Genomic DNA, 124,907 nt, shown 5'->3' with positions numbered 1-124,907 from the left:
CGCGCTCCCGGCCCGGTGCGCGGGGGCGGGGTCCCTGCGCCTCCCCCCAGCCCCGGACCCCCCCGGGGCCGAGGGCCACGGCAAGGGGGGGCGCTGGGCCAAGACGCCCCTTCCCCTGGCCGCCCCCCTCGCCCCCTCTCCCCCGTGGGAGCTCTGATGTCGCCCTGCAGCCCTCACCCTTCCTGTGGCCCTCTGGGGCTCCCCTTGGCTGAGCGGAGTTCCAACTCCGCCTCTTGAGACGGGGCTGTTCAGCTGAGCCCAGAAGCCTGGGCGCGCGGTGTGGACCGAGGTTCCAGTCTCAGATCCCACTGAGCCCAGAAGCTTGGGCACGCGGTGTGGATCGAGGTCCCAGTCTCAGATCCTCCATTAACCAGTGACTGACACCTGCAAGTGGGGGACACTCCAGAGCCTCGATTTCTCCACTGTGAAATGAGAGTGACCTGAAGCTGGCTAAGGCTAGGCCAAAGCATTTACACACCCCTTTCCCCAACCCCCTCCTCTTCTTGACTTTGGACATGTGTCTGCCACTGCGGAGGGAGGCGGTCAGCGGCTCCTCCCCACGCACCAAGCCAGGGCAGCCACCTGAGCCAGACCCAAAAGAGTACTTGGACAGAAACAGCACCTGCTGGACCCGACATTGACCAACACAGACATGGAAGCAGCTTGCTAGGAAGAGGCCCAGGCTTCAGGCCATGTGTATAAGGACAGGGATGACCCCGAGGATCTTTCCACCCCTGGCAGTGATTCTGCAGCCTGGCTTTGAAGAGGAGAAAACCTTTGTCTTCAGCCACTCGGCCCAGGTCCTGTCCCGCCTGGGGCCCTCACCCGCATCCCCTCTGCTACCCCACCTCCCAGCCCCAAGGCTGAGCCATTTCTCACCAGCGGTGACTCATGCTTCTGCTTTTCTTGCTCCTTCTTCATCAAAATTCACCTGTCCTGTGTTCCATTATCTTGCCTTGCTCTCTGCTAATGTGAAAACCGATGATGAATTGGTGTTGGCGGATTAATGCGTTACTCCGGCTAGGTAACAAATTTGCATTGAACAAGGACATGCTGACTGTGCCTCTGTGCAGAGGAGTGACGAATGGTGGTGGGAAAAGGTACCGTGGCAGGCTGGCCCCGGAGCTCTGCGAGGGCAGGGGTCTCGACCAGGCCCACACACCCGGACACTAATATAAGCCCTGATGTGGAGGTGAAAGCCTTATTTATCTACACTTGGGAATGAAGTGGTCCTTCCCATTGTGTGTCCCCCCCATAAGCTCGGGGCATTTGTGCTTTTGGTACTTCAGGCCAAAGGGGAAGAGAGACCCAGCGCTGTCTGGTTTGGCTCAGAAGGTAGGAGTGGGTCTCCTGCATCCCCTCTGGGCCTTGCCCTCTAGCACGTGGGCTTTGAGGTTGGCAGGGGAAAGTGCCCCCTGCCATTTGATGAGCAGGCTGTGGCCAGGCAGGGACGCGTGGCACAGACAGTGGAAGATTCTCTCCGAGCCAGACCACCCAGCCGCCTCCTCTCAGACTGTCGCCCTCTTGGCGACCTCTCGTCTACAGGAGAGATCCGCGTAAGTGGTCCTGTTTGCTGTCTGTTGTAGACATGAGGAGGAAGTTTCTGAATCCATAGTCCTGCAACCTCGGATACGCTCTCTTTGTGCCTCAGTTTCCTTGGCAGTCAATCCGGCCCTTAGAGCCTGTCTCCCAGGAGGACGTGAAGATGAGCCTGTTGATGCACATAAGCAGCCCGCTGCCTGGTGCCTATGAGCCCTCACGGTGCGGCAGTTATAATTTTTCCTGTTACTGTCTACCTGCAGCGGATGCCACCCTTTCTCTGGGCATCCACCTCTGCAGGCCAAAAGGCAGATTAGTGATGATACAGACAACACTGCCTGAGGCTGTTTCTGGCTGTGGGAATACGCTAGGATACGCAAGAGCAAGACAGAAATGCCAGGAAGCGGTGCTCCAGAAGCAGCCCTTGAGGAATGAACAGATACCCATGTCACTCAGGTGGGATGCCAACATAACCGGCTGGGATGGGGAACCACTGTTCTAGAATAATACCCATGGCCTTCTGAGAAGGAACCAGAGTCACCCTAAGCAAGCTAGAAGAGATCAGGGGAGCAGGAATTGGGGGCATGTTGCTGGGGGGCACATCCAAGGAATGATGTGACAGGTCATACCAGATTCCAGAAACATCCCCTCTCCACTCTTTTTCTCTCTCAGAGGCTACAAACAGAACCACGGGCCAGCCCATTTGGGCATCAGGGCACAGACTGCAGCAGCTTGGGCACTCTGAATGTGGCACTTCCTGGCTCTCAGCCCAAGGCCTGCCCGGAGGCTGAGAAGCCCAGAGCAGCAGGAGGCCTTGACCAGGCCGGAGGGCCTCTGTCCAAAAATGGGGAGTAGGACTCAGGAGGAAGGGATTTGGGGGAAATGGGTGATGCACTCCCTGGCAGGGTGTCATACTCAAAATACCCAGGGATAGGCCAGGCACAGAAGGGAAGGGGCTCTAGTAGTCTCCTAGGCCTAGCACAGGCGGGGCACTTAAAACAAGAACAATTAATTCTCTCCCGGTTCTGGTGGCCAGAAGTTCTCAATCAAGGGTTTGGCAGACTCGGTTCCTTGTGCTGGCCCTGGGGGAGAGTCTGGCCCAGGCCTCTCTCCTGGCATCCGGAGGGGGCCATTGATCCTTGGCTGGCAGCTGCATTACCCAGTATCTCCTCCATCATCACGTGGCCTTCTCTGTGTGTGTCTCTCTGTGTCTTCTCCTCTTCTTAGAAGGACACCAGTCACTGGATTAGGGTCCACCCCACTCCAATATGTCCTCATCTGAACAAACTACTGCACAGATCCTATTTCCAAACAAGATTATGTTCTGAGGTTCCAGGTGGTCCTGAATTGGGGGTTGGGGGGGCAGGGGCACCCTGTTCAGCCTATTACAGGGACCTAGTGGGAAGGGGCCACAGTGGCCAGGCAGTGCCAAGAACCAGAGGTCCTCAAAGGGGACATGCACCATTGCTTTGTGTGAATACAGGCCCAGTTATTTCAAGAATCAGGAATCTGGACTTCCCACGTGCAGTCACATAATTGTAAAATGTGGACACAATATTTTTAGAACATTATGCAAGACCAATAAAATCCACCAAAGGGCGGCCATCCGGGTCCCCTGGGGTGTCAGCCCAGGGCAAAGCAGGGAGCCCACCAGCCCTGCCCACCCAGCAAGCCCAGCTTCTCTGGGCCAGCCCCCACTGTGAACAACTCCCCCCCACCGCCACCCCACCTCACCCCCCCCAGGAAGATCAACACTCCAGGGTGCCTTCAAGGGCCCCCCCCACAGGGCCCCCACCCCCTCACCAGCCCCCCTGAAGCCTCTTGGGCATCAGAGCCTTGACTGCCATCCCCACCTCCTCAAGGTTCAAGGTTGCTTCTGAAGCTCACAGACAGGGCCTGGGTGGGAAGAGGAAAGAAGGAAACCGTTTACGGTGTTTGAAATCCTCACTTAATGTGCTCCGATTGCCGCCGCAGACAGCACATTAAGAGGCAATAGGCCATTGTCCTTCGCCGGAGTGCGGAGCATTAATAATGTCATAACAGCATTTACTGACACTGGGCACAAATCATCAACGGCCTCACCGGGTGGGAACAAGCAGCCCCACACAGACGCCAGCCGCCTGGAGCCATGCAAGGAGGCCGAGAAGTGGGGAGAGCTGTTTCTCCAATGCATATTTCATGCTTTCTGTTTCACAACATTTAGGCTAATCCTCTGATTGAAAAGCAGCGTCTGGGGTTTATTTTTATTTATGCCAGAAGGCCACTCTGCCACACAGCTTGTGGGAGCTGGAAGCACAGCTATGGTTCTTTCCCTGTTCTGCAGGGAAGTTAGGGGCTAATGTCTGTGTCTGTGTCTGTGTTTTGCATGCATGTGCGTGTGTGAGTGTGTGCGCACGTGTGCGTGAGGGCTGGGAGGCAGAGAAGCCAGGGACAGATGAGACAGGGGACCCTCCCATGTGGCCCCATCCCAGAACTGGGGGCACAGGCGACGTCTTCATTGAACATAGTCATGAGATCTCATTGACTGAACATCTACTATGTGCCAGGAAATGCCCCAGGGATTTTAGATACGTTACTATGTTAAAGTCGCTATTTTACTTAAATTTGTTTTAATAGGGCAACTTGGAAAAAAAAAAAAAAAGACCCTTTGTCTTTCTAGACAATTTCCCCCTAGACCCCAGATCAGTGCAGGAATATGGGAGCAGCCATGCAGGGTTAGCAGGACCGTGGTCTCCCAAAGATGGTCACGTCCTGATCCCCAGAATCTGTGATTATGTCACATGACAGGGCAGAGGGAGATTTAGATTGCAGATGGAATTAATCAGCTGACCATCCTGGATTATCTGGGTGGACCTAATGTAATCAGGGTCCTTAAATATGCAAGGGGGAGGCAGTGTCAGAGTGCTGAAACATGAGAAAGATCGGACTGGCCATTGCTGGTTTTGCAGATGGAGGATGGGACCACGAGCCAAGGGATGCAGGTGACTTCTAGAAGCTTAAAAAAAGCAAGGAAATGGACTCTCCCCAGAGCCCCCACAAAAAAATGTAGCCCTGTCCCAGGTACTCAAAGTACTTTTGTCCTTGGCCAGAGGAGGAGTCAACAAGACCATGGGGCCCCAGGGCTCTAGGGCCATCTGTCCCCCTGAACATCTAGGACCTAAACCTAGATGGCAGGAGACCTTCTTGCAGCCAACAGGGTCTGTCCACCTGGCGTTGATGGCCCTGTTCCCCTAATTTGATCCATTTATCAACCAGGTTCAATGTAGTCCTCAAGCCTGACCAATGGAGATGAATATACTCTTTCTTCCTGTCTCTTAGAGAAAGCAGGCACTGAGCCGGGGGACCAGAGGTAGGCTCAGACTTGCAGTGGGCTCCTTGAGCCATGCTGGCACCCCCTCATCTGAGAGCCACCCAGCCTGAAGATGCCGCAAGGCTGAGGTTAATGACAGACCTTGCCGTTTCCTCGCGCATTTCGAAAATAGTTATTTGTAGGCATTGTTCAGAGTTTGCCCCTAGGTGCTATTTTCGTTGACTGTGGTGTACCACTAGCCTGCTCGGGGTAGGTGTCCTGTTGACGTTCCCCCCACTTTGCCCCTGCAACCCAGGAAAGCCAGGTCCCCAACGGGCAATGAACAGAGACACGGGACAGCAGCATGCACTTGGCCAGGGCACCCAGGACTCCTGACCTTCCAGAATCCGCAGTATATGGACAGAGCCCTTCCTGCTGAGCTGGATCTTTCTGGCTTATGTTCTTTTCTTTTTGAAATCAAAGTGAAAATTCACATAATATAAAATCAGCCATTTATAATTGTACCAAATACACAATCCGGTGGCACTTAGCACTTGCGCTTTGTTGTGCAAACACCATCTCTGCTTTGTTCCCAAACACTTCATCACCCCAAAACGAGAGGAGAGCCCGTATCCACTAAGCAGTCACTTTCCATCCTGTCCTCCCCCAGCCCTTGGGAGCCACTGATCTGCTTCCTGTCTCCGTTGGATTTGCCTATTCTGGATATTTTATATAAGCAGAATCATACAACACGTGGTCTTTGGTGACTGGCTTCTTTTGCTCACCATTTTTTAAAAAATATTTTTTATTTATTCATTTGTGAGAGATGCAGACACACACAGGCAGAGGGAGAAGCAGGCTCCATGCAGGGAGCCTGATGTGGGACGCGATCCCAGGTCTCCAGGATCATGCCGGGGACCAAAGGTGACGCCAAACCGCTGAGCCACCTGGGCTGCCCCACTCACCATGTTTTCAAGATTCATCCATATGGTAGCATGTATTAAAATGCCATTCCTTTTTACGGCTGAAAAATATGCCATTGTGTGGATGGACCACATTTTGCTGATCCATTCATTCGTTGATGGACACTTGGGCTGCTTCCACCTTTTGGCTACTGGGAATAGTGCTGCTCTGGCTCTCCCTCCTCTTCCTCCTCCTCCTCCCCTTCCCCTACTTATTCTCCTCCTCTTTCCCTCCTCCTCTTCCTCTTATTTATTGTACTTAAGATTTTGTTTGGAAAAGTAATATTTGCATGTGGTAAAAAATTTAAAACTATCTCAAAGGCTATATGGTACATCATCTCCTTTCCTCCCCTGCCCCCTAGCCATCCTCTGCCCTCCATGGAGACAACTATGGTTACCAGTTTCTTGTGCCTCCTTCCATTCTGCACAGTGTTTGTAACCACAGCAATAGAAAACAGGCACCTATAACTCTATTTATCTCTGGAAGGTTTGCAGAAGGTAATATTATGGAAGAAGTATTTAGCCAGAAAGGGGGCATTCTCTCACAGGCTAGAACCTCCCTCAAGAAATACTCCAAACCCTGAAAGCAAAGACCCTGTTATGGAGGATTAGTTAGGAAAATGTATCCAGGGTGGTAGAAATGTTATGAATACAGCTGTAAGTTAACAGCCGGCAGAGAAGAGAGAAGAATAACTAGTGGAGGGGGAGCGTGTCGAGGCAGATTCTGCTATCCCCATTCAACAGCTCTGTCTAAAGTATGATGGAAGTTTCTCTGGCAGAGAGCAGGGCAGCCGGGGTCCTGGCTGGTCGAAGAAGAGAGGGAGCTGAGGTTGGGTCAGTTGTTGTTAGGGAAAGAAGACTAGGGCAGGTGACATTAGCCATCTGAGAGGTCTCACTAGGTCCTGGCTGCTATCTCTAGAAAGTCCTGCTTGCAAAGTTGGTTTGGAGCTGGCATCTGGGCACTGAGCCCTTGAACCATTCCTTCCCTAACTCATAAGGATGCTTTAATGTGCCTACACTTGTTTGTACAAACAATGTGGTTTATTTTTTTTTAAGATTTTATTTATTGATTCATGAGAGACACAGAGAGAGAGAGGCAGAGACACAGGCAGACGGAGAACAGGCTCCCCTTGGGAAGCCTGATGCGGAATTCAATTCCAGGACCCTGGAATCATGCCCTGAGCCGAAGGCAGATGCTCAACCACTGAGCCACCCAGGCGTCCCAGACAAGGTGGTTTATCATGAACACCTGCTTTGCTTAAAGGAGCCTGGAATTTTGGCAGTTGCTCAGCAGAGATGCTGACATGACCAGTCCCTGGAGCTGAGTCTTTAATGGGTATCCCTGGGCAGACACATCGCATACATCACTGCGTCCTTTGTTGCTCTGTGCCCCTCACAGGAGCAGGGGAGCATCAGAAGCCCCCACACACATTTCTTGGGACTCTGCCTGCATCTTTTTCCTCTGCTGATGCTGTGGCGTATCCTTTTGCTATAAAAATTCCTTAGCTACAGGTACAACTACGTGCTAAGTCCTGCGAGTCCTTCCAGTGAATCGCCAAATGTGGGGGCAGTCTCAGGGACCCCAAAACCCCAGGGAACTCATGGAGAAAGAAGGAGACTAAATGGGAACCCAATAAAAACTGTCTGGATCCAAAACAGGAATAGGTTTGTGCTATATTTATGGGTTGCCTTGGCTGCCAGTGGTCTGAAAACTTAGAACTCCTTTAGCAGAACCGTCATGGAAACTGGAAGGGGCTGTCCAGGTGAGGGCTGCAACGGCAGAAGGCACAGTAGCACCTCAGAAGGGCATCAGTGGGGCGCCTGGGGGGCTCAGGCGGTTAAGCATCTGCCTTCGGCTCAGGTCATGATCCTGGGGCCCTGGAATCGAGCCCCGTGTGGGGCTCCCTGCTCAACAGGGAATCTGCTTCTCCTTCTCCTCCCAGCTCACGTGCTCTCTCTCTTTCTCTCAAATAAATAAATAAAATAGGGGATCCCTGGGTGGCGCAGCAGTTTGGCGCCTGCCTTTGGCCCAGGGCGCGATCCTGGAGACCCGGGATCGAATCCCATGTCGGGCTCCCGGTGCATGGAGCCTGCTTCTCCCTCTGCCTGTGTCTCTGCCTCTCTCTCTCTCTGTGTGTGTGACTATCATAAATAAATAAAAATTAAAAAAATAATAAATAATAAAAATAAATAAATAAATAAAATTAAAAAAAAAAAAAAAGGAAGGGCATCATAGGGAATCAAGCCCTCACAGCACTGTTCAGTGCCCCAGTGAGTTGTCAGGCATGAGGGAGACAGCCTATTCTTGGGGGACACCCAGCCATTCTCCACTGTTAGGATAGGAATGCCCTAGGGCAGAAATTGTGTCATCCACCCACCCCCTGCATGGTAACTTTGGGCAGCTCCAGGCCACGGGGCCTGACCACAGCCATTCTCTGTAGGCCTTCCCTGCCACCCTCTTCCAGGGCTGTGGATTCCAACCTGTCCCACGGAAGATCTTTCTGGTAATTTGTCTCTGCGGCTGTACCCCTTCCTGCCTCTGTAATATGTTTGGTCACCTGTGATCCCTCTTGAGGGGGACTCCACTGGGTAGTGCACTGTCCAGGGTGAGACTCACCTCCTCTCCTCTTGACCCACAATGCACATAGGGCATCACAACTTGGCAGCGACCTCCAGAAGGTCTCCAACAATGAGAGTACCCGGCAGGCATGACTGTGACCGTGGGGAATGGTGGCCACAGTGTGACTCAGAGTCCCAGAGAGCACCTGGCCTGCGGGGTGCTGGAGCTCGTCCATCCAATCTCTGCTTCCTCACTCTCTCATCACAGCACAGATTGTTTGGGACAGTCACAGGCAAGGAAATGCAATGAACGCAAGCCAAGCTCGGCCGCTCCGGCCCTGACCAGAGATGGATTGATTTTCTGACATCCCTATAGAATGCCATGCTGTCAGAGCAAAGGCAGCAAAAGCAAAAATAAGCAAGGGCGCCCACAGCAATTCAAACAGCTTCTGCACAGAGAAGGAAACAGTCAACAAAGAGAAAAGACAACCTAGACAATGGGAGAGAATATTTGCAAACCACACATCGGATAAGGAGTTAACATCCAAAATACACAGGGGACTCCGACAACTCAAGAGCAAAAAAGAACATTTTAAAACTCAACTTAAAAATAACACAATTTAAAAATGAGCAAAGGACCCGAACAGACTTTTTTTTTTCTTTCAAAGAAGACACACAGATGGCCAACAGGTACATGAAAAGGTGCTCAGCACCCCTCATCATCAAGGAAATGAAAATCAAAACCTCAATGAGACATCGCCTCAGGCCTGTTAGGATGATCAACATCCACAAGACAAGAGATAACAAATGCTGGGCAGGAGGTGGAGAAAAGGAAGCCCTGTGCGCTGCTGGTGGGAATGCCAATTGTGGAAAACAGGATGGAGCGTCCTTAAGAAGTTAAACATTTCTACCACATGATCCAGCATCCCACTTCTGGGTGTCTATCCAAAGAGAATGAAATCGCTGTCTGGAAGAGATAGCTAACCTCCCATGTTCACCGCAGCGCTAATCACAATAGCCAAGGTATGGAAGCAACCTAAGTGTCAATCAGCGGATGAAGAGAAAGAAAATATATCTACACACACAGACACACACACACAATGGAATATGATTCAGCCTTTAAAACAGAAGGAAATCAGGCCATTTGCAACAATATGGATGCACCTACGGGGCGTTACACTAAATGACATAGCAAACAGAGAAAGACAAATACTGCATGGTATCGCTTATATGTAGCATCTAGAAAAGAACAAGCAAGAAATTGAATTCATAGAAAGGGAGAGGGGACAGGTGGATCCCAGAGCCTAGGGCGTGAGGAACAGGGAGAGGTTGGTACAAGGTACAAAGTTCCAGTGGTAAGATGAGTAAGTCATAAGGCCTGAGAATCTAATGTATAACCTGGTGACTATGGTGGATAATACGGTCTTGTGTAGTTGAAATTGCTATGGGAAGATAAAAAGTTAAGGATTCTTACATAAAAAAAGATAAACAGGGGCACCTGACTGGCTCAGTTGGTTAAGCGTCTGCCTTTGGTTCAGGTCATGATCCCGGAGTCATGGGATTGAGCCCCGCATCAGGCTCCCTGCTCAGCGGGGAATCTGCTTCTCTCCCTCTCTCTCTGCCCATCCCCTGTTTGTGCTCTCACTCTCTCTGTCAAATAATTAGATTTTTTTAAAACTTAAAAAAATAAAAATAAAGAAAGTAAACGTGAGGGGATGAATTTGTTAATTAACTGGATAATGAGAAGTCTTTCACAATGTGCACATACATCAAATCACTACACTACACACTCTAAAAATATCACCATTTTATTTGGCAATTATACCTCAATAAGACTAAAAAAATATATATGTATATCTTGATTATGGTGTCAGTGACAAGGCAAATACATTGGTTGACACACTTATAAGTTGTGCATTTTCATTTTGAAAGCTGTATTTCAATAAAGTTGATTTTTTTTTTTTTAAGAAAGCAAGCAAGAGCATACTGTGTGCTCCATGGGGTGGAGGGGGTGTAATTCAGTCTTAACGCTAAGCCTGATCGATGTTTCCCATTTGTACACATGCCAACATGAGACGCACAAAGGAACACACGCTGTATGAGGATTCCCGCGGGCACACCTCACACCCGCCCGCGTGGACCAGCGGGGCTGCATAACTGAACCTCTCCCCCAGATGCCACTGGATGTTCCAACACTTTAGGCCAGGCCGGAGGAGAAAGCCCAGCTCCATCTGACCACCTGGCCACAGGTGGGTCCTAAAAGCCTGACCCCTCCTGGGCCTGATCCAAGGCTGGATCAGTCTCCTAGGGCCACCCTAACAAAGAATTGCACACAAGGCGGCTTAAATGACAGAAATCTATTTTCTCATACTTCTGGAAGCCAGAGTCTGAAATCAAGGTGTGGTCAGGGTTGGTTTCTTCTGAGGCCTCTGTCCTTGGTTTGTAGGACCTTCCCAGGTTCTGCTCTCTGTGTCTTTGTCCTAATTTCTCTTCTTACAAGGACATGAGTCATATTGGATTAGGGCCCACCCTAATTATCTCATTTTAACTTAATCTCTTCTTTAAAAAAAAAAAAAAAAAAAAAGCCCATCGCCAAATACAGCCACATCCCCAAGTGCTGGGGGTTAGGGCTTCAATAGGTGAATCGGAGGACGGGCACCATTCAGTCCATAACAGGTGCCCACTCGAGGAAACTCTCCCTCCCCCCACTCAGCTGCAGAGGGTTAAAGTGAGAAGCCAAGGATGGGGGCTAGGGAGGGGGGAGTGTATGCCTGCATTAAGCAGATTAAGGGGGAAATACTGCTCAGAGGCTCAGCTATAATTAGAGAAATTAAAGTCAGGGCTGACGAGAGCAGGCGCTCTCTTGCCTTATAATTAGGATGAGGCTGCGCTCACAGAGAAGTCTGGGTTTGCTGCTATGGGGCTCTGTGATAAGGGGAGGGGGCAGCAGAAGTAGGCAGACCCCAGCCAAAGACATTCACATTTGGCTCAGGACAGACCTGGGTCAAGAGGAGACACATCCCGAAGCCCCTGGATGACCCCTGGTCAAAGCATCCTCCTTCCGCCTTCTAACAGAGGAGAGCTGGGCACCAGCTCCAACCTGGTGAGGGTAGGTCAGCCCTGCTCCCCAAGAACAGCTGAATTCACTCCCTGAGCCAGAAGAGGAGGTGTTTGTGTTTTAATTTTTTTAAAATTCAATTAATTAACATATATTATTGGTTTCAGAGGTAGAGTTCAGTGATTCAGCAGATGCATGTAACACCCAGTGCTCATTACATCACGTGGCCTCCTTAACGCCCATCACCCAGTTACCCCGTCCCCCCCCACCCTTCTCCCCTCCAGAGACCCTGTTTGTTTCCTATGGTTAAGAATCCCTTATGGTTTGTTTCCCTGATTTCGTCTTGTTCTATTTTTTCCTCTCTTCCCCTATGATCCTTTAGTTTGAAGAGGAGGCGTTTGAAACCTAAAGATACCAAAGGACGAATCCAGGCACCCTGGACCCCCTGGGTCTAGCAGGAAATACTCCCAAGGATGTGTCTGGTGGGGGGTGGGACCAGGCCAAGTAATCTAGCAGAGTGGGACCCCCTTGCAGGAGCCGGCATGAGCAGCAAGTCCCAACTTCAGCTTGGGACACCCATGATGACGTGGACATCTCTCACTCAGGAATCCCAGCCACTGCGCTTCCTCCTACCCTCTGCCCAAAAGAGGGGGAAAAAGGGGGAGTGTCCAGGGGTGGTGAGAGCAGAGCCAAGCCAGCAGGGGTGAGAGTGTGTGAACTGGACCCAAGGCCACTCAAGTATTTTTACTGGGAGCACAAAGATGAGCCAGAGGAGCTCAGGCTTAGGCAGGCAGTGTCCCATCTCAGAGCCCTGTGTGTTCTCTAAAGGCCATAGGCTGTGTTTGGGGGACAAGACCTCCCTGAGGAGGTGAACTCAGACTCAAGTGAGAGGAGGAGACCATGCAAAGGTGGGAGGAGCGTCCTGAGCAGAAGGGGCCCTGGCCGTGAGGCTGAGGCTGGCCCAGAGAGGCCGCAGCACTAGAGGGGGGCTTAAAAGGAGGTGGGGGTGGGGTGAGAAGCAGGCAAGCAGGATCACAGGTGGGGCTTGGAGGCCATGGCCCAAAGGTAGATTTTCTGGGGCCTTTGGAGTTGCAGGGAGCAAGGTTCTAGGATTCTTGCCCTAAATGGATAACTCAGGCTGTTGGGTGGAGGAGAGTATGCAAGAGAGTCGGGGAGACAGGGAGGCCAGCTGAGGTGTCCGGAGGTGTTGCTTGGGGAAATGTCTGGAGGAAAGAGCCCATCTCAGGGCTGAGATGTTTAGAGCAAGAGAAGGAAGGAAGCGAATATGCCTCCTGAGCGTGGGGGCTGAGCAGTACGGTGCTTGGGGTGGCTTATCTGAGACAGGGGACTGAGATCAAGAGTTTTGGCACAGTAAACGGGGTGTGCCTGCCAGGCACCCTGCTGGGCTGCCAGGAAGGCAGCCCGAGATGCTTCTGGAGCCCAGAGCAGGTGTCAGTGCAGGGAGTCGAGATCTCGAAGACAGCAGCAGATGTTTCAAGAGCCCTACGGTAGCACAGCCCAGAACCAGGGTAGCCACAGCCACGGTGGCTAATTACATTTACATTAATTCAAATGAAATGAGAAGGAAACGTCAGCGGCCGGCCACTCAGCAGGTGCACACGTGGCTCGTGGCTCCCGCACCCCACAGTGTGGACAGAAGACATCTCCTCCCCACCACTGTAGAAAGTTCTATGGGGCAGTGCTGGGAGGCGGAGGGGACAGCCAGGGGCCGAGTCTGGAGCAGCCAGCCCTGGGGACCACGGAAGGAGGGCGTGGCCAGCAAGGGAACCCAGTAAACGTGGTGCCCTGGAGGCAGGAGTCCTTGGGCCAGAGGCCAGCCCCCAAAGCCCAAAGCCGATAGCAGCAGGTTGGGGAGAGAGTGGGAGGTGCAGCAGTGTAGCCAGAAGGGGGAAGAAATGGGCAGAGCACAACGCCAGGAGGCAGGAAGGACGCTCCGGTCAATGTGGTCATTAAGGAGGCAGGACGGGGAGCAGGGACAATGTCCAGCAGCTGACGATGCCTTTTCCCAGGTGTCCTCGAGAGGCTGGGAGTCAGCAAGGGCAGGGGCACCCTGTCCCACTTCCAGGCTGGCTGCCCTGCTCTGCTTTCTGCTGATCCCAGACCCAGGTTTTACTGGCACACTCCCGAGGCCAGGCTGAGCTCTTCAGTGGGGACACAGCTGCTCCCAGGGGTCTAGGCCACCGGAGCCATTTGTGCAAGGTCAGGGCTTGTGGAGGACCCGCTCCCAGCCCCGTGCCTGGCAGGCTCTGAGCTGCTTGAGCTCATGGCAAAGGGGGGTCCCCAGCCCCCAGCAGGCCGAGCGGAGCGCAGGGGCAAGCCCTGGGCAGGGGTTCTAAGGCCGGGCCCCTGCTGCCTCTTGTGGCATCAGAACCATCACCCCACAGATCGCCCCGGGGAAGCAGCCCAGGTCAGCCGAAGGCCCCACCGCACTCGTACCCCTGTTCCCACAGTGGGGATCAGGCCCAGTGTGTGAGCTTGCTGGGGCTGCTGCACAAAGTCCTGTGGCCTGGGGATGCCTAACCAGGCCTTGATTCTGTCGAGCTCCTGGAGGCTGCAAGTTCAAGGTCCAGGCGCGGGCAGGGTGTCACCTTCTCACCCCTTGTCGGGGGCTTCCTTTTTCCATCTGTGAAATCAGGATAATACTGCTTCCCAGATAAGTGGCTGGATAATTATATGATATATTATTTTTAAGATTTTATTTATTTATTCATGAGAGACACACACAGAGAGAGAGAAAGGCAGAGACACAGACAGAGGGAGAAGCAGGCTCCATGCAGGGAGCCCGACGTGGGACTCGATCCCGGGTCTCCAGGATCACACCCTGGGCCCAAGGCAGCACTAAATTGCTGAGCCACCGGGCTGCCCCATAATTATATGATATTATGTCAGCGGTTCTCAACCATTTTGTCCCAGAATCCCTTTTACCTTCTTAAAGATGATTGAAGATCCCAAAGAGCTTTTGTTTATATGCATGATATTGATCAATATTAACTATATAAGAAAATAAAATTGAGAAATTGTGAATTTTTGTCTAACTCAAAAATAGTGAGTGCAATGCAATAAACTAGTGTATGTTACCAAAAGTAACATTTTTTAGTGAAAAAAATTCTAGTTTCCAAAACACAATTTTAGTGAAAAGAAAGGTATTGTTTTACATTTGTGCGATTCCCTTCTATGTCTGGCTTAATGGAAGCCAGGTGGATTCTGGTGTCTCTGCATTTGGCCAGTTTCAAAGGAAGCGTGTAAAGAATGCCTCATGGGTGAGATGCCTGGGTGGCTCAGGGGTTGTGCCTCTGCCTTTGGGCTCAGGGTGTGATCCTGAACCTGGAGTCCCAGGATCAAGTTCCACATCGGGCTCCGTGAGGAGCCTGCTTCTTCCTCTGCCTGTGTCTCTGCCTCTCCCTGTCTCTCATGAATAAATAAATAAAATCTTAAAAAAAAAAAAAAAGAAAGAAAGAAAAGAAAGAAAGGCTCATGGGGACCCCAGGTTAAGAAGGGCTGGTGCATGAAGGCTCTGGCACCCAATGTCCAGCAAAAACAGGAGCCATGAATAGGCGGGTGCCCTGGGGTTTGGGTCCCTCATGGATACTGACCCTGTTGCTAATTCAGCCGCACAGAGGTGGCCTTATACCAGGTCCCAGAGACAAAGGGAAGTGACAAGATTAGAGACAACGGGAGGGTCGGGAGGTTGATGAGAGAGGATAGAATCGACCTAGAAAAGCAAACTTTGATTTGCTAAAAATATCCATCGGTTAGGCAGCTACCCCCCCCCCCCCGCAGCTGCCCCTCCCAATTCAAATCCACAAAAAAAGCCAAATGCAAGGCGCCAAGCCAGGATTGAGATCGTGCAATTAGACCATTTAAGACAAGCTTTCAAAGCTCAGACTCCCAGACATTTCAAACACACAAAGAAAATGTGTGCTCTGCGGACACAATGAGAGCAAATCCTTTTCCCTTTTTTTTTTTTTTTTTTTTTTGTTCTCCTTCCCTATCCCTGCTCAGAGGCAAGCAAAGGAAGAAAATAAGCGCAATTCAGCACAGATGAGACAAAAGTTAAGTTTAACAACAAAGAGACTATCTTTTAGGGAGGTGCAGAGATGATTCGGCCACATTGCGGGGAGGGGATAGTTTCCCCCAGGGAGCAGCACCCTGGGGTGCCCACCCGCCTAACCCCTGGGTCCACAAAGGCCATGGGATGACAGAGGCCAGGTGGGGTAGGGGCGTACCTGAAGGCAATGAGCTGGAATCCAACCATTCTCGGGGCGAGGGGTGGTTCTCGCTGCAGCTGCAGGGATCTGTGGGGGCAGCCTCAGGTTAGAGAAGACCCGTTTTTGGTCAGGGATGGGTGACTATCCTCCCAAACCACCCTCAAGATCTCTGCAGGAACAGAATTTGCAACTGGCTATTGGAAGAGCATAATCCAATCACTGCTCAGAGACACTTAGTCTTGCCCTGGCTCAGAATGGACCTGGTGCCTTGCTCTCCATCTTAAGAGGCCACCAAATGTCAATCAGTTACTGTCCCTGCACCACCTCTAACCCCTGTTCAACGACAAGCAAATTCTTGTTAAGAAGGATGCTTCTCCTCCATCCAAGACTCTGGGCCCCAGCCTCCAGCGGAAAGGGACATTTTGTAACTACACTGGATGGTAGCTCCCGCCATGCAAGGCAGAAGCTTCCAGAGGGACAGTTTGGAAGGCTCTCTGCTCAGCTGTCATAATAAAATACCACACACTGAGTGGCTTAAACAGAAAGATATTTTCTCACAGTTCTGGAGGCTGGAAGTCTGAGATCAGGGTACCAGCATGGTCAGGTTCTGATGAGAGTCCTCGCCCCGGCTTGTAGACGTCCGCCTTCTCGCTGTCCTCACATGACAGGGGGAGAAAGCAAGCTCCCTGGTATCTCCTTTACAAGGACAGTACTCCCATCATGGAGGGCTCCGTCATCATGACCTCATCTAACTAATTACTTCCCAAAACCCCATCTCTCAATACCGTCACACTGGGGGTTAGCACTTCTCCATGAAATTGGGAGGACACAAGCAGTCCATAACACTCTGTAAGGCTCCTTCTCCACTTCCCCCCCACAGAGGGCCAGGCTCTAAAACTCACTGCAGAGGAATGGACCAGGGCTGTCACCGGGGAGGGGGCTCCATCAATGCAGCAGGCCCCCTGCAACAGGAGGTCCTGACCGTCCTAGGTTCCTTCCTTATCGGGAAGCATTGCTTCGGGGGCTGGGGAAAAGAGAGGAGAGACTTGATATTCCATGTGACCCTGGAGTGTCTGTCATTGTGCCAGCCTCTCTGCATAAATCATTTAATCTTCATACAACCTCACTAGTAGGTGGTATGATCCCTGCTTTATAGACGGGAAAACTGAGTTCTCACAGCTGGGATGTGGGATGTCAAGAAGCCAGGACCCTAAAGGGTCTGTCCTACCCCCAAACCACGTCCTTTCCACCACATCACACTCCCAGAAGAACCAGAGACTTCCCCAGGTTGAGGGGGCTCCCCCAAGGGGCAATAGATTATTGAGGTGGGAGGGGAACAGACACAGAGTCTGGCTGATGGTCCTTCTTGTCATTCTTGGGGGCGGGGGGGCTTTAGTTAAATTGAATTTAGCACAGCCTGTGAATCCTTTGGATTCTAAGTTGCTTTAAAGTACACACTTGTTGGGCAGCCCCTGTGGCTCAGCGGTTTGGCGCCGCCTGCAGCCCAGGGTGTGATCCTGAAGACCCGGGATTGAGTCCCGCGTCGGGCTCCCTGTGTGGGGCCTGCTTCTCCCTCTGCCTGTGTCTCTGCCTCCCTCTCTCTCTCTCTGTGTCTCTCATGAATAAATAAGTAAAATCTTTAAAAAAAAAAAATACATACTTCTTTAGGAAAGAGAAGAGGCCTGATTCCTGCTCACCCTCCCTCAGTGGCCAAAGGAACTGATGTGGGCCGCTTGGTGAGGGTGTCCCCTTGGGCCAGAGCTGAGGCTTGCCACATCGTTTTCACCAGCAGTGGAAGTGGAGAGCACGCTATGTCCTAGGACCTTGATGACACTAGGGGAAGTGTGATCACAAGGCGTTAACACAGGTCGGGCCCAGCTGCCTCCGAAGACAGTCGCACTCCTCTTGCCTCTCAGGCACAGCCCCCATCTGCAAAGTACAACCACTGGCAAAACATGTTTTCATGCTGACATGATAGAGCTGGCATTTTCATATCCACTCTGCTACCTGCTGTTACATATAGCTGTAATTTGTGGTTTTTAACTGGATGCTCTATCATCGACAGAAGCAAGTTGTTCACAAAGTGTAAAATTTGATAAAGTCAAATAAATTAATAGACCGCAGAGGAGGCCTATCCCTTCCAGATAGCCAGAAAGAGAATGTTCCCGATCTATTAATGTGTGGGTGTTAATAGCTCCCCCGACACGTGCACGTTCCCATAAATAGTGGAGACTCTAGGAAGCCTCCAAGATGGCCCGAGCGACCCTCACCTCTGCATCCTACTGGGATCTCCTTTGCTTGAGTGTAGGCTGGACCTAATGACCTGCTTCCAACATATGGAATATATGAAAGTGGTGGGATGTCACTCCCAAGACTGGGTTACAAAAAGAATCTGTGGCTTCTGTCTTACCTGATCCTTTCTTGCGCTCTGAGGGAAGCTAGCTGCCGTGTTGGGAGCCGCTCTATGAAAAGGCCCGTGTGTCAGAAAACTGAGGGCAGCTTCTGACCGGTAGCCGGCAAGGAGCTGAATCCTGCAGGCAACCTTGTGAGAGAAGGTTGTGGAAGTGGATCCTCCCCCAGTCTAGCTGTCCGACGAGCAACCAGCCCTAGCCAGCACCCTGCCTGCAGGCTTCATGAGCTAAGCTGTGCCCAGATTTCTGACCTCCAGAAACTGTGAGACAGTGTTTGTTGTTTCAGATCTCTACGTTTTGGGGTAATCTGTTATATAGAGCAGCTATCTAATACACAGATATATGTACATGCACCACATCACGAGCAAGACATACACTCCCTCCCCCCGCAAAAAAACCCACATATGAGTACAGATGTCTACATCAAATCTTCAGGGTTAATTGTTGCATTGTCATTAATATTAAAACCTTCCAGGGGCAACCGGGTGGCTGAGTCTGTTGAGCGGCTGCCTTCAGCTCAGGTCATGATCCAGGGGTCCTGCTCAGCAGAGAGCCTGCTTCTCCCTCTCCCTCTGCTCTCTCTCTAATAAATAAATAAGATCTTTTAAAAAAATATTAAAACTTTCCAAATTCTTCCAAAGTCAGAGGGAATCATTTGGCCTGAGGCAAGAGGAAAGGAGGGGTAAAGGCAGATATCCTTCACTTTCAGATTTCTAAAGCCAGGAAGCTTGGCTTGTCCAACTCACCTCTGATGACTCTCCGTCTCCTCCCTAAAACTTAGCCTGTCTGGGGGAACTTTAAGTAACAGCCAAAGAGGTCTCTACCCTGCCTACTGTGGGACATATCATTTCTATTTCTAATTTAAGCTTTTAAGGATAATTTGAATTTGAATATCTTAAATGCATGAGAAGAATCAGCCTGCAAAACAGACTCCTCAATATTTCATTAACTCAGATCCAAGCCAAATTACCCTGGACAATGCTTGCCTCCCCTTAGCCAGGCAAGTTGCAGGCATCAACGTGGAGAGGGGAGAGATGACCTCATCCGCTCCGCCCAGACCCAAAGCAATTACCCCTGCACCAGGTCCCACTAGCTTTAGGATTAACTCCATACCTCTGGTGATACATTTGAGTGTTCACTATCCTGAAAGCAATTAAGAAAAAAAAAAAAAAAAAAAGGACAAAAGCATTACCATAACTACAGTTTGTCTTTTTTTTTTTTTTTCTTTTTTTTTAGATTTTACTTATAACAGAGAGACAGAGAAAGCACAGCAGGCAAAGGGAGAAGCAGGCTCCAAGCTGAGCAAGGACCTTGATGCGGGGCTTGACCCAAGACCCAAGGATCATGACCCAAGCTGAAGGCAGACACTTAACCCACTGAGCCACCCAGGTGCCCAACTAGAGTTTGTCTTAAAAAGAGCCCCACCATCCAAGGAAAAACCTGTATGGGTGCTGGTTCACCATATGCACCTGGGCTCACCTTGGCTAAGTGTGGATCTCAGACACAGCTTGGAAACTGAGTGTGGGGAAGAGAGCATGAAAACAGTAGACCCTGTTTTTATGAAGGGAGGGCCAGCAGCCTTGAAAGAGAAACTGGCCTCGGCGGAGCCAAGGGTCTGAGAGCCTGGGGAGAAGCTAAAGGGGTGAATGAAGTGGGCACATGAGAGACGGCCGATTGGGAGGACAGCCCAGCTCATCTGGAGCATCAGTTTTGGGACTGAAGGGGCCACCCTAGAGATTCGGAACCGTGTCCCCGGCCCTTCCCAGCACCGACACTGCCTGAAGTGGCCGGCATTGCTGGGGAGGGGGTTGCCCGGCCTGGCCCTGCAGCTCCCACGTACGCAGCAGCACAGAAGCACAATGTGGCTGCTCGTGGACGACAGTCACAAAAACTCACGCTGATCCTCCACAGCCAGACGACGGGGCATTGCACAAATGCCCCTGAGCACCCAGGTGCACACGGCCCAGAAGCCCGTGGGGACCCGCACCCACATCCAGATCTGTGCTGGGTGCCCCAGAACCTGGCTGGGGTGACAGCTGAGCCCCCAGGACCTCCCTGGAAAGGTGGGCCCTCTTGGAATAAGACAGAGAGGAACAGGAGGCTCCGTGGGAGGGACTTTCTAAAGAGCTCCCCTGTTGACCGCCCGGGAAGGGCATTTGCCTTCCAGCTTTAAGGATTAAGCACATCTCTGATGATACAAAGGAGTATCCCTGAGGCTTCCCGAAATGAAGCTGTTCAAAGCCTCTGAAGGGACCAGCTCCCCGCCTCCGCCCCCGCCCGACCCCAAACCCCAGGCTTGGAGCAGCACCCCCAAAAGAAAGGCTCTGGGACATCAAGAATAAGAACGTCGCAATGATTGTTTGCTCCCCTGGAAGCTGGTAAATAATTCAGGAGAAATGCTTTCTCCCGTTTTAATTAATCCACACAGAATTTCATCGGCAGACATGCACATTCACCCCGGCCAGGAAACAGCAGGTGCCGAGCCTCATTACCCAGCGCTTGATGCCGGGCTTGCAAATAGAGACTTCACAGGAAGAAACCCTCCATCGCACTGAAAGGATGAGGCTGCCCTGAGCAGGAGATCTGGGGGCTTCAGAAACACTGGGCCTCACTCCCCACCCCACGGTCTCGCCCTCAGAGCAGAGTGGGGAGAGAAGGAAAGTCTCGCTCCCCTTCACCTGGAGGACCCCCCGCCTGCAGAAGAGGCAAGGCGCACCTGCTGGTTCAATCCTCCCACCGCACCCCAGTCTGCGATCGTGGTGCAGCTGAGCCCAGAGAAGACATGCCTCGCTCAGCGTCGTTAGGCAGCTAGTAGGGGTAGAGCCAAGACCCACCCAGGTCTGTTTGCCACTGCAGATGTGAGAAAGGATGCCAGGCACTTGGTCAGGCCACCTTTTAGGGATTCCTGGTGATGTGGGACACAAAAGCAGAAGAGAAATTATGAAATTTCCTCACTATCTACAGCCCACGGACAAGTCCTTGAAATAGGCAGTGACCTTCCTCTAGGGACTCAGCTGCTTCGATGTTCATACTTTGCTGAGGGCAAACGGCAATCCTAGCCCAACCCCCAGGACCCTGTAAGTCCACTTTAACTTATAAAAATTCCTTTGGAAGCTTCCTTTATCTCTAACCCACCGAGATACACGTTGACAATCATCCCCCAAGCACATGGCCCACCGATGTACATCTGAAGGGTCTCATGACTCTGGTTTTATTAGACGGTAATAAATGACCTTTTCCCCACAGCAGCTTGCCCCCCTCAAGGTCCTGGGAACCTTGCTTCCAAAATTCCTTAAAGGTTTACCCTCTCCCTAACCCCCTCCCAACTTGAAAGGATATAATGTTCCACTCCTCACGACCCCAGGGCAACTCTTTCTGCCCACGGGTCTTGTCCCTGTGCTTTAATAAAACCACCTTTTTGTACTAAAGACGTCTCCAGAATTCCTTCCTGGCCGTCGGCATCGAACCCTAACGTCTTCCCTACATCACTGGGAAGGTGCTGGCAAAGGTCATCCAAAAAAGTGACTGCCGAGTAACCCCTGAACTGAACCCAGGCACTCAGAAGCTCCTCCTGCCCCTCCTGTCCATGGAATGTGGGTTCTGCTTCCCTCTCCTGCTCCCAGAGGCTTCTCCAAGGATAGTCTTGAGATCCAGATGTGGTGTTGAGGACACCTGTACACTATATATGACTGAACCCAGTTTAATATGGCAGGTGGGTACAGGGACCCATTCATCTTGCTGCCACAAAAAACAAACCTCTTATGAAGTTCCCTTTGCTTATTAAAACTGCCCCCTACCAACCTGGAGTGGCCTGCTTCTCTTTGGTTCCTCCCTGCCCTCCACATCCAGGATGGCTTCAGATTACACCCCACAAGCTCCCTAGAGGGTTTCAGATCAACAAAGCGAAGGACAGCTCAGAAACAGCAGTGGCTGCTCACCAAGCACATTCACTCTCTGAATGGTGACCTCCCCCAAATGTATCCACTCCCTGAAACCTGTGCATGGATCCTTATTTGGAAAAAGAGTCTTTGCAGATGTCATTAAGCCAAGGTCTCAAGCTAATCCTAAATGATCCAGTTGGGCTTACATCCAAAAAGTGTCCTTATAAGAGAAAGGCAGAGGGAGATTTGGGAGGGAGAAGGAGCCACGAGAAGACAGAGGCAGAGACTGGAGGGACTCAGCCACATGCCAAGGACCCCTGGAGCCACCAGAGGCTGGAAGAAGCAGGAAAGGACCTCCTGGAGTCTTCAGATGGAGCGTGCCTCTACTGGCATGTTGCTTTGATGCCTGCCTTCCAGAACTGTGAGAGAATAAATTGCTGTTTCTTTAGGCTACGCAGGTTGGGGTACTTCCTTATTGCAGCCCCAGGACACTGATGAGCCTCCCAGGCTCAGCCTCCTGAGAGGCCAGGAACGGCTGGACCCATGGCCATCCAATGGCACGGGCGAAGGGCCCGCCTCGGCTGGCCAGCACGGAGAGAGAGGAGCCCACCAAGGGAAGGCAGGTTGGTGCTGAGCTCAGGGAAACAAGAGGAAAGGGGGACCCCTTCGAGGGGGTACCAGGAGGCTGGAGGCAATGCTGCAGGGAACCGACAGGAACTCAGAAGGGCAGTGAGGCTGGATAAAATTTAGATGGGGTGGGAGCAAATCAGCCCAATTTCAGGACAGGCTGCTGTTATGCTCCACCATCTGGGAGCCACAGAGAGGGAACAGGAGGGACAGGCAGGTGTGCTCATGCATGCACGCACCTGTGTGACCACCTGCATGTGGGTGCGCACACACATGCAAGGAGGGCAGGGTACAGAATATCAGGGTATTAGGGGAAAGTCACCAAAAGAGTAATTTGACCTTCTTCTGGCACTTGCCAAATGTACTTTATTTTTCTCACATTTTTTTTTAAAGATTTATGTATTTGAGAGAGAGAGATCATGAGCAGGAAAGGGCAGAGGGAGAAGCAGACTCCCCACTGAGCAGGGAGCCAGATGGGGGACTCGATCTCAGGACCCCGGGATCATGACCTGAGCCGAAGGCAGCCGCTTAACTGACCGAGCCCCGCGGGCACCCCTTTGTCATATATTTTTGACAAAATATACAATTTTTGAATACTTTCAAAATTTTCTGAATAGAAATATGCAATTTCAGTCTATGGGAAACATTATGACAGTTCACCCCCAAATATATCAGTGTACAAAATATAAGGACACCTTCATATACGTAATCAATTATAAAGATAGTTTTGTACATAATCAAAACGCTGTAATCATGCATTAGAGGGTTAACAATAATTTCATAATGTCGTCCAACGATCTACCGAATCATCTAATACCTCGTCCATAGCCAAACGTTTAAAATTTCCCAAGAATATCTGTTACAACTACCTATTTTCAAACTGCTGTCTATTCCGGGTTTATGAATTTCATTTGATTACTCTTTAATCTCCTTTAGTCTGTAATAACATCCTCCCGTGTTTAAAAAAAAAATGTTTTTGTTGAGATGCGATTCACACAGCATTAACAATTTTAAAGTGTTCCATCCAGTGACATTTAGTACATTCGCAATACTGTGCAATCATTTGACTTTTAAAATAAAATTTTTTTAATTGAGGGATTTTTTTTCATCTTAAAAGTACTACGTGCTCAATTAAAAATGCAATATATGCAAGCAGTATCAAGGGCAGAGTGTTTGACCCTGAAATCATTGAGACTGGACGCCCCTGGAGCCCCCCCCCCAGAAGCCCAGCCCCCCAGAATGTAGACAGCACCGTGCCCTAGATCCTTTCGCCTTCCTCTCTGGAAAACCCACTAGCCTTTGTCCCAAGCCATGAATGCCACTGGGTAAAGATAGGGTGAAAGAGCTCCTCAAACAACTCACTTAAAATATAAACGTCCTCGGGGCACTTGGGTGGCTCAGTGGTTGAGCATCTGTCTTCTGCTCAGGTCGTGATCCCAGGGTCCTGGGATCGAGTCCCACATCCCCGCGGGGAGCCTGCTTCTCCCTCTGCCTGTGTCTCTGCCTCTCTCTGTGTGTCTCTCCTGAATAAATAAATAAATTTTAAAAAGAAAAAAAAAATATATATATATATATAAACGTCCTCAAAAGCCCTTAAGGCATGGAGGTGGGAATTCCAGTTTACCGAAAGCTTTCCAGTCACGTGTCGACACCCACATCCTCTGATGTTCCCTTGTCCTAATATCCAGGCTCATACCCCAGGGCCGGATGCCCCCAGCTCTCCTCCATGCTTGCATCCCTAGGACTCAGGACCCAGCTGGTCCTTACCCCAAGCACCAGGTCTGCAGAAGCAAGAAATAGGAGGCTGAAATGGATGGCTTCAAAGGTCCTGTGCAGCTGTGACATAATGTCATCTGGTCTTAGTGAAGTGCCCTGAACACCACGGGGTTTGAACATCGCTGGAAAGGATGCCCTGTGAGGTTTGAACATCCGCTGGGAGGTCTGCTGTTCCCAGCACCAGAAAATGAGGCAGGATAGGGACAGACCTTTTGGCAGCTCACCTGCTGGATCCGGAGCTTGGGGGCCACAGGCCGGGGTGACCCCACCACCTTTCCGATCCTGACCCAGCCCTTCCAGACCCATCATCTCGGGATCCAGTGGCAAAATCCACTGTCAGGAAAGATCAGCAGCGGGTCAGCCTTGGTGTGCATTTACCCACGTGCTCCCTCTCCTGGGAGGGGAAGGCGATTTCGTGCAAAGTGGCCTCACCCCCCACCCATTTCAGTCTCACTAAACAATGGGCATAATGACCCCGTGTAGGGGCCACTCTCTAGCGCTACAGAGAAAACTGAGGCTCCCCTCCCCAAAAGTTAAGCTGCTTGCCCAGGATGTCATCTAGGAAGTGGCGGAGTATAATGTGAAGCCAGGTCTGCCTGTGTCTGAGTCCCCACAACCAAGTGGTGGTGAAGGAGGGCATCAGCCACCTCCATTCTGACTTTAGTCTGTATTTTCTGATCAAGTTCTCCTCTCCAGCTGATCTCCTAACTCAGGCAAAAGGCCCTGTGGGCAAAGTATCCAGTGGTGGGAACAGAAACTCAAGCCACAAGGATGGCCCAAGCAAGCAAGACCCCCGTGACTGTCCCCAAGACAACGATCAACCTTTCACCGCCCGCCTGCATGTCCCCACTCACCTTGGTCCCACACTGTCCTTATATAAACCTAGAAGTGTTTTCAGCACTTTGGGCACCGTCTTTGAGATGCTGTGCTCATGTGGGGGAGGCCTCACTGGAATAAATTCCTTTCTTGTTTCCCCACGACTCGACTCGTCTCTCTGCCTGTGGATTTTGTCAGCGGCAAGAGGTGGAGCCCAGTCTGCCTGGGACCCCCCAGGGCCAGGTGCTCATGCTACAGTGGCACAGGGTGAGGATCATCACCTCAGCAGCCCTGAATGGCCACACCCCTTCCTGCCCTGCTCCTGGACAAGGGACCCTCCCCACATCTGCTCCAGCAGCAGGTGTCCCAGGAAACCTGGCACCCCAGGGACTACGGGCCAAATGGTTTGTGCTGGAGAAGCAGCTCTGGAGCAAGTGTAGGCTGGATGTGAGCAAGCTGATTTTCTCAGCTTATTGCTGATTCCATTCTGTCCTTATATCCTTCTGGATGCCCCACTGCCGCCTGCATGTCAGGAACCTGCCCTCCACCTCAATAAAATCAACCCCCATCCTACCAAGTGAGAGAAGTCAGAGAGAGACCATATCCAACAGGACAGTTAATCTTAGAATCTTAAAAAAAAAAAAAAAAAAACTTAGAATCTTGGGTAAAAAGAGTCCGCTGCAAGGTCAGTGCTCCTTACGCCCTCACCCACCCACCTGAGTGCAGACACTGGAGTGTGTTCAGGGAGGAACTGGTCTCCTCTCACTGCAGCGAAGAGAAAGAGACTTCCGGGCGCCGTTGTCTTTCGCATGTGGAGCTCCCAGGGGAAGCTTGGGAGACCGAGGTAGGATGGTAAGCCTCCCAAGACCCTCACCTGGGGCTTTTCAGTCCCCTCTGTCTGGGCCTATCATTCTCCACCCAGAGGAGGCATCTCAGAGCAGAAGGGATCTCTGTTGGCTCAGAACTCGGCCCCAGGTTAGAGCAGAAGAACTGAAGTCTCTCCTTCGGAGCAGGGCTCACCTGTGCCAGCGGACCCCCTGCCAAAGCCAGCCAGCGGCCTGTGGGATGAAGCTGCAGCGGTCACGGTCTCCCACAGGAGGAAGTAGGAGCCCCCAGCCTCTCTCCGTAACAGTCTGGGACCAAGCAGTTCTGCAATTATGGCAAGATGAGAAGTTATCAAAAGATAAAATCTATTCCCAGGAAATCAACAGAGGACTGAGCACCAAGTAGGACCAACGGCACAGAGCCTCGGGGACTCTCCAGCTAATGACATTATGTCATCAGCCCTCGGGGCGTAAGCAGCCCAGTCCAGAGAAGGCAGGAGGAAAGGCCCACACGGGGCCGGGGGTGGTCACCAGAGTGGAGCCGATGCGCAGGCCCACTGCAAGGGCTCGGGGAGAGGTGTATGAATTTTTCCAGGTCAACCATAACAAACTGGAGGGCTTCAAACAACAGAAATGTGTCCTAACAGGGTTCTGGGGGCCGGAAGTCTGAGATCAATGTGTCCACCAGGACCGGTTCCTTTGGAAGCGCCAAGGGAGCATCTCTTCCCGGCCTCTCTCCTGGCTCCTAGACGTCATTGGCAATCCTGGGCGTTTCCGTGGCTTGTGGCTCCATCACTCCCACTCCCACTCCCGTCTCTGTCTTCGCACACCTTTCCCCTCTGTGTCTCCGTCTCAGATTCTCCTCCTTTCCCTTAGAAGAAACAGCCATCGGATTGGTGACCTCATCCTGAGATCCTCAAGTTCATCTGCCAAGACCCTGTTTCCAAGCGAGGTCACATTCACAGCTTCCAGGGGCTAGGATATGGAATATCTGAGGGGGAGGGAGGGACACCATTCAACCCACTACAGAAAGGTAATAGGCTCATCCTAAAAAAGAGAACAGGGAAATTCACCTAAGTCGCAGTGAGGACGGCCCAAGCTGGTTGGCAGCCGAGTCTTTCTGCGGCCAGGTGTTGAGGGAAGCCGTCACGCAGGTGCGGGGAGGGTCAAAGGACCTGGGTTCCCATGCTGTGTTCACGTAAGAAAACCCAGGGGACCTCGGAGAGCACGCAGGGCCAGGAAAAGCCCCTGAATTCCTCCTCGGGCTAAGTGCTCTGCCATATGGGGGGTGGCAGTGGATCAGGGCCCCTCCTTTGAGCCTATGTTTGGCCCTGTCGCCTCCTCGAGGCAACGTGCAGCCATGCTAAACATGCCCAGGCAAAAGTACACACATTCTTGTTCTCCCGTACTTTCTAGGAATAATAGAGTTCGGGGGAAAACACAGACCCTTGGTTTCAAATGAGTTCGTGTATTGGTTTCAACTGTTACTTTCCAGCCTTCCTGTTTGTGTTTTCTTCTTAGGTCAAGGGCAACAAGAGCTAAATGAATCACCCCTCCTGGAGCTTGTACGTTATTATGTTCTTAGGCAAAACCACTTTCAAAAGAGTAATATCTGGAAAGGTTTTCAATTTTCCACAAATTGAGTTATCAGTGCCTTCCAAGGAGGGAATGAAAGACAATCTGTGAACTCGGGGATTTAAATAGGAACATCTGAAAACGGCCACAAGCCACAGGCCCATGACAGATGCCTCGCACCAGCCCAGAGGAGATCGTGCAGAGGGAGCCAGGAGAGCCCAGCAGAAGCTTCGCGGGAAGGCAGAGGGGAAGTTCATGGTGCATTTGCATCTCCTCCCCCAGCTCAATTCCTCTTCCATCCAGGCCCTCAGCACCCGCCACACCAAAGGAGGTACCCACCTCCGGAGCGGACCATCCAGAGCAGGGTGCCAAAGGACAGGAGCCCCATTTCCACACCTGCGCATTTCTTTTCCTGCACGATTGCCAACAGCACAGTAATCCCTACGCACCCCCAAGCTGGAAAGAGACTGGGTCTGCCCGGTGCTTGTTAATTTTGCAAGTAGTGCAGGATTGGAAGGTTGGAGGCCTTGGCTGAAACTTTTGCTCAAGCCTTGGAACTTAATTTGAAGCTACTGGCTAAGGGCTTCTGGTGTTTGGTGACCAGGGACATGGAAACAAACAGAGGTGGGCCTGGTCCAGCGGGGCCTCCACCTGCAGAGGAATCAGTCTGTCCTGGCTCACAGAAACCCTCCCCACCATCCTGTGCAATCGCACCCTATTTTCAGATGAGGAAATTCGGTCTCAAGAGAGTCCATGTGCTGCTTCCAGGCCCCCAGCAGGGACCAGAGCCCCGGTTCCTCATCTGCCTGTAAGACTAAGCAAAAATCCCAGGAGGAAAGAAAGGAATTAATGAAGAGAGCGCCTGGCTCATGCTCCAGCACCCAGAGCTTTGCCTGGCCTTGGGCGATGTAGGACCTGCTAGATAGGACCTGCACCCCAGCTCTAGCCTCTCCTAAATCCTGTTGGGTTATTAGGCAGATGCCACCTTATTCCACCTCAGCAGACCACATTCATATCCAACATTTGCCAAGCTCCCTGAGGTTCTGAGAGGGCAGGGCTCAACCACCTTTGCTCCCTAATGTATCACAGCTGCTTGGTATTTGCTGAATTTATCCCAGTGAGCGTGACTTAAACCTATATTCATAGAGTTGAGAGGATTTTCCAATGACCTGGTTGCACTCCTTCACCTGTTCCTCCTTCTAACAAACAATATACATTTAACAGGTAACTGTCCAAAGTTACAGGTGCCAGGTGAGGCTTCATGGGAATGACACCTGATATCTACCAAGCCACATGTCCGGTCTGCGGTCTGCGTTAGAAAGGAACTGTACGATGCCGTGGTGACGGACACGTGCCATTGTGTGTTTGTCCAGACCCACAGATTCTTCAGCACCCAGTGAGCCCTGATGTTAACTGTGGGCTTCAGGCAGTGATGACGAGTCACGGCAGGTTCATCGATTGTAACAGATGTACCCCCAGGTGGGGAGGTTGATGGTGGGGAAGGTTGTGTATGGGAGGGGGGCAGGGCAAGGAATATATAAGAACTCTCCACTCAGGACGCCTGGGTGGCTCAGCAGTTGAGCACCTGTCCCTGGCTCAGGGCATGATCCTCCGTCTCAGGATTGAGTCCCACATCGGGCTCCCTGCCTAGAGCCTGCTTCTCCCTCTGCCTACGTCTCTGCCTTTCTCTGTGTCTTTCATGAATAAATAAATACAATCTTTAAAAAAAAAAACACTCAATTTTGCTATCAACCTAAACTGCTCCAAAAAATTAACTTTTTTTTTAAAGATTGTATTTATTTATTCTTTTTTTTTTTAATAGAGAGGATTTTTACCACTTTTTTTTTTTATGATAGTCACACAGAGAGAGAGAGAGAGAGGCAGAGACATAGGCAGAGGGAGAAGCAGGCTCCATGCACTGGGAGCCCGACATGGGATTCGATCCCGGGTCTCCAGGATCACACCCTGGGCCAAAGGCAGGGGCCAAACCGCTGCGCCACCCAGGGATCCCTGTATTTATTTATTCATGAGAGACAGAGAAAGGCAGAGACATAGGCGGATGGAGGAGAAGCAGGGGCCATGCAAGGAGCCTGTTGAGGGACTCGATCCCAGAACCTCGGGATCATGCCCTGAGCCAAAGGCCGATGCTCAACCACTGAGCCACTCAGGCGTCCCATAAAAAATTAACTTGATTAAAATATTTTTTAAATTTTAAAGTAGGGCAGCCCGGGTGGCTCAGCAGTTTAGTGCTGCCTTCAGCCCAGGGTGGGATCCTGGAGACCCGGGATCGAGTCCCATGTCAGGCTCCCTGCATGGAGCCTGCTTCTCCCTCTGCCTCTCTCTCTGTGTCTCTCATGAATAAATAAATGAAATCTTTAAAAAAAATTTTAAGTAAAACTTAATGAATTTATGAAATCAGTGAGTTTTTGCACAACCCGATTCTCGTGGTAGATGGGAGGACTCCCACATTTATGCCGTCCAACCTGCATTTGACAGACCCCCGTAGCACAAATCCTCAGGAAGAAAAGTCCAAGGGGCTCCAGGAGAGATGCACCGGGAGCTGGCTGATGGGTGCTCGTGGTCAGGGTGCCAGGAAGGGGGTGCAGGTACAAGGCGGGCTCCCAGGCCCTTGCATTACTTTGCAGCCTGACTTCCAGTACCACAATCGTATGAGCCAATGGATTGGAGGTTACATCAAAATCCAGGCCATCAGCTTCACATGGGCCCCTCCGGGAAGGAATTTAGTAGAAAGCCCTGGCTCTGTCAGGACATAACCTCCTCCGCCAACAAACAACTGGGAGGGATGCCGACAACCAGGGCGTGCTCCCACCCTCAGAAGCCATAGTCCAGGGGCGCCTGGGGGGCTCAGTCAGTGAAGCATCTGCCTTCGGCTCCAGTCATGATCCCAGGGTCCTGGGATCGAGTCCCACGTTGGGGGTGGGGGGAGTCCCTGCTCAGCGGGGAGTCTGCTTCTCCCTCTCCCTCTGCCCCCCACTCATGCTCACTCTGTGTCTCTAGTCCTCTCTCCCTCTCTCTCAAATAAATAAGTAAAATATTTTAAAAAGAAGAAGAAGAAGCCACAGTCCAGCTGAGGAAGAACAAGGAATTCCCACTGGATTCACGTCTAGGGCTGCTGTGACAAACTGCCGCAAACCCACTGGCTTCCAACAACACAGATTTATTCTCCCAGAGCTCCGGCGGTCAGAAGTCTGAAATGGGTTTCACAGGGCTGACTCCAAGGTGTTGGCCGGGCTGTGTTCCTTCTAGAGGCTCTGAGGAGACGGTCTGTTCCTTGCCTTTTCCAGCTTCTAGAAGCCGTTTCTGGGCTCAGGGCCCCTTCTTGCATCTTCAGCATCAGCAGTGTGAACTCCTACCCCTCTCCCCGCCCCCTTCCTTGCCTGGCTCTGAGCCTCCTGCCTCCCTCTGACAAGGACCCTGTGATTACGCGGGCCCCACCCAGATCCCCCAGGACGATCTTCAATCTTCGCATCTCAAGATCCTTAACCTCATCACAGCTACGGAATCCCTTTCACAGGTCCTGGGATTTAAGACCACGGACGTTTTGGGGGGCCGTTATTCTGTGTACCACCTCCACCAACCTGACAGATTATATGGAGATGATTAATCTGACCCATTCTCAGCAAGGCCAAAAGGCCTTCAGCCTCAGCTGATTTTTGGCAACTCCTAGAACAGAGGCTCTTAGTGGGAGGGGGTAGGGACCATTTTGCCCCACAGGGGACATGTGACAATGTCTGGAGATACTTTTGGTTGTCACAACTTGGGTTGGGGGCAGTGGGGGTGCTTCTGACACCCAGCAGGGAGAGGCCAGGTATGCTCCAGAACACAGAATGATCTAGCCCAGATGGATCAAAGGGGCCAGGGCTGAGAAAACCTGCTCTAGAATCAAGAAAAGGACACATTTGAGGGCAAGGCTCCAGGCCACGGGAGGGCAAGAGGCATCCCACGGCTCTGGGCCGGCCCCCAGAGCTCCCCTCCCGGGAAGGCACAGTGCTTGCACACTGCAGACACTCAAAGGCACGAAGGTACAAAGGTGCATTGTTGCTTTGAAAGATTTGTAATCTCGTTTTTTCTTTGCATGAAATGAAATCTACTCTGGAGCACCCTGCCCCTCCTGCCCCTACCCCGGAGTCATTTGTCATCCTCACCCCCTGGGACACTGGCAGGGAGCGCAGTCAGATTTTCCATCAGCAGCCTCTATCATTTTTTCCCCCTGTTTCCAAGTCCAAGTGTTAATACTCGCAGGCTTGACTGGTTTTAAATTGGCTTTACTGTGGATAGCTTGCCGTTTCCAATAACACAGAGAGACAAGTGGTAAAAAAAAAAAATCTGCACAGAAGACCATAATTTGGGAGATGAAGCTGGACAAGACTTGAGTCAGCACATGTTGGACCTGCAGGCCCTCTGCACCTGCTCAGTGCCCCGGCCCTACGCTTAATTTCAGAGGCACCTGGGAAGTTTAAATAATTTACTCCTTCCTCGATGCTTCTGAAAGCTTCCTAGCCCACTCATTTGGTGATTAATATGAATCCCAAATTCTACTGGACCGTCAATAAAACCGGGCTTCACGTGGGGCTATACTCCCCATATCCCAATAAGGCAATGTTTCCACAGGCTTCTCTGAGATGCTAAGTAATTAAATTCTGTTGGACTGGATCAAAGAAAAGAGATGCCATATGCTCTCAATTCAGCTTCTAGAATCCTGGTTAACCCAACAATGGAGTGGGCACCCAGACAAAGGCTATGATGAGAGGTACCCAGGCCAAGCCTACCAGAGAGAAGCCTGTCCTGAACTTGCTGTACCCCTACCTGCCCTCCTAGATGCGAGCCCCCACCTCTCTGTGCTTAGTTCTGATCCATAATATGGGGATACCTATCCCTCTCTCCAAACTCCTGTGCTGAGCTCTTGGGAGGCACATGTCAGAATGCACTGGAAAGGGTCCTACAAATTGAGGTTATATAAATGTGAAGTCTTATTCCATAGATAAGGCAGGGCCTGGGGGCCTGACCCACACAGAATTTTAAGGAGAAAATGCAGCTCAAACCTGAACTTTTTTTTTTTAAGATTTTATTTTTTTATTTACTCATGAGAGACCCACAGAAAGAAGCAGAGACATAGGCAGAGGGAGAAGAAGGCTCCCCACAAGGAGCCCGACGTGGGACTCGATCCCAGGGTCTTGGGATCACAACCTGAGCCAAAGGCAGAGGCTCAATCACTGAGCCATCCAGGTGCCCCTCCTCATTGCAATTTTGTGACTTGCTCTTGACCTGGTATAAAACTTAACCTTGCCATTTTGCATCTTTGCATGATAGCGGGAATAAGCTTTGCTCCTTGGGGTGTGGGAAACAAAGGCAGAAGAGAAATTATGAAATTTCCTTACTACCTACAGCCCATGGACAAGTCCTTGAAAGAGACAGAGTGACTTTCCTCTAGGGACTCAGCTGCCTCGATGTTCATACTTTGCTGAGGGCAAAAGGCAATCCTAGCCCAACCCTCAGGACCCTGTAACCTATAACTTTAACTTTAACCTATAAAAATTCCTTTGGAAACTTCCTTTATCTCTAACCCAAGATACATGTTGACAATCATCCCCCAAGCATTTGACCCCGCATCTGAAGGGTCTCATGACTCCAGTTTTATTAGACGGTAATAAATGACCTTTCCCCAACAGCTCGCCCCCTCAAGGTCCTGGAACCTTGCTTCCAAAATTCCTTAGAGACTTACCCTCTCCCTAACCCCCTCCCAACTTGAAAGGATATTATGGACCACGCCTCACGACCCCAGGGTAACTCTTTCTGCCCATGTTCCTGTCCCTGTGCTTTAATAAAACCACCTTTTTGTACCAAAGAGGTCTCAAGAATTCTTTCTTGGCCATCGACATCGAACCCTAACGTCTTTCCTACGTCACTTGCACTTGGGGTAAGGCACGTGTGTCTTAGCAAAGATAAAGCACAATGCCAATATAAGCAGGAATGTCCCCCATATCTAACCAGTCAAAACCTAAGTCCTGCCACCTTCCCATGTGGCTGTGTGGTGCTCACACTGTAAGGGAGCAACGCCTTACCATCCCTTCATTACCAGTATCTGCATGAGTCAGAGCTGATGTCCAAATTTTCCCCAGGTTACCCTTGGTTAGGATTGGGAAGTGATGCATGTTTACAGGCGTGAGTTTAAACGGGCCAATGAAAAGAAAACAAACCTGAAGATAGGAACAGAGGCTGGACAGGCCCACTATCTTGAAAACAAGTCACATCTGTATTCATAGATCAATACTTAATAGCCCAGCATGAATTCCATCAATAAATGCTGTATTCATTCGCTCCCCGCTGTGCTCCAGGGAATAGATCTTCTCGTGGTGTCCGGAATTTCGTTTCCTGTAAACATTCTAAGACGTAAGACAGGAGTGGCTGTGTAAAACAATCTATCAGTGGCAGTCATGAAAGTATCTCAAATTTCAAAGTTCATCTCTTTTGCATGTGGCTATCCGACTGTCCCAGAGCCACTTGTGGGAAAGACTATCCTTTCCCCGCTTGAATTGTCTTGGTACCTTTGTCAATTGACCATAAATATAAGGATTTTTGGACTCCCTATTTACCATAAAGATAAGGATTTTTGGACTCTCAATTATTTTACATGGATCCACCCTTCTGTCAACGCTGTACTGTCTTGATAACAGTTTCTTCAGTGCTAAGTCTCAAATAAAAAGGCAAAGTACCTCCAACTTTGTTTTCAAAACTGTTTTGCTGATTCCAGGTTCTTTGTATTTCCCTACAAATCTTAAAGTCAACTTGTTGATTTCCACAAAAAATGTCCTGCTGAGATTTTGAGAGTGATTGCACTGAATTTTTAGACCGATGTGGTGAGAGTTGCCTTCTTGATGAGCCCAAATCTTCCAACCCATGAACGTGGAGATTTTTTCCATTTATTTAAACCTTTAATTTCTCTCAAAAACACCTGATAGTTTTCAGCAAATAAGAATTGCATTTTTTGTTAAATATATTACTGTTTTATTTCTTTTGATGGTATTGTGAATGAAATTGTATTACTTTCCTCTGCAGATTGTCCAATATTAGTATACAAAATACATTTAGTTCCTACATAGTGATCTTGTATCCCAACCTTGCTGAATCCATTCATTCTAGTAGGTTTATGTGTCTGTGTGTGTTCTTGGTATTATTTATATATAAGATTATGTTAACTGTGGTAGTTTTGACAATCTGGATGTCCTTTTGGGGGAGAGGTCTTATTGCAGAAATGGCAAAAGTGTACATTTTGCCTTGATCCTAATCTTAGAAAAAGAGCTTTCAATCTTTCGAATTAAGCATGATGTCAGTTGTGGGTTTTTCCATTGATGCCTCTATTAAGTTGAAGACGCTCTCTATTCCTACTTCAATGAAAGTAGTTTAGTTTTTGTCTCTTTGTTTTTAATCATGGTGTTGGATTTTGTCAAGTGCTTTTTATGTAATGTGAATGATCATGCAGTTTCTGTCCTTTATTTCTACGGTGTATTACTGTGGTATAATGAAAAATACATATAGGGGAGGGGGCTCCTGGCTGGCTCAGTTGGTGGAGCATGAAACTCTTGATCTTGGAGTTGTAAATTCAAGCCCCACATTGGGTGCAGAGATTGGTTTAAAATCTTTTTTTAAAAAAGATTTTATTTATTTATGAGAGAGAGAGAGAGAGAGGCAGAGACACAGGCAGAGGGAGAAGCAGGCTCCATGCAGGGAACCCAACATGGGACTCGATCACAGGTCTCCAGGATCAGGCCCTGGGTTGAAGGCAGTGCTAAACCACTGAGCCATCCGGGCTGCCCCTAGTTTAAAAATCTTTTAAAAAATACCTATATAGGTATATACATATACATACATATATATACATATACATATACATATACATATACATATACATATACATATACACACACACACAGCCTTTGTTCCTTGTTCCCAGCACAGAACTCCTAAAACCCTTGGAATTTCCTGAGTGCTAAGAATGTCTATCATTACCGTAATGAGCCTCTTCAGATCATACCTGACATTATGCTAATGAGGTGACTCTGGGTGGGCCCCTTGCATAGCTTTAAGATGGAGGCTGGTTGCCAGAAGAACCAGCCACTTGATTAGATGATTGGAACTTCAGCCCTACCTCTTGCACCTCCAACAGGGGTAGAGGAGCTGGAGGTTGATTAATCACCAATGCCAGTGACTTAGTCATGTCTACATAATAAAATCTTGATTAAAAACTCTTGTACAAAGTTCAGGGGGCTTCCAGGCTGGTGAACACATTGATGTCTAAGAGGATAGCATGCCCAGGTAGGACATGGAAACTCCAAGCTTCTGTCCCATCTCACTCTTGTACATCGCTCCTATACAGCTATTCCTGAGTTGGGTCCTTTATAATAAAACTGCAATATTAAGTATAGCGTTGTACTGATTTTATGAGTGATTTCTAGTGAATTATCAAATCTGAGGGATGGGTTGTGGGAACCTCTGAATTTGTGCTCAGCGAGGCAGAAGTGTGGGAGCCTTGGGGACAGCCAAGACTTATGGCTGGGATCTGAAGTGGGGGACTGAGCCTTCAACTTACGGGGTCTGTGCTAACTCTGGGTACTTAGAGTCAGAATTGATTTGACTGTATGACATCCAGTTGATGTTGGAAAATTATTAGTGTTGGAAAATGACACACATTGATTTTTGGATGTTAAACTAATCTCCCATTCCTAGGATAAATCCCACTGGCCTATGGTGTGTAATCTTTCTTATATGTTTGTTTTACCTGGAGTCAGTCTGTTAGTATGTTGGCCTTTATGTTCATGAGGAATACTTGACTATAGTTTTCTTGTGATGTCTTTGGGTTTGGTATCAGGGACATTGCGGCCTCATGGAATGAGTTGGATTCCAAATTATATTCTATTTATATTCTATATTATATTCCAATTTATATTCTATGTTCTAAAATAATTTGATAATTTAAAGAGTTGATAAAATTCACAGATGAAATCGTCTGGGCCTAGAGATTTCTTTGTGGGAAGAGTTTTAATTAATTAAATTTCTTTATTTGCTATTGGTCCTTTCACATTTCCTAATTCTTCTTGAGTCAGTTACAGTGTCTTTCTAGGAGTTTGTTCTTTTTACCTGAGTGGTCAAATTCTCCTTCTCCTTCTAGGGTTAACTTTCATTCATATGCCATATATTTCAGGGGTGCCTGGGTGGCTCAGTGGTTTAGGTGGGTTAAGTGGGACTCTTCCTGAACCTGATGGGTTTTGATTGCTTTCAACTCAAAATAATCTTCATACCAAAGTGGCTCATCTTGGGGAGACCTGCCCTTGGCCCCTACATCTATCACCCTATCATACATTTGAGATGGGTTTGGTATTTATAGAGATACAAATATAGGAAACTCTACGTATGCATACCTTCTGCCCTGGAACATACAACACACTTCAGGTTACCTCACTGCAGTGGATTGGCTCTGTAGCAATAAGAAAAGTTTATAGACAGCTATACATTGCATTCACTGTTCTACAGCCAGAAAACAAATAATGATGTACCACTAATGCACTTTTTTTTTAGATTTATTTATTTATTTATTTATTTATTTATTTATTTATTTATTATAAACGTAGAGAGAGAGAGAGAGAGGCAGAGACACAGGAGGAGGAAGAAGCAGGCTCCACACCGGGAGCCCGACACGGGACTTGATCCTGGGACCCCAGGATCGTGCCCTGGGCCAAGGCAGGCACCAAACCGCTGAGCCACCCAGGGATCCCCCACTAACGTGCTTTTTAAAACAGGTTATTATGTGTGTAATTTTCTTTCTTACAAAAAGAAAAGAAAGAAAGAAAGAAAGAAAGAAAGAAAGAAAGAAAGAAAGAAAGAAAGAAAGAAAGAAAGAAAGAAGGAAGGAAGGAAGGAAGGAAGGAAGGAAGAAAGAAAGAAAGAGAAAGAAAGAAAGAAAAAGAAAGAAAGATCTTTCTTTCTTTCTTTCTTTCTTTCTTTCTTTCTTTCTTTTTTTTTTTTTAAAGATAAATCTTTCTTTCTTTCTTTCTTTCTTTCTTTCTTTCTTTCTTTTTTTTTTTTTTAAAGATAAAACGTTCAGAGCCACAAAAAAAAAAAAAAAAAAAAAAAAAAAAAAAAAAAAGAAAAAGAAAGAAAGAAAGAAAGAAAGAAAGAAAGAAAGAAAGAAAGAAAGAAAGAAAGAAAGAAAAGAAAGAAAGAAAGATGGGCAGCCCCGGTGGCGCAGCGGTTTAGCGCTGCCTGCAGCCCGGGGTGTGATCCTGGAGATCCGGGATCGAGTCCCACATCAGGCTTGTTGCGTGGAGCCTGCTTCTCCTTCTGCCTGTGTCTCTGCCCCTCTCTCTCTCTCTATGAATAAATAAATAAAAATTCTTAAAAAAATAAAAATAAATAAAAAAGAAAGAAAGAAAGAAAGAAAGAAAGAAAGAAAGAAAGAAAGAAAGAAAGAAAGAAAGAAAGAAAGAAAGAAAGAAAGAAAGAAAGAAAGAAAGAAAGAAAAAGACTGGGGCACCTGGCTGGTTCAGTCAGTAGAGCACATGACTCTTGCTCTCAGGGCCATGAGTTCAAGCCCCACACTGGTGATAGAGCTTACTTAAAAAAAATTAATAGTGTGAAATTTCATAAAGGGAAACCTCACTAAAATGGAGTCAGGTTGTCCATTGTAGACCCAATAGGAAAGGATGAACAGGAGTGCCAGGGTGGCTCAGTCAGCGAAGCATCTGCCTTCAGCTCAGGTCATGATCTCAGGGTCCTGGGATGGAGCCCTGAATTGGACTCCCTTGCTTGGTGGGGAATTCCACTTCTCCCTCTGACCCTGGCTCCCCCTTATGCCCTCAATCGCTCTTTCTCAATTACTAAGTAAAATTTAAAAAGAAAAAGGAAAGAAAAAGAAAGAAAGAAGAAAGAAAAGAAGAAAGAAAGAAAGAAAGAAAGAAAGAAAGAAAGAAAGAAAGAAAGAAAAGAAAGAAAGAAAGAAAGAAAGAAAGAAAGAAAGAAAGAAAGAAAGAAAGAAAGAAAGGAAAAAAGGAAAGGAAGAGTAGCGCAGGTCCTCAGAAAAGTTAGCTACTACTTTATCAGGACCAGCAGGAGGAAGGTTTCCTCCTCACCGAGCAACAACTCAGCCAATGAGAGACAGTCACAGCCCAGCCAATGAGAGATCGTCACAGCTCAGCCAATGAGAAGCCCTCATACATGTAATTCCCAGTTTACGCCAATGGACTTTTTGTTTACAACAGCCCCCCCAACGACCCCCTCTCCTCTATAAAAGAGCCTCCTCTTCTTCGTTCTGTGGACCTGCCTGGGGCTTGTGTGTCCTGTGAAGCAATTCATTGCTCTTCCCAAATAAACCTATCTTTTGCTGGTTAAAATGACTGGTTTTATTTATTTTTAAAATTAACAAGAGCAGCAACAATCCATTGTGAGCTGGCTACTACTTATACATGAATGGCCCAGCCGTCCAGAGACCACAGTACAAAGGCTGCTTAATTAGAAAGGATTTCATAGGTGACCATTATCAAGGCAATTCTTCCCTCTCTGTGCCAGAAAGAGTGGTTTCTTACACTTTTAAGTTTTTAAGTGTAAAGCATGCTTTTGGACCTTTTTACCTCCTTTAAGGACATGGCTTCCATCCTTTGATTCCAAGGAAATCCTTTTAGCAAGAAACTTGGCAAGAAGAGAAAACAAAACTTAAGGCTGCAGGAGTGGCTGGAATAGAAAGAAGGCAGGCGAGAGAAATTATGGGATATGGGGTGTGAAATGATGCATCTGATCAGATAATAAAATGGACTGGGGTCCTGTACCCCCAACAGATTTAGGTGAGTTAGCTTTGGGCAGAGTTGGGGTGGGGATCAGTTTGCACCAAGATTTAGGACACAGAGGTGTGTTTCTGTGCTATAATTGGGAATTATGAAGATTTTCCCATCTGTGTCCTGCCTTTTAAATATTCTCTGAGGTTCCCGGCAGCCCAGGTGGTGCAGCAATTTAGCGCCGCCTGCAGCCAAGGGCGTGATCCTGGAGACCCTGGGTCGAGTCCCACATCGGGCTCTCTGCATGGAGCCTGCTTCCTCCTCTGCCTGTGTCTCTGCCTCTCTCTCTCTCTGCATCTCTATGAATAAATAAATAAATCTTTAAAAAAAATAAATAAATATTCTCTGAGGTTCCTTCCATGTCTGCATCTTAGGATTCCAGGGCTGCCCTCTGAATCTGCTGTTTCCATATTTTCAAAAGCATAATAGGACAAGAACTATTCAGTTGCTAACTACTTACCCAGAGTCACCTCATAGCTCAGATCTATACTAGTTGTAATATAATAAGAAATATATTTGGCCTTTGTTCCCAGTTGTAACACAGAGCTCGGAGATCCCCTAGGATATCCTGGGTGATAGAAGTGTCTTTTGTTATTCATATGAGCCCCTTTGAGCACTTCTGAGTTTATGGTAATGAGGATAATTAGAATGGGGTCCCTAGGTAGCCTTAGGATAGGCTGCTATCTGAAAGACCAAGTACTTACAACATGTGCCTGGTATGGTTAAGCACTTGGTATATAGTAGCGAAGTCTGTAAACAAAATTAGTCTTGGAAAGTCCAGTCTTGGAGGGCATGATGGCACTGTGTGAACATGCTGGAGCCCATCGAGGATATCAGTATTTAACATGAATAGATGCGAATAATCATGCCCTGTTTTTGCTATTTACCTTTCACTATTTACACTTTCTCTTTCAATGATTACCCTGATGTAAAAAGGAATTAAATGACAAAGCAGATCTCTCAGGAAAGGAAACAGACTGTATACCAAACACAGCAAAACTTATTTATTCTGCAAAGTAACGAGACAGGCCAAAATGGTGCCTAAGTCAGAGAGAGGGTTTGCTGGTGCCAAGGTGATGGCTGTAGAAGCTGCTTTCAGGCAACAGACTTGAGCGTTGTAAAGTTGAACAAGGCAAAAAGACCCATGGCGACCACCGTGCTGACTACAAACAGGCTCATTATGCCATAGGCCCTAACTGACCAATGGGCTACTTACAACCAGGCACAGTTCCTGAGATTACCAAAAAAGGGAAAATCCCATTCATCCCCATACTCCCTCACTCCGCCCTATAACTATAGCCCCTCACCACCTCCTCCTGGCAGTCTCTCCTCTGCTGTCCTGCTTGCTGCTCCCTTGCTGTGTATTCAATACATTTCTATCTCTTTTGTTCTGCTTGGGGGAATTCTTTAGCTGGCACCACGGGTCCCCATCCAATCAGGATGCCCCATGATGACCTCCAGTCTAAAGCAAGTTCTGGATGCAGAATAAATCATTTCTCACAGAATAGAGCACACACAGTGTGGCTTTGGGACCAGCTACCTTCAGGAGGAAAGAGGGTCCAGAAGCCCCTGCCTGGCTCCCTCTGACAGCCATATCAATTCGACAGGCTACTTACCAAACATGCCAGCTGACAGCATTTGCTGTACTCCTCTTTTATTTGAATGGTTGTAACAACATAAAAGAAGTAGAGAAAAAAACATCTGCTTTTTTCTCAATATGCTCTCACAGTGTCTACAAGATGAGTCATCAAAAGATTTTGCTTTCAGTTCATGTGACAATTATCCCAAAAGATCCCTTTTAAAATGTAAAATAGAAGGGGGAAAAAAGTCAAACAAGCTTAGAATATAAACAAAGAAGATTGAAGAATTGGGAATATCTGACAACATTTTAAAGAAGAAAAGAAAATAAGAGGACCTATGAATTGAAACGCAGTCAAAAAGAAATGCCCAAATGAGTCTCTTTTGGATTTGATGTCTCTAAAACGGCAATCAGTTTTTTCTTTAAATTATCTGTCTCTCTTCTCACAGAATTAGGGCAGAACTACTCCTGATAAAAACATCAAACCTTCCAGATTGAACAGCAGCTCAGAAAACCAGCAGTCACAACCAATGACACCAGTGGTCGCAGACTGTCCAGACTATTTGTATACAAAGTTGAAAATCATGTCGTTTGAAAGCCACTGTAAAACATTATAGTTTCTTGGCCTACCAAATTAACAAAAACATACTTCCTAGTATTGAAATTTAATATATTATGGATCAACAGGAAGAAATCACACTCAAGAGAAGAATAAGCAATAGGTAATTGGGAGAAAATATTTGCAAAAGAAACATCTGGTAAAGGACTGTATTCAAAATATATATATATATGAAAAAAAAACCAAAGACCCTACCCGACACTTCATCAAAGAAGACAACAGATGGCAAATACAAAGATGAAAAGGTGCTCCTCGGGATCCCTGGGTGGCGCAGCGGTTTAGCGCCTGCCTTTGGACCAGGGCGCGATCCTGGAGACCCAGGATCGAATCCCACGTCAGGCTCCCGGCATGGAGCCTGCTTCTCCCTCTGCCTATGTCTCTGCCTCTCTCTCTCTCTCTCTCTCTGTGTGACTATCATAAATTAAAAAAAAAAAAAAAAATTAAAAAAAAAAAAAAAGAAAAGGTGCTCCTCATACTGTGTCCTCAAGGAAATGCAGTTTAATCTGCATTTAATCAACAATGAGATGCTGGTACACACCTACCAGAATAGCCAAAACCCACAACACTGACACCACCAAATGCAGCTTAGGATGGGGAGCAGCAGGAACTTTGGTGCTGGTAGAGATTGCAAAATGGCGCAGCCACTTTGGAAGACAGTTCGTCAGTTTCTTACAAAACTAACATACTCTTACCATACGATCCGGCAACTGTGCTTGTTGGGATTGCAAAGGAGTTGAAAATTTATGTGTACATGAAAACCTTCATAGGGATGTTTACAGAAGCTTTATTCATAATTTCAAAACCTAAGGTGCATACACCATGCTGACAGGTAAACTGAGGCATAATAAACATGTTAAGAGTTTAACAAAAATCTGCTTGAACCCAGCAGCATCCGATCTAGCAGATAGAAAGGTGCTCTGAGGAGCTGTACAAAATGAAAGACTTTTATAGGCAGCAGGAAGCAGGAACAAGGGAGTTATAGCAGACCAAAAAAAAAAAAAAAAAAAAAGCAGGTTGGTTATTGCAAGGTTATTTTCCTTTAGGGGATGGTACGGGTCCATCAGGCGATTCCTGATCGACTAGTTTAAGATTCCATTTCTGGGAGAGCTGAAACAGTAATGGTGAAGGTGACTTGGGACTTAGCATAAAGGAGTTCATTTGGGGCCTGGTCTGGTCTTGTTTTTAACAAACCAGACAAGGGAATATTATTCAGCGCTAAGAAGAAATGAGCTATCAAGCCATGAAAAGACATGGAGAAATCTTAAATGCATATGACTAGTTGAAGAAGCCAATAATGGAAAGGCTACAGACTGTGTGTTCCCAACTAACTACATGACATTCTGGAAAAGGCAGAAGTCTAAAGACAGTGAAAAGATCGGAGATTGCCAGCAGGGAGGATAAATAGGTTAGGGAAGGATAAAGAGGAGGAGCACAGGGGGTCTTTAGGGCAGTGAAACTACTCCATGAAACTACTCCATATGACACTATGATGGCAGACACATGGTACATTTGCCCAAACCCACAGAATGTACAGGAAGGTGAACCCTCATGTGAACAATGGACTCTGGATGATGATGATGTATCAGTGGAGGTTCATTGATGGTAGCCAATGTGCCACTCCGGTGGCAATGTTGCTAGTGGGGACACGACGCATGAGTGGGGTGGTGGTATGGGAAATCTTTGTACCTTCCTCTCAATTTTTTTCTGAACCCAAATTATGCTAGAAATTAAAGTATATTTTTATATCCAAAAATTAATACTAACCATCTATTTCTTAATTCAATAAAGTAAAACACTGTTAAAGAAACAAGCAAAAAGGAAATCACATAAAATTTTAAGAGTCGGAGTATTTCCATGGAACACGTTTCCATATTTCTTAAGAAAATATAGACAGTTCTCTTCTTCAGAAATTGGAGTTGTAGAGAAGAGTTGTCTGTATATTACTTGCTGGGAACCTACCCAAAAGAACCCAACCAAACAAGCCAAAGTAGTTATAGTTAATGAGACATTAACTTTTCAAACCTAATTATCTCTTCAGTGTTACATCTGTCCCACTCTATGGCTGGAATTTGATCCACTTTCCCCAAGACTCCCTTTTCTTGGAGGACCGGAAGTAACAGAAGTGGACACTTAGGTCATATTGATGAGGGAGCAGAAGGCAAGCTGAGGACAAAGCACAAGGTGACAGACACCCCACAACCTCTCTCCCCCTCCCCACCCTGGGTGGGATAGGTGTGAAGTTCCTCCAGCGGGAAGCCCGGGTGGCTCAGTGGTTTAGCGCCACCTTCAGCCCAGGGTGTGATCCTGGAGACCCGGGATTGAGTCCCACGTCAGGCTCCCTGCATGGAGCCTGCTTCTCCCTCTGCCTGTGTCTCTGCCTCTTCTCTCTGTGTCTCTCATGAATAAATAAATAAAATCTTTAAAAAATAAAAAAAAAAAAATGAAGTTCCTCCAGGAAAATCCCAACTGTCTTAATGCTTTGCTAGAGGGAAAAACAACCTTAGCTTGATAATAGTATCCTGAGGATCATCCTTAGCATATCAAAGTCCTTTTGGACACCTTTTTCTCATCTCCTCCAACTCCCAGGTATATAATCAGCCATATCTCACAAACTTAGGGCAGCACCTCTTTCTGCCCATGGGTCCTGTCCCATGTTTTAATAAAATCACCTTTCTGCACCAAAGATGTCTAAAGAATTTTCTTGGCCATTGGCTCCAGACCTCACTGATATTCCAAAGCTGCATCAATATTACATAGAATATTTTTTTCAATTACAAAATGAGTGTCCCAAAGGGCACCTGGCTGGCTCAGTTGGTAGAGCATGTAACTCTTGATCTCGGGGTCATGAGTTTGAGCCTCACATTGGGTGCAGACTTGACTTAAAAAAAAAAGGTGGGGCGCCTGGGTGGCTCAGTAGTTGAGCATCTGCCTTTGGCTCAGGTCGTGATCGAGTCCCACATCAGGCTCCCTATAGGGAGCCTGCTTCTCCCTCTGCCTATGTCTCTGCCTCTCTCTCTGTGTCTTTCATGAATAAATTTTTAAAATCTTAAAAAAAAAAAAAAAAAAAGAAAAAGAAAAGGTGTTGGGGCACCTGGCTGGCTCAGTTGGTTAAGCGTCGGACTCCTGATTTTTGGCTCAGGTCGTGATCTCAGGGTTCTGGGATCAAGCCTTGCATTGGGCTCTGCACTTAGTGCAGTCTGCTTGGGCTTCTCTCTCTTCCTCTGCTCTGACCCTCTCCTTGATCATACTCTATCTAAAATTAAAAAATTAAATTTTAAAAAGGCGTTAAAAATGTGTTAAAAACAAAATAAAAAACCAAAAACCAGGGTCTCAATTCGAGGAAATAAGACACACATAGTCTATTTAAATGCTTTGATTTGTAATTAAACATGATTCAAGAACAGCAGTGAGGTTTCTAGAATCATTCAAATCCTTGCTATCCTGTTTTTTGACATTTGTTCAAATGAGGCAGGCCTAGAAACGTTCAGGACAGATCATCGTTCTTGAGGGCAATTCTAAAGTCCCCTGATACGAAGCCTTTCTGGGAAGTGTCAGGATGGGGGAAATTGGAGAGTCCCACCTATTAAAGTCAGGCTTATAGTTACTTCTCAAGTACAAGCAAGGCAGAGCGATTCTAAGGATTGTGACCCTAAAAGAAACATCTGACATTAAACCGGGGGGCCAGTTCATTTCAAGACCTTTCCCACTGTAGGCTTTCCTCTATCATTAGTGAGGAAGAAAAACTATCTCAACCCTGTGTATAAGACCCTTCTGAACACTGCTTTGGGCTTACACGTGACAGGATTAGCACAGCAGGCCTGAGACCACTGTCCCTGGAAGGCCGCCTGCAGACTTGCACGCAGGCTCTCGGAGCATTTCTAGCCACCGGTTAACTGGTAAGGGCGGCTCCCTGTGCCCCGTTGGGGCAAACCATGTGGTCTCTCTGAGGGTCTGGCATCTCCAGATGTGCCAGGCGGAGAGAGCCCGTGTGACCTGCACCCAGTGGAAACCTGGGGGGCTGTGTCCCTGGTGGGCTCCGGGCAGGAACACTGCACATGTTCTTGCTGCTGGAAGAGGGAGCTCTTTGCGTTCCCTCAGGGGTAAAGAGGGCATCAGCCACCTCCATTCTGACTTTATTCTGTACTAATTAAGTTCTCCTCTCCAGCTGATCTAACTCAGGCTAAAGGCCCTGTGGGCAAAGCATCCCACAGAGGAACTGGAACTACCTGCCCTGAGCCAGCAAGACCTCCCTTGACTGACCCCAAGACAAGGATCAACCTGACCTTCACCGCCCACCTGCACATCCCCACCCACCTTTGTCCCACACCATCCTTATATAAACCTAGAAGTGTTTTCAGCACTTTGGGCAGTCTTTGAGACGTTGTCTTCATGTGGGGGAGGCCTCATTGGAATAAATTCCTTTCTTGTTTCCCACCACTCATCTCTCTGGCTTTGGGTTTTGTCAGTGGCAAGAGGCTGAGCCTGGTCTGCTTGGGACCCCCCAGGGCCAGGTGCTCGTGCACCCCTGCACCCTGCTACAAGGGGAAGGAGTGTAAGGAAGCCTGTGCCTGGATTCCTCCAGAGTCTGCCTGGCTCTTTGTCCCGTGATCCATCCTTACCATGTCACCATAATTAACCCGAGCCATGGGTACACTGATAAGCTAAATCCCGTAATTCCTTCCAATAAATCTTCCAATTTAGGGGTGGCCCTGGGGTCCTCCAAAACACAAGCACTCATGCAGTTCCCCTCAGTTGTAAAACACACATAAGGGGATCCCTGGGTGGCTCAGCAGTTTGGCGCCTGCCTTTGGCCCAGGGCGCGATCCTGGAGTCCCGGGATCGAGTCCCATGTCGGGCTCCCGGCATAGAGCCTGCTTCTCCCTCCTCCTATGTCTGCCTCTCTCTCTCTATGTCTATCATAAATAAATAAATAAATCTTTAAACCCCCCCCCCCACACACACACATAAAATGTACATTAACCATTTTGACGTGCATAGTTCGGCAGCATTAAGTACATTCACATGGTGCAACCATCACCACTGTCCAAACACAGAACTCTTACCTTCCCCAGAGGACACGCTATACACAGTCAAAAAAAAAAAAAAAAATTCAACTGGAGTAAATTTGAAGATCCACTTGGCTTTATTAAGAGATGCACGAATCAAGCAGCATCTTGTCGCCATACCAAGTAGAGAGTTGCACAAAGGAAGATTTGTATAGGAAGGAGGGTAGGAAAAGAAAGTTGTTAGAGAATAAAAAAAAAGGAAAGGACTGTTTGAGGCAAGATCACCTTCCCTTAACGGAGGGGCAGGGGGTCTTACCACGCAGATTCCCTATCTTCCTCTGTGGTTTGGAGAAGGCCCACGTAATGGATCACCTCACTGATGCTGATCAGAAAATTCCTGACCATTCAGATGACACTGCAAGGAACTTAGGTACTAAGTCCAGATTTGGTGACTTGGCTTAAGTGACACCATTTTGGGCCTATGGTTTTCTAACACCGTTAAACACATTTCCTCGTTCCTCCACCCACCCAGGCCCTGCCTGGCAACTACTATTCTTTGTGTCTTTATGAATTTGACTGTTTTAGGTATTTGACGCACATGGAATTATACAGTATTTATCTTTTGTGACAGGCATGTCTCACTTAGCCTGGGGTTCTCAAGGTGCATCCATGCTGTAGGTGTCAGCGCTTCACACCTTTGCATGACTGGATAATACTCCACTGCGTGAACAGACCAATTTTGTTTATTCACTCATCTGCCGATGGGCACCTGGGATGTTGCCACCTTTCGGCAACTGTAAATAATACTGCTATTAACGTGATAGTACAAGTATCCCTTTAAGTTCCTGCTTCCAATAGTTTTGGGTACATACCCCAAAATGGAACTGCTGGATCATACAGTAAATTCCAGTTTTAGTTTTTTCTGTAACCACCCTGCTTTCCATAGAGGCTGAGCTATTTATTGTTGGGAAGACTCTGGGGTGTGGAGAATTCTTCATGCTAGTGGAGAAGACATTTGTGATTCAGTCAAGGTCGTTCAAGGTCCCACCAAATTTCAATATATACCTTATTAAATTTTCTTTTTTTTTAAGTTTTTTAAAGATTTATTTATTTATGATAAACAGAAAGAGAGAGAGAGAGAGAGGCAGAGACACAGGAGGAGTGAGAAGCAGGCTCCATGTCCATGCCGGGAGCCCGACGTGGAACTCGATCCTGGGACCCCAGGATAGCGCCCTGGGCCAAAGGCAGGCGCCAAACCACTGAGCCACCCAGGGATCCCCTTATTAAATTTTCGATTAAAGAGCAGTGCACCCATATTTATGCACACACACCCCATGTGAAAGCAAGCTAATACTTTTACTTTGCACAGATATGAAGATAAAATTATTTGACAGAGTGCACAAGTATAAAAATTAAACTCTTTATTTCATTGTCACATTTTAACTCAAATATGAAAAAAACTTAAAAGATGAGCTTATTGTTACCCATCATCTAAAGATCCCACCAAGATCGACACTATTTATAGACGTTAAAAATAAAAAAAAAAAAAACTGAGTAAAACCAAAATTCCAGGAAACACAATGTGAGTACAGAACTTTGAGTATGATTGTACGTATCTGTGGGATGCAGTCATGTTTTTGACTATGAATCTCATCCTATTTCATTTCCTTCTTGACAGAGTTACCAGGAATCCTCCTAGTGGAGACAATATGCTACAGCTTTCTTGGAGGAAAGTATGCTGTGTCATTAACAGAAGCTACTTAACCTCTTGCCAGCCTCGTTTTGCAGATCCATTATGAGCAAATGGAGCAAGAGCCCAGGAGGAGGAGTGATGTGGGAATGCGGGGCCCACTGTGAGCTTAAATATAAGAGAGTTTAAGCCTGGTATGATAAGCAGCCTCGTAAGATGGTCCAGAGAGAATCCTTGACTCCTGGTGCTAACCCCTTGTGTAATCCCATCCAGAACTAGTGACTTGCATCTAACAAAGAGAATATAGCAAAAGTGATGGGATGTCACTTTTGAGATTAAGTTACAAAAGACTGTGACTTCTGTCTTGCTAGCATTCTCTGGCTTTTCTTGCTTGCTTTCTTTGATGAAGACAGCTTCTATGTTGTAAGCTGCCCTGTAACAAGGAACAGAGGGTGGCCTTTGGCCAACAGCCACGAGAAACGGAGATCCTTAACCAGCAGCCTGCAAGGAGCTGACTCCTGCCAACAACTGCAAGAGTGAGCTGAGAAGTGGGTCCTTTCCCAGTTGAGCCCAGCCCAGCTTTGGGAGAGATCCTGACCCGAGGATCTAGCCTAGTGACACTGATTCCTGACTCATGGAACTGTGAGTGTTTGTCATTTTAAGTAGCTAAGTTTTGGGGTTATCTGTTATACCATGATAGAAAATACACCTGGGTAAGCAGTCACGTGCTTACAGAGACAATAAAACCATTTGTATTAATTCTGCAATAGCATTTACAAATTATTTATACAGGATCAACAAACAACTGAGTTTATCTATCTCAACTTTGAAAAAGAAAACCAAAACTTTATACAACCTGGAACAAGAGTTTGGTGCTCCACACAAACTAAATTTCTCTAAGGAGTCTAGGTAACTACAGTTTCCTGACTCCCTGCAGTATACATGCCATCAAGTCTGAAAATCACATGCTACTGAATTTCTTCAGATTTGTAGGCCAACTATAAAAATCTCCAAATTTCTATTAGGTTTAAAAAAAAAAATAGAAAACAAGGTATTAGCTGTCCTCCTGGCTGAATTTACCTTGCTCTAAAACTCATCATTTGTACAGGTAAATATCTTAGGTAAAAGTGAGCTCTCCCATTCATAAGAAATGTCCAAATAGGCAAATCCAGAGACAGCAGGGTAGTGTTTGCTAGTGCCAGGCCAGACAATGGGGGATGACTGCTAAAAGGCAGGGGTTTCTTTCTGGGGTGATGAAAATGTTCTAGAATTAGATCATGGTGATGGCAGTACAACCCTGTGAATATACTTAAGAAGAAACATTAAATTGTACACTTCAAAATGGTGAATTTCATGGTTTTTGAATTATATGTCGATTAGAAAGAATTTGTAAAGCAAGCTCCTACAGAGGAAAGTGAACATGTCCATTTAAACATCCCTCCAGACAGTTATGCTGCATCCCCAGACACACATGAGGAATGGTGTCTGCTCTGTGACAGAGAGCAACCTGCAACCATGCAACAGCTTACATGTACCTCCTTTCCCCTTTTTTTGCATTGCATCTTCTAGGAAAATTCTAGCAAAAATCCTCTCTGGTAAATATGTGTTGTTGTTGTTTTAAAAGAGTTTTTGTTCGTTTACATGTTAGATTCATTTTTAAAACTTTAGACAATTTTTACCTCATTTTATAATTAGCTACTCCTTGCTACAAATGACAAGGTAGGAAAACTCATCAAACCAAAATGTTAAAGAAGGAAGAAAGTGCAAACCTTTTCAAATATTCCACTAAGGCATCTCACAATTTATTGAAATGTCGTTCACAGACACATACGTGGGGTGGGCATATGCTCCCTATTACTACATGGTAGCACACACCCATGCCCAGCAAGAATCTTCATCTGCCATACGGCCTAGTGTTCTGAATCAGGGCAGGATCTTTCAATGAGAACAGGAGGGCGAAGAAAACATTTACACTCTAGAACATGATTATAAGGAACTCGACACATAGGAATTGAAAAACATTATCTCTGAACGATTATAACTGACAGAACAAGTTTCCCTTATTCTGCTTGTTTTAAATAGATAATATCTGTAAACTTGAACACCAACCCTGGCAGATTGAGCAGTCTTAATTCTCTGATCTTCCTTCCTGAACAACATCCAACACTCCGCGGAAAGGAAAGGTGGCTTCTTCAGCCGAGTTTTCGCTCCGCCACGCCACCAGAAGCTGCGCCCCACCTCTTGGGCGCCCCAGGGTCAAATGCTTCGGTAGTCAGAGCCCCGGGCCACGATGGCAGCGGCGGCCCACTCCACGGAGAAAAACGAAATGGTCCCAAAGAACCCAAATATCACCATGACCAGGAGTTGCCAGTGAAGGAGAAGGTAGTTACTGTAGAAGAATGCCACGGCCGCACAGATGGACTGAGAAGAAACAAAACAGGTCAGAAGATGTGCACAGAGGACCCCACCGTGCCCCAGCGAGCCCTGCCACCCTCGGCACCGCCCAGAGGGAACTCTGTCAGTCACCAGCTCACAAATGTGCAAAGGCCAGCAACAATCAAGTAAGCGGCAATCTGGTATTGAAAACAGTATTTTGTGGGGCGCCTGGGGGGCTCAGTCAGTTAAGCATCTGACTTTGGCTCAGGTGCTGATCTCAGGGTCTTGGGATCGAGCCCCACATCAGGCTCCCTGCTCAGCAGGGGGAGTCTGCTTCTCCCTCTGCCCCTCCCCCAGGTCATGCATGCCCACTTGCTCTCTGTCTCAAATAAATAAAATCTTTAAAAATAAATAGATCAAATAGGATTTTGTGAGAAACTCGGTAATGAAATAACATCACCCGGCCAGAAACCTGTTTATCTACAGGACAAAGGGACTCTGGTACTTAGACAGAAAGGCTCTAATCTGAGCACTGAGACCAGAATGAAAAATATCTTACACAGCAGGGGAAAGAAAATCACACCCCTCGCTGCTTCTGAAGTCCAATCAGAAACGCTTTAAAGGATGCCCCGACTCTCATTTGGGAACGATCAAGAACACAGTGTTGGCGTACCTGCACAAATTTGAAGACTGCAAAGGCTGGCGCACTGTCTTCAGAGTAGAGAAACCCTAAGATACTAAGCAGCTGGGTATTGAAGCAGCTGTCCCCAAGGCCCAACAAGAAGCTGCAGAAGATGGCAACTTCTTTGCTGCAGAAGAGGAAAATGAACTTAGGAGGAGCACTCTTAACAATATTTGTTAGAGCCGTCTCAAATGTAAAAGCAACTCCCCCATTAGAGCATTTCACTCACACGTTATAAACACTAAGAAACAAGAAGAAATACCAGACTCCATGGAGTAACAATTTATGCTCAAATGCACTCACCGTGACAGTCTGAGCAAACTCTGGTCTATGAACTATCTGGGAGCAGACAATGGGTTCGGGCAGGGACGCCCTTGCATGGTGGATCTGGACATAAATTCTACATCTATAATGAACTGGAGTGGAGTGGAAGAAAGTAAGATCCTCAAAACGGACATAACCAACTGTGAATGGACGGGACGGCCTACCCTCTCCTCACTGTTCTTCACTGCTCAGAATGCAGACCTATAAAATCACATCAGATACTTATATGCTCTGTCATAGATCAAGAAAAAACACTGAGTGGGCTGAAAGGTTAAAATCGACAATTACAAAAATAACTTGGGATTCTCTATGAGCTCCTGCTTAAACTAATTCTGGCTTATTCATTTAACATTTGACAGATGACCTTATAGAGAGAACAGACTTTCAGAAAATGATTAACTGCTCCATTCTGAATATCTAGCCACCCATTACCTCCCACCCTTCTTTAAATTACTAGAAAAATGACAGTCACTATACCTGGATTTGATGTAAGCACTGCTATCGGTTCCTTCAACAGGAGCAATAGGGGCATCCCCAGGCATATTGAGAAATATCAAATAAAAAGCTACAAAATGCACCAGGATGCCCAACAACACAACTGGATTTCTACCAAAACGATTATTCTTGCTCAGCAGGCCAAAGAGGCTTCCACCTACAGAACCAACGAAGTAGAGAAGAGAAAAACCCAAGGCCAGATTAATAAATCAAAATTTTGGTTCTCTGAAAAAAAAAAAAAATTAAAACAGATAAGCCAACAATTAATTTAATCAAGGGGAAAAGCACAAATATTAAAAATAAAAAATAACCATTGAAGCAGAAGAAATTTAAAAAATCAGAACAGACTTCTGGTCAGAGGGGTAACGAGGAATGGATTTACCACCTGCCAAAAAAAGTAGTACCAAAAATCTGAAGCAATAATTTTGAAGATACGAGATACCAGACGACAAAGGGCAATAATCTCTCAAAGAGGAAGTGAAGGAGGTGAGCCCAGCTGCAGGTCTAGAGAGAAGCTTAGCTGGGCTGCAGGGAGGGAGAGTGTGGGCAGGGGGACCCATAGCCCCTGAGTGGAGGACATGGGGCTGAGAGTCCAAGGATACCTAGGTGGCTACAGAGTTCCAGAATGGGCTATCAGAAAGGAAAGCTGCACAGAGACAATTCTAGAAATCTACAGCTCTGAGGCTTCCCTAAGTGCTGACTGGCACATACTGTGAGTAAATTAACAGAGGCCCGAGAAAGAACAGTCCAGCAGGATTAGATGTATTAGTGCCACGCTCTGGGCTGGGAAAAGTGCCTCATCCCCCTGGCCAGACAGGATATCTTATGACTCACAGGCACTGTGCACAGAACGGTCTTCCCTCAACAGCGAGGAAGATTTAGCCCTCGTCTGAGCACTTCTCTGGTCCTGTCCAACAAACCTTAAAAGCAAGCCCTGAAAGAGTCATACTGTTTCCAAGTAAATGAACTGTAGCCAAGAATAAAGCTCACGAATATTTATAAGAATATAAAAATGTCCAGCACCCCACAAGGTGAAGTTCACAAAGTCTGGTATCTCAAAGTACCTTCTTTGCCTAGTACCTCAGGCAAAGAAGCAGGAAAGCAGGCCCCATTGAGGAGAAAAAGCAGGCAAACGTGGAGTTATCATATGACCCAGCAATTCCAGTGCTAGTTATATATCCAAAGGAAGTGAACACGTACCTTCACATAAAAAATATATATACATATGTGTCCACAGCAGCATTATTTATAATGGCCAAAAAGTGGAAACAACCCAAATGTTCATCAAATGATGGACGGATAAATAAAATGTGATATATCTGTACAATTAAATATTGTCTACTGATAAAAAATGTATTTTTTAAAGTATGTTTTAAAGAAATGAACATTTCTTTTTTTAAAGAAAGCACATTAGCAGTTGCCTGCAGAAGGGCAAGAAAAATGTACTAAAATTAGATTGTAGGGATGACTCACAACCTGTGACTATACTAAAAAACACTGACCCACACATACACTTTAAGGGGGTGATGTATATGGCATGTGAGATACATTTCAATAAAGTTGTAAAAAATTTTAAAAACAACCCAGAACGATTACAGATACTAGAATGGGCAAAAACATCACAATAATTACTATAACCATATTCTACATAAACACCTGGTACGGCTCCAGGTGTGGGCAATAAAGCAGGGAAAGAAAAGGCTGTCTGCTCTTGTCAACATGCTGATCACCGCGGGCCACTCCAAGGGTCCTAGGAGGGTTTATTGTCTATGTTCTCCCCTAAGGCCAGAAGCTCCATGTGGGCAGGGAGTCTCAGTCATACAATGGAGGCATAAGTATGTGATGAATTGGTAAGTTCCTCCTACAGGATGGTATCCAACACACTGTTCCAGGGATCGAGCCAGTGTGGCTGACGGACGAATACCTGCACGCATGGTGCTGAGCACCATGAGTGGGACGAAATGTTCAATCACTACATTGTATACCCGAAACTAATATCATGCTGCATGTTAACTAACTGGAATTTGAATAAAAAAACATTAAAAAAAAAAAAAAGGAATACCTAATGTGGTACAGTAAAAATCCATGTTGGTCTTTGCCTTGTCCCTCCTCCTCCCTGGCACAGAGCTCCTAGGACCCTGGGAATGTCCTCAGTGACAGGCGTGTCTTCTGTTTGTTCTCTATTACTCTTTCCCGACCATACCAGAGCTTATGCAAATGAGATGATTGCTGAGGGGGGTTTAGGGGTGGACTTGCTAGCTTCAGGATGGCTGCTGGTTGCCAGAAGGACCAAGATTTACTTAGAGGGTTGGAACCCTCAGTCCCAGCCCCTAAGCTCAGGGCAGGGGAGAGCGTTGGAGATTGAGTTCAATTGCCATTGGCCAATGATCTCATCACCTTTGCCTCTGTAATGAAATGTCCATAACCACCCCTAAATGATGGGTTTGGAAGAGCTACCCTGATTGGTTGGTTGAACATATCCACATACTGGGAGGGTAATATATCCTGACTCCACGGGGACACAGGTTCCTGTACTCGGGACCCTTCTGGACTCTGCCGTATGTGCCTCCATCCGGCTATTCACTTGTATTCTTTATAATAAGCTTTAACAGTAAATATAGCATTTTCCTAGAGGTTTATGGGAACCTCCAAATTCGTAGCCAAGTCAGACAGAAATGTAGGTAGCCTGGGAACCTGGGATTCTTGGCAAGTGGCATCTGAAGTGAGGGCATCTTTATGGGACTGAGACCTTGGGCCTATGAAGTCTGACAGAAACTCAATACTTAGAAGTTCGAAGTGACTTGTCTCACTGGATCTCCAGTTTGTGTCAGAGATTCAGAAGATACTTTCCCTAAGTATTTTAAGAAAAAAAGCTGGAAGAGACTGTATGTTTTCCTATGTATGGTTTTGTCTGTGAATTATATGGCAAACATAGTTTTCTTAGAACGGTGATCATAAAAAAAGACATACCTGTCTGGGTGAAAATAAGCAAGGTAATTAAAATTCAAGGGTAAAGAGGTGAAGTACACTTACAATATCTATAACTACAACAAAGTGATTTCATGCAAAAACGCTTTTTTAACAAACCTAAGATTTCTCCAATGCCAATGAAAATGCCAGAAAGTCCAATGAGGCTCTTCTCTTCTGTTCCAAATTTATTTACAGCACCAATACACGTTCCGTAGACACCAGAAAAGAAAGTCAATTCCAGACCTAAGGAAAAAAATCAGATTTAATTATATATTCACAATCTCCATTCCTGGTTTTTCCTCATGGCTGGCAGAATTATATACGTACACAATAAAATTCATTCAGCCTGACATGTTACTCCCCCCAAGCAAATCAGTTTTATGCTATCTAGCTGATGAAATGGAATTAACCTCAAAATGGCAGTTGCCATGTATTTCAGATAAAAATACACAACTCAAATAAGCAAAGACAGAAGAGTGTCTTTGCTCTCTGTCTTAACTCTTCTGTTAAGTCCTTTGGGCACCTGGGTGTCTTCAGTAGGTTAAGCACCCAACTCTTGATTTCAGCTCAGGTCATGATCTCAGGGTCCTGGGATCCAGCCCCACATGGAGCTCCAAGCTTACTGTGGAGTCTGCTTGAGATATTCTCTCTCCCTGCCCCGCCCCCGTCCCTCCCCCAGAGACACACACACATGCTGTCTCTCTCAAATACATAAATTAATCTTAAAAAACAAAAACGATTCTCTGTGTGGAGATGGATGGACAGAGGGCGGCACATATGTAAAGTCTGTACTAGTGATTTCTAAAGTGTTTGTTACCCTTATTAACAGCTCTCCAAGGTTAATAGGAATGTAGGTTTGGCAAACCAATGCATACCATCCACCTTGCTTAAAGGCACAATGTTTTCATTAAACTCTTTTTCCCAGAAAAATAAGTTTTAATAATTAGGGTTAAAAAATTAAGACTAATCAGTAGAAGGTCTTCTACATTCCTCAATGCTACAAAAACTTTCTGAATTTTAAAGATGTTTACCATTTTTTCTATTTCTCAAAAAAAGATGCTCATACCTATAAGGCAAATAAAGGCAAAAGTAATCGCTGGCACATTATAGCACTTTTTTCCCTTAACACTTATTTTTTAATTTACTTTTTTTTCTTAACTTTTTAAAAAGAAACCAATCTCATCATTCTGAAGATCTGAGAGTGCTCCAACGACCCAGGGTAAACCACAGAGCTCATTCCACTTCATTAGGAAGTATATGAATCTATAAAAACTCACAAGGTTACTCAGGATTATTTTTTGTAGTGTTCCATTTTGCCCTAATATCATCAGTTGTGCCTCCCAGGGTTCAACCCTTGTGCAGAATCCTCCTACACTGAACTTGGGCTGGCCCTGTGATGTGTTTTAACCAATGAAATGCAGAGGAATAAGGCTCATGCCAGGGCTAAGCCTGAAGAAAATCTGGTAGCTTCTCCTTTTGCCCTTTTTGGTGCACTTGGCCTCTAAGCCATCTGGCCTTCCTGCCAGGTTGGAAGGAAGGGATCATGTGGGAGGGGGTCATGCAGCCACGGAGACAACGTAGACACAGAGACGGAGAGACCCCCAGCCTTGCACTTGACCCCTTCAGACATGCAAAGGGAACTATTGGGACATTGTGGCCCCAGCTGCCTCTAATAGGACCCATAAGAAACCTCGATTAAGACCATCAGAACCACTCAGCTGAGCCCTGTCAGTACACAGAACTATGGGAAAGAATCACGCAGTGGTTGTTTTCCACCCTTTGTCATAAAGTAGCCACAGAAAACCCCATCATTAATCCCATTACCTGTATAAGCAGTTGTAATGCTAAGGAGGAGCATCTCCTTGGTGACACACAGCTTAAGAGATTTTCCTGTAATAAAGAAAACAATTCAGGAGTGCTTAATTAGATCGTACTTACTCAAACAAAAATCCTAAAACATTTACTTAACCCGGACACCCCTTGTCAGTAACGCCAGTAGACAAATACAGTGGCACTGAGGTTAAGGATTCAGATGCTGAAGAGATGAACAAAATCTGCCCTGTAAATAATGTGTTTATTTCAACGGCTTCAATACATTCTAGAGTGGCCTTTCCCCCACCATATTCTCCAGCTTGAATTAAAAGAAAAACAAAAACTAAAAACCATGGAATAGAGAAAAGAAATAGAATCAAATAAAACATGACTCTTTCAACAGACTTGACCAAGGGTTAGCCTAAGGGAGTCCATGGCTGGCAAAGCAATAACATCTCAGAGGAACGAGAGGGCACAGAGCGACTTGAAGACTGGACTCCAGATCGTCACCGAGGGAGCTTGCTGACCGCACAGAGGCTGCCACACCATTTCCTGTGATTCTCAGTTCTCTGGATCTGAGGACCGAAACTTCAGTTCTGCATATTTGCTTATGACTACTTTAACATCTATTTTTATGCTGTTTGATATGGTGGAAATCAGCAAAGGAAAATGCATGTCTAAAAACTGCACATTTTAACTATCTCTTTGAACCTGCTTACATTTCATAATTTAAGGCCACAGATTTAAACTACTCCTAAGTGAATAGCGGATCCAGGTTTTTTAGTTCTTGCTCAATTGCTGACTACAGAAGTTACACAAGACACAAATGCTCTGTCCTGAATTTCGCCACATGCAGAAGAGGGTATTTTTTTTATCTAACCTCACTGAAATGTAGTAAGACTAAATGCAGTATGACATTTTCACCATTTTCACGAAAAAATATATGACCAATATGAAGTTTATTTTTATTTTTTTAAAGATTCTATTTATTTATTTGAGAGAAAGAGAGTAAGAGAGAGCACAAGCAGGGGAGGGAGAAGCAGGCTCCCCACTGAGCAGGGACCCTGATGTGGGGCTCAATCCCAGGACCCTGGGATCATGATCTGAGCCAAAGGCACCTGACTGAGCCACCCAGGCACCCCTGGTCAATACAAAGTTTAAAACAATATTTTTAATTTTAAAAAATGACATTAGCAAACCATGTTTGTTTTTGGATAATCAGAAGATTTTGTTTTATAGATTTTATTTATTTATTCATGAGAGACACAGAGAGAGAGAGAGAGAGGCAGAGACACAGGCAGAGGGAGAAGCAGGCTCCATGTCGGGAGTCTGACGTGGTACTTGATCCCAGGTCTCCAGGATCAGGCCCTGGGCTGAAGGCGGTGCTAAACCACTGAGACACCTGGGCTGCCTAATAATCAGAAGATTTACAAAAAGGAATTTTAAAACAACCTAGAATAATACTATTATGGTGACTACCTATTGTCATACATTCGTCCAAACCCATAAAATGTACACCAAGAGTGAACCCTCATGTTAAACTGTGGACTCTGGGTGGTGATGCGATGTGTGAATGTAGCAGGGGCATCAACGGTGACAAATGCGCCACTCTGGTGGAGGAGGCTGTGCATGTGTGAGGGGCAAGGGAGCATCGGAGAACTCTCTTCCTCAATTTTGTTGTGAATCTACAACAGCTCTAAAAAGATGATAGAAATAACAACACAACATCATCTAGGTACAGAAATAGACAAAATGATCCTAAAATTCATACAGAAATTCAAGGGGCCCATCATAGCCAAAACGATCTTGAAAAAGAACAAAGTTGGAAGGTCACACTTTCCAACTCCAAAGTTTGATAGCCATCAGCGGAGCATGGTACCAGCATAAGGACAGACACATGCATCTAGAAATAAACTCTTACATTTACAGTCAATTGATTTTAGACAAGAGAATCAGCACAATTCAATGGGGAAGATCAGTCTTTTCAGCAGGACAACAGGTGGCACGGGCAGAGGAATGCAGTTGGACTCCTACCTCACAACATACACAACAATGAACTCAGAATAGATCCCAGACCTAAATGTCAGAGTGGAAACTAAAACTCTTAGAAGAAAACAGGAGCAAATCTTTGTGACCTGGGGCCAAGCAGGACCTCAGGACAACAAAAACACATGCACAAGGTAAAAATCAAAAGGTAAATCAGTCTTCTTCAAAAATTTAGAACTTTTGTGCTTTAGGAGATACTATCCAGAAAATGAAAAGCCAACCTAAGGAATGAGAGAAAATATTTGCAAATCCTATATGAGACTTTTATCTAGAATATATAAAGAATGTTTACAACTCCATAATAAAATGACAACCCATAAAAAATGGGCAAAGGACTCGAGTAGATAGTTCTCTAGAGACATGATGCAGATGACCACAAGCACGTGAAAATCTCCACACCCTTAGCCATCAGGAAAATGCCAATCAACACCATGAGACACCACTTTACACCCACTGGGACAGCCAGAATCAGAAAGACAGATAAGGACTCAAGGAGGTGGAGAAACCGGAACCTTCAGACACTGCTGCTGGGAGCGTAAAATGGTGCAGCCGCTCGGGAAAACATTTGCTGGTTCCTTAGAAGCTTAAACAGCGACCACAGACAGAGCAATCCCATGACTCCTAGATACACACACAGAGATGTGCAGATGTACATCCACACAAAAACCTGTACATGGATGTTCACAGCAGCATTATTCATGATGCCTACAAACACTCCATTCTTTGTAACATGCCATAACATGGATGAGCCTCAAAACCACGACCATAAAACCAAAACCATAAGTAAGAGGAACATGTCACAAAAAAGCACGTATAGCACAATTCCATGTATATAAAATAATATCCAGGTCAGGAGAGGCAAGTCTAAAGACAGAAAGAGGGTTAATGGATGCCTAGGGTGGTTAATGGATGCCTAGGGTGAGGGATTGGGGTAGTGGAGAAAATGGGAAGTGAATGTTAATGGGTATAGTAATCTCTTCTGGGGTGAAGAACAAGTCCTATAATTGACTGTAGTGATGAATGCCCAACCCTGTGAATATACTAAATGCCAACGAGTTGTACACTTAGATCGTACAGTCTGTGAATTACATTCAATAAACCTATTCTATTAAGAGAAAAAGTATAATCTAACAGTTTAATGGATTTCCTTCCAGATTTAAAAAAAAAACTTAATAGAAACAAAATTCATTATATATACTATTTTAAAATTTGTTTCCACATAATAAATATTTTCTAACATTCATCAAGATCATTTTAATGGCTAGAATAATCTCTTGTATAGACGCACTGATGCCTTGTTATGAAATATTTCAATTACTTTCAGTTTCTCACTAATACAGACATCTTAGCCATTAAATCTTGACAAAAATTCTTAATTATTTCCTGAGGATAATCCTATTAGTGGAATTGTCAGGATAAAGGCACAAACATTTCTAAGGCTTCTGATATTTGCTGACAGATTGTTCTTCAGAAAATAATATATCTTCCTATCAGCAATGTGGTCTTATGCCTGTAAGTACATACTCCCGATAACATGGACAAATATTTTTATCTTTTAAAATTTGATGGAAAACTTTCAAATTTCCATTTCTCATTCTTAAGCAAATGTCTTCCCTATCATTTTAAGTCTATTAGGTTGTTGTTTTTTAAGATTTTATTTATTTATTCATGAGAGACAGAGGCAGAGACACAGGCAGAGGGAGAAGCAGGCTCCCCACAGGGGGTCTTATGTGGGACTCGATCCCAGAAGCCTGGGATCACATTCTGAGCTGAAGATGCTCAACCGCTGAGCCATCCAGCTGTCCCCCATAGGTTGTTGACAGTTAGACGTTTTATATTTTAAGCAACCAAAGGGCACCTTTTCTCTTAATGTTTGCATAAGTTGCTTTTACAAGGCTTTTCTCTAACCGGTTTCTTGGATTACTTTTCTAGTTTCATTTTTACATTGAATCCAATTGCATTGGAATGCAAGAAGATATAACATTCGAGTCTATTTTCCTATACACTCCACTCTCTAACTTTATTTAAGAATCTCTTTTATTGTATTTGTAGTGTTATGGACATGGGACTGATTCTAGAAACCCCACTGCTCTTTGTATTCCAAAGTGTTCAAATGAATTCATGATAAATGTTAATATTTATTAAAGGAAAGTTCTCCTTTTCAAAAACTCTCTTGGCTGTTCTCAGTTATTTTTTTTTTAAATATATATATATATTTTTTTATGATAGTCACACACAGAGAGAGAGAGAGGCAGAGACACAGGCAGAGGGAGAAGCAGGCTCCATGCACCGGGAGCCTGACGTGGGATTCAATCCCAGGTCTCCAGGATCGTGCCCTGGGCCAAAGGCAGGCGCTAAACCGCTGCACCACCCAGGGATCCCTAAAAATATTTTTCTATTTATTTATTCATGAAAGACACAGAGAGAGAGAGAGAGGCAGAGACACAGGCAGAGGGAGAAGCAGGCTCCATGCAGGGGGCCCGACGTGGGACTTGACCCCGGGACTCCAGGATCACACCCTGGGCTGAAGGCGGTGCTAAACCGCTGAGCCACGTGGGCTGCCCCTATTCTCAGTTATTCTTCCGGATGAACTTCAGAATTGTTTCCTCAAGACCAAAAAATAAATTTTTAAAAATTTTCTAGAATTGGAGCACCTGGGTGGCTCAGTGGGTAAAGCATCTGCCTTTGGCTCAGGTCATGATCTTGGGGTCTTGGGATCAAGCCCCAAGGAGGGCTCCCTTCTCAGCAGGAGTCTGCTTGTCCTTCTCCCTCTGGACTTCCCTCTGCTTCCACGTGCACCCATTCTCTCTCTCCCTCTCCCAAACAATAAAATCTTAATTTTTTTTTCTAGAATCCCATCAAACATATGCATTTGGTTAAAAAATGAAGTGCTCTTGGGACGCCTGGGTAGCTCAGTGGTTGAGCATCTGCCTTTGGCTCAGGGCATGATTCTGGAGTCCTGGGATGGAGCTCCACATCGGGCTCCCTGCGTGGAGCCTGCTTCTCCCTCTGCCTGCATCTCTGCCTCTCTTTCTGTCTCTCTCATGAATACAATCTTAAAAAAAAAAAGAAAAAGAAAAAGAAATGACGTGCTTTTCAGATAATCAGAAGCCTTTTCTGTACAACATGCACCACAGCATCAACAGAGGGAATGTGATGATTAATAAAAAAATGAAACACAGCTCCCCACCCCACAGACAGATTATTTAAAGCTTGGACAGTCTGCTTCCTGTCTTCTCTTTGGCTTGTTACCTCATTACCTCACACTCCTCCCAAGGGCCCAGGAACCAGCTCCTAAATTTTCCTGCCCTGTAGCACCTTACGCAACTTGCCTCTTTGGCTGTTCCTTCTTTCTCCCCATTCAAACTAGATGGTTCAACATCCTATCACTCCAGCACCCAGTGGAGCAACCAACTAGTTCTATGGTGAAACCATGTGGCCTCTGCTGTGTTAGTGCCTCATTTTACAGAAAGAGAAGTTGAGACGAAGTTCATACATCCAGGAAAGACACCCTGAATCTGGTTAGTATGAACAGGCAGCCAGGGAGATCGGGGGTTTGGTAGTGGTGTGGCGGAGGCTGCATCAAGCCTTACCAAGGCTGGACGGATCATTTCATAAAACTGGAGGTCATCAATCTCCCTTTCCTTGACTCCGTGGCTCACCAAGTAAGCCAACGTGGCTTTCTAGGCCAAGAAGGGAACACCAAGGGAAAATCTATGAAAGGGCTCACTAAAAAATATTAAACAGCATCATAAATAGCTAAATTGAGATTTCTGTGGTTTGTTTTGCTTGAGCCCTTTCCCCTTTGGTCCCTCTGATCAATAACGGGACTTGTGACAAATGCGTTTCTAGGCCTGCAAAGCTCAAAGCTGGACCTTTGACTGTGGTGACCTCCCATCTTGTTGGGAGACAGTCTGGCTACATCCTTTTAATTATACTGTATCATTGCAAATGTGTTCTGGAAACATAAGAAATACATATAATAAAAGCCTGATTATGGGACAGCTAAGTGGCTCAGTGGTTGAACATCTACCTTTGGCTCGGGGCATGATCCCGAGGTCCTGGGATCGAGTTCCACATCAGGCTCCCTGCAGGGAGCCTGCTTCTCCTTTTGCTTATGTCTCTGCCTCTCTCTGTGTGTCTCTCATGAATAAATAAAATCTTAAAAAAAAAAAAAAAGTCTGATTAAACAGCCCAAACAATAATATACTATACATTGGGAACTCAAGACTACCACACCCATAAGCCTTTTCTAGAAAATGAGGAATTCTTGACTATAAGTTGGGTGCTTTTTGTCATCTGACTTAGGCCATGGCTGCTTAGAACAAGAATTGGCACTCTAGCCCAAGGCAACCTATAGTCTAGCCACAAGCACAGAAGTGTATAAGGCCCAGGAGCCTAACTGAAACAACATGACCCCAAAAAACTGCATCCCACTAGATAGTCATCAGATTCTCTCTCTTTGGGAGACAAAGAGACTAAGAGAAGCAAAGAACTGGCCCATATCAGGCCTTATGAGAACTGGAAGCCATGCTTGCCGGTTTCAGAAGGAACAAGATGGCCATAATGGGAATCGCTGGCCTGGCCTGTCACAGTTTGGGCTCAAGTCCCACCTTAGCCATGTACTAGCTATTTGACCCTGGGTAGATAATTTCTCTAAGCCTCAAACTTCTCTTCTATAAAATGGAGAGAATGGTAGGCCTGTGTTCTAGGACACTTACAGAGTGGTTTTGAGAATAATACAAAAGAAACGTAGAGGGAGGTTTAGCGAGGAAGAACCCTCCACAGACAAGCCTAGCTGTTCTTCCCAGTGACTTCTAAGGAGATGGTTTGTGTGTCCTCACTGGCTGGTGTAAATTAGCTCCAGCCCCCAAGCTCTCCGCACCTCCCTGTACCTCCCTCACAGGGCCCTAGGCCAGGCAGTCAGGGTACCATCCGTCCTGTGCGGCCCCCAGTTACAGAGACACTGACTGAGAAAACTACCGCCCTGCAGTGGGGCATACCTGAAAACACGAAAACCCTGGGGGATCGTCAATCCAGAGTTACCAGGGAAGGGGGTAAAGGCAAACGCTGCAGGTGTTCCTGAACAGGTCTCGCATTTCAGACACAGAAAATACTTACTAAAGGCATCTACTGCTTTTCCCATAGTGCTCTGGGCAGACCTGAAAAAGTAAAACAAAAAGTGTTTTCTTCTGAAAACTGAAAAGAGAACAAAAATGCGATATTTTCATTGACATTCATCAAAGTTCTGTTCCCTGCATAGTCTGGCAAATATTTCCACTGCCTGCAATGCTCCTCGCTCCAGGGTGTCCCGATGGGACCCTGTCCTGGCTTCAGAGAATGAGGTGAAAGTGCCACCTGTGTGGCTCTTTATTAACAAACACCATTCTCTCATACTAAGTTGACAGCACAGATGCCTGTCCTTTGCAGAAAGGATACTTCTGGCGGAACAGAAATCTCCTCCACCCTGCTATTCTCATACTGTAAAAACAGTTTATAAGAACTCCATTTCCCTCTATTCTGACTCCTTCAAAACTCAGTTGTGCAGTGTGAAAACTCTTCAAAAGCAATACCAGCACCTGTGCTCCACAGCTGGGTGCCAGAGAAGCTACAGGTCAACAACATGGGCTTCAGGGTCTGCGCTGTGCTTTGCCACTTACCAATCATACGGTTTTAGACAAGTTACTTCATGCCTCTAAGTTTCACTTCCCCGTTTATAAAATAGGGGCACTACCATGTAACTGGAGGAATTTAAGGCGGCCATGTAGTTTAAGTATAGTTGTTAACTACGATTACGGTAAAGATATTTTTTTTAAAGATTTTATTTATTGATAGAACGAGAGAGAGCATGAGCACTAGGAGAAGCAGATGGAGAGGGAGAGGCAGACTCTCTGCTGAGCAGGGAGTCTAATGCGGGACTCGATCCAGGACCCTGGGGTCATGACCTGAGCCGAAGGCAGACACCCAACCCACTGAGCCATCCAGGTGCCCCAGTAAAGACATTTTTTAAAAGATTACAGCCAATAGGGTAATACTCATTCCTCTGCCATCTTTACATACTATTATTCACAAAAAAGAAAAAAAAAAGAAACCTCATGGAGATATAGGTGACTTATATATATGAATTAGCGACACAAAAAGGTAGTCTGTTTTAACCAATAGGAAAACCCTTTCTTCCTCACCATAAAAACTCACGTTTTCCCTGGAAGCAAAAACTCTGGACTCCCAAGTAACCGACAGTTCTCTTGTAGTTGGGGTAGGATCAGGTATAGGATTGTCGTATTTTACGTTTCGGACCCCAGATAAATAAGTAGGAACTGTTTTATATACTCTATAGACTATGAAAATACAATCAAGCCAGCCAGAACTCAGGTGCAAATCACTCCCAATTCAATTCAGTGAGATATTAAAGGGAACCATTTCTAGAATCCTACTAGATGGTCCCTGAGGCCTGCAAGGATGGAGGGGGCAGAGTGAGATCACTGTCAAGCCCTCTTAACACCCTCCCATCTCACTCCTAGCTTACCTCTTTAAGGTCTCAACTTTGAAGGGTAGCAGAAGGTGCCACCACAAACACGCCACTTTGGTATATGGATTATGTGAAGCTGCAGGCACTCGAAAAACAGCAAATGTGGGGACAGGCTTTCTCTAAATCCCCTCATCTGCCTCAAGACAGATCCTCCAAAAGCAACTCAACTGTTATACATCACCTCTGGGAGTTTCATCAAACAGGAAAGATTGACTCTTGTCACAAGAGAGGAGACCAGATATCAACAGTGTGTCACAAACTATCACGTTTCCCATCTAGTCTCCTAAGGGTCTATTCATCTTTCCAACAAATCATCTACTCTCCCTTAAGAGGCCTGCATCCCTCCTCCCCTTTCCCTATTTAGATGGCATATAAAATCTAAATTCTAAGCCATCCTGGAGAATTACTCATTTTCCCCTGGGTTTCCTTCATGTATACACGAGGCATATGTGCTAATAAACCTCTGGGTACTTTTTCCCTCCTTAATCTTTATTACAGGGGTCTCGATTAAGAACATAGGAGAGTGAAGGGAAAAAAAGTGTTTTTTAAAAGATTTTATTTATTTATTCATGAGAGACACACAGAGAGAAAGAAGCAGAGACACAGGCAGGGGGAGAAGCAGGCTCCATGCAGGGAACCCAACATGGGACTCGATCCCGGGTCTCCAGGATCACACCCCAGGCCAAAGGCTGTGCTAAACCGCTGAGCCATCCGGGCTGCCCAAGAGAGTGAAGGGAAAATTATCTTTCATCCCCTACAACCTAAATATTACCTCCTCTCTTTCTCTCCCTCTGCCTCCATCTCAAGACCCTGAGATCGTAACCCGAGCCAGAAATCAAGAGTCAAATGCTCAACTAAGCCACCCAGATGCCTCCCTTAGATGGCTTCTAATCACACTAAGAATAGAAGCTGCAGGGACACATAGGTGGCTCAGTGGTTGAGCGGCTGCCTTCAGCTCAGGGCGTGATCCCGGGGTCCTGGAATTGAGTCCCACGTCAGGGCCCCCGCAGGGAGCCTGCTTCTTCCTTTGCCTGTGTTTCTGCCTCTCTCTGTGTCTCTCATGAATAAATGAATAAAACCTTTAAAAAAGAAAAGAAGCTGCTGTCCTGCCATAGTCCTGCTCCCAGAACTAACTCTCTGTCTACTGCAGATGATCCTACTTCCACTCCCTCCCTGTGCTGAGTCCCACGGCCTCCCTGCAGCCCTGGCACTCACCACACTCCTTCCCACCACCTGGCCTTGGCAATGGCTTCAGTGAGCCACCTAGCCCTCCATCACCACTCCTCCTTAACACTTACTTTGCAGTTGTACATGTGTATTGTCTATACCCCCTCTAAAATTAAGTGGCACAAGAACGGGGACTTATCTGTCTTGTTCACTGCTGTACCCTCAGGTTTAGAAGGGGGCTGGCACAGAGTCTGCACTATTTATAGAATAAAAACAAGGAAGCTTCAAGTCTGGGAAATAATTCAGGAAGAGAATATGCTAAAATGACTGAGCAATACTCCTCAGCACTGTACCTTACAGTTATATGATCCACTGTCTATCCACAAAGTTCCTTGAAAACAAGGATGGGCTGTTTTTGCACAGTACCAACATCTGACATTTACTAAACCAACAGGTGTTTTAATTTTTGCTGAATCTGTGATATTCCTCTTCAAAGATTCCTTTCCCAATATTTGTTAGTTTATGATAAAAACCATATACACATGGTTTACATTATATATACGTATCATCTTAATACATATACATAAATACAAACACATTTAACCAAAGATTAACACCTCTCTTTTGCTTTAAACAAACTTAGTGAAATTTTGAATGCTTAATGATCCCATAGCTGGACAATTTTAGGCCTTTTTGAGAATGACAAGGTGACACAGAATGCTCAATGCTGTTTTAACAATAAATGAAAAGCTATAATGGGTGCCTGGATGGCTCAGTGGTTGAGCATCTGCCTTCAAGCTCAGGTTGTGATCCCAGGGTCCTGGGAATGAGTCCCACGTCAGGCTCCTTGCGGGGAGCCTGCTTCTCCCTCTGCCTGTGTCTGTCTCTCTCTCTGTGTCTCTCATGAATAAATAAAATCTTAAAAAAAAAAAAAAAGCTATAACGTCATCTTCACAATTTACTGATTCACAAAGCAAAAACAAAACTGGCAAAGATTTCTCATTCCCCGTTCCTCAGACCTCGATACTACCCGCAGAGATATCATCTGTGATGTTTTAGTTTTACTTATAATTAAAACAGGCTCAAGGTAATGCACAGTGTTTTTGAAGAATAGAGCACTGTATACCTGTTTCCCCATTTGGACTACTCTGGAAGAGCATCCATGTAGGTTAGTGAAAAAACCCATCGCAGTACAGAAGGGCACGGGTGTGACTGAGGATCTTCTGTGACAGCTGTGGATAGCCCCGTCACTCACCTATACCACATGCATGGGGACATCTTAGGGCTGGACCAGAGAAACCATAACTAAGGGCAAAGACTGTCTTCTATTTAACTCTATAAGCCCTTATCTTTGTATATTAAAGCACACAGGAGGCCAGCTGAATTGAAAGAAGAAACTGAGGCCCAGAGAAATAAGGGGATTATGGCTAATGTCCAGGGTCTGACAACGTGTTAGCCACAACCTGGGGTTCTGGCTCAGATCTCCTGTAAGCTTTCCCCTGCCTCTCCCTTCTTTTCCCTTCTTCCGCCCCACAGCTCCCCATCTTCTTTCTCATATGACTGGCTTTATTTTTTTTTTTTTTTTAATTTTTATTTATTTATGATAGTCACAGAGAGAGAGAGAGAGAGAGAGAGAGAGAGAGACAGAGACATAGGCAGAGGGAGAAGCAGGCTCCATGCACCGGGAGCCCGACGTGGGATTCGATCCCGGGTCTCCAGGATCGCGCCCTGGGCCAAAGGCAGGCGCCAAACCGCTGCGCCACCCAGGGATCCCATATGACTGGCTTTAAAACCTCTCCCTCAGGGCGCCTGCCTGGCTCAGTCAGTAGAGGCTGCAACTTTTTTTTTTTTTTTTAAGATTTTATTTATTGAGAGATAGAAAGAGAGAGCACCCATGCACGTGTGTGTGCATGAAGGGGGCAGGTAGAGAGAAAATCTTCAGCAGATCCCCCCTCCCCGCTGAGCAAGGAGCCCAAGGAGGGGCTCAATCCCATGACCCTGAGATCATGACCTGAGCTGAAATCAAGAGTCAGATGTTGAACCCCTTAACTGGCTGAGCCACCCAGTGGCCCTGAGCCTGCGACTCTTGATCTCAGGGTTGTCAGTTCGAGCCCCACGATGGGTGTGGAACCTACTTAAAATAAATAAATATAAACAAAGCTTTTATCTAATGTCTGCCCAATCCTGGATGAGTTAGGGCCACAAATGGTTAGTAATCTCTACACCACATCCACTCAGAATATATTTTCAAATAAAAAGGAATGTTGCCAACTTCTTACTCATTGACTTCCAGGTCCTGGTCATCAGAAGACTCATCTTCTCCCAAGACATTTTCAGAATCTGGCTGTCGAATGAGAAAGAAAAGAACTGTCCCCACAAGGCTAATCACTGTCAGGGCAATAAACACTGTTCTTCGATCACTCTCTGGAGGAAGAAGAAAAAAAAAACGCAGATAGCACTGGACACGCAAACAATTCCAGACTTAGCATATGTTCAGAGGTGGTTTAACACCATCCTAGAATTTCCTTGTTAAATGTTTACTTTATTGCATTAGTGAAAATCTCAAACAAGAAACACCACCACCCAGAATACCTCCACCTTTGTCTTACAGTTAAAGAAATACTAATAAGCCAAAAGAAAAACAGCACAATAAAGTAATCATTCTTTTAACCAAAGAAGCATACAGACAAAACAAGGGTTCAAAAGTCTAACAGGTGGGCAGCCCGAGTGGCTCAGCAGTTTAGTGCCGCCTTCAGCCCAGGGCCTGATCCTGGAGACCCGGGATCAAGTCCCATGTCGGGCTCCCTGCATGGAGCCTGCTTCTCCCTCCACCTGGGTCTCTGTCTGCCTCTCTCTGTGTCTCTCATGAAAAAATAAATAAAATCTTAAAAAAAAAAAAAAGTCTAACAGGTGACTGCTCATACATAGCATAACCTTCTCTTCTACCTTGAGATGCCGCCTGAAGTGTAGTCGTAAACTAAAACCCTAGCTTAATAACATAAGAGAAAAAGTTACTAAACACTGAAATCTGAGAGGACTTAAGGCAGCAAGGTTCATTAGGACCATCTGAACAGAGCAATAATGGATATTTTTGGAGAAACTATTATTATCCTTTGACATGTGTGAATAAAGCGAAGCGAGTAACACAAACCTGATATTTGAGTTTTTCCTTGCCAAGCAAAATATATGTAGAGATTTCCAAAGAATAAGCTGGAGAAAGAAAAGGAAGAATAGAACGCTGAGGGTTTATTTCCATATTTATAGTCTTTACAGCAGTTTTTCCATCATTTGTTAAAGAAATTTTTAAAGCATATGTGACTTTAAAAGTATCTACCTGTCTTAGATCATTTAAAAGTATCGACTCCACCCTCTTTCTGAAAAAATGACCCAGATGGAATTGTTTCCTTCCACGTGATGGTGACCTGATTCAGAACCACCCTTCAAAGACTTGACTCGCTTTGAAACATGTGATTTATTGGGACCTGGAAATGACTACTTGGAAACAAGGTTATGCTACTTCTCAAAGGCTATATTTTAAAGAATCTATGGGGAGAGGGAATCCATGATTCAGTTACCTGCATCTAATTAGATACTTTAGCATACTTTCCCAGAGAAGGAATCATTCACTTACACTCTGGTTTCTTAATATACACCCCCTTACAAATGAAACACCCGCGTTTATAAAGACATATTGATACCACAATTTTAGGCAATATCCACAAGGATAAATCCTCAGGACAGATACAATGACAGAATGACAGTTTTTGTTTTTTACTGAGGATATATATATAATATGCTGTATCATTCAGCATTGATAGAATTAATCTCACTTTTTTTTTAAGTTCATTTATTTTTAAGTAGTCTCTACACCCAATGTGGGGCTCGAACTCATGACCCTGAGATCAAGAGTCATATGCCGCCCTGACTGAGTCAGCCAGGCACCCCTCACTTTTAAATTTTAATATATTCGTTAGTAGCTACCAGATGCAGCTCAGTGGGAAGGATGTGGTCTTTGGAATCCAGATAAGGATGGTTTAAATCAGATCAGTTACTTCACTTTTAAGCCTCTGTTTTCTCATCTGCAGAACACAGATAATACTACTACTGGTCTCATGAGGCAGTGAGGATTACTGAGATTTAGTAATGAAGCCAAAAGTCCCTGCCTGAAACATAGCAGATGCTAAGTACGTTATGGTTAACATTTTTTTCTCCGTACTAATCATGAATCCCAGTGAGGCAGATCCATGCATTTCATGCAATTCTGTAAAACGTTAAATCTGCATCATATGCAGCTAGGAACTCAAGTTACCAAACACGGAAGACAGGAATTTTCAACACAACAAAGATCTAAAAAAAATGCTGGGACAAAAGAATTAAAGAAAAGACTGAGCTGCAGAAGGATTATTACCTAGATTGTAAGAGTGCCCAGAAAATTCCACTGTTTCTCCCAATTGTGTGCTCATCTGAATTTATTGTCAGGCAATTTCCTTGTGCTGTCCAAAGCACTGAAATTCAAACCAAAAGTTTGTCAAGGGAATGAAATCACTTAGCTTCACACACTAAACACACGATATTCTTAAATAAATTCCAGAACACAAAGAAAATAAACATCGAGATGCTTACCGGCAGCTGCAATTCCAATGAAAACAGAAGCTGTGTAGAAGGACCATGGGAGAGGCTGGATAAAAACGGCAATGTACATGCTAAAATGTAACAGGTCAACGCATTACGGTCAAACAATACCTCATACAGAATGCCAATTATGCCTTCTAGGAATCGATTCTGAGGATTCTCTTTTTTTTAAAAGTCAACCTGTAAATGACTTCTCCAGTGTTGCGGGGACGGGGGGACAAATTTCACCTACTCATTTCTTAATTCACTATTCTGAATTTGTGAGATTGGACATGGAACAAGGGTTTGCCACGGGCCTTTGCCAATAGTTCAGCACGTGCTGGGACTGTAGTTCTATGACCCAGAAAAAAAGCTTAAATTATCTCGGTTGAGGGCGGCCCGGGTGGCTCAGCGGTTTAGCGCCACCTTCAGCCCAGGGCGTGATCCTGGAGACCAGGGATCGAGTCCCATGTCAGGCTCCCTATATGGAGCCTGCTTCTCCCTCTGCTTGTGTCTCTGCCCCCCTCTCTCTCTCTCTCTCTCTCTCTCTCTCTCGTGAATAAATAAAATTTTTAAAAAGTTTATCTCTGTTGAATTCCTGTTAATCAATTTGATATAAAATAAGATTATTCCATGGGAAATCCAAATTTTTTCAACTCTCATAGAAAGAGATTTTGAGATGCTATTCCTATTAATAGTAAAATCACAGCAAGTATGCACACACGCCATCACATTAAAACAATATGGTAATCCCTGGGCATCAAGGAGAGAACCAAATCCCTAAAATACTGCCTGCATTCGGGACACCTCGGTGGCTCAGCAGTTGAGCATCTGCCTTCGGCTCAGGGCATAATCCTGGAGTCCCACATCAGGCTCCCTGCATGGAGCCTGCTTCTCCCTCTGCCTCTGCCTCTGCCTCTCTCTCTCTCTGTGTATCTCTCATGAAAAAATAAATAAAATCTTAAAAAAAAAATACTGCCTGTATTCTATTCAATCCAAATCAGCAAATATATATATATATATATATTTTAAGATTTATTTATTTATTTATGATAGACACAGAGAGAAAGAGGCAGAGACACAGGAGGAGGGAGAAGCAGGCTCCATGCTGGGAGCCCAACGTGGAACTCGATCCCGGGACTCCAGGATCACGCCCTGGGCTGAAGGCAGGCGCTAAACTGCTGAGCCACCCAGGGATCCCCTATTTTTTTTTTCTTTTAAGTGACCTCTGCACCCAATGTGGGGTTCGAAACTACAACCTGGAGATTGAAAGTTATGTGCCTTTTTGACTGAGCCAGCCACACACCCCCAAGTCAGCAATTTCTTATGAAAAGTTTACTATATGCTTGAAAGGCGCTGAGGGTGTTTGAATTAAATGAAAGAAAATCACACTACTCACCTGTAAAATAAACCACTTGCAAACATAGAGAGCTGAGGTCCTACAATGGCCACCACTGATGGTGTAATCAAATTGGAAGCGGAGAACACTCCATAAATAATTGCCATGCTGTACACATAAAACATTAAAAGGAAAAAACAAAACTCTTGAATCACGGTCTCAAAAGTGCATTTTTTTCAAATATACTTAGCATCTATAGATTTTTCTTTACCATAAGCATTGACTTCTTTAGCCAGAATTAACAATAATGCTATCAGTAAGCTGAACCCTACACTGAAGTTTTCACTTACACAAAATCCTTACGTCTCATCAAATTTCCCTTTGAATCAGCTTGCCTTGGACAATACGCTTTTAGTGAACAAGTAAATTATGACAGCTAACATAGAACATATAACAAACACAGAGCCAACTGTTTTATGTATGTTTGGAATTGGAAGACAAAGCTCTACAAAAAAAAAAAAAAAACTGTGGTATTATTATCAATCATCTAAAAAAAAAAAAAAAAAAAACCCAGAGGTTAGCATCCCTCTATTCTCAAATGTCATATACAAGATTAGGTTTAGGATACGTAACAAAGAACCAAATAAGAGCTGTGGGGAAAGGGGGAATGGTCAGCATCTTATAGTTAATGACAGAGAAATTAAGAAACCCGTGTTTATAGCCATGTGTGCATTACATTCCCAGCTTCAATCATATGTACTGACTCATGAAGGCCTTTTAACTTTTCATTTTCTCTATGTCTAAAACTGGGACAAAACATCTCAACAAAAATCTAAAAGCTCCTGGTGACAGTATGTTAATCGTTACGAAATTACAAAGACGGGAGGACTAATGTTTCAAGAACCCTATAAAACATGCTCTGTTTAGGATTGAGAAGATGTAATTATGACAATACTTGGGTGTTTGTTAAATGCCAGGCACTGTGCCAAGAGCTTTATATGAATTACCTGAGCAAGGAAACGGGGCTCAGAGAAGCCACTGGCCTAATGCAACACGGTCTTATGTCCCGAAACCAGGATTCCAAACCCGGTGTTTAATTCCTCATGAAATCTAAACTCATCACCGTTATTGCGTTCTCCCAAGCAGCCCAGATGTGGAGACAAGACAACTCCTAATTCAACCACAGTATTAAGGCCGGAGATTCTGAAGATTTGGGGGGACTACTGTCATACATGAAGTAAAACCAACCATAGAGTACAATACCTGGTATATCCACTGCCGTGAAAATCTGTGCTATTTAAGCTCCTGATGACGGTTTGCTGCGTGGAAGACAGAGCTCATCAGTGAAAACATTCTGCAGTCTCCCTCCCCACCAAAGTTTGTCTCCGAGGATGGAGAAGGAAGCACCTGGCAAAGTGAAAATCAAGATACTCCGTGCTTCCCTGGGAAGTCGGCTAGGAGACAAGCGGAAAGAACAGGAAAGGGGCAAACCGAGGCCCGGGGAGCGCGGAAAGCTGGGCCGTAGCTACGCCTTGAGGCTTCCTTCTCCTCAATTGTCCCAGCACTAACGTGGACCTTAATGCAGGCACGAAATGACAGGTCAACCTGCAGACCCCAAGTCAGGTCAGAGGAATAAGCGGTAACTGCTCGACACCCCGACCCGATGCAATATTTACTACAAACCATCTGACACGTGAAACCAAACTGAAGCACAGAAAGCCAGGTGGGAAGATAGGAGGTGCAATTTCAGCGCGCTGCTAGGTACGATGACTGTTTATTATTGGGTTTTTTTTTGGGGGGGGGGCGTTAGGAGAGGCACTTCGGAAGACGGAGAACAAATCCCAACTCACCGCCACATTCCCACAAGTTTGAAAGGCGGTGAACATAAACATAAAGGCAACTCCTAAAATAATAATGTTGAAAAGCTTTTTGGATTCCGGGGACATTGTGGCTCGGCTGGGCCGGAGGTCAGCAGCTCCTCGGGGCGAAGCCGCTGACGATCCTGGGGAAGGAGACGAGGCGGTGACAAGAGGCGGCAGATGCACGAGCCAGGCTGCCAGCGGTGCGCGTCCAGCTCCCGGATCAGAATCGCGGCCCGAGAGTGGACTCCTCGGCACGGGCGGCTAGGACATTCCCAGGACCCGATCCGAGCAGGGGCAGGCCCGCCGCCCCGAGAGGCGCCAACCACTTCGCGGCTCCAGGTGGAAGGGCCTGCCCGACGGAGGAGGGGGCCAAAGACGAGGTGCAGCGGCCGGCGCGGCCCCGCCCGCCCGGCCGGCCCTGACTCACCACGGGTCAGGCGACCCGGTCACCTGACCGCAGCCTCCGCGCCCGCCGCTCGGCCCGCTGGGAAATGTAGTCCCGCCCGCCCGAGGCACGCAGGCGCGCCGTGAGGAGGGGAGCGGGGCCGAGCCCGCGCGCCCCAGCGAGGGAGGGGCTGTTAAGCGGAACCCGGCGGAGGAGTGGGGAAGCGCGGGGAGGGAGCCCGGCGATGTCGTAGCGGGGTCCGAGAACGCTGGAGACCGCGGGACAAACGGGGGGGCGGGGAGGGAGGAGAAGTAGCCCCTTTGGCAGGGGCGGGAACCTTCTGCGGAGGCCCGAGCAGAAAAGCTGCGTGGAGCTCGCATACTGCCCTGAAAAGAAGGCGGGGCCTGGAAGGGGAGCGCTTCCTGTCCCTCCTGCGGGAGCAGCGCCCGTGCGGCCTCGCAGCCGGAAAGAGCGTTTCGCGGGCTTTCCAACTGCCCGCAAATTCCGCTCCCCCCTCCCAGCCACAGTGACTCCGCGCTTTTCGGCCCGCCCGCCGGGCTCTGCGCAGGCGCGTCGGGCAGGGGCGGGGCGCGTGGCCGCGGAGTTGCGGGGCGGGGAGGGGCGAGCCAATCAGGGGATTCATTTCCGGGTGGCGCGGGCGCCATTTTGTGAGGAGGGATATAAACGGGCGCCAGGGCCGGCCGCCCGCCCAGTTGTTTCTGTGGTGGAGGCGGCGGCTGCGGTGGTTCGCTCGCCTTTCCCGTCCACCGCGTCCGGTCCGGCCTCTCCCAGCGTCTCAACCGCGCGGAAGCCAACTGCCAGAGGCGCGGCGTCGAGCCGGGCTAGTGTGGGGAAACCGCCGCCTCAGCCGAGCGCGCGGGCCCGCCCAGGGCGTTACTAGGTCGGCGCGCAGTCGCGGCCCCCGGCCGGCGCTCCAGAGCCATGAGTTACGGTCGCCCGCCTCCCGATGTGGAGGGCATGACCTCCCTCAAGGTGGACAACCTGACCTACCGCACCTCGCCCGACACCCTGAGGCGCGTGTTCGAGAAGTACGGGCGCGTCGGCGACGTGTACATCCCGCGGGACCGCTACACCAAGGAGTCCCGCGGCTTCGCCTTCGTCCGCTTCCACGACAAGCGCGACGCCGAGGACGCCATGGACGCCATGGACGGGGCGGTGCTGGACGGCCGCGAGCTGCGGGTGCAGATGGCGCGCTACGGCCGCCCGCCGGACTCGCACCACAGCCGCCGGGGCCCGCCGCCCCGCCGCTACGGGGGCGGGGGCTACGGGCGCCGGAGCCGCAGGTAAGCGAGCCGGGGGCACAAAGGTCCGCGCGGACACGTGGCGGTGGCGGCGGTGGCGGCGGCGGCGGCGGCGGCGGGCGGGCGGCGGGCGCGGGGCCGTGGCGGGCGGCCGGGAAATGGCGCCCGGGCGGCGCGGTAATGGCGGCGGGGCGGGCGCAGCACGCGGGCGGGGCGCGGCCCTGGCCCCGATGGCCGCCCTGACTGACGCCCGCCCGCCCGGCCGCCCGCAGCCCTCGGCGACGCCGCCGCAGCCGCTCCCGGAGTCGGAGCCGCTCCCGGTCCCGCAGCCGCTCCCGCTACAGCCGCTCCAAGTCTCGCTCCCGCACTCGCTCGAGGTCGCGGTCCACGTCCAAGTCCAGGTCGGCGCGAAGGTCCAAGTCCAAGTCGTCGTCGGTGTCCAGGTCTCGCTCGCGCTCCCGGTCCCGGTCCCGGTCCAGGAGTCCTCCGCCCGTGTCCAAGAGGGAGTCCAAGTCCAGGTCGCGCTCCAAGAGCCCCCCGAAGTCTCCCGAGGAGGAAGGAGCGGTGTCCTCTTAAGCGAATGGTAATGTCAATGGGGATCCGAGACGCACGGACTCGAACTCAGATGGGGTGTGCAGGAGCTTGTTATGATCCGTGTTAATATAAAGTGGCTCCTGGTGTCGGGAGTGCGGCTGTGAGCTAACTCAGCTTTGGGAGTAATACTGAAGAGAGGGGTCTGCAGAGAGGATGTGCATAAAGCTTAGATATTAATGGCTGTTTCGTAAACTGTTTGAGACCTATTAATGAAAATGACTATTTCTTGCTGTTTTTATCCAACGTCTGCATTTTCCCCTTTAAAGCTGCGGTCTCCTGTTTGATAAAAGAATATTGGCCAGTATTGCAGATTTTAACTGATTTGGCTGATCCTCCAGGGACCAGTTTCTGTGGGCGTGTATTGGAGCAGGTTTGTCTTTAAATGTTAAAGATGCACTATCCTCTTAGCGAAAACGATCAGTTCAACTATTGTTGTACTGACTGGGACTTCATATTCTAACGGATGTGGCAAACGAATTGCAAAAAAGAAGCAATGAACTTTCGGAACCCCAAAAAAGTTTACAGGTATTGCACTGGGTGGGGAAAGGATAGTGTGTCTTTAACTCTCAAATTGTTTGGTCCTATTTTTTAAAAGGAAAGGGCCCTAAGTAGCTCAGATATTCTCAATTGCCAAATGTTTCATTTGAAAACTAAAGATTTATCTTAAAATAGACTGATTTTCTGATTTCAAGTTGTTTTTGTTTGGATACCGTCCTTTTTCTTTTTTTTTTTTTCTTTCTTTTTTTTCCCCCCTTTTCCTTTTTCCCTCCCTTATCATTTTTCACCTTGGTTATTTGGCCAAGATTGCATAAACACAAATTTGTAAAAGCGGATGGTAGCCTTTGTGAAAATTTCCTAATTGGGCCTTTAAAAAACTGATAATGGCTGGGTGGAACCTTTCCGTAACCTACTTGTTTCACCAGAGCCTTAGTAAGTACATGCCTGAAACTGAAACCATGTGCACTTTCAGTCACTTCACAGTAATGGAGGGTAAACTGAACTTTTCTCTTTTCAAACCTAGATGGGTCAACAAGCAACATAACAGAAGACTTGGGGGAGAAGGACCGCACACTCAGTCCATCGAAGAGTCCTTGGAACAAGCAACTGGCTATTGAAAAGGTTATTTTGTAACATTTTGTCTAACTTTTTACTTGTTTTAAGCTTTGCCTCAGGTGGCAAACTTCATTTTATGTGCCATTTTGTTGCTGTTATTCAAATTTCTTGTAATTTAGTGAGGTGAACGACTTCAGATTTCATTATTGGCTTGGATATTTGAGGTAAATTTTCCTTTTTGTTTATATAGTGCTGACTTTTTTTGTTTGAAATTAAACAGATTGGTAACCTAATTTGTGGCCTCCTGACTTTTAAGGAAACGTGTGCAGCCATTACACACAGCCTAAAGCTGTCAAGAGATTGACTCAACATTGCCTTCATTCCTTAAAATTAAAAACCTACAAAAGTCGGTGTAAATTTGTTTGTATATGTTATTTACCTTCAGATCTAAATGGTAATCTGAACCCAAATTTGTATAAAGACTTTTCAGGTGAAAAGACTTGATTTTTTGAAAGGATTGTTTACCAAACACAATTCTAATCTCTTCTCTTGTGTATTTTTGTGCACTAGGCGCAGTTGTGTAGCAGTTGAGTAATGCTGGTTAGCTGTTAAGGTGGCGTGTTGCAGTGCAGAGTGCTTGGCTGTTTCCTGTTTTCTCCTGATTGCTCCTGTGTAAAGATGCCTTGTCGTGCAGAAACAAATGGCTGTCCAGTTTATTAAAATGCCTGACAACTGCACTTCCAGTCACCCGGGCCTTGCATATAAATAACGGAGCATACAGTGAGCACATCTAGCTGATGATAAATACACCTTTTTTTCCCCCCTACCCCCAAAATGGTAAATCTGATCATCTTCATGTATGAACTTAAAATACGGAAAATGTTAAGGAAGCAAAATGGTTTGTAACTTTGTAAGTACTTATAACATGGTGTATCTTTTTGCTCATGAAAATTCTGTACTATAACCATTGTTTCTGTAGTTTAATTAAAACGTTTTCTTGGTGTTAGCTTTTCTCAGAATATGTCTTGGTCTTTTTTCCCCCTCCCTTTATTTGAAAGACCTGTGACCTGTGCAATTTACCTTGTGAATTGTTACTGACTGTACAGTATGAAGGTGAAATGTTTAGTAGTTGACTTTTTTCCCCCTTAAGTTAAAGTGGAAATGCCATTTCAGCACCCATAACCCCTAAAATCAATGCTCTAGGGTAGCACTTCTCTTGAGGTTGTGGATACTCCCTTCTTAGCTTAATTTATGGCCTGTTTTTATTTTTTATTTTTTTAAAGAACAGCCCAAGTCGTTTCTTGTTTGTTTTCTTACAGGCGTGTTAATTTTTGTTTTCATGGCTTTGTAACCCACAAGTGTTGTCTAGGTGACCCATCACAATCTTTAAGGCTGACAGATTTGGACCATCTTCAAATCCAATGTTTTTTTTGTACACCCAAGAAGTTAAAGTGGTCTGAGTCTAGTTGGCATGCCAGGTTGCTAATTAGTATTGACGTCGTCCCAGAACAACCTGTATGTAGGTGGTAATTCAGAGACTGTCCTTTGCAAAGGAGATGACCAGCATTTCAACCGTATGTCTTCCTGGAAGGGCAGATTCTGCTATATCTTCCTTGTCTGCATCAAAAGACTCCAGAGGAATGTGGACACATTTCATATCCCACTTGTAGAGCAAAGCTTCAAGTGACCAGTCAGCACTGAGAAAAAAAAATAAATTGTTTTTTTAAAATCATGCTTTTCCTGTTTTGCTTCAGATATGTTTTCATTTTGTCCTTAAAGTAGGTTATTGCATGAGGAGTAAAGTTTTAATAAAATTGAGAGAGTAAACCAAGATGATGCAGGCTTACCTTCTCACCTGGTAAGTAGACCACAGTTGGACTTTGGGGTTCTTCTGCATCAGAAAGTAGACTGTAGTTAAGATGTCTTCAAAATCTGGGAAGAGAGGACTCTTTAAATGGACTTGTACACATCACCTCTTTAGCCAAATGTACTATTAAAAACCAAAAAAGATTTATTACCTTCTGGTTCAAAGAACACATCAGATGCAAGAATAATATCTTGTGGTGGTAGAGCCAGAAGATCCTGAGACACATGGCCCCATGTCAGTCCAATGACACGCACCTGTGGCAGGTTATTCATTTCACAGCTTTGCCGGCAGATCTCTAGACAGTAAGGCAGCTCTGAACTGTCTGACAGGATTACTTCAGCACCACATTTTGCAGCCATAATTCCTGGAAGGCTCACTCCAGCTCCAATCTAATAAATTTATTAAAGGCTAGCATTTCAAAGTCCTGCTTAGCATTTCAGGGAATTTAGGATCTTAGTTTGCTAAGAACAGCGTCCATGAGGAGCTTGTCATAATCTATAAAATGTGCCACAATGAAGTATTGCTTTACTAGATGAAGCTTAAGCTTTTCAATTGTAGAACTTCTTGGGGGATTCCTCTTAATTGGCTGGGAAGGTTAATTCCCATACAGGGCCCTGTATTCTGCAACTGACAGTATCGCTTTCAAAGTCTGTATCTGGCAGCTTAATTGCTTAATAAGCCCTAGGTAGTTTGGGACACATGTTCTGTCATTTTCAGTTCTCTTAGCTGTCTATAAAGGAGCTCCTAATTATAGGACATGGGGTCTCAAGGTTTGATGAGTGACTTGCATGCACACCTGGCCATTACGGTTGTTACTACTCATTTTAACTGCTTTTATATGGCTATAACTTGACAGGTCTGCAACATGGCTTCCTACAAGGGATTTTCTAGTTGGGCCTTCAAAGTGACTAAGGAATAACCAAAGAATGCCTTTATTAAGTATTGTCTCTTTGGTTAAAACATAAGCTTCCCATTTTCCAGTTCTGAGGATAAGCATAGAGATTCTCAATCTCCCCAAATTGCCACTGATGGGAGGGTCCCTGGGTGGCTCAGTGGTTGAGTGCCTGCCTTCCACCCAGGGCGTGATCCTGGAGACCAGAGATCAAGTCCCACATCAGGCTCCCTGCGTGGAGCCTGCTTCTCCCTCTGCCTGTGTCTCTGCCCCTCTCAATGTCTCTCATGAATGAATAAGTAAATCTTGTAAAAAAATAAATTGCCACTGATATTCAGGCCAGAAGTGCACCAAGTGCCTTCCCACTGTTCATTTATTTACATGGTTTTGCAAAAGTTAAGAGGTGTTACTAAGTTTTGGATTTATCCTCAGCCTTCAGATTTAAGTCTTGTACCATTTCTGCAAACTTGACAATTTCTCCAACCCTTTAGCAGGTTCCTGTCAGGTGGAGTGAGAGAAAGCTTGGGATACTCAAGATTTCCAAAAAATGGAAAAGGCTACTTTATAAGAAACTGCATGTGTCACAGACCCCCGATTACCCTACTGGGTCACCCTGGAAAGATTGCTTTAATGACTGCTTCCATGCCAAGATTCTAGAACTAAGATTAGTCAATGGGCTTCACTTAGAATAATGGTCAGCATAATGTAAAGGGCCAGATATTTTAGTCTCGATGGGACTCCTGTGGTCTCTGGTACATGTTCTTTTTTTAAACAACCTAAAATGTAAAAAGCATTCTTCACTCAAGACTTACAAGTTGGTCAAATCACCCAATTTAAAAATATTTAAACAAAAGTAACAAGCACATAGACTTAAATCTGAACAGGATTTCAGGAAACCTCAAGAGCACTTGTACCTCTAAGACAGCCTTGCCCGGCAGAGATCTTCTGTGAAACCACAGGTACTGAGCCAGGACCACCGCACAGGGCCAAACATACATCCCATATTGGAGATGGAGGACCTGAAAAGAATTTTTTGTATGCCAAAAATAACTCCTCTGCTGGCAGCTGGAATATTTTACAGTCAGAATGCCCAACACTGGCATCTATCACAAAAATGACAGTTCCCTGCTCTCTAGTTCACATCCCAGGAGGTATATGAAACTGCAATACCCTGTGATAAGCACTCTTCATACCCTCATTCGTTCAACATTCATCCAGGCACTTGAGTGGTTTAGTGGGCTAAGGATGTAACTTAGGTTAAGGGTGTAAGGCTCGTAGAATACAGACATCCTACTGGGAAAAGACAAGCCATAAGTAAGCAAATACATTCTTCATTGGTGATAATGCTAACAAACACGAAAACGTGATGTGAGATAGTGGGGGCAGGGAGCAGGAGATAGGGGTGGGGAGACAGTGACCACAAGCTGGCTGTCCTAGATAGGGAGAATGATACAGGCAAAGGCCCTGAAGCAGGAACTAAAAAGCCTCTGGCTGGACCACAGAGGGCGCCGACTGCTGGAGGCAGGGAGGCAGGGTTGTGGTAGGTCAGAGGGAAGGCAGAGACCAGACCAGTGGGGTCTTGCAGGCCATGGGAAGTTCAGCTTTTATTGTAAGGCAGTTAAGAATGTATAGGGACACGTGGGTGGCTCTGGTAGAGCGTCTGCTTCGGCTGGGGGCATGATCCCAGAGTCCCGGGGTTGAGTCCCACATCGGCTCCCTGCGGGGAGCCTGGCTCTCCCTCTGTGTCTCATGGAAAAACAAATATTTTTTTTAAAAATGTATCTGGGGCTTATAATCACGCATTGATTTGGTATGCTAATGAGAGACAATGAGGCTGGGAAGACTTTCAACAAGTTTGAGTGCAGCTCAGTCCTGGAGTCAGGAAGGCAGGCAGCTTACACAGCCTTTGGAGAGAATCGTGAGAGCACAGTATTTAGGGAGGCAAAAAAACGGCTCACACCTTGGCAATGAGCCTGCCTGAGTTCAAGCGCTGGATGTGTAACTTACTAGCTGTGTGACTGCACCCTGTCCATGCTTGTTTCCTCACCTGCAAAACACTATCTCCTCGGGTGACTTGGAAGACTCAGTGCTAACCTAGTATAGCACCCAGCACAAAACAGTCAAGGTGAGCGGTTCTTAAACTGCAAAACTGCAAGTCTTTCCGTTTTCTAGAGCAGAGGGTGCTGCTAGTGGATTGGTTGGAAAGGCCGCTGAAGTGGTAAAAGCATCAAAGGCGAAGGAACTGAAGGTCCAAATTCAAGCAGTCAATTCACTCAACAAAAATATTAGTGCCCTGGAACACATGGGTGGCTCAGTGGTTGAGCATCTGCCTTCAGCTTAGGTCACGATCCCTGGGTTCTGGGATCCAGCCCGGCCTTAGGGGAGCCTGCTTCTCCTCTGCCTGTGTCTCTGCCTCTCTCTCTCCATTTCTCATGGATAAATACATAAAATCTTAAAAAAAAAAAAAAAAAAAGGTTAGTGCATGGGCACTGGTACTAAGCGTAGCAAGTGCAGCCTGAATAAAACGCCTGCCCTGGTAGATTTTACCCGATACAATTAAAGGATTTCTAACCAAAGCAGTGAGTTTGCAAGATTTGGGTGTAAAAGGGTCTTTATTCTCACAGGGAATATTTCCACCTCCTAAACTTGGAAAGAGATCCCAGTGGGGTATTCAACACGACGGCATTTAAAAAACACCAGAAATGGTTTTCGCTTGAGACTTCACCTCCTCTTAGGCGGTTTTTTTTTTTTTTTTTTTTTGGTCTTTAAATGGTTTCTGCTCATGCCTCCCTCATTAGACTGCTGTTAAAGTCGAAACATTGCTACCTCCAAATACTTTAAAAATCCGGATGCATAAGGTATTACTTCTATTATTACAGATTATAGAGTTTGGGGACAGCTGTGAGCTGACAGGAGCAAGTGACGGTCGGCCCAAGAAACTTTATTTGGACAGTGAGGGTGGACTCTCCGATCCTTGGTAAAGCTGAACTAAGAAGCCCTTTAACAAGACCAAAGGAAGCATTTGGTGTCCAAATGCCCCTTTTCTGGCAAGGCCCCCCAAGTGTCTTACTTAGGAGACTGCCAAGGGCTTCACACCGCAGACCTCCCCGCCCTGAGGAGCATCGCCCCAACCCTCCCGACGCCGCCAGGTCGGCTGGACCCGCTCCCGCCCCGGGCGCCCCCGCAGAGGACCCGAGGCGCCCCCCGGCGGCACCCGCCGCACGCACCTGCGGGACGCGGACCTCCAGCACGGCCCCCTCTGCCCCCAGGCCCGGCTCCTCCGAGAACCGAAAGCGCTGGGCCCGGGCCGCATGCCCTCGGAGGTCACGCTCGCCCAGCGGGGAGTCGGGGGCCCCCGGGCCGGCCGGGAGCAGCGACGAGCGCCGGGCTGCCAGGCTGCGCGCGCGGGAAACCCCGAGGCCGGCTGGGGCCGTCTCACTGGCGCCACGTGGCCCTTCGCGGCCCCCGTCGGGTCGGGGCAACTCGACAGGAAGGGCGGGGAAAGCAGCCCTCGGGCGGGGATGCGGCCACGCGGTGAGGAGACACGGGGACGCCAGGCAAAAACGGACACGGAAGACAGGCGGCCTCCGCCGCTCGCCCGCCGGAAACGGGCCGCCGGCGAAGCGCCTCGCCTCCGGAAGTGACGCGAAGACCGGAAGCGGGCGCGGGAGAGGCGGGGCCGCAGTGAGGCGGCTCCTCGTTCGGCGCGACCTTCCCAACATGGCGGAGAGCCGGCGAGTGTGAGGGCGGACCCCGGAGGCGCCCGGACCAATGGCTCACCGCGAGAGGCCGGGGGGCGGGGAAGACGGCAGCCGCGTGCCCAACCCGAGGCCCGGGAGGTGGTTGGGGAGTGAATTTTCTGGAAGGCGACTTTAAAGGCGCCAGGCCGGAGCGAAGGGCGTTTGGGTGCCGCCGCCGCCGCTGCCGCCGCTGCCGCCGCTGCCGCCGCTGCCGCCGCCCGGGTCGGGGAGGGGGCGCGTTGCAAGTAGGAAGCGAGGCGCTCCGAGGCCGTCGCGGGAGCAGCTGGGGACCCCCCCGCAGGATGAACCACAAGAGCAAGAAGCGCATCCGCGAGGCCAAGCGGAGTGCGCGGCCGGAGCTCAAGGACTCGCTGGACTGGACCCGTCACAACTACTACGAGAGCTTCTCGCTGAACCCGGCGGCCGTGGCGGTGAGTGGGCCGGGGTCGCGGGCACCTCCGCACGGCTGCGCCCCGCCCCCCGCCGGTGCCCAGCGCGGCAGCCCCGGGTCCCCAGGGGCTCGCCCGCGCCCCGCGGAGGTCGGGGTCCTCGGGCCCGGGTTCCAGGGCGGCCCCCTTCCTCCCGCGCCGCCGCCCGGAGGCTGACCCCGTTGGCCGTGGAGGCCCACGAGTGGGAGATAAGCCGTTTCCCCTGGTGGGGCGGCGCTGGGTGCGACGTGTCAGTCCACTCGCGGGTCCTTGTGCCTCCCCGCCCCCCTCCACGTCCCCAAGGTAAGCCAGAACGAGAATCTGGCTCCTTAGGTATGTCACTGCTAATTAATCCTGGGGGACGCCTTTTGCTGCCGCCGGACCTTTTTTTTTTTAACTGGGTAGGTCTTTTCTGGTTCAGGATAACGTGGAAAGGGCAGACGCCTTACAGCTGTCGGTGGAAGAATTTGTGGAGCGCTATGAACGACCCTACAAGCCCGTGGTTCTGCTGAACGCCCAAGAGGGCTGGTCTGCGCAGGAGAAGTGGACCCTGGAGCGCCTGAAAAGGAAGTACCGGAACCAGAAGTTCAAGTGTGGCGAGGATAATGACGGCTACTCCGTGAAGATGAAGATGAAATACTACATCGAGTACATGGAGAGCACTCGGGATGACAGCCCCCTCTACATCTTTGACAGCAGCTACGGTGAACACCCTAAAAGAAGGAAACTTCTGGAGGACTACAAAGTGCCCAAGTTTTTCACCGATGACCTCTTCCAGTATGCTGGGGAGAAACGCAGGCCGCCTTACAGGTGAAGTTACCTGGCAGTGAGGCCGTTACAGTCTAACGTACAAGTCTAACTTAGTGTGTGTCACCTGAGCTCAGTCAGCTGATCTTTCTCCATAGCAGTGAGTGGTTCTCCTGGGCTGCACATGAAGCTTATTTAGGGGGGGGTGACTGCTGCCTGCGCAGGTCCTACAGCCACAGACTGGTTTCACTGGTCTGGGTTGCCACTTGGGCATTAGGATTTCTGAAGGCTCCCCAGGTGACTCAAACGTGCAACCAAAGTTAAACTAACACTCATCTTTGAGGGAAGTTTTAATAGTTAAAGCCCAGTGGTAATAAGCCACATCAGTGATTTTTTTTTTCTTCTGTTATGGAGCATTTCAGACATTCAGCGTTTCTGCGTAGCAGGATTTTTGTAGTACCTGAAATAAAGAGCACATTGGGGGCACTTGGGTGGCTCAGTTGGTTAAGCGCTTGTCTTCAGCTCAGGTCATGATCTCAGGGTCCTGGGATCCAGCCCCACATTGGGCTCTGCACTCAGTGGGAAATCTTCTCTCTTCCCCTGCTTGTTCTGTCTCTCTAATAAATAAAATCTTAAAAAAAAAAAAAAGCACAACATATAAAACTAAGAACTTGTGATTTTGTAGTATGTGAACAGTTAAGTTACTCTTTGTATCTTGGTTGTTTTCACTCCTTAGGTGGTTTGTGATGGGGCCACCACGCTCTGGAACCGGAATTCACATCGACCCTCTGGGAACCAGTGCCTGGAATGCCTTAGTTCAGGGCCACAAGCGCTGGTGCCTGTTTCCTACCAGCACGCCTAGGGAGCTCATCAAGGTGACCCGTGAAGAAGGAGGGAACCAGCAAGATGAAGCCATTACCTGGTTTAGTATCATTCATCCCCGGACACAGCTTCCTACTTGGCCACCTGAATTCAAACCCCTGGAAATCTTACAAAAACCAGGAGAGACTGTCTTTGTACCAGGTATAGATGAAATGAGAGGAATTACATTCTTTGATTTCATTTTTTTGGTCATTTGGGGGCACAAGGGTATATATAGAGAAGGAGTCAAACAAGTCCATCTGCATGCTGATTCTTTTTTTTTTTTTTTTTTTTTTTTTTTAAAATTTTATTTATTTATGATAGTCACATAGAGAGAGAGAGAGAGAGGCAGAGACACAGGCAGAGGGAGAAGCAGGCTCCATGCACCTGGAGCCTGACGTGGGATTCGATCCCGGGTCTCCAGGATCACGCCCTGGGCCAAAGGCAGGCGCCAAACCGCTGCGCCACCCAGGGATCCCTGCATGCTGATTCTTAATGAACTCCCTGATGCCCAGCTTGGACAGTGATGTGCTGCTGTGTTGTCAAGTGGTTAGGGGGCTACTGTCCCATTTTTCTTGTAACCTGCAGATACGGTGCCTATTGATAAACTTTATGTGAGGATTATATTCATTTTTATGCCTAGCAGTTTTCTGGTGTCCCTGTGGATGTGCAGTGACTTGTGCATATTTCTGTAAATTGAGTTTTCAATACAGTGTGGCACTGGCCAGTTGAGCCAGGAAATAACTTGGGGCCAATGCAGCAAGTCCCACACTTGAAAACTGTTAGTTTTGGTAGATTAAGTGTTAAGAGCAAGGGTATTTAATTTTTCTTTTAAGATTTTATTTATTTATTTATGAGAGACAGAGAGAGGCAGAGACACAGGCAAAGGGAGAAGCAGGGGAGAGGAGGGTGGGGGGGAATGGGTGACGGGCACTGAGGGGGGCACTTGATGGGATGAGCACTGGGTGTTATTCTGTACGTTGGTAAATTGAACACCAATAAAAAATAAATTTATTATTAAAAAAAAAAAGAGGGAGAAGCAGGCTCCCTGCAGGGAGCCCAGTGTGGGACTCGATCTCACGACCCTGGGATCACGACCTGAGCTAATGGCAGACTCTCAACCACTGAGCCACCCAGTGCCCCACAAGGCTATTTGGTATTATAGGAGGTAGGTGTTCTCCTCTTAGAAGCCAAAGAACTTGCTGCCTTTACAGTTTTAATCACCGTTTTGATCACCGTTTTGAATTAAAAGGGGTCAACACACTTTTTCTGTGAAGGGCAGAGAGTAAATATTTTAAGCACCGTGGACCAGACAGCATCTGTTCCAACTGCTCAGCTCTGCCTGTGGAGCAGAAAAGCAGCCGTAGACAGTCCAGAAATGAACAGGCATGGCTGTGCTCCAGTAGAACTTTATATAAATTGCTTGTGATTCCTGGATCAGGAGAACCATTGACCACTCTGGGTCTGATGTTTCTGAGTGTCTACTCATCTCACCTATAGATAGGAATCCTCTATTCATGAAGCTTATGTTATTTGTGGTTGTGTATAGACCCAAACCCTGCTTAACTGTTTCCTCGTTGGATTTCAGGAGGCTGGTGGCACGTCGTCCTTAATCTCGACACCACCATTGCCATCACCCAGAATTTTGCCAGCAGCACCAATTTCCCTGTTGTATGGCACAAGACGGTAAGAGGGAGACCAAAGTTATCGAGGAAATGGTATAGGTGAGAGACATTTTTTTCTCATTTCTGCTTTGTTCCGATTCCTACCCCAGAGGTGAAGTGGAAGGAGTCCACTGCTGCAGTAACGTGTGCTGATCTTAGGCCTGGGAGAGCTGGGGTACAAAAGCTCACGGGCAGAGGAGAGTGGGTCCAAGGTCAGGACTAGTTCTCAGGATGCTTGCCAGCCTCGAGGTGTGACAGGCTAAGACTCTGCATGTTTGATCAGTCAGTCAAAACGTGGTCATAATTGGGATTGGTCCTCATTTTCTGTTTCTTTTTTGTTTTCTGCTTTGGTTTTGTTTTGTTTTCCCCAAAGCTAGCGCTAGCAAAGGAAGCCTTTTTGTTTGGGTTTTATTTTGGTTCATTCTTTTTCTTACTCAGAAGCATTATTCCCCTTTGAACTTATTACCTTCAGTTCTTGTGAGTGAGGTGACTGCCCTGGAGACTTAGCTCCTCTGTTTATCCACAGAACAGATACAGCACGGGCAGCGGCAGTGCAAGCCACCCCCAGCCACCCCGTGCCACTGTGTCCCAACCCTGACCTGGAGGGACCAGCTCTCGGGGTAAGAGAGGGATCCTGGCTTGGTCAGTGCTCAGCCTCCCTGCTGAGAGGGCCAGCAAGGGTGGTGGCTTTGTTCTCCCCGGACTCTCGGGCACCTGAGGCCCACTTACTCCATCCCATAGGCCGCTGTGTGCTGTGATAGGGTCATTTTAAAGGCCTTAACCATACAGCTGGTCTTTTGTCCCTGGTTAGAGTGGATGCCAAATCAGGTCCCTAAGGGGAGGGCTGCTGCCTCTGAAAGTCCAGTTCAGTTTTATCTTCAAGTGAGGGGGACCCTCTCTGTTGCTTGGCACTTCTTGTTTCTCACAAACCTAATTGTTGCTACTCTTACGAATAGAATTTAACCAAGCCCAACTGCAGTCACTCAGTGCTGTGTCGTGGAAAGGAAGGGTTTTAAAAATCAGCTAGGAAAGGTTCAGGAAAACAAGGAAGAGAGACTCTTTCTCCCAGGTGGGGGAAAAATAAAATAAGACTAACTCAGGGCAACTTTGCCTCACACGTTGGCAGCACGGCTGGCTCCTATGCGAAGGTCGTAGTAACTTGTGTGCAGCTAGTTCGCCTTTTCAGAAAAGCCTGAGCAGCATGTTTAGGGCTTTTGTTCCCAGCCTGTGGATTCGTGTGTCCTCACCACTGTCCAGCACCCATTCTGAGCCAGGGCACCTGACATTCCCAGGTGCTTCTGAGAGAGACAGGCCTCAGCGTTGAGTCCGGGTTGTTGTGCGCGGGCTTCATTGCCGGTCCCAGCACTGGGAACAATGTTTCTTGTCTCTCAGGATCTTGAAGCAAGAGCACCCCGAGTTGGCGGTCCTGGCCGACTCTGTTGACCTTCAGGAGTCCACAGGTATTGCCTCGGACAGCTCCAGTGACTCCTCCAGCTCCTCCAGCTCCAGCTCGTCGGACTCGGACTCCGAGGTGAGGCCTTGCTTCCTTCCCAGGCCTTCAGGGCAAGGCGCCCCGGCAAAACCAGTGGTGGCTCTCCCTCCTCCTGTCTGGGAAGGAGAAAAGCGTGAACATTTTCCGCTTTCTTCCAAGAACTTCGACCGCCACCATCTCTGCCACGTGGTGAATTTTAGCCGTATTATAGCCTTGTGTGTGTGCACACATGCGCATATCCTTGCAGTAGCCTCAAGAGATAAAAGGAGTACTTGGGGATTTCGTTAAGTGAACCACCCAGGATCACATAGCTTGTGAACGGCAGTATGGGGATTCGAACTTGGAGCATTGTCACCTCAAAGCTCATGTTGAGAATTGTCCCTGTGGGTGTCAGTTGTAAGCCTGGCAGCTCAGCAAATTCAGTGGCTTGTTAGAAGCTAACGTCACATTGGGGAAGAGGAACCTGTGCCCTTAGCAGATGAAATAAATTCCTGTCATAGCACTTTGCATAATCGGTTGATTTGGGGTTTTGCCAGGGGGCAAGTGGGGGGTGAATGTTACATGCTGTTACTTCTTGCTTCCCCCCCTCGGGGTCTGTGCAAGTGCAGTCAGAGTGCACAATGCAATCTCCAAATGCTGTCTGTAAAATGTTCTTAGAGCCTTGATTTCAAACAATCCCTCTGTTGGAGACTGCTGGAAAGACACCTGGTACCTGAGGGAAGTTGCAGTGTTTGGGGAGGAACACCAGAGGGAGATGGATATTTGGACTGTGTTGCAGAGCTGTCATAAACGGCCGCTTCACTCTGGGAGGGCACGGACAGCATTTGTGCTATCTCTCGAGGTTGGATGTTTACAGACAAAATGGGTTGCATCTAATTGAGTTCCTGTTTTTTTCCCCTGTGTCCAGTGTGAGTCTGGGTCTGAAGGTGATGGCACAATGCACCGCAGGAAGAAGCGGAGGACGTGCAGCATGATGGGAAATGGGGACACCACCTCCCAGGATGACTGTGTGAGCAAAGAACGCAGCTCCTCCAGGTGACCACGCACGGCTGTTGTCTGTGTAGAAGGACATGCCCCCAGCGAGGGGCAGGGCCCTGGGGAGGGCAGCCTTCTGAAGCTGCAGACAAGGGGAGGGCCGGAGAAAGCCAGAGAACAAGGATGCCCTCGGAATAGGAGTCCGTTCACTTAGCATTTGCTGCAGTAGCTTCTTTCTCTGCTACCAATGCAAAGTAATGTGGCTTATTTTATGCATAAAGGCAAGAATCTATGTGGATGGTGCCAAGGAAACCCTTAACATTATTTAATAAAAATTCAATCCATTTTACATCCTTGAAACTTTTGTCCTTGGAGAATCCCAGAACCTCCCCTGTGGTGTTGTGGGAAAGCAGTGACTCCACTGGTGTGTACCCTTGATGGGGAAGTGGTGGTTACGGCCTAAGTGAAGGTACCCGGTGTCTCCTGAGAGCCTGAGGTGTGGCCTCCTGCTTTTCCCCCCACTTGCCATTGTCGCTTTGAGCACTCACATCAAGTGAGGCAGCCGTGAAGAGCTCAGTTATAGGAGGTTTTTGTCACATCTCCCGTGTCTCTTGATTTGCACCAGATTGGGTCTAAATAAGTTAAAACTCACAAAGTTAGTGAAGCAGTCCCTCTGCCAGCATGTGCCCTTGCAGGGGTACGTGATGGGCTTACAGTGAGGTCTGGAGCCAGAGCCCCTTCTCATTTGCGAGCCGCAGTGTGCCAGGCAGTGGTGGTCAGCAGGAGGGTCCCGGGAGGAGTTCAGTACTGAAGCTTGTGCGGCTCCCAGTGTCTGAAGGCCTGGCCTGCCTGCCGCGGGTGGCGTTCCTGCTGTGTTCTTTGTGTGTCTGAGCAGCTGGCTGTTTTCTCACCTGTCTGAGGAAAGCTGGGGACCTGCATGCCTTGCTGTTCGTTGTCCTCTTTCTCCACAGTCAGGCTAGAATTCTGCAGGAAGTTCAGGTGTCCTAGTCACAGGAATTGATGGGACTAGACTATGCATTTCTGAACCCGGTTCTCTTCACAGCCGTTGTTAGATTTCTCTTCTTGCTTTTTAGAGATGTTTCTGTTATAAATTCCCCCCACCGGCGAAATGTGCCTTTGTAACGTGTAAGAAAAGGGTTTAGGGACAGCCCTGCCCTGAGTTGCACACAGGGTCCTGGGGTTCTGCTTTAACATTGCCTTCCAGCTTCGCACCGGCTGTGCTGTCTACATGCTGATTACAGGCAGTTGTACTTTCCTTGGCAGGATTAGGGACACTTGTGGAGGCCGGGCTCACCCCTGAGCAAATAAAGAGACTCTCCCTGAGGTGGCTCCTGTGTACGCTGTTGGCGGCCACCTGACTCAGTTTTCACGTCTTCTGCTCCCACCTTCTCCTTTGTCTTCTTTGAATTTGGATAATCCTTCTCTGGTCCAAGCTTCTGTCTTCGGTCAAATGCTGTTTTTACTGCTTACTAAGAATAGATGGTCAAGAAGTGTCAAAACTCAGCAAGCTCAGTGAAACACGAAACACTGAAGGCTGCCGTGCTGTTGGGTGAGGAGGCCTATGCTGTCTCACTTACACCATGACCTCGAGGCTGCAGGGCTGAGATCCCTTGAGTATCTCACTGCGTGTGATAACCTCCCGACGTGGGTAAGGAACCTCTGCTCTCCGAGAGCCGGCTGTGCACAAGCAGGCCCCGAAGGGTGAGTGGACTTGGATTCGTGTGTGAGCCAATTACACATAAAAAGTGCCGCGCATGTGCCACTTCCCTGTCACTGTCCCAAAGCCGCACTCCCTGGCAGTGACCCAGCCAGCAAGTGCAGTGCCGCTCACTGCTGCGAGCGCTGTCTTTGGACACATTTCCTTCTCACCACCATCAGAGAGGCTCTTAAATTTAAGCAGTGTGTTCGTATAGTGTATTTTGGGGGAGGGATGACATATCAGGGTTTTTGTTTAGGAACAGTATGGGAATGGTGTTTGGTGTGTTTTATCACAGAATTTAAATTATGAATAGGGCCAACTTCTAACAGATGTGTCCTGTTCTTTCCTACCATGTGATCCATAAGGCAGGAGCTCTCTGTAAGAGACTTCACGATTAGTGCCCTTATTTGTTTGACCAGCAGACGAGAGGTGGGTGGCTTGTGCTACATGTCTGGAAATAAATCCATATATGGTGCTTCCAGTCTTTGGGATCTGTTTAGGATTCTAATTACTCTGGTATGAATACTTGGGATTGACCAGCAGTTTCCATTACTTGCTCTCTCAACTCACCTGCTTGCCTTAATTGGTCCCTAAATTCATCTAAATTTAAATAAAAGTAAGGGGGGGCTTGTCAAGGATATTTCCAGTGGAGAGGACTGAGCAGCATGTCCTGTTCTGGATGGGAGTGTAGGTAAAGGCATTAGCAGCCAGAGGGCAGCAAGAGCTCTCACTGGGGAGTGTTTGGGAGGAGCAGAGGAGTGTGTGCAGACATCCTGGAGTTGTATGGTTCCTCCCTCAACATGGGTATAATCTGGGGAATTCAGATCTCTTCTGTGCAAAAGTCCTATTTTTAACAGACTGATTATCATTTCATGACACTACCTCAGTCACGTGGCTTTCCTCTAGGAGGCTGATCCCTTATTTTGCCATAGTCAGTTCTCATTTGCGTTCTCAAATGCCAATCCAGATGTGTGGCCAGATTGGATGGAAAACATCTACTGCCTTCATCGGTGCCTGTCACCTGCCCCAACGTGCTGCTCTCCTCTTCCCCACCAGGCTACAGGGGCTTAGGCTCTTGCTTCCAGGGTCTGTTTGGGTGTGCATAAAGTCAAACCCCAAATTTATCATTTCTTTGTGTTAACAAGGTGTTCCTCCGTCTCCTTTTTCAAATTTTCTTGCCATCTTCCAAAATGGTTTTTTCTTTTCCCTATATTGCTAAGGGGCTGTCACACCTTCTCAAATCCATACCAACTTCTCTCTGAACTTCAGTTTAAAGAAAAAAAAAAAAATCTAAAGGCCATTCGCCGCCAGGGGGCGTGGTAGGACACTTTTGCAGTGGCTGGGATGCCGAGGTTAGAAGTTTGAATTGGAGAGATGAGCCTTCCCCAGAGGCCAACGGTGTTCCTGTTTGACAAACCATATCCAGAAATGAGGGCTCCAGCCCATCTGACAGGCCCGCAGTCACCTCACCGGAAAGCATCTGGATCACACGGGTTACATGCTGCCGTTCGGCTCTTACCACCCCGTGAGTGACCATGGGGCAGGGCAGTCTTTGTTTAGCTATGCCAGAGATTCAATACCTTCCCCCTGCCCACCTCCCAGCCCCGGCCCCTTTTATCGTCCCTGTGGCCCAGCCAAGCACACCATTATGGAAATAAAGCAGGGATGAGTTGGGGAAACCGTGAGAGAGGAGTGCCGTGATGACTGGATGCTGGGGATGAAGTAGGAAATGGGAACCAGGGGCCCATCTGTTCTGGAGTTAACCTTTTAACCCACCTGGCCTGAGCTCCCCCTTTGAGTGGTGTCAACAGCTTAGTAAGGGCAAGAACACAACATGAAACTTCTTAGGGATTCTTCTGCCAACTGAAAACCAACAAGCTGGCTCCTGGAAGAAGGGCTCTTGGACCAGTAGCTACTGATAGGGAGCAGGGTTCATGAAGACAGTGAGGGGCAGGGGAGGCTCTGGGCTTTGGGAACAAGCACCAAAGACTTATCATCATCCTGAAGTATCCAGCCTGCACACAGGCCTCCCTGGGGTCAGTAGTAGTGCTGGGATATTCAGGGTGACACCTTTGAGGGGAGAGCCACCGAACAGGGACGTTGTTCCTGTTTGGCTCAGGCTTACAGATGCCCACTTACCAATCATCCAAGCATTCAGCCTGTGTTTGAGTGCCAGGCACTGTTCTAGGTGCTGGAGATGCAGCAGTGACAAGCTCAGGTCCCCCTCCTTATGGAGCTGAAAGACTGAGTGCGCCATGCATGGTTCCCAACGGTCGCTGGTCAGAGTAGGTGGAGTCAGGCACATCCATTTCCACGACCAGAAAAGTAAGTTCAGACCTTACTAAATTCAGGTTTATGAGACCTTCATAAAAGAACATAATTAACATCATAGCTATGTTCTCAGCTTAGTGTTTGGTTTCTCTCTAAATTAGCTGAAGATATTTAAGGATTGGCAAGAAAGTTGCTGGTATAAGTGCTTTATGAAGTTACTAGAGGTTCAGCCTGGATATGATTTAGGACTTTAGACAAGAGTGTGAGATGGAATAGGAGTTTTCCAGTAAATGTTGTAAAAAGTGCTTTCTAGGACGTAGGCGTGTACGTGCGCAGCTATAGGTTCCTTGAATTGTGTGTAGCGTTTCCACAAATAAGTTGTCATGTGCGTGCTGGGTACTGCTGATGGTTTCCTGTGGAGTCTGGTGTCTCCTCACACTCCCCCCTCCCTGCCTTCTGTCAAGATGTTCCACTGATGTTACATTATATACAGCAAAACGAGATGAACCTCGCACCCCAGCCCCCTTGGGTGGTGGCTCTTGACTTTTGTCTCATCATCCTTAATTCAAAAACTTGAGACATCTAGCCCCCACTGAATGTCCCATGAGAACTGGCCCGGCCTGCTGTCTCCAAGGGGACTGGACAGTGCAGAAGAATTGGGACTGTGCCGAGTCCTTGTGCCTCTTGCAGCTGTCACCTAGACACCCAGCAGCCTGCTGCGCCTGCTTTCATCTCGCCGGGGGCTTCGCCACCGGATGCCTGTGGCTCTGCCATTTGATTGGTATTTTTAACTTTCACTTGGATGAAACTTGTTCATCATTTTAAATAAAGCAACTTGATTTGGAGTTGGGGTTTTTTTTTTTCCTTGTTCTTGTTTCTTTTCATTATTCATCTGATAGTGAATACAGAATGTAACTAAGTTAGTACAATGGGCCCTCTTAAAAGTATACTTTCAAACAGTGAAGGCAGGGGACAGAAAAGAAGGCCCTCTTTGGCTGAAAGTCATCCCCATCCCGGGGGTGGGGGTGGGGGTGGGGGGCAAAGGCCATAGCCAAGACAGGAGCCCATTCCACATTTTATAGCTACAGGGCATTTTTCATGAACCACCACTGAAATTCCTTGTGCTGGCACCCCTGACTATGATGTGGAGCAGCAGGACCAAACTCCCCCTCTTCCTGGAAGCCTGCAGTCATAACTGGAGCTCAAGAGGAAGCCTGAGCACTTACCGGTGTCTTCCACTTCAACAGCTGTCCATCTAGCTTCCTGGCTTACACCAGCTATCAGCTCAGGCACTGTAATTTTTCCAAAAGCAATAAATGTATCCTAAGCAGAAACTGGCACCCTGTTTTTTCAACTGGTACCTGACAAACTGCCCTGTGTTTACTGGAAATGGGAAAGACAATTTTTTGGTTACAGCATATTTATCTCAAACACAGTGTTCAGCCACAGAGCCCTGGAAGGATCTGGAGAAACAAAACCAGTAAACTTCCCTTCATTCCACCCTCCCAAACACGGAGGATTACTCCCAGAGAAGTCAGTAGGGGCCCTTGAAGCTGAATTCCAGAAAGCAGCCTTTGCGGGGCTGCCACGTTCCGGGGAGGCTTGTGTTGGAGGCTGCTGGTCTCAGGCCGGAAGGGGCATTCGCCGGCCAGGAACTGGAAGTGCCCCCCCGCCCCCCCCCAAAAAAAATGCTGTGGCCGAGAGTAAGCGGGGTTCACGTTCGCTGTTCACCGTCTTACAGGCCAGTCGGGTGCCAGGGTTTGGGTGAGCCTTCCCGGCCTGTCGGGGCCTCCGCGTTCCCCAACCTGCGCCCCCAGAGGGCTGGAGGCGCGGAAATGATGCTGAAAGTGACCAGAAGCGAAGGGCGCCTGAGAAAAGAGCGTTTCGAGCTGGTTTCCAAAACCAATCTGAGCGCAAAGCGCCAAGCCCGCCCGGTGCGGGCGGCGCGGGCCTCCTCCGGCCTCGGGAGCGCCGCCCCGGGGTCGGGGGCGCGGGGGGCGCGGGGGGCGGGGCGCGGCGGGGGCTCCGCCCCGGGGCGGGGCGCGGGCGGGGCGCGGCGGGCTCCCTCGGGGTCCCCGCGGGCGGGCACTCGGGCGGCCGCGGCGCGATGGAGGCGCCGGCCGAGCTGCTGGCCGCGCTGCCCGCGCTGGCCACGGCGCTGGCGCTGCTGCTCGCCTGGCTGCTGGTGCGGCGCGGGGGGGCCGCCAGCCCGGAGCCCGCGCCCCCGGCCGAGGCCCGCGGGACCCCCGCACCGCCCGGCCCCTGCGCCCCGGAGCCCGCGGCCGCGCCGGAGGGCCCGGGGGAGCCCGAGGGCCCGGGGGAGCTCGCGGCGGCGGCGGCGGCGGCGGCGCCGGTGGAGGCGGAGGAGCAGGCCGCTGAGGCCAGGCAGGTACGACCCGGCCCTCCCGGGCGCCCCTCCCCACCCCGGGGCCCGCGCCCCCTCCCCCCGGCTCGGGCGGGGCCGGGGACCGGGCCCCACTGCCCCCGCCCCCGCCCCCGCCCCCGGGAGCGCCGAGCCCGCGAGCAAACTCGCGAGCATCCTCCCCCCAGAAGTGCCGGCAGCGCCGAGCCCGCTTGAGTTGTGTGCTGCGTCCTGCTGGGGTTCCGCTGCCCGCTCCCCGCTCCCCGCTCCAGGCTCCCCGGCTCGGGGCACACCCACCCCTCGCCCTGCACCCCTCCGGCCCACGGCGGCCCGCATCCACGTGCATGCGGCTTGTTTCAAGGTCTGCAGTAATGAGAGTTGTCTCGATAACGAAAAAACAGTCATACTTTGAAAGAAAAGAAAAAAAGCTGCCTTTTCTTGGGAAGCCAGTGTGAAATCCAGACTCCAGAGCCAGTCTCGGGTGGGAAGCGCATAGGGCGGGGCGGCCGGAAGAGGCCTGGCACAAATGCAGTCATTTTTATTGTCACACGTGCTTTGGCACTTTTCCCCTGGGGTTGCAGATAAGCCTGGCCTGGATGGAGCAGAGGAGCAAGATACAGCCCTCCTACAGCCGGGCTGAGCACCCCCAAACCGCCCCTCCTGCTTCTGCCCCACACTCACTCCCTATGGTCCATCATCAGCTCCGTTCTGACCACTTGCCTGGCTTCAGGACATCCAGAGAGATGTGCACTCATCCCCCCTGGCCCCATACACTTTTTCCAGGGCTTCTCTTCACATTCGAAACCTACTTGCGGGCATGAGACCCACATTTCCAGGATTTGAGCACCCTTGACCCCTACAGGCTACCACCCAGGGCCCTGAGTCCGTGGGATCAGAATGCCTTGTTCTTATTCCCAATCCCCTCTTCTTGCACTGGAGGAGGCCTGGAGCAGTTGAAGCCGTGAGCAAGCTGCTCTGGTGCCTTGTCCGTGTGTCCACAGCACCCTACTGAATTTTGCTGGACACTGCAGAGAACCCTTGAGGGGAGAAGGCAGTGAGGCTGGGCCAAGGCTTTTCTCTTTGCTGAGTAAGTGTGTGGGACCCCTCTGAGCAGGCGCTTTGTTTGACAACTGGGTGACTAATTGTGTCATTAGAGCGGATTCTAACCAGCCAGAGGAGGGCTGTTGTATTCCTCCCAGGGAGGACAGACTGCTCTAGTGGAGGCCCAGTTGCTCCTGCTCACCTGGGCCATGGTGACCGCAGGTAGGGTTAGGGCCTGTGCTGATATATTAGGTTCGCTCCCAGGTTTGGGATCCCGCCTGCACTCACAGCCTCCTGGGAGAGCAGAGAGGAATGGGCCTTTCTCAGGAGCCATTTGCTCTCAACCAGCCCTGCCCTACCGTTTACACAGTGCCCTTTCCCACCCAGCAGCAAGTTCTAGATTGAAGTCTTAGATGCCTGTTAGTGGCGCTCAGTAGGGTCTTGATCCTCTGGGTTACAGCACTCCTGAGAGGGCTTTCTACGAGGCCTGTGGGCCCTCAGCAGTTCGAGATCTGGTGGGATGGGGTCAGTGTTGTTGGTCCCGAGCAGCCCCAGCACAATCTGCCTCTGTCAGGAAGACGCTCTTCCTGTGGGGGTGCGTGGGTGCTTGGAAGGACAAAGCACGTCAGAGGGGTTCACGTGCAGAGCAGCTGCCAGATGACTCTGAGAGTCTTGTGTCCCTACTCCCCATGCGACATCCTGTCCCAAGACCATCCCAATGTAAGGGTTATTTTTAAGTCCATATCCTCACTCAGGACTCTGGCCCTTCCCTTGTGGGTTCGGATCCCCAGTCCTTGCTGAGTTGCTGAGCTCCCCCCTCAACTCCAGCTGACAAACGCTAAATCATGGCTGGGCCTCAGGCCCTAGGGTCACGTGCGGGGGGTGGGGGACACATACCCCTGTCCCCTACTACTCTGCCTTCCCAGTGGAGAGATTATCCCTGAAAGAAGCTGCTAAGAAATTATCTGAAAATGCACAGGGGCATTTTCTAGAGCAGGTCTCACTGCTTTTTTCTGATTATCATATTGGGTAGAAGGACCCTGGGGAAATGAGGCTGAGGGGTGGGGGCGGGGGGGTGGGCAGCCACCTTGCCTGACTAGTGGTGCTTCTTCTGATCCAATCATCTTTCTGCCCTGCCAGGCCTGGGAGGCCCAGGGCAGCTGCTGCCTCTGATTCACAAAGCTGATTATTGAGAAGGATCCCAGCCCAGGGAAGCAGCCTTCCACTGCGGCTGCGGGTCACTGGGAAGGGTCCCCATGGTGCTGCGGGACAAAGTAGCATAGTGAGCTGAGACACTGGGCAGCCACTGAAGAAACGGGGAAATGGGGGGTGATCAGCCGGCCAGGTCGGGGAGGCTAAGCAGAGGGCAGAGCTCTATTAGTAGAACCTCTTTCTTGTCATATCTCCTAGGGGTGCGTGTGGGGGTGGGCAGTCTGAGGAAGCATGACAGGCATGCCCCCCCCCAACAAAGATTCATGGCCAATAATGTCACAAAAATAAGAGCTGGTCCCTTTTAAGGCCAGGAAACAGTGCTTTTTGGTGATGTGTAGGTTGTGATTTTCGGATCACCACGCTTCTTATCTAATGCAGGTGTGGATTCCAGCCAGGCTATGTCATAGGATTCCCAAACCGTGGTCAAGGTGAAGGTCAAGGGTCCCCCGAATAGTACTAGAGTTAAGTCGGTGCCATAACCCAGACTTCTTGGCATTTGGGTCCTCCCTCTCTGGTCAGCAACCGACTAGACACGGTATCACCAAACACAGAAGAGGCAGGGAGACCTGTCTCAGCTGAAAACTAAAGAGACAAGACGGACAAACATGATGCATGATCCTTGAATGGGTTCTGGATTGGGGCGGGGGTGCGGAGCATCCTGCAGGTAACTTGCAGATCTGTACAGAACATCTTGCAGATAACTGGGATATGTTTCAAATGAACCGGTTATCAGATCATTTTGTTGTCTCGATGCTCAATTTCTTGCATGTGATGCTGGCGTTGTGCTTCTGTAGACCCGTGGCCTTGTCCTTGGGGAGATTGCTGTGTGCCCAAACGTTCAGGGAGGACCCGTCATGATTCTAATAGTTACACGTACACGCCCACACAAGAGAATGGAAAAATGGCAAAATGTTAACAACTGGTGAATCTAGGTGAAGGACGTACAAGTGTTCATTGTTTTATTCTTCCGATTTTCCTGTAGGTTTGGAATTTCCCAAAGTACAGGGCTGGAGAGTACACTTACGGTGATGAGCGCCGAGAAATGTATAAAATTGTTGAAACATTATATTGTTTGCCTGAAGCTTTTATACCACTATATATTCATTATACATGGAAAAAAAAATACAGTGTTGGGAAAAAGAAACCCAGTGGGGAATTTCTCAGGAAAGGGCTTGGTTTCTCAGACACTCTGGCTGTGTCAGTCTGATTGGGCTGCGCAGCCTCACCCGGGTGTCCTCACTGTGCAGCTGGGCCCTGGTTCACCTTCTGGAGTTATCCTGCTGTTAGGTCTACAGCGTGTCTCCTACCCTCACCATCCCTGTCGCCACAGGTCTCCCCACCCCGACCCCTACAGAGGCCACAGAGTGATTTAGGAGCAGGTGACTCCCCTCCCCCGCCGTCCATCCTGACCTTCGTGATGCCAACGTGTCCCCACTTTCTGTTCTCTTAACAAAAAGCACAGAAGCCAGTGAGTGAAGGGCCAAATAGAGAGTTGGCAGTTGTTCATATCAGTTTGGAATCCTGTCTCCGTCAGCTCGGGCTGCTATAACAAAATACCAGAGACTCGGAGACCTAAACGGTAGACATGTCCTTCTCCCAGCTCCGGAGGTTGGCAAGTCTAACATCAAGGTGCCAGCTAACTCGGTTCCCAGGAAGAGTCCGCTTCCTGGTTTTCTGTGTCCTCACGTGGTGGACAGAGAGCTCCCTGGTGTCTTCCTCTTCTTATAAGGACAATAATCCCATCCTGGGGGCCCCTACTCTCAGGACCTCATGTAACCCTAGTTTACCTCCAAAGGCCCCACCTCCAAAAACCATCACACTGGGGCTTCTCGGGCTTCGACATACAAATTTGGGGAGGATACAAACATTCAGTCTGTAATAGGTCTAGTGATTTACTGCAAAGGACACTGGAAATAGCCCACACATCCATTAATTAGGACATTGGATTAATTAGCAAGTTGGTAGAAATATGTAAGGAAAAGCTCAGAACACAAAACAGTGTGTTCACGGTAATTACAGTGATGAACATCACCAAAGAGGGGACGATGCACAGAGCTGCAAACAAGAGTTCAGTGTTCAGCAGTGCAAGAGAGTATTTTATGCGAAGTCGTTTCAGCTCATAATTTTTTTTTTCCCACGTGAGAAAGAAGTCCAGGGACTTTCCTCATGGCTAAACTTTGTTCTTTCTTCCCGAAGTAGTCTTGTTGGCACCCAGAAAATTTAGCTGTCGGTTAGAATTTTCTACTCTGTGGGAAGTAATAAATTTTTAAAGAACATACCTTAAGGAAAAAGCTGCCTAGCTTTGCAGGGTTAGAAAGAAGACGCGGAGCATGCGCCCTTTTACACAGACCCTGTTTGTTGCTCTGTTCTTTCCCGGACCGTCGGCCTAAGCCAGAGTGTGGGAGGGCTGAGTCGGCCCTAGACCGTGGGTGGATGTGCCTCCTGAGAAAAGCCCAGTTCCCGGTGGCTGAGGCATTTTGGGAGCAGCTTGAGTCCAGCCACGCTTGGTTTGCCACCGTTAGGGAAAGATGAATGAACCAGGACTTTGTTTTGGGGTATTTTTTTTTTAAGATTTTATTTATTTATTCATGAGAGACACAGAGAGAAGCAGAGACATAGGCAGAGGGAGAAGCAGGCTCCCTGCAAGGACCCTGATGTGGGGCTCAATCCCAGGACCCCGGGATCATGACCTGAGCCAAAAGCAGATGCTCAACCACGGAGCCACTCAGGTGCCCCTGAACCAGGACTTTGATGGGGTTCAGAAATCTCCTAAAAGGGGTGCTCTGTATGGACTGAGCAGCTTGCTGGGATTGCTAGTCTTGGCTGCTTGGTCAGAGCTGAGAAAGAGGTCTGGGATGCTGCACCAGGGTGCTCCTGCCCTCCTACCTGGCAGGGAAGAAGGATCGGTCAGGTTCTCCTGGCCATAGTGGGTGAAAGAGCAAATGAGATTAACTGGTCCAAAGGAAACCCAGTATGAGAATTCATGGTACCTATTTACCTAATATTTTTCCTCCAGGGGCACCTGGGTGGCTTAGTCAGTTAAGTGCCCATCTTTGGCTCAGGTCTGATCCCAGGGTTCTGGGATTGAGCCCCACATCCAGTTCCCTGCTCAGCGGGGAGCCCACTTCACCTTCTCTTTTTTGCCATTCCCCCTGCTTGTGCTCTCTCTCTTTCTCTGTCAAATAAATAAATAAAATCTTTAAAAAAAAATTGTGACTATTCTGAATAGTCATAGGACTTGGGGGAAGCCATATAACCTCAGTTTCCCCAAACTGAAAGGATTGAACTAAAACGAGCTCTGACCTCTCCTAGAGCTCTCTGCAATCCATGCTTATCTGCTTTCCAGTTACCAACTTCTGTTTCAAGGCCTGTGCGTCCAGGGGTGGGTGTGTGCATGTGTGTGCCCGCATCTAGTATTTGCAAGTAAGAACTCCTTGCATCATTATTAACGCTTCGGCCAACCTGACCTCTGGTTGAGACAACCCTGGGCACGTTCTCAGCCAGAACCTCATTCTGGGACCTTGGTATTAAGAGTGTTTCTCCCGGCCAGATGCTTCTGTGCCGAGGACTCAGTATCTGAGATCAATCCCAAGACAAGCAAATACCTCCAGCGCAGTGGTGTCCTGTGAAGATCAGTAAACCCTACTCTGGGGGTCAAGCCATTCTTATCTTTATTCTTCCTAAAGTCTTGCCAGTTTCTGTGGCCATGGTTGAGGGCTCCTTAGAGACTTTTTTTTTTTTTTTAAGATTTTATTTATTTATTTGTGAGATACAGAGAGAGAGAGAGAGAGAGAGAGAGAGGCAGAGACACAGGCAGAGGGAGAAGGAGAAGCAGGCTCCATGCAGGGAGCCCGACGTGGGACTCCAGGATCACACCCAGGGCCGAAGGCGGTGCTAAACCGCTGAGCCACCAGGGATCTCCTCCTTAGAGACTTTCAACACTAGTCACCTGTCTTCTGTTGTTGTCCTTAAAGTTGGTCATGGTCAGAGTTCTTCTTCAGCCTGGTTGGCCCCGAACACGGTGGTCTCATGTCCCCCGCCCCCATCGTTCTGGTCACAGCAGTCCGCAAGCTCTCCGCCCTATGCTCAAGCGTCTCCATTTATCACCACCTCCCGCCCCAAAATGTAGACACTAAAATTCCACCTAATCCTTGCTGATAAGGGGAGAATGCACATCGCTGCCCCGGGGTGGTTTTTTACGAAGCATTTGATGCCCTCCAAATCCTCTTTGTAGGAACAATGCCAAAAACCATTAATCTGATAGGATTGGATCTGGCATGCTTGGCCATAGGAGCAAGAGAGTGTGCCTAGGGCTTATGAATGTGCCCTCAACTGGGATATGAGGTTGGAGTCCAGGATGGCCCTTTTCGTCTGGACGGCTGAACTTGGCCCCCAGCCTGGCTCCTCCTTGCCCTGGGGCGCTGTGTGCTGGCACAGGGAACACCAGGTCTCAATCTCTCCGCCCCTCTCCCCCAACCCCAACTCAGGAGTCCGCGTCTTACCCAGGACTCTTGCTTTGTTCTTTGTCCGTGCTGGAAACACTCATGCTCCTATCAAGTGGAGGACTCACTTCTAGACCTGTCTTCCAGAACACGCTGGCCTCTGCCCTTCCCCTGATCCATAGCTGATGGTGCCCAGCCGCTCCCTGAGCCCCACCTCATGTGGCCGGCTGCCTCCTCGACACCTGCCCGGGGTGGTCCAGTGAGCCCCTGAGACCACCGTGAGGCCACCCTGTCTGTTAAGACTGTTCTGGACAGGTTCCCCCCAGAGACCAGCCCCATGTTTATAACATGGAAGCCACAGCCACATTCTCCTGCTCCAAGCCGTGTGGTGGCCTCCGTCACATACTGAATAAATTCCGAACTCTTACCACGGCCCCAGTGGCCGGCTCTGCCTCCTGTCCCAGCTGTCCCCTCGCCCCCTCCAGCACAGCCACAGTGGCCTTCCCAGTGCTCAGACGCACCGGGCCTGTGCCTCCTCTGGAGCCTTGGGACAGGCTCTGGGCCCTGCCGAGCAGACCCTTCCTGGCCTAGACTCTCACACAATGGCTCCTCTTCACCTTTCAAGTGTCTGTGTCCCCGAGCACCTTTGAGGATACAAACTGGCAATTCATCAAAGGTTTTATCAGCTAGAATTATGTCTTGGGGCAAAGGACATCAGATCAGTGGTTTTCTTACATTTTTTTAAAAGTGCTAGATCTGTTTTGTTCTTCTTTAAGCCTAGATGGAAGTCCAGTGCATAAAGCAAAAGCAGAACTTCCTTGGGGTGGGGTGGGGTGGGGAGTGGATCTTGGGCCCTATATTCCCACTCCCCCCTTCTTACAGCAATCCGTTCGGTCGCCCCCACAGAGCTCCAGGATAAAAACGAAGCTCAAAACCATCCTTGCCGGGTCCTGTGAACCTCAGAGGACCCCACCCAGACAGAGGAGGGAGGGGGACCCAGAGGTGAACAGGGAAGGGCAGACCATGTGCCCAAGGCCTTGTTCCCAAGGGTGACCCCAAGTTCCAGCCCGCCTGCCCATGGCACCCGCCCCCCCATGGGCTGGAGAGGAAAGCACCTCTCCATTAGAGACCCTGACCTCACGGACTGGAGGCATTAGAGACCCTGACCTCACGGACTCCAGAAGCCCAAGAACCTCAAAGGCCAGGGATTATTTGAATTCAACACGGCAGCTGTCATTTTAGAGTTTTCGTGGGAAAAAGCCATCGTAAGGCTAGCATTTTAAGATGTTCTCAGAGCAAATGAGTTGCAGGAGATTAAGTAAGGTCAAGGACATGGTGCCGTATTGGGCACCGAGTGATTGGCAGGAGCATGGAGAATGAGGGTGAGTCCAGACTTTTCCAGGCGGGTGGTGGCGGTAGAGAAGTCAAAGCGGAGAGGAAGCAGCAGGCGTGGATCCCCATTCCCAGGCCGTGACGAAGTGTCCAGGATGCTGTGACCGCAGAGAAAAACTGGCGAGTTGAGAGGGGCCAGTTTAGGATAAGAAGACGTCAGTCCGTTGTCTCGGGGGATGCGCCTTATCCCGCTGCAAATATGGATTTAGAGGGTTGGCCGGAGCGTCCTCTGCCTGGAGCTGTCACTTAGGCGTGCGGTGGCTGAGCTGTTAGACACGCGGGTGGAGGGAGCCGCCGTGACCTCTGCCAGCCTGCCCTCCCCCCCACCAGCCTGCACAGGCGCCCCGGGAGCTGGCGCCAGCTCTGCGCCCTCTGCTCGCCCGCAGCTGCTCCCCTCCGAATGCAAAAGATGAACAGCCTGATTGCCTAATGGAATCTTTCTGGAATGGGGGTTGGGGGGGAAGAGCCCTGTCAGAGCCTCTCTGCCTGCGGTGGGAGCCGGGCAGCAGCCCCTGCACCCTGCCCGTTCTGGGTGCCCACCCCAGAAACCTGCTGCAGACGTGGTGTGCAGGTGGATGGGGCCTGGCCCAGGCCGCGGAGAAGCCGTGGGGGATCGTGCAGGCCCCTTGAGAGCTCCCTGCTCTCCCTGTTGGCTGCTGCAGGGGAGGGAGGGACAGACGTCCCCGTGGAGGTGGACCCGCGGGCCTCTAAAATCACCCTGGGTTATCCAGGGGGCCTGTTGTGGCACAGCCGGGCTCAGCCATGGTGCTGCTCACAGGGGCCAAGCAGGTCCTGTGTGCAGGACCCGGGGCCGAGCCATCTCCTCAGAGAGAGGGAAAGATATCTGCTTCTCTGTCTGTGTCTGCCCCCCTCACCCTCTCCCTCCCTCCCTCCCTCCCTCCTCTGCTTCGGCGCCTGCATCAGGCCTGGATGGGCCAGGGCGGCCATAAATGGCAATGTGCTGCCCGCAGGCTCGCACTGGCTCCGAGAAGCCTCCCTCCTTGGCCTCTGGGAGCCCCTGGCCCCTGTGCTCTGCCTCCCCCGAGCCGTCCCTCCACTGGAGGAAAAGGCGGATTTGGAGAAGTGTGTCGGGACCCGGGAAGTGAGAACTTGGGCCCTGTCCAGTAGTGGAATGCCGGGACTCTGGTCAGTGAGGTGATGGGCTCGGGTCCCGGCCCGAGACCGCTCTGGGGACCAGCCAGGATGACGGTAGCTGTCTCAGAAGGCGTCACCCATTCACAGCTTCACGAACCTGATTTCCTTTCCTTAGAGCACGGTGTGTTGGTTTGCTAGGGCTGCCATAACAACGTTCTGCAGACGGGGCGGCTTAGAACACCAACGTTCATTTTTTCCAGAACTGTGAGGTCCAGGCGCGGGCGGGGCCGGTCTCTCCTGGGACCTCTCTGACCCTGGCCTGCCGGTGCCGCCTTCTCGCCGCGTCCTCATGACACCCCTGGTGTCTCTTGCATGTGTCCCCTTCTTACACATCTCCTCTTTGAAGGACACCGCTCAGATTGGGTTGGGACAAGGCCTCACTGGCCTCACTTTAACTTAATTCCTTCTTCAAAGGCCTTCTCTCCAAATGTAGTCACAATCTGAAGTACCAGCAGTTTGGACCTCAGCTTGTGATTTTGGGAAAGACACAGTCCAGCCCACAACACACAAGGACCGTGCAGCTCTCTCAGGACCAAGGGGACCAGTGGTGACATCTGGCTGGCTTGCGATCAGCGCTCTGAGCAGCTGTGTGGTTGTGCTGCAGCCCAGCTCCGTGGGAAAGCAAGCCCAAGGGTGGAACTCCAGACCTCAAGACCCCCAGGGGATTGCCTGTGGCCAGGGGCAGCCAGCCCTTCGCAGATTCATTCAACAAACACAGAGCCGATGGCCAGAGTTCCTTAACCTCCCAAGTCAGGCCTGACATCTCTCACCTGCACTTTTTTTTTTTAATTTTATTTATTTATTCATGAGAGATACAGAGAGAGAGGCAGAGGGAGAAGCAGGCTCCACGCAGGGAGCCCGACGTGGGACTCGATTCCAGGACTCCAGGATCACGCCCCGGGCCGAAGGCAGGTGCTAAACTGCTGAGCCACCCGGGAATCCCCTCTCCCCTGCACTTTGAAAACGCTTCTTGGAGTTTCTCCTGCCTCTGATCTTGCCCTCGTTACCCCATTCCACTTCCTGCTCCAAAAATGCCAGCCTCTTCCTCTTTCTCCCCATTTAAAAGATGCTGGGAGCCCATTGTCACCTTGTCCTCTCAGAGATGGGGAGGCCGGGGTGGAGTGGCCTTGGAACAACCACAGCCAGGGTCTTCTCCAAACCCTGGGACCAGAGCTCCCTTCTCCCCAAACAGAGTCGGGCCATGGGTCACATCTGCATGCTGGTCCGTTGCAGGAGGGGGTCTGTCCTGAGGCAGTGCCCCATCCCCCACCCCCCACTTCCACCTCACACCCCACACCCCACCCCTGGGCCCACAGGCTTCCAGGGGTATCCTCCAAAGGAAGGGGGTTTCTGTACAGACAGAAAAAAATGAGTGGCCAATTCAGCACTGTTTTCCAAACTTCACAAAATCTAAAACAAAACAAAACAAAAACAAAAACAAAAACTCTTTTAAATTGCATCCCCGTATATAAAGTCACAGAAGCACACCAGAAATTTTATAAATCGGTATCTCTCTCTACCAGACATGTAACACTATTTATCTTCCATTTAATTCTGGGATGCAGGGGTATCCCCGAAGTCTTGGTGTAGTTTTAGGTTTTAATAACTTGAGAAGTGTAAATGCTACAAAGCTACAGCACACGTCCGTTGAATATTTACTTATTTAAATTCTTCTTATGCTTAGCTACCTGACATTTGAATGCCAAGTTTTCCATTTTAATTCCTTGTGTGTGCCAGAGTCTGGATGGGTGGGCAGGGGGACGAGTCCTCTCCCCCGGGCACCTTGGTGAGCTGGCCAACCTCCGTTAACGTGATGTCCAAGCTGTCAGGTGTGCATCAAATCCTCGCAAGATCGAAAGGCTGGAATCACAAATGCGATCCCTCAGTTACTGAAGCTCAGGCCATGAGTATTGTTTTCAAAGTCCAAAAATCAACGACAGCCATATCTAGCACCAGACTGTGGTAATTACATGAATTTGAATGAGAAACGTCAATTTATTTAACATGTAAATAGCCTCTCCAGGGTCGTTTTCTTGCTATGTTTGTAGCATTCATGCTTCTGAAATTATTAAAGCTGAAAATGACACTAAGACCTGGGTCGCACATTTTTTTAAAATACCGGTAGCAACCTCTCAATTGCTTTCATAACCCGCCAACGGGGTCACAGCTACAGCTTAAGAAGCAAAAAATAAAAAAATAAAATAAGAAGCAGCACACTAAAAATAAATAAATAAATAAATAAATAAATAAATAAATAAATAAATAAGCAGCACACTTCAAAAGTCAAGTGCAAGATTCAAAGTTAGAGCAGCCTCTCCCCGGGAGGGTGTTGGCAGGTCAGCCTTTGCTGGGTGTCCCTTGGGGACAGTGGGGTGTGCCTCAGCTCTTGATTTTCTCACCGTGCACGGCCATTATTTGTGCAGATGTCTTTCCAACTGGATCATGAGCTCCTTGAGGAAAAGATTGTGCTCGTATCTCTTTTATCTTTGTGTCCGTCACACGTAATGGGAGAATCGGCCACCTCTCTAGTCTCAATATTGGGCTTATTTCTGGGGTCCAGCCCTGAACAGGTTAAGGGCAGTTGTCTCTCTGTTTTCTCCTCTTCCTTAAAACACACACACACACACACACACACACACGCACACAAAACCTCACTGACTTCACAGTTCAGATACCCCTGTGTAGCATTTTTAAAATATGTCGAGTAATTCATGCATATTATTAGAAAATCCAAATATACTGAAATGAATCAAATGAACAGAGAAGTGCTGCCCTTCCCCCCGAGGTAGCCCTTCCCCCCAAAGGTAGCCACTGCTAACAGTGCCTTGCGTGTCCTTCCAGAAAACATTTCCTCAGCGTTTGGAGCGTTTATGTGCATCTCCATTCTTATATTTATACCAAGAAGGTTGCCCCTCTCACACTGTGCTGCTTCTTGCTGCTTCCTCTTGGTAACTTATCCTGATGCATTTCTCACATCAGTCTGTACAGTTGCCTGCTTTTTAAAGCACTGTGTTGGGGACGCCAGCTGGCTCAGCGGTTGAGTGTCTGCCTTGGGCTCAGGTCGTGATCCCGGGGTCCTGGGATGGAGTCCTGCATCGAGGTCCCCTCAGGGAGCCTGCTTCTCCCTCTGCCTGTGTCTGCCTCTATCTGTGTCTCTCATGAAAAAAATAAATAAAATCTTTAAAATAAATAAAAGCACTTTGTTGCATGGCGTATCCACATTGTGATATATTTAACCTGTTAACATTGTGCTGCACACATTAGCCAAATATATTTAACTCTAATATATTTAACTCAAAGTCACGAACATGTCATCGTTTCCAGTTTGGCTTCTTTTCTGCTGCACATAATCAGAGTCCTTGTATAAAAACCTGAACAGATGGTTTTCTAGTCCAGAGCAGATCCCTAGAAGTGGGTTTGCTGGGTCAAAGGGGTGTCTCCTTTTCCTGCCTCCCCTGAAGAGGCCTGCCCCCCTCCCCACAGACGCTTTGCTGTGCAAAATCCAGGGGGCATCTGGACAAGCCCCACGTACTGACCGGCGGCGCTCAGGGCAGCGTGGCTCACATCTCGATGGTGCAGAGCTTGATGGACGCTGCTAAGAGGAGAAGTCCTGCTCCTGCCTCCCACCCAGCTCCTCCTGGCTGCACTTTGTGTGATCCAGAGAGCAAGAAAATGACAGGCAACTCAAGGCCTCTCAGGGTTTGCCACTCATGACCTGCTGTTGGGCTTGTGCAAACTTGCAGGCCAGCTTCGCTCGCTCTGTTCTATGAGGGAGCCTGCTGCCAGCCCCTCCGAGCTCCTGCGGAGGCTGCACCTCTGGGAACTGAGTCCCAAAGGCCTGAGCGTGCCACCCTCTCAACGCAGGCGGCTCACTCCTGTGTGTGCTTCCCTCTCATCAACCTGCGGGTTTGTGCATATTGGCTTCCCGTCACAGTTCCCCGGGTCCCTTGTCCCCACCACGCCCTCAGTCCCTGTGGCTGGAGGATCCGCACATCCCGGTACCCCCCGGGATTCCTGCAGGTTGAAGTCACTCCTTCCTCCCAAGAAGGCCATCTTGGGACACTCCTTCCAGCCATCCGTTTATTGAGTCCATTTGAGGGAGAGCACTGGGCCTGAAGGAGGTGGAGCTCCAGTTTGGGGAAGATAGATGCTGAAACTGTTAGGGGTAGAAACGCAGTGCCAGGGGCATCAGGGTGGCTTAGTTGGTTAAGCTTCTGTCTTCGGCTCAGTTCATGATCTCAGGATCCTGGGATCGAGCCCTACGTTGGGCTCCCAGCTCAGTGAGGAGTCTGCTTCTCCCTCTGCCTCTGCCCCCTGCTCATGCTCTCTCTCAAATAAATAAAAATCTTAAAAAATATACTTTTCTCAAAAAAAAAAAAAAGAAAAAAAGAAATGAGGTACCAGGAGGCAGAGGTGGAGTCTGCACTCACCAGCACAGCTTCTCTGTGACGGCCCCGCCAAGGTGGGCCCCAGGTGCTAGCCTTCCCCGGGTGCCCCTCCCTGGTCCTATCAGCTAGAGTGGCGGGTGGGGGTCCCCAGTCCCCTTACCAAAATGGCATCCAAAGGCTTTGACAAGGGCAGCCCGGGTGGCTCAGCGGTTTAGCACCACCTTCAGCCCAGGGCGTGATCCTGGAGTCCTGGGATCGAGTCCCACGTCGGGCTCCCTGCATAGAGCCTGCTTCTCCCTCTGCCTGTGTCTCTGCCTCTCTCTCTCTCTCTGTGTCTCTCATGAATAAATACATAAAATCTTTAAAAAAAAAAACAAACAAAGGCTTTGACAAACACCCACCTGGAAGGGGTGAAAGGACTGAGGTTTAAGGTCAAAGACACAGCTCCCCAGCGGACAGACTCCCCCTTGTCGTCTTGGCCACACAGCGTTTTCATGGAGATTATGTGGATTCCACCGCTGGTTGATGGTGGCCCCCACGGGGGTCCTCCTGGCCTCATCCAAAGAACAGGCACCTGTGCTGTATGGTCATGCTGGCCCTCAGCGGCTCCTTCCTCTCCTGACGTTCCGCCCACCGCTGCCCCATCTCCCGGAGGCGGGCCCTGGTTTCTGGTCCACCACTGCTGCGGCACATCCCTCCTGCCAGTGGGCCAGGGTCAGGTCGCTTTCACCGAGGGGTCAGGCACCTGGATGACCCTATCAGAGTGAACCACCCCGAGCTCTGGGCCCCAGGTGCTGAGTCTCTCCTTGTCTTGCAGGAAGAGGAGCCAGAGCTGGAGCCGGAGCCAAAGCCGGAGCCGCAGCCGGAGCCGCAGCCAGAGCCGGAGCAGGATGGCCCGGAGGGACCAGCCCAAGCAGGGCCTGAGGAAGAGGACGGTGAGTGGGACCCGGCCTCCAGGTGCAACCCCCCGCCCTGTCACCTTGGCTCTTTCTGTCCCCTCTTTCCTGTCTCTAAACTGTGAGTTGTCTTCCAATACGGAGGACCCATCATGCCAGAAAACCAAGCACCCTGACCTTCCACTTCCTGCCGCACCTCCTAGCTCTGCTCCCAACACTGTGCATTTCAGTTTCTCACTGAACCTCTCCCTTATGGAGACAAAAGCCACTCACAGGCCGTTACCCAGGTGTTCTGCACGGCGAAGGCCCCACGGGAGGAGACGCCTGATTTCCAAGCAGCTCAAGTACCTGGCCAGCCCTCCCTGCCCTCAGAACCTGGCTGGCCAGGGGTAGGGGGCAGGAGTGACCCTGAGCATGAAGGAAACTGGCCAGTTAGAACCTGAGCAGGTGGAAGGCAGTGGGGTTGCCCTGGGCACCCACGGGGGCCAGTGCCCTGAACAGACAGAGAGCCAAACGCGGTGTGGGTTTCTGCTGGGTCCTGTCGTGTTTTATTGCTTTAAAACAAGCAACAAGAAAGCAGCATGTCAACATTTGTTAAATCTATATGCAAAGTACGTGGAGGACTTAATACTTGTACTCTTGTGTGTGTTTGAAATACTTCATAATTTTTAAAAAAGCGAGACTGTTGCCGTGACTTTCAGCCGACTGCTGGCAGGGGCAGTGGAAAGAGTGGGTTGCAGGAATGCAATAACCTCCGCTGGTGTGGGTGTGTGGGCGGGTGGCCGGCTGCACTGGGGGGCCCACAGCTCCCCATGAGGTCCCGCAGGTCCAGGCTCCTGTCAGTGCTGCCTCAAAAGAACAGGGAAGGGCAGGCAGCTGCAGAGGCTCGGGGGCTGGTTCTCCCCAATCATCTGCAGGTTTAGAGATGCATGGCACCTGTGCCTGGGGTCTGTCCCTGCCTCGTGGCCCCCCTTCCCCCCCCCAGGCAGCTGCAGGGATGCCAGAAGTCAGGATCCTGTTAGTGACTCGGGGACCCAGGAGCTGTGGCTGCTAGAGGCCCTGCCGTGGCAGCTAGAGGCCCTGGCCAGGACAAGAGGAGGATCACCAGCCTCCCACCCAGCCATGGGCCTTGTCATGGGCCCTCTGTCCTTATCTGACTGCTGACCCCGGACACCCCCCATCCCCCAGCCGCTTCCTGTGAGCTCTGACAAGGCGAGGGAAGGGAGGTTTAGGGCCCCAGCTGTCAGAGGAAAAGAGGCGTGGGCCCCCAGCCCCTCTGCAGTGAGCAGCTCAGCTCTCGGGCTAATTGATTAGTGTCGCCAAGATGCCCTCGCTAAGCGACTTGGCAATTCACAGAAGGCTACAAGAGGAAGTCCTGCTCCCGGGAGGCTCTCACATTGAAACCTCCTGGTCTAGCAAAATTGGATGCGACTGTGGATCACTTGGTACACCACATGTGATGTGATTAAGTGAAAGGCTTTTCTGCCTGGCCCGGAAAACATAAAACTAATCAGGCCTGCCCCCTAAATTGAAACCTTGAGTAGTGCCCAGCTGGCAGAATTTTTTGTTTTATTTTTCTAAAACATAGCAACACAGTGACCTTGATGTTGAGGTTAATTGGTTTTCTTTGTCCGTTGCCTCTTCTCGAGGTCCAGAATCGAGTGTTGGTGTGTTGGCTGTGAGCTCATTCTGAGACCGCAGCTCTGTGTCAGGCTTTTTTTTTCCCGCCCCTCTGGCAGGCTTTTCAGAGCTTTCCGGATAACCAGGGACCCAAGCCCCTCCGACAGCAGCTCTGAATTACTCAGCAAAGTGCCCAGATCCCCAGATGCAGGCAGTCCATACCTGGTGCTGTTGGAAGCTCCTGGTTCTGCGGGCCTGCAGGAAATGGTACTTTCCAGCCCTTTGCTGGTCAACCTGAGCAGAGCTCAGCCTGGAGGAAGAGCTGGCCCGTGGGGGCCGCGGTCTCTGGTGAGAGGGGGTGGGAATGGATTCCCGGGTCTCTGCACCAAGCCTCATCTCACCCGGAAGAAGAATGAAGGCCCCTCAGGATGATCCGGCCCCTTTCTCCACCACCCAGTGCCACTGGCCTCCTTGCTTTGCTGGGTCGGTCTCCCCAGACACCACAGGGCTTGCTCCCTCTCAACTACCACCTGTAAATCCCCTCCTGATGCCACTCCCAGCCTACCCCCAGGGAAACTTCCAAGCAGCCCCCTCGCTGCCCCACTCCCCTGTCCTTTCTGCAGAGCACTCGTGACCAACTTCTAACTGTATTTTACTTATCTTTGCTTACTATATGTTTTATTCACTGCTAAGTCCCCAGCACCTCACACAGTGCTCACTAAATATTTGCAGAAAGAATGAAGAGCAAATGAACTCTTGTACAGATGTAGTAACTTCTTCCTAAGGCAAAGCTTCAGCCCCTGGGCAGTTAGCCGGGGTGAGGGAGCCACAAGCGGACTGTGCCCTGGGAGCCGGCCAGCATTCTCCTCCTGGGCGAGGCTTTGGAGAGAACAGGGCCCTCCTCACATGACATTTGGGTTCTGAGTCTGCATCCAGAACCTTCTTCCTTCGGCCCAGAGAGAACCTGAATCCAAAGGGCTACGGCCTCCACCCTGGACCCACATCAGCTTGTCTAATCAAGCGGGACAGGTGCCAGCTGGAGGTCAGGGTGGCCTGGGGCAGGATGCGGAGGTGTTCGAGATTCCTGACATTGGAGTGGCAGAGAGGTACACTCTCTAGAACAGGACTGAAAAGGACTCCATGTGTGGGAGGGTGATTTGCTGGCCTTCGCATTTCCCTCACTCAATTCTGTACGCCTTAGTGGAAACTAGACAAAACCAGCCATTCAGTCCCTGTCCTGGGGACGGCCAGGGGTTGCCTGCCCTCCACCTGCTGGGCTGAAAGACCACTTAAGGGCATAGCTTCCCAAGGGGACTCTCTCCTCCCGGATGCTCAGCCCAGGGCTATGCCCTGCAGTGCTTTTCTCCTCCGCCCTGCAGCCTGTGCCTGTGTGCCCAGCACCTGCCCTCGCTCCCTGTCACTCCGCTTCTCTGCCCAGACCTCTGAGGTGCCCGCCTAAGGCCTCGAGATGGTTTTTGTGTTCTCAGGCAGCTAGGAGTCCGTTCTCTGGGACTGGCAGGTCCCTATTCAGTAACATGTACCGATTTTGATGCCCAAATTCAAAACTGTGTGAAAAACGCTACATCCCTCCCATGTCCTACTGTAGGCTGGATGCATTGTTTCAGATTTCTAATAACCGGCAGGCACCCCAAGCCCCAGAACCCGAAGGATCTCAGCAGAACGCTCAGGAGTCCCTGTGCCTCCCGGGGGCCTGGGACCCAAGGAGATGCAGGGGACGTGGCCATCACATAGTAGTGATGGGGGGCTTCAGAGACGAGGGTAAAGCATCCCCCAGACAGCAACTCAGCGGGAGCCTTTGCCGGAGAGGGGCAGCCGGGCAGCTCTGCGGGCAGCTCAGCCGGGTCTTGGGGGGGGCCCATCACTGGCTGGGTAGAGCTGCAGGCACCGTGTGAGGAGGGGGACTGATTTCTCTCCAGCTGCTTCATCTTTGTCCCTGTATCCCCATTTCAAGTTCCAAAGAGCTCCTAAGCTGCCGTGGGATTTCACAGAGTGTGGGAGGAAGCCCTGCCGGGTGGAGACAAAAAGTCGCAAGCTCCTGAGGCCTGGCAGCCCGGATGGCATGGGGTGGATGCAGGAGAGGATGGGGCCAGGCAGCCAGCCTTTGGAGCCAGCAAAAGGGAATGAGGACCCCAAGCCTGTGGGAGGCCCCCCTGCGCTCAAGGCCTGCGCCGGCTCTGACCCGTCTCCTCTCTGCAGGGGGAGAGGTCTTCTCCTTTAAATACAGCCCGGGGAAGCTGCGGGGGAACCAGTACAGGAAGATGATGACCAAAGAGGAGCTGGAGGAGGAGCAGAGGTAGGCCGCACACCTTCCCCGTGGGAGCCCCCCCCCCACACGCTGTCCTGCCCCTGCCGGGCCCTCCGGAGGGGGGAGCCGGAGGGGGGAGCCGAGCTGAGCAGGAGAGGAGGCCCGCCTCTGGCCAGCCTCCTGCCCCACCCCCGCTACTCCTTTATTTTGGTTTTCGGGGTTCTGTCCTGCTCAACCAGCCTCAGTTTCCCCAGAGACGGGCCCCTTGGGGAGCCCGGGAAGAGGGCAGGGCGGCTGAGCCCCTCCCCTGCCCACCTCGCCCCACGAGCCACCCGGGAGGAGCCTGGAGCAGAGCCGGCTGTTCCCTCACACGTACAGTTCATGACAAAACCGATCCATCACTTGGGGACAGGGTGCGATTCTTCCTGCTCATCCGCTCGGCAGCTCCCCTGCCCCCATCGCCCGGCGTCGGCGTTTGTTCTGCTCCACGGAGCTCCCACACAACTGCACGCCTAGCTTCTCAGCTGTAGGACTGGGCACCCCCCACACCCCGCTGGGCACCCACTGCACACCGCGGGCCTCCGTCCCTGAGTCCTCTCCACTCCAGCCCGCTGGGGTGCTGAGGAACGCCCTGGAGGCAGCAGGACAGCTGTGCCAGGCCATGGGAGAGAACGGTGGTCGGACTCCAGCGGTCCCCCCACGACCCCCCGGTTCAAACTGGAGTCTCAACGGGAGCCCAGGCTTGTATGCTTATGGTGACCCCCACCTGCTCCTTAGCACAGGCTGGGGTCCTAGGGTCACAGAGGACAGGAGGTTATTCGAATGCACAACTCAGCCACCCTTTTGGTGCCGCTGGTCAAGCCACTCAGGGTCCCTCGAAAGTCAGAAGCCACTCTGCCCAGACCCCCATTTCCCCTCCTGCAGCTGCCACCAGCTCTTCCAAACCTGGCCTGGAAGGCTCTTCCCCTGGGGCGGAGGGGTGGCAGCCTGGGCCCAGCCTGAGGAAGATCCTGAGCAGGGGAAGGTGGCCTCCAGGGGAGCCCCTGGCCCCCCACTTGGTGCTGGTGACACTGCCTCTGGGTGTGACCCAGTTTGCTGCCTTTATATTTCAGGATTGAGCTGACCTCTGACCTCACTTCCCTGTAGCAAGTTCCTTAGGTCCTGAGCCACACATATTCTTGCAAATCCTTTTGGTAAGGAGATTGACTTCTCAGACCAGTGGTGCTTCCCTCCTCCTGTCTGTTAACGTGTCCCCAACACGACTGGCGCGGTCTAAACCTCCCCGCTCCGCCGCCTCCATCATCAGTTGATACATTGTGTGCACGGTGCGGTCTCGCTCTCCGCCAGCACGGGGGTCGCAGTGTGACCGGGTCCCTCTGTCCGGGCTGCGGGGTTCTGGGAGCCCAGAGGACACAAGTCCCTGGTGGGCCTCGTGGACCGGCTGGTGGGGAGCTAGCGCCCCCTTGTGAGGCTGGGGCAGAACTGTCGTCCCCCAGGGGAATTGCTGGGTGTCCCCCTGCCACTTCATCCCAAGCTGTGGGACAGGCAGGTTGTTCTGGTCAGAGGAAGGGGTGGCAGAGGCAGTGCTGTTCAGTAAGCTCAGACTGACCGGAACACAGCCACTCTTTAGTTTTCCTGTTGCAGTAGAGACCACGTGGCGCAGAGGGCCCAACAGAGTCAGTATCGGGCCCTCTACAGGAAACGTTTGCAGGCCCTGGATTAAGGATGGGGAGCGCTGGGTGCACCTGCGATCCCGCGAAGGTCCCCATGGACGGAGCCAGGTGCTCGGGCAGGTGCCTGTGGATGTGAGGAGTCAGTGAAACCGGAAGGACCGGTTAGGGACAGATGCCAGGCCTCAGGCGGGGGTAGGGGGTGTCAGGTCTCCAGGGTTACGGGGCTCAGAGCAGGCACCCCAGAAAGAGGGAGGGGAAGGGGAAGTCCCTTCTCTGTTATGTTCAGACAGCAGACCCTGCATCGCCCAGGAAGGTCTTTCCCGCCAGGGTCTTGGGGGACCTCTGGGGCACCGAGTCATACTTGGCTACTCCATGGGGTGGAGACTGTGACCCAGGGCAGCCCCAGGGTGAAGGAGGCTGTGCCCCAACTTGAGATGAAGGGGCTAGTGGACTTCATGGCCCTTAAACACACGGTCCCCGCAGAGTGGAGCTGGAGTTCACGTTCATTTTCATTCCTGTCCTTCCCCAGCATGCTCCCCACGGCTGCTGCACGCATCTGCCTGCTGCCTCCTGCCCCTGCATGCGCCCCAGCCAGCTCACGTGGCACTGCATGGGGCCCCGTGACTCGCACACCTCTTGCAGCTGCTTCTGTCCCTCTCGTGGTGATGCTTGGGGTTGCAGAGGCTGGCGAGTTTGGCTCTGTCTCTCCATCTACAGCTGGGTAGTTCCCGTGTGGCCCCGGGAGAGCCGGCGGGTGCAAGCTCGTTCTGGTCCCAGCTCGTCCCAGCTCGGTCTAGGAAACTGCCCTGGAATTCTAGTATGAAAAAGAACACGTATATTATCGTCAAATCACTAAAGCCACAGGAGCCAAGTATGCTCTCTTCTTTGCCTGTCAAATTCTTTCCGACCGAACTCTGCCTGTTTCTAATCCCTTTCCTGGCACTCTGAGTCCCAGTTGAATTGCAAGCTAGTTCACCAAAAAATGCTGCAAATCCCTGATTTTAAATTAACTCAGCCACCAGAGCAGTGGTATCCAGAGCCCAAATCCTTAGCGGTCACATGGTCCAGCATCCCCTAAAGCCTCGCTTTACAAATAATTTTCAGGGCCTAGCACTTAGGAAGCAGGACTAAAATCAAGACCCCAGATCATTCCTCTGCGTGTTTCAGTGGACAGTCCCACCCTTGGAATTGCTCACAGATTCAGGTTCCCTGGGCACAAGAGGCAGATAAATGGTCAGGGTTGCAAATCCAGAGCTGGTGGCTGCCTAAGGAAGACTGCTCGGTCACTGCCTGCCCCCTCCGCCAGGCCTTCTCCTGGGGCCCAGGGCTCTCACAGGCGTCCCTGGCGTTGCCACGCCTGCCTGGCTGGTGGAGGGTGCCTTCCCACCGCAGCTTCTCTGGGAGGTGCCATGTCCAGCCTCAGTGTGTGGCTGGGACAATGGGCTTTGCAGGCTGCTGATAGAGCCTCCAGCTCCCAGAGCTAGTGAAGCTGGGGAGCTTGTCAGGAAAAAGAAAAAGCACCCCCGTCCCCTCCTCTCCTGTGTGCCGTCTGTTCTTCCCACCTCCTGGTCCAGAGGACAGTGTAGACCAGGCTGGCTCTGATAGATGGGAACCTGGGATCCCAGCGCCCCCGCTCCATTCTGAAGGTCCACAGAACGTCCTGACCTTTCTGGAAAAGGACACGACTCTGGTGGTAGGTGCCTGGTGCAGCAGAGCAGGCAAGGGTGGGAGGCGGCCCGGGAGCCCAGGCTGTGGGACATTCTGGCATCCACAACCTGGTGAGTCCATGGAGCATTTGCCGGTATGAATGTCTAGAAACACGCGTGACTCTGACCTCCAGAAGAGGGCGCCGGAGGGACAAAATTGAGGGCCTGCGTTCCCTGGAAGAGACTGTGAGCTTCTGGGTGTCATTTAGAAAAGGTGTGTGTGCATCCTAGGGTGCTAGTGTCCCCAGAGGGAACAAAACCCCACCAGCGGGAACAGGAAATAGTTGAGTGTGACAGGACAATCTCAGTGGGGGGGGGGCAAAGGTCAGAAGCACCCAGTATGTGACCTAGAGTCGGCCCCGCCTCCCCGCCCAGGGTCCAGGTCTGCCCCCCTTAACTAAATGCCTCCCGGACTCAGGACTCAGAATGGGGTTTGGCAGGCTGCTGAGGGCCAGTGCCGGGTCAGGCGGGCTCTGGGGAACAGTGTCCTGCTGTAGCCTGGCTTCTGCAATCCCAAACATCCTCCTCCTCATCCCCATTCCCCCTTCCTCCCCCACCATCCGTGTAAGATGGAAGAAGTAAAATAAATGATCTTTTCTCCCTATTTCTCTTTACAGAACCGAAGAATAATGAAGTTATCATTAGCCTCCTGCTAAAGGCTTTTCCTTTTGGCATCTAAAAAGCTTGAGAGATAAAATGGAAATCCCCAGAGCGGAGCCATGCAGGCTCCCGGGTGCCTCTGGCCTGCACAAATGTGCTGGGACCCAGCCCCTCCATCAGGACCTGTCCCTCAGCGGGGAAGGTGCCGGGAGCGCCTTGGCCCCCCGGGGTAGAGATGCTCCCCCCTGTTGGTGTGCATTGCTTGGTTAAGCAAGGGTTTCGTAGACTTGGATTTGTCTTATCACCGTACCCTGCTTTCCCCTCGCCCTTCACACCTGTGCTATCACCAATGGCAGCCACCTTGTCATTTTAAAACCAGCAGAGCTTCATCCCCGCCCCGCCTTTTCCTTCACTGGAGCCAAATTGTGAAAGACTCTGAGGCCTGCCAGACCAACGAGGCAAAGCTCCTGTGCTGGCTACCTGGCTCAGGGATGGTGGACGTCCTCCTTTCCCTGGGGGCCCACTTCCCTCTTTCCATCTGGGGGGCTCGGGTGTTGGGGGTGAGAGAGGAGAGTCGCAGCGGCAGCAGTCCTATTACTGGCCCCACAGCAGGGAACCAGCGCCAGCTATCGATTTGTGTGGCCCTTAGACTTCATTTAGAGGAGGCTTGAATCCGCCCCTCTTGTGGCTTGAGAGGCCTTTTCACTGACGGCTCTTCCCAGCGCAGCCGAACCTCCACCTCCGCTTTGGCAGAAGCAATAAGACTAGTTTGCTTGAAATAGGTTTCTTGACGATTATGCCTTTTCCTAGAAGGTTTCGTAGGTAAGTTAGAATTTCACCAGATAAACGAGGTCAGCCCCAGACCCGTTTCTTGGAATTTTATATTGGACAATATTTATACTATACCAGCCTAATCTGCAGTTTTTAGATGCGTTGGTTAAAACAGATTTTTTTTAAAGCAGTAAGTTTATAGAAAAATTTGTTCCATTTAATGGAAGGCCGGGATGCCACCCCCTGGGCCATGTTACATTCCCAGCCACCTTCTCTGGTCCTAAAATCAGGTTCAGAGGTGTAGTGCAGAAAGGGCACCGTGTGCAAGCCTCATCGAGCCACGGGACGAGTAGATCTACCCTGGTTAGCACACGTGTCCCCACGCAGCAATAACAACAGCCTCATCCAGGCTGGGATCTTACTGATACAGTAAGTAGGTGACTCCCTCCAGGGTAGTTCCCTAACTAGTTAGTTGTCTGGAATCCTGAACGTGGCTTGTAGGCACCAAGCCTCATCATGTACTCCCGATGGCTTGGATCTGTGTGTTCAGCCTTTATTCAGCCCAATAAACTTTGAGTAGATGACCTCGGTTACTGTGTGTTTTTTCAGTTTTGCTGTGTTTTTAAGAAACAGTCTCCTCTGAACCCATTAAAACATGAGCTCGCTCTCATTTTGATGCCTGTTACTCTCTAGCAGAGGAGGAGTCCTAGGTCTACCCCAATGCCCAAGTGCCACAGCCATCAAAAATACCTGAGAATCTGTGTGCATGCGAGGTGGGGGGTGGGGGGTTGTGATTCCATCCAAGTTGCTCAGCACACACAGCCTTTCAATTCACGGTGCTTTCTTCGGACTGTAGGGTACAGAACACCTATGGCAGGCTCCTTCTCCTCCACACAGGAAAACAGACTAGAAATCGCATTCCCAGGGTGACCGAGAGAGGCTGGGATTTGGGACTTCAATATTTGAGTTTCTAGATGCAGCTCTAGCTAGAAAGCCAAATTCTGGTCGAGAAATACGGGGTCACCGCAGAAGGAATCCATTGGGACACACATAAGACCAGACACTGGGACCCCACGCCACCCCAGGCAGCATTATGGGTGCTGGGTAGCCTGGCGGTCGTTCCAAAGCCCTGCCACGGGGGACACGCGGTGTGTGTATGCAGGGAGGGGCCTAGAGGGCCGGGTGCAGGGTGCAGCTGTCCACACAAACCACAGAAACCAGAGGCCAGCTGTGCTGACGGCACCGCACATGGAGCGGAACGGGCGAGCCCCAGGTCGCAGCTGCCCTCTGCGCTTGTGCCCCGTGCCCCACCCTTGCACCCGGTGCCCCACCCTTGCAAAATGTTTGCGCTCCTGGGAGTTGTCCCGTGCGGGTCAGATGGTGTGGCCGAGCCTCATAAAGATAAATACTTGGGTCCCAGCTGCCCATCCAGCGTGGGCCAGCTCTGTGGTGGGAGGGACGGTCCCCCCGCTGGCCATAAGGTATGTGGGCAGAGCAGGAGCAGGTGCCCCTTCCTCCGAGCAAGGAGACCCCGTGGGCACCTCCGCCCACACCCCTGCTTCTCAGCTGCTAATGCTTTCTGCCCTCACCCCTCACAACTGAGGCTGCTGCTAACACGTTCCTTCATGGGCTCGCTCTCGGGCCACTTAACAGAAGGGGCCTCCCCCCATCGACCCCCCTCCCCCAGGACGTGCCAGGTCAACGCTTGAAAGGGGGCCTCAGGGAAACCTGGGTGGCTCAGCAGTTAAGCATCTGCCTTTGGCTCAGGTTGTGACCCCGGGGTCCTGGGATCGAGTCCCACATCGGGCTCCCTGCAGGGAGCTTCTCCCTCTGCCTGTGTCTCTGCCTCTCTCTGTGTCTCTCATGAATAAATAAAATCTTTTGAAAGAGAGAAAAAGAAAGAAAGAAAAGGAAAAAAGAAAGGAAAAGAAACAAGAAAGAGGGCCCCCTGGGGGAAACAGAGGCACAGGATCCCACACGTTCACTTGGGTCCCCAGACCCGTGGGGCAGAACCAAGACTTAGAGCCTGCTTTAGGACCTTCCAGCGGAGGTGGTTCGGCCAAGCCAGCTCGTGGGTTTTGAGTGGGTTTTGCTTCTGTTTGACTTTCTCCTTCCTGGAAGGCAGGCACAGCAGCGGCCGAGAGCAGGGTCCCAGCCCCGGCGCACTCGGCGTCCCGCACCCTGCGCTGGAGCACCTTCTTCCTCTCTCCTCTCTTCCCCACAGAGTGCAGAAGGAGCAGCTGGCGGCTATCTTCAAGCTCATGAAGGAGAACAAGGAGACGTTTGGGGAGATGTCGGACGGCGACGTGCAGGAGCAGCTCCGGCTGTACGACATGTAGGCCGCCTGGCCCGCGAGGCCCTGTCCCTTGCTGGCCCGCCTTCAGTAGGCCGTCCCTCCGCCTTCAGTAGACCGTCCCTCCGCCTACGTAGCCGTAGAGGCGTATCACACATGGATTGCGCGGTTCCCACAATTTAGGCCTCATTTTACAGGAATCGGGATCGTTGTCCTCAGAGTTCGACTTGTTTGCTAAGAGAATGCTCCCCTGCTGCTCACACCCATGCAGTTACGGAAGCTTCCAGAAAGCCTTCTGAAGCAGATTGAGGGCGCGGCAGGACCCATTGCCCATCTCCCCCATAGCACCCCTGAATCCTTTCCACACCAAGTGCCCAGTGGGGGTGGGGGTGGGGACCGTGCCAGTGGCGCCCAGCTGCTGCCCGCACCGGCTCTGAGCGTCCTTTTAGCAAAAACTCTAACTCAACACCCCCCTTCCATGCTGGAACAGATCAGTGCTCTCAGAGTTGAGACCCCCTGAGAGCTTCTCCCATTTAAGCGTGAGCCTTCCTTCACCCATGAGGAAGGCAGGCTCATTTGAGTTATTGTGTACCCAGAACGATGCTCGCTGCTAGATAGAGCAGTCAAGGCTGCGACACGGTGCCCACCCTTAGGGGGACTACGGTCACCCAGAGAAGACACGCATATGCGCGCGGAGGGAGCATCTCCCCAGACAGCATGCAGTGCTGTCACCCCAAGGTGACCTGAAGAGACAGTGTCTGGGAGGCCTTAAGGGGTCAGTCCCCTCCCAGGGGTCAGCCAGCATGGGATGATGCAAATGCAGCAGCTCCCTGGGCTGCACGGGCCCTGGTTTCTGTTCACCCCATTAGCAGGAAAACTCAGAGCACGTGAAGTTGGGGGCGGGGAGGGGGGGGCATCTGCTAAAGAGAGGACCTATGAAGTTCTTACCAATATTTTGTATTTGCTGAAATAAAGCTAAGTCAACACAATGAACTCAAAGAAGCCGTGGCGTTTTGCGCACCTCACATTAGTGATGGCGGGGGCTGAGTTACTCTCCCTCCATCCTCCCGCTCGCTACTAGAATTCTCCTCGGGGACCTCCCGTCTGTTGCTATAATTCCTTTTTGCTTCCTTGTCCACAGTCCCCACAGGAGGAGGGTCTGCTCTCTGTTCTGTCCAAGTGTCGGTGGTTCTTTCTTTTTTAAAAATTAACTGTCACTGCTTTTTTTTTTTCTTAAATTATGATTTTGGAGTTCTTTGCTCCCTTTGTCACCCCCCCCCCAGGGGGCCCTTCTACATCATTTCATCTCTCCTCCCTCTGAATGTGGGCTGCGGGCAGGGCCGCCTCCCCCAGGGCCGCTCTGCCCATCGCATCGCCCTGCTGCCATTTTATCGGCCTTCTTCTTCTCCTGCCTGGATCCTTCTTCTCTGATTATACCAAACTGGAAGGACTTGTGGGTACTCGAGTCAAAATTCTCATGGCTATGGGAGGTAAACTCAAGGAACTGTTGTAACCTTGGATCAGCTAAGATGTTCCAATGGCACATTCCAACTTAAGCCGGAGGGGAGCTGGGTCACGGAGGAGTCCAAAGGCAGAACAGGCCCCAGCTTGCAGTTCCCGGGGCTCGGTCTTCCTCCCGTTGTGGCCTTTTGTGGCCCACTGGCTCTCCTCGTGCTTGCAAGATGGCTGCAGGAATCCGGGGGTCACATCCAGATGCAGGAAAACAAACTGGCTCTGGCCTGTGTCTCTAGGAGTTAGGGAACAGGTGCACCTGCAGCCCCCCTCCCCCACCTCCCTTCAGGTCCCAGTTGGCCAGAACATGCCATGTGTTCACGCCTCAACGGATCTTCAGCAAGGCCAGCCATGGCTGGCTGGGATTCAGGCAGTGTCCCCTGAACACAGGAGCAGAGAACTGGGCCCCATCGGGAGTCTGTGAGGAAGGGATGGGGGACATGGTTACGGGCAGACGCCAGGACCACTGTGTCACCTGGTGGGGACTTGGGAGCCCCTGAAGCATGCTGCAAACACCACCCTGCACACCTCCCAGGCAGCGGTTGTTGCCCAGGCTCGACGTTGGGCCTCTGATGCTTCCGGGAAGCATCTCCTGCTGGCTGGGGCTGTGGGCTGCTCTGATGCCATCTCCAGATAGGCGCCCACTTGTGTTTATACCACCCGTCACCACATCTGCCTCCCCGGGGCACCCTCGAGTCCATCTGTGATCCAAAGAGTCCTCTCAGAACCCGCTTCAAATTGACGCGCGGGGACGCCTGGGTGGCTCAGCAGGTTGGGCGCCTGCCTTCGGCCCAGAGCGTGACCCCGGGGTCCCGGGATCGAGTCCCACGTCGGGCTCCCTGCGTGGAGCCTGCTTCTCCCTCCGCCTGTGTCTCTGCCTCTCTCCGTGTCTCTCATGAATAAATCAATAAAATTCTTTTTTTTTTTTAAACTGACGCCCGGGTGTCCCATCAGATACCAGTATGCTCCGGCGCAGGTCGATCCAAGCGCCCTGGGACATAAACGTGCCTGCAGATTCAGAACCCATTCCTAGAAGCTTCCTGGAGCCCCCGGGGTCGATGGCAAGGGCAGGACACACGACCACGAGGGAACACCCCACCCTGCACGCCGAACCCCAGAGCGGCCCTGGGC

General features: G+C 49.3%; 5 protein-coding genes across 14 annotated transcripts; 3 read left to right on the top strand and 2 right to left on the bottom strand.

Moving 5' to 3' along the window:
* Nucleotides 1-47,992: 47,992 nt before the first annotated feature.
* On the bottom strand, nt 47,993-74,939 carry MFSD11 (major facilitator superfamily domain containing 11). Its single transcript, XM_077854367.1, has 13 exons — nt 74,485-74,939; nt 73,898-73,953; nt 72,695-72,802; nt 71,308-71,387; nt 71,093-71,189; nt 69,836-69,894; nt 68,964-69,108; nt 64,110-64,150; nt 56,955-57,020; nt 55,248-55,373; nt 52,143-52,317; nt 51,333-51,468; nt 47,993-50,704 (listed from the first exon to the last, which is right to left on the bottom strand). Exons 1-13 carry the CDS (start codon nt 74,578-74,580, stop codon nt 50,540-50,542), a joined length of 1,350 nt encoding a protein of 449 aa, XP_077710493.1. The 5' UTR covers nt 74,581-74,939; the 3' UTR covers nt 47,993-50,539.
* Nucleotides 74,940-75,539: 600 nt separating this feature from the next.
* SRSF2 (serine and arginine rich splicing factor 2) lies at nt 75,540-79,522 on the top strand. 6 transcript variants are annotated; one of them, XR_013354981.1, is made up of 5 exons: nt 75,540-76,185; nt 76,416-76,726; nt 77,004-77,107; nt 77,759-77,856; nt 78,361-79,522. XR_013354981.1 is itself a non-coding variant. In XM_077854370.1 (3 exons), the coding sequence occupies exons 1-2, from the start codon at nt 75,824-75,826 to the stop codon at nt 76,717-76,719; spliced, it is 666 nt and encodes a 221-aa protein (XP_077710496.1). In that variant the 5' UTR covers nt 75,544-75,823; the 3' UTR covers nt 76,720-76,726; nt 77,759-79,522. The 6 variants fall into 6 exon arrangements, 1 of the variants encoding a protein (XP_077710496.1); XR_013354980.1 differs by having other exon boundaries at nt 77,004-77,262; XR_013354978.1 differs by having other exon boundaries at nt 77,759-79,522.
* On the bottom strand, nt 77,338-84,177 carry METTL23 (methyltransferase 23, arginine). Of its 3 annotated transcripts, XM_077854373.1 has the most exons (5): nt 83,777-84,177; nt 81,464-81,568; nt 79,809-80,046; nt 79,638-79,722; nt 77,338-79,487 (listed from the first exon to the last, which is right to left on the bottom strand). In XM_077854373.1, the coding sequence occupies exons 2-5, from the start codon at nt 81,545-81,547 to the stop codon at nt 79,322-79,324; spliced, it is 573 nt and encodes a 190-aa protein (XP_077710499.1). In that variant the 5' UTR covers nt 81,548-81,568; nt 83,777-84,177; the 3' UTR covers nt 77,338-79,321. The 3 variants fall into 3 exon arrangements, with proteins under 3 accessions (XP_077710499.1, XP_077710500.1, XP_077710501.1); XM_077854374.1 differs by lacking the exon at nt 83,777-84,177 and having other exon boundaries at nt 79,809-79,952; nt 81,464-81,565; XM_077854375.1 differs by lacking the exon at nt 83,777-84,177 and having other exon boundaries at nt 81,481-81,565.
* A 277-nt stretch (nt 84,178-84,454) lies between these two features.
* On the top strand, nt 84,455-95,292 carry JMJD6 (jumonji domain containing 6, arginine demethylase and lysine hydroxylase). 3 transcript variants are annotated; one of them, XR_013354976.1, is made up of 7 exons: nt 84,455-84,720; nt 85,139-85,527; nt 86,201-86,487; nt 87,914-88,049; nt 88,516-88,609; nt 89,382-89,520; nt 90,389-90,516. XR_013354976.1 is itself a non-coding variant. In XM_077854368.1 (7 exons), the coding sequence occupies exons 1-7, from the start codon at nt 84,592-84,594 to the stop codon at nt 91,775-91,777; spliced, it is 1,245 nt and encodes a 414-aa protein (XP_077710494.1). In that variant the 5' UTR covers nt 84,456-84,591; the 3' UTR covers nt 91,778-95,292. The 3 variants fall into 3 exon arrangements, 2 of the variants coding, with proteins under 2 accessions (XP_077710495.1, XP_077710494.1); XM_077854368.1 differs by lacking the exon at nt 88,516-88,609 and adding an exon at nt 91,741-95,292 and having other exon boundaries at nt 84,456-84,720; XM_077854369.1 differs by lacking the exon at nt 90,389-90,516 and having other exon boundaries at nt 88,521-88,609.
* A 1,261-nt stretch (nt 95,293-96,553) lies between these two features.
* MXRA7 (matrix remodeling associated 7) lies at nt 96,554-122,444 on the top strand. The gene is made up of 4 exons (XM_077854372.1): nt 96,554-96,836; nt 111,257-111,374; nt 115,173-115,269; nt 122,196-122,444. Exons 1-4 carry the CDS (start codon nt 96,555-96,557, stop codon nt 122,308-122,310), a joined length of 612 nt encoding a protein of 203 aa, XP_077710498.1. The 5' UTR covers nt 96,554; the 3' UTR covers nt 122,311-122,444.
* Nucleotides 122,445-124,907: the final 2,463 nt, after the last annotated feature.

This window comes from Canis aureus, chromosome 16 (assembly GCF_053574225.1).
Source record: "Canis aureus isolate CA01 chromosome 16, VMU_Caureus_v.1.0, whole genome shotgun sequence".
Classification (NCBI taxonomy): domain Eukaryota; kingdom Metazoa; phylum Chordata; class Mammalia; order Carnivora; family Canidae; genus Canis; species Canis aureus.
Note: the sequence above shows the minus strand (reverse complement) of the source record. Positions and strands in the feature narration are given on the sequence as shown.

What these genes read in the sequence shown, in the direction of transcription:
- JMJD6 (XM_077854368.1), top strand. Translation starts at nt 84,592, where the DNA reads ATGAACCACAAGAGCAAGAAGCGCATCCGCGAGGCCAAGCGGAGTGCG. An exon ending in CGTCGGACTCGGACTCCGAG is followed by an intron (nt 89,521 to 90,388) that starts GTGAGGCCTTGC and finishes CCCTGTGTCCAG; the next exon opens with TGTGAGTCTGGGTCTGAAGG. An exon ending in AAAGAACGCAGCTCCTCCAG is followed by an intron (nt 90,517 to 91,740) that starts GTGACCACGCAC and finishes TTTCCTTGGCAG; the next exon opens with GATTAGGGACACTTGTGGAG.
- MFSD11 (XM_077854367.1), bottom strand. Translation starts at nt 74,580, where the DNA reads ATGTCCCCGGAATCCAAAAAGCTTTTCAACATTATTATTTTAGGAGTT. An exon ending in AAACTTGTGGGAATGTGGCG is followed by an intron (nt 73,954 to 74,484) that starts GTGAGTTGGGAT and finishes TCTTCCACGCAG; the next exon opens with CAAACCGTCATCAGGAGCTT. An exon ending in CACGGCAGTGGATATACCAG is followed by an intron (nt 72,803 to 73,897) that starts GTATTGTACTCT and finishes TTATGTGTACAG; the next exon opens with CATGGCAATTATTTATGGAG.
- METTL23 (XM_077854373.1), bottom strand. Translation starts at nt 81,547, where the DNA reads ATGTATGTTTGGCCCTGTGCGGTGGTCCTGGCTCAGTACCTGTGGTTT. An exon ending in CGGGCAAGGCTGTCTTAGAG is followed by an intron (nt 80,047 to 81,463) that starts GTACAAGTGCTC and finishes TAAATTTATTAG; the next exon opens with ATTGGAGCTGGAGTGAGCCT. An exon ending in TCTACTTACCAGGTGAGAAG is followed by an intron (nt 79,488 to 79,637) that starts GTAAGCCTGCAT and finishes TTTTTTTCTCAG; the next exon opens with TGCTGACTGGTCACTTGAAG.
- MXRA7 (XM_077854372.1), top strand. Translation starts at nt 96,555, where the DNA reads ATGGAGGCGCCGGCCGAGCTGCTGGCCGCGCTGCCCGCGCTGGCCACG. An exon ending in AGGCCGCTGAGGCCAGGCAG is followed by an intron (nt 96,837 to 111,256) that starts GTACGACCCGGC and finishes CTTGTCTTGCAG; the next exon opens with GAAGAGGAGCCAGAGCTGGA. An exon ending in GAGCTGGAGGAGGAGCAGAG is followed by an intron (nt 115,270 to 122,195) that starts GTAGGCCGCACA and finishes TCTTCCCCACAG; the next exon opens with AGTGCAGAAGGAGCAGCTGG.
- SRSF2 (XM_077854370.1), top strand. Translation starts at nt 75,824, where the DNA reads ATGAGTTACGGTCGCCCGCCTCCCGATGTGGAGGGCATGACCTCCCTC. An exon ending in TACGGGCGCCGGAGCCGCAG is followed by an intron (nt 76,186 to 76,415) that starts GTAAGCGAGCCG and finishes GGCCGCCCGCAG; the next exon opens with CCCTCGGCGACGCCGCCGCA.